Source organism: Ammospiza caudacuta, chromosome 1, assembly GCF_027887145.1.
Source record: "Ammospiza caudacuta isolate bAmmCau1 chromosome 1, bAmmCau1.pri, whole genome shotgun sequence".
Taxonomy (NCBI): Eukaryota; Metazoa; Chordata; class Aves; order Passeriformes; family Passerellidae; genus Ammospiza; species Ammospiza caudacuta.
In genome coordinates this window covers 121,994,433-122,138,611 of record NC_080593.1, presented here as the reverse complement: position 1 = coordinate 122,138,611, position 144,179 = coordinate 121,994,433, and the positions used below count along the sequence as shown (strand labels likewise).

The 144,179-nt window shown below is 39.3% G+C and overlaps 1 protein-coding gene across 11 annotated transcripts; it reads left to right on the top strand.

The window, feature by feature from the left end:
• The first annotated feature begins 25,810 nt into the window (after positions 1-25,810).
• EYA1 (EYA transcriptional coactivator and phosphatase 1) lies at positions 25,811-109,132 on the top strand. 11 transcript variants are annotated; one of them, XM_058824974.1, is made up of 19 exons: positions 25,811-25,938; positions 27,767-27,829; positions 34,528-34,545; positions 38,133-38,216; positions 40,126-40,195; positions 40,603-40,745; positions 44,767-44,928; positions 51,457-51,539; positions 51,948-52,115; positions 57,951-57,954; positions 62,762-62,901; positions 64,115-64,198; positions 70,176-70,265; positions 96,262-96,320; positions 96,514-96,674; positions 96,876-96,990; positions 97,287-97,408; positions 99,613-99,713; positions 107,008-109,132. In XM_058824974.1, the coding sequence occupies exons 1-19, from the start codon at positions 25,815-25,817 to the stop codon at positions 107,086-107,088; spliced, it is 1,872 nt and encodes a 623-aa protein (XP_058680957.1). In that variant the 5' UTR covers positions 25,811-25,814; the 3' UTR covers positions 107,089-109,132. The 11 variants fall into 11 exon arrangements, with proteins under 11 accessions (XP_058680957.1, XP_058680974.1, XP_058680939.1 ...); XM_058824991.1 differs by lacking the exon at positions 27,767-27,829; XM_058824956.1 differs by lacking the exon at positions 57,951-57,954 and having other exon boundaries at positions 51,948-52,134.
• Positions 109,133-144,179: the final 35,047 nt, after the last annotated feature.

Genomic DNA, 144,179 nt, shown 5'->3' with positions numbered 1-144,179 from the left:
GCCTGCAGTGCTACAGTGGTCATTGTATTCAGGGTCTACCACTAAAGATAAAAGTTTCTAAATGGGAATGCTTGTGAGTGTACAGGTCATGGAAAAGTGAAAGTTCAGATTGCAAACTCATCCATTTAGCTTTTTGGGTCTTTCACACTTATTGTGTTCAAGGTGACACTTTTGTCTCATCTGAAAAGATATAACCTTCAGTATTCATATTAATTCATAACTGATCACCTGCAAATGAGCTAACTACTTAGACTTGTATGGTTTTAGTATCCTCCCTAGCTAAGTGCTTCTGGAGACTTAAAGCTCAAAACTCAGCCCACTCAGAAAGCTTGTTAATGGGTCCCACGTGACACAGCTATCAGTTTTTTAGTATCAGATATACATGCTGTATCCATTATAACTTTCACTTAGGGGCAGGCTTGCCCTAACTGTACAGAAGCTTGTAAGGCTTTGCTTTTATTTTTGGTCTGAAAGAAGGAAAAAAACTAACAATGCTAGATGAGAGTGAAACTGCATATTGCAAAAGGCAACATTCGCTGTGTGTCTGGCAGAGAGGGCCTGATGCACTGCAAAGGCTTGCAAGATTCTCTCTCTGTTTTTAACATTTCCCAGGTTGTTTAAATGTGCATTGTAAGCAATGATAAAATGACAAGTTATCATTGATCTGTCCTTTCCTCCATCTCAGAGGGATTCATTAAATAATGCATGTACCCATGTGAATTACCCTTCTTCACTCTACTATCCCCAGACCATTAGCCAAATATAGCATCAGCAGCATCTTTCAACCCCTAAGAACCCTTTGGCTTTCATTTAATTAAATTATCCCATTATGAAAACTCTTATAATGAGATTAAATTTAATTATTTATTAGACACTTATTTGCACTAGGGAACCTATCAATTATGCATGGTTGTGCTAAACATTTTTCAATCCATCACCTTTTCTTTTCATGGAAGGTGCAATTTATTAAGTGCAACTGAAGTACTGTAACAGAAGAGCTCCAGCAGAAATGTGCATGCCATATTAGTTCAATTAATTGCAAATTTAATAGGAAAATAGAAATATGAAAATTTATCCTTTCTCCTTTTGAAATAAAGAATTTTGACAGTATTGCATATTCTGCAATTATTTCGTGCATCTCATTTTTAGATCCTGCCAATAAAGTTCATGGACAGTCATGTTAAATCATTTTTTTTGTTATATTTTGTGTGATAATAGTTCCTAATTGCACAGAAAATTCAGACATAAAGCATAATTAGAATAGTTCAAAGAAATGTTTGCAGCACACTGTGACTTGTTAAGTTCACACAATAATTTCTTAATTGTTGATAGAAGACTCTAATGTTCTCGTAATATAAATTACACAATCATAAAGATTAGATTTTAGGCAGCTTGTTAAGTCCTATAACCATAAAGCATCCTCAGTCACATATCTTCTTGATAAGCATTTGGATATGAAGGCAAAAACTGTAAGCTACCAATAATTGTTTCAAGCAGAATGACATTTTCTAATGAATTTAAGAAAAAGATATAAATGTCAATACAGCTCTGAGCTTTTCTTTTATAAGACCTTGTCAATATGTAATTAATTATTCAACTGGAGTTCTGTGTGGCTAAGGGCAGCATTTCAAAGAGCTTTCTTTTTTAAATTGCAAAGTCATCATAAGATTGTTCTTAGTTGATTCTTCTTTTTTCCCATTTAGAAGTTGTGTGTGTATAAAAGCTCACGGACACCTGTGAGGTGGCATATGCGGTGCAGTGATAAAGTGAGGAGCAAGAGGCTTTTTAGTAGCAGTAGGCTTTAGCATATGCTTTTAATACATTGCAAAATTCTTCCTTGCTTTAAAAGTGCTCGTGTTTCATGTTTAGATTTGAATGGGGGTCAAACAGAAAGATTTATTTCCTTTTTTTCCTCACTTATGCATGTAAGAGGATGTTTGCTTCATTAACTTCGAAATTCACTGGCCAAATAGACTGCATATTTTAGAGGATTTAAGTAAATGTGCCCCAAAGTTCACACAAATTATTATAGAGCATTTCAGCCCTCATCTTGAAGGAATGAGACATGATGCATCTGTTAATAAAAACAAAAGAGTATTGCTTGTATTTGGCAAAATGGTTGTAGTTTGTACTTAAGACTTTATCAATGTCACCTGTTGTTATTATTTGGTGCTTTCTTCCTGAAAGTCAGGACAGTTAATTAAATCTCAGTGTACCCTGGTGGGTTTGTTAGAATGGCTTTATTCCTGTGAGGGAGATTACATTCATTAGGACAACTTTCCAGATGATATTCAGAACTTAAGTTTGCTTTTTGGTATGCTGCTTTTGCCAGCTGAGAATTTAGCTCTCATTTTCCAGAATAACCACTCATGTCCCACTTGGATAGATATGGTCATGTGTAAGATTGGGATGTAGGGATGTAGTTACACAGAATTTGTTCTTTTAAAGTACCAAGATCTTATATGAAGCAGTGGTGGTACCATAACTGGTAATTTCTGGTTTCTGACACTTCCTCTGCAGAACCAAACCTCTGAATGAAGCTTAAAAATAGTGTCTAGAGGAAAACCTTTGCAACATTGCAGTACAATGAGATTACCATCTGCAGATCTTTGAATAGTGAAAGGGTGAGTTACATCTACATCTTCTAAGCCTAAAAGCAACATTTGAATATATTTTTCAGCAAGTTGCAGCAAAAACTTCATTTTAACTTTGGCAAAGATTTCTGTATTTTGCATTCTGAAACCTTGTTGCTGCAGTTATCTGTGGAACAGCCCATCTTTGTCTGTGTTGGGGGCTGGTAAATTGGCAGTGATTATTCTCATTTTTCCCACTGTATAATCAATTGGCAGCTTTGAACTCTACTTTGAAATCTCCTTCAAGGATCATGTACACTACACACTACAATATGTTAGCAAATAATTTTAAATGCATACTTGAGACATGAAAATGAGATTAAAATAAAAATGAACATGAAAAGGCATGCTTGAGATATGACATCTGTCAGCCACCTGCTTAAATTATAGCTATCCAGTCAGGCCAGATGTACTGGTAGGTGTATGCAATTTTTAAACCTATATTGCATGAAAGTTTCAGTGTTTGCAAATTGACTGTGATTGCAACTCTCCATATACTCCTCTCTTCTTTTTACATGTGATGATACAATTTTTTTCAGGTGAAAAAGTGAGATTTCTAAGAGCTTCAAAGGCTGAAGCATTACAGAAACCCTAAAACCATCTTATGTTATGGAGCAGGGTTTTTTTGATACATCTTCTCAATACTTTGAATGCAAGTTTTGACAGTTTTACTTGAGCAAAGACATGATCTGTGAGGAAAATTAGAATTTCAGTGATGAATTCACCATTGGTATGAAAACCTTGTAGGCAGATTTTCATTTACAGCTTGTTAAAGACTTAACTTTCTTCTTTTTCTTCTTTCTACTTTCTTTTTTTTTCATTTAATAAGGACCAAAATTAATAGAATAATGCATAGGTATCACTATCTTTAAAACCTATTGATTTCAGCTGTATTCAACTTTTGAGGTTTTTTTTAAACACTGATGGTGAAAACACATGACATGGTTGAGTCTAGTTGGTTATAGTCTTTGGTCAATTGTCTTTATTAATAAAGGACAGAATCAATTTAGTATGGTTCTGAATTAATATAATTTTAAAGTGTTTTTTTGCAAAAAGATATTGAGCTTAGTACTAATATTACTTAGAGGTGTGAAATTTTCACCTTTGTTGCTTGTTTAGTGCTTTCCCCTTCCATTACTGTTTTACTAGAAACGGGTTTCCGAAGAGGAGTTAAGATAGTAGTAAAAATAATGTTGCATGAGAGAAATTATATTAAAAAGGAAAGACTTGTTAAAACCAGAAGAAAACATGGGTTTTCAGAAAATTGCACCATACAGTAAATGTTTTAGGACATTCTAAATGCAAAGACTTTTCAGCTTCTTTATTTTTACACCTTTTAAAATATTTTTGATAGTTTAGGTGAAAAGATTCCTGAGTTGTGACTTATTTGTTTCAGGAAAAAATCCTTTTCTACAGAGCATTGATGATTTTCCCAAACCAGATAACTCTAGCTGGAAATCATCAAGGCATCAAGCCATTAAGTGAGGACGAAAGACTCTTGCTTCACCTCTCCCTGATGCAAAGCTTTTTTCCCACCATTTTAGGCCCTGAGGTTGCCAGCAGTCTTCCCTTTTGCTTTGAAACAAGCTGACAGCCTCAGGCATTCCAGCAGGCTGTGTAACAAAGCCTTTTCAAGACCTACTTGGTGGAAAATCAGATTATTTATGAGCTCATACATTGTGTCCATTGTTGTTGGCTTGTAGTTTTTTTTTGGTGGTCTCATCCTTCCCTGCATTGCTATGGTGCCTTTGATTTTATTTTTTGGTGTCCATCAAAGTGGACTGAAAGAATGGGTGAAGGAAGATGCTCTCCATTGACATCACTCTTGCTTATCATCTGCTGCAATGTGGTGAAGAGGAAAAAGCCAAACTGACTCACATATAAGAGAGGACAGTCCAGCTGTTAACAGCACCAGATCTGAGATTGAAAAAAATTAAAACAATTTATAATATAAATAAGAGGTGACTTCTTGACTGCAGCCATAGCTGGTCCCTGAAAGGAAGCAATGCATAATTTTGTATCTGTAGTGTTGTTTTCCTTCCTTCAGCAGCTCAATAGGATGAACCTGATTTTTTGAGGTACAGTTTTACTTTTGTAGGTAGGGACTGAAAGGCTTTTTTGTGACACTTGACAGATCTTACCCTCTGGGGAACTGTCTTTTTATGTAAAATGAATTTGCCCTGTCAGCAAAATCAAAAACTTCATTAAAATAGCTGAACAGAACTGCAAATGGAGATCAGGCAGTTTCTTGTTAAAACCTGGTTTCCTAAAGCAAAAAGGCTTTTGCAACCAGATTCTTTGTATGTGTCTGTCTAGCTGCATGTCTCCTAATAATTTTTTTTTCTTTGCACTTTCTTGGGAAATCTCAGTCCAGCCTCACATGTGCCACACTCCTTTAAGCTTTAGGAAAACATAAAGATGGATTGTGGAAAATGTGTGGAGGTGTCCTTGGCTGATGAGAGGCTAAAGACAAATGTATCTTTGGGTGGACATCTGTGAAACTCTAGGATAGGGCTGTTGCGTACTGCTGAATGTATGGTTGGAGGCGTGCAGGTCTCCAGTGCAGGCAAGCTGCCTTTTGGTCCTAAGGTTGCTGTTGATGACACAAGACCCTGTGTGTCCCTCTCCCCAGACTGGGGTGTTGGTGAGAGGTACCTGGCTGGTCTGTGCCAACCCCAAGCCGTTGCACCCACAGGACTTCCAAGCCCAGAGAATTCACTTTTAAGCAACTTGCATCCCTAAAGCCAGACCCTTTCCTCTCCAGAACTACACCAATGTCATCAGCACACATCTCCTTCTTCCCTGCCACTTGATTCTCTTTTCTTAAGGCACCCCATGACCCCCTCCCCTCCCCTCAGAAGCTCCAAAGCCATTGCAGCTGCTCCACCACCAGATTTCATCCTGGTTCCAAGGGCTGCTTTGAGCCAGCTGTGCTCCCCCTGGCTGTCCATGTTCATTGCCTCTGCCTCCATGGGCACTGATCTCTTGAAGTTATCTGTGTGGGGAAAATGTCCTCCCTTCCCCCTCTCCTGGTTTTCAGGAGATGTAAAAAAGCTGGTTAGAAGCAGCAACTGTGAAAATTGAAGCCTGTGAGCTATAAAACAGAGGGAATCTCTGGCAAGGCCCTGTAAGTAACTCTAAGCCTGTAATTCTCTCTACTCACAGCCTTGCTCTAAAATACCCTGGCTGACCTTCCTGGCACGTTGTGGGGAAAGTTCAAATATAGTCAAATGAAAAAATCTTTAATTTATACTTGCTGTCATTAGCTTCTGGAATGTCAAAGCACAATTTCTCAGGCTGCTTGATGAGTTAGAGGTTGATTATCTCTTACTCTAGTTTTAGTGGTTCTTTTGATACTATTTTTTTTTTTTGTAATTGTATTTCTAATTATTTTAGACGTTCCCAGGATACTGATACTCTATGCATCTAAAAGGCATTTCAGCAAAAATATTAATGGAAATATCCCTGGAGATGAGGATTAGGAGCAGCACGAGGAATGGAGTAATTCTCATTAGCCTGGAGACTTTTTCTTCTGAGTATAAAATGCTAATGGAGCATCCTGTAGTGTCTGTATGAAAAGACTCTATGTTCCTTCTGTATTTATAGATTGCAGAGTGGGAGATGCAGACAGTGCATACCCGGAATTAGATGGTTATTTTAGATGGTGGAAAGCAGGAGGGAAATTTTCAAATTAGAGTGTGAGAACATAACCATGTGACTTACTCAAATTAATAGGAACTGCATAGTGTAGTCTCTATGCACCACTTTGAAAATTTCCCTGGGTGTTTTTATGCAACCAGAATAATATGCAGGCAATGAAGCAAAAGCCATTGTAAATACCAAGTGATCACATAATTTTGCTTGTTTTAATTATTGACATAAACTCCACTTTTCTCCAGAAATAAAAAATACATATGAATGAAGTAGCTAAACATAAAAGAAAACTGTTTCAGCAATTATTTAGAATGGAAATATTTTTTAATTTACTTTCTCATGAAGCCACTAAACTTGCTTGCACATTTAGAAAATATATTTCAAATCTTTACTCCCATGTATGCATAAAAACCTCAAAAATACAGATTATTGCGTCACTCTAAAGGAGATGTTTATGTGAATCAGATCACCAGGTATCAAACAACCTTCTGGTAATGCATCCAGAGTCTTCCTTTGATCTCAGTATTGGATTAATTGAATTCTTTGTACTCTGAAGATTGTAGCTGCACTGAAGGATGATATGAGAAAGGTGTAGAAGGTAAAAGGAAAGACTTCTGCATTTGCTTCAGAACCCATCTATCCACTGTGTCCTGTGTCCAGTTACTGCTGGCTTAGTAAAAGACACATGGTGCTTATCATTAATTAAGTCATGAATGGTGTTAACTTTATTATCCACTGGGCTTCCATTCAACATCATGAATCCAATAAAGCAAAGCTCATGGTTTCTGATTGTCAGTCCAGCTCAGGGAAAGAATGAAAGATGAAGTGGTTATGTCTGAAAACAAATATCATGTGGTGTCTGCATCCCTCCAAAACTCAAGAGCTGCAGAACTAATTTCAGCTGTTAGTATATTGCTGTGCCACCTTGGCTTTCCCAGGACAGATGCTGCAGGTCAAAAAATGACAATGCCTGTAAAATGAGAGTAATTCTGAATCAATATAGCCCTTAAAAAGCTTGGCATGAGAAGCAGGTATTCTGCAGCTTTCCCTGTCTACCAAGTGGTTTTCACATTTGGAAGTCTTGTCAAAGAGAAGCAATCTTCTGCAAAATAATTCCATCACAAATTAGTCTGTCATGGGCTTTGTCAGTTCATCCTAACTTCTCTGCCCTATGGACTGAATGCTGGATGCAAAAGATCAGAGACAAGGAATGTTTTTCTTTCTCTCTGTATAACACAGCTTTAACTAAAAGATCCTCAACTGCTGACATTGTAAAGCAACAAAATTCCTTCCCAAGACCCCAAACTCAAAAAAGAAACAATCACATCTCCAGCAGGACCAACAATCTCACACCCTTCCTAGCAAGATGGGGTTAAAGAGGTAAGGAGGAATATATAACAAATTGATCAGTATCAGAGAGAGTGATCCCCTACAAACAAAATGCAAACACCTTCTTGATCCTACAGAATATTTAAGAGAATAAATTCCCCTGGCAAATACATGTGAGTATTCCCCCAGAGAAGGAAATTTTAACAGGCTTGTGTAAAGAAAGGCAAACTGTGTAAATTGAGTAATGAAACAGTAAATTGTGAGAGCTGGAAAATCATGCAAGGTGAATGTGGGCATCGTCAGCTGTTGCTGGCAGCTCAGGAATAAATGGAGAGCAAAACCTTGAGCCACCCAGCTTGTGGTGCCACAGGAGTGTCCTCAGTGCCAGTATAATTCAGAATATCAGTGATTCCTACTTCAGGGGTTCGGATCAGGGGAGATGAGAGAGTGAAATCTAGATGATTTCACAGAGATGATCTAATATATACATATACTCCATTCTCTTAGCTGCAGAGTCAAGAGGAGGGAAGTGAACATCTGACACGCCATGGGGCAGTCACCCCTGTGGGGGAGAACAAGCTCCAAGGAAGGAATTTGCAACGAGCTTAGGGGCGAGACACCGGCGTGTTGGACAATGCATTGACTTCTGTGATAAATGTTCTCTGGAAAGTAATTTCCAGAGCTAGCAAGGAATTATGTAAATGGAGAAATAATCAGATAAGGTGATCAAGAGTGAAGAAATGAAACAGTCTTTCAGGGCTCAGTTATGAACAGATGATTGGAATGCATTTAGCAGTACTCAGCTAATGAAGTTAGAGTTATAATTGAAGGCAGGTGAGGAAACCAAACAAATTTTAAATGATAAATCAGTATTTATGTTTTTTAGTCTTGGAGGAAGTCAGGACTTCAATTTTTTTTTTTTTTAAATTTCTATTCTGTAAATCCATTCACACATTTCAGAAGTACATTTTTGGGGATTTTCCAATAATGGAGCTAATCCAAGACCAATACAACTGATGAAAATTTACTGGATTTACTTCTTTCAGTAGAACCAACCCTACAGAGATGTTAATTTGGATAGCATGGCATTTGATGTTAGGCAGGGATAGATGCTGTGGCTTATTAGTTCTGGGATGGAAGGAAAGAAACACATTGTGATATCCTAAAGGAGATATTAACTCCCCTGAGCACATGACACCTGTGTGGAAATCTTATGAAGTCTAGGTATCAGTATTTTTATTAAATATGAGGTTATCACATTTCCACTGATGTCTGCCTGTGTACTTTCATGTTTATTGACTGTTAGATGACATCACTGCTTTCTGATTGCAAATACTTTGCATTACTGCTAGCTCTCAGCTATTTGAGGGAAGATTTATTGGTATTATCCATGGATCTTTCTACCAAGAGAAAAGCTACACATGCTTAAACAACACTGAAGTTGGAAATTCAGCAGGTATCCCTAAGCTGAGCAGTGCAGTTTTATTAAAGCAGAGAAACTTGCAAAGTTAAAAGCAAGCTCAGGTGAGTGTAAAGATTTGGCAAATCAGTGTCTCTGACCAATCTCTTAGATCTCTGTGATTTATTGGGATTTATTCATAGTTATGAGTTTCTAAACCAAATGTAAACAGAAGTCTTCTCTTATTAAGGCTCTCTAAAGTCTACTTCTCTTATTAAATGAATAGGAAACATTTTTATTGCTTATTAACTTACAGCTATTTTCTCACTGCCATTCGTTTCAAGTAATTTTATTTTACCCATTCAAATTTTGAGGAACTGGTGTCTTGGTGAACTTCAGTGCATCCAAACATGATGAGATAAGATAGCTAGTCCTGTCTCCAGCAACCTGGACTGTGAGGATGGCCTCCAGCCAGCAGTACACAACCCCCTTGAGGTCAGGAGGACAACTGATGGGTACCACAGTCCACCTTTGGACTGTACTGCAGGGCAGTGGCCTGGGCTGAGGCAGACCCCAACATTGGTTGACAGTAACCTTGTAATGTAGGACCTGCTCAAATGCATTTCATCCTGCACATTCATCAGATGGCAAAAAAAATTTTAGGCAACCCCACATTACATTGATGTGAAGAAATAGTTGACATAAAAGTTGCTGCTTTAGTACACATGCTGCATAACTATATACTATTATTTACTTACTTACCAGGAAAACAAGAGGCAAATCCTGTAATTCATCAGCTAGTAGAGAAAGATTTGTATGGATATGTATAAAATATATGTATAAAAACCCCAACAAACCAACCTTCAACCTCCTGCTGTTCTTGCTATACTGCATGTGCCTGAGACCAATTACTGTAATGCTGATTCTGTCTTAATTCAAGCTTTAGAAATGCATACATAATATTTTATAGTATTTTGAAGGTGAAGATATTAAGAGTGTTTTCTCATTTAAAAACTCAAACAAACAACAAGGAAAAAAAATAAATCCAGCTGAAAGCAATGATTATTTTATGAGAAAGGAGATTGAAGAAGAGAAATACACTCTAGGGCTATCATTGCTGCTTTGTGGCAGCTCTTTTTGGGTTTCACAGAAGAACAAGAGCCAGCTGAGGGTCAGCCACTCTCCATCTCTTGGATTTCCCATTTTCAACTGTTCCTGAGACCACCACACAGTTCCTGAGCCTATTTTTTAATCCAAAACCATTCTAGATACAGATTAAGCTTCGGGAGGGGGAGCCTTCATTCTGGAGACTTGAGGGATGGGTAAAATTCATCAGTGGCTGCAGGGGCTCGGGATGCTTTAGTGAATGGCCAAATCCCACTGGGGCTTGGTGGAGCAGGAGGTGTCCTCAGCCAGGGCAATGCAGCCCTTGTGTCCCAGGCACCATAAGGCATCACATGCAACATTCAGTCTCCACAAGTTTATTCTGGGTTTTTTGCAATAACTGGTCATCTGCAGTGGAGTACATTGGTGGAATATATTTCAAACTAATGCATTTCCAGGCTACTAAAACTACTAAATTTTTCAAGGTGTCTCTAATTTGGGCTTTTGTGCTCTCCAAAAGAGCTATTAAAAATCAGCCCAGTTACAAAAAATATCCTGCTTGTAATTACAGTGGCACTAGATTCACCAAAGACAAATAAGCATTTCTGAGTTGCACTCAACACATTCCTTACACTGATAGCAGACAGATTGCAACTTTTTAAAAATCAAATTATAAGGGCTAAAACCAGGTTACTCAACTTTGTTTCAAGTTCTTCATGCAGTTGTCTGTGGTTGTGTGTAGCTCTGTGTCCTTTTCTCCTTAGGATCTTGTGTTCTTCTGGTACCACAGCAAGAAAAGCATTCTGCCTCTGCCCAGGGTGCAGCACCCATGCTGTGTCTCTCAGCCCATGAACTGGCATCCAGTGCAAGATGCATTTTTGTTTGTCTGGGCCTAGTTTAGCAACACCAATTGATGGAGGTGGTTGTGCTTGGAGATTCCTGCATTGTGCAAGGCAAGGCATCCCTAAAGATGCATTTTCAGAACTTCCTCAGGTGAATAGCTTGGGTGGATATGAATGCTTCACTCTTTTGGGCATGCAGAGGTGGTACAAGACAGAGGATCAAGGTATAGGATTTGTTTTTTAGATACTGGAGTCACAATTTTGCTTGTTCTTAATTCTTGTGAAACTCACTTGAAATTTTTGTTTTAACCTATTTCCCTCTTAATTAGTGACAGGTTTGCAGGGACAAAATTTCTGACTGTTGTCTGTGATGGTTTTCTTCCTCCACTTGAGCCCAGGTTTAAAAGGGATCTGTCATCTTGTGTTTGTGGGCTCAAAGTGTAATTATGAATAATTGGTTTAAGAATTAAATATTTCTTCAGAAGGGTATATTTTAAAGCAGGATATATATGTAGAAAATCTGTATAATGCCATTAATTACAAAAAAATTTTCCATATTAGTAGCCTGGAAGTATCCAAGCAGTAAAAAAGAGTTTAAGTTTTGTTTACACTTTGGCTGCAAGAGGTGCCTCTCTTTAAGTATTTAGATAAACAAACCAAAGCTGCTGTTTTCATTAGCATGTGACTCAGAGCCCAGTTTCCTTACCTGAGAGAATGTTAAACTAAAATTCAGTGGCAGTAAGCAATTTGATCTCTTGCAAATATGAGTCCTGATAAACCTTACACTATGGAAAAAAAGCCCCAACAATCCAACCTTCAAATTTTGTACCTATTGACATTGCTTAATAAAAACATCTCCAGTGCTGGTGCTTCTGGGTGTGTTTCCAATAGCAATGTGATTGCAAGGCTCCGTGGATAAAGTTACCAATCCTTTGAATTCTGACCTTCAGTCTAAAACAGCTTTAGAGGTTACTCTTTTTCCTTTTTGTGAGATTGCAGAGAAAAAGTTAATGCTGCTGGAAGGAAGCGGGGGAGGGAGCTGGGCTTGGAGATGAGAACTGGGTCTTTGAAGCCATCTGAGAAGTTTTCCTTTGGCCTTGATTTGTAACAACAAATATTGGCAGTCTGAGTCAGTAATTATATGAAGTTTCAAAATAGAGCCGAATGCTCCATTTTGAAGCTTCTGTGAATACAATTACTATTGAGACCAAATTGATTCTGAGGGAAATTATACTGTTGGGTTTGACAAAGTCTGAATTCTTTGGGCAGCTGTAGCTACCAAAACCTAAGACTAGCTTAAATCCATTATCTGTGTCTACTGGGAGGGGACACCTCACAACTGGGTCCCCTGCATTGACTGGAAGTGTTTCCCTCTCCCCTGTGGATGAAGGTTTGGATGCGCACCTTCAACTAAATCCTTAATTTTAGATGATTACACATAGGTGAGAATCTGCTGAACAAATGATGCTCATGATATAATTACTGTAAAGTTTGGAAGAATTTATTGTCTTAAACTACCTAAAAACTGTTTCTGGGGAAAACATGGTTGCAAGTGTAAAATAAATCACAGGACTATTTTAAATTACACTTCCACTTTGTCCTTTCCATTACGAGGCCCACAATGGGGAATATTTATGCATGTCCCTTTTAGAAGATATTCAGATCACCAAAAGAAAAAATGTGTGACTAAATGTTTCAAAGTTAAGGATGTACCTATTCACTGTATTCAGCTCATGGAAGGTTTGTAATTTGAATGTGTATTGATGAGTTACTTATATTAGTTATATATGCAGGTTTTTCTTAATAATTTGTCAAAGTCAGCCTGGGTTGTTGATCTTTCAACATTCTTTCTAATTCAAAATGCTTTAATCAATAATTATTTTCTCTATATAATATTTTTGGGGGTTTTTGTGCAACCTTATATGTCAGTAGCTGAAAAATTATGTAATAATTGGAACAAATAACTAAAATACACTAATGATCCACTGCTCCATCTACTGTTGAACAGTGACATGAATAACACTCCAGAAAAAAATACAAAATGCATTTAGGAAATAAAAGCAAAATGGAATTTACAACAAAAAAACCCTATAGTTTCTGTGGTTAGAGAACAAAGATCTTTTTCTAGCCAAGTAAAGTATTCTGAGTATGACTAACTCAGAGTTAAAAAACAAAGAGGAACTTTCCATCTTCTTTTTCACCTTATAGGAGGTGCTGAGAAAGCTGGTTTTGTTCACTTAAGTGGGAAAAAGTTGGAAAAAAGACACTGTAGTATTACTGAGCTGACTGATGTCATGCAGGGTGCTGCATTTATATCACTGGCAAAAATGTAAGTTATTGCTGTGAAAAAAAATTTTGATGGTTTTTAAGTTCTACCTTTATTCTAGTAGCACTAAATGGAAGATGAGGAAGGCCTAAGCAGTCGTGGGAGGGTGAACTATGGAAAAATGGCATGTGTGTGAAATGATGTGTTTTATAGTCTTTGCAGAATAACAGGACTTGATTATTTTGTCAGCTCACTGGTAATCTCTCATTTGTAGTGTGCTCTTCCTGCAAGCCAGTCTTTGGAGGAACTACTGATTATAGCTTTTATCACCCCTTAGAATGCTAGCGAGCTGCTTCTCATCATCAGTGGTGCGTTTGATTTGACTTGTTCATTTTTATAAGCAAATTATTATTCACATATCACAGTGAAGGATGATTCTTTTCAAGGTTTAGGCAGTTATGTTTCCATGCTGAGCTGGAGTAAAAGCCTGAATGTCAATTAGAAAAATTAGCTGTTTCTTAAGGAAGCTCGCAGCTTGCAATTTACTTGCTTGATTTCACCCCCTATCTTGTAAACTGATAATTCTCCAAACAACTTTCTTCAGACACATCTCTGTTGTCTTCAGCAGGACTTCTTTTATAAGTAGTTACATGTTTATGTTTCTTTTGAGCAGAGGTTTTTTGTGCAACAAATAAAAGTAGCACTCCGCTGGTTTTTAGGTACTGCAGACACTATTAAAAATCCCCCTGTAAAACTCTTGAACTTTATTGGAAAATGGAAGGTAGTTTTCTATAGCTCAATTTAATAGCTAAAACATTGCTAAGATGAAGACTCTTTTAGTTGGAAAAGGTACATTACTTTTAAACTTGGAGTAGATCTCAGAGCTCTGCCCTCAGGATGCCACAGACGTGGTGTCTAAGTTTTTAGGGAAAAGTCATCACTTTTAGGTAAAACATCCACTTCGGAGGATGTGGAGACCAAAGCTTTTCAGTATTTTTGTGTGCCAGTCATTCCCTTCATGAGATTTCTAGAAGAGACAAATAATGTAGGGTGTTAAAAAATACCAGAAGGGAAATGATAGTATTATATACATTTAAAATTTAAGTTCATCTAGGAAACCTTTCCTTCACCCTGCCAAACTATTTTTTTATTTTGTATTTAGAGTACTGAGTATATATATAATTTACACTACTGGTGCTTGTACACACACTATTTTTTCCTCCCTTTAACATAAAGCTTTTAAGATGCAAGAAATCTACTGAAAAAAAAAACAAGCACTCTTTCATTTTGGAGAGTGAAAAATCGAGGTACAATAAGGGATTTGCTTTCAAACTGGACTTCTAACACTTCTTCTGTGGGCAGTGTCTGCATTTGTTTGTGTCATAGCTGTCAGCTGTTTCAGAATCATATGTAAGTCATGCATTCATTCAAAAAACTAAAGCAGCATCTACTTAACATTAATAAAGATTACTATTTCCTATTTTTAATTATGCTAAAGGTTCTGTAATTTGTACTGAAGTGATGGATTGAAAACAACTGCAATGGCATGCAAACTAGCCAAACTAGCAAACTGGGGCCAGCAGTTCATATGTGTTCTGGCTAAGGACAATGGCTAACAGCACATACCTTTTCTTAAAACACATTACACACAGACCTTAGTTCAATGTGAATTTTATCCAACATATCTTGAAAGAATATAATTAAGTTGTTCTTCTTAGGCACACTGATAATTTTTGGACTGAACACTTTAAATTGTTGCTTTCTGTCACTTTTACTGTTTGTATTTACCAAGGTCTTTCTGCTTTTGCTCACATGAGTAGCATGAGACAATACGGGCTCCTGTCAAATGCTGCAAACTTCTGTTCCAGCCAGGGATGTCTCTAGGCAACAGCTGCTATGTGTAAGATAAAACTTGTATGGAGGCATAGGAGGGATATTGCTGCTTCAGAGGGTTCTGACGTCGCACTGCAGTTGTTATGGGAAGAGCCAGGTGGTGGCTCTCAGGAGCAGTGGGATACATCTTTTGCTTTAGTGAAGTATGGTCTTCCTAGGCCTATTTCTGATATTAAATATTTCAGTAGTATTTCCTGCTTGGAGACAAACATATGAACATCCCACTGTTCCATATCCATCTTACATCTAATTTTTCTTAATTACCAGAACATCTGTAATTGTGGCACCTAAGCACCCAGTAAATGTTGTGCTCCAGATGGACCCATTTTACTTGTGCTAAAACAAGTGTGTGACACTGCATATGAAGTTAAAACCATATTGCATGAGTAATGGTTGTAATAATATACCCAGTGGCTTGTTGTGCATTTGATGTTATGTAATAGGCCTGGTCCTTCACTTCTTAGGACTCTTGTGATGCCAGCCGCATTAATGGGAATGCAGAATCAGGACAAATTTAGACATGATGTAAACATATGCAAATCCTATTGAAATCTCTGTTCCAAACCCAGTATTAGTGCAATTGTGGTTTGAAAATGATGTTGGGTGCCAGTGACCAACAACCCACCCTGCACTGATTTGGTATGCAGTTACTGGGAAGAACAAACCCCAAAAGATAAGTAAACAAACCTCTTTTAAGTAGGTTTCAAATCGGTGCAGTACTCAGCTGTCATAATTAGATTACCTATTGAAATAAAAAGAACTGTACTCACCCAAACCAAATGAGGATCTAGTCCGTGGTATCAGCTGTAGGATAAGTTCATAGGTTAGACCCTATCACGGGGTAATGATATACACTGATCTGAAGTCCAATCTTCAGACATCAGATAAAGAACTTTAAGGCACTCTTTAATGGCTGTATAAACACAGAGGACCCTACTTTATCTTATATTCCCCATCTAGATCATTTATATAGCTTCAGTTCCCATACTGCTTACATGCCATACTACAGAAGAGATTAAAAATTCAAAGCTGGTTCTTTTCTTGCAATGCATTGCCAACACCCTTTTTCTGATCATCTTAGCCTCTGTGTAATTTATCCCATGTTTATCCTCAATCATCAAGCTCTGTACATGTGTGTGGGGATCTGTCTTACTTTAATTAAATACAGAGACTGGGCACACTCCTGAAGTTATTACTTAGATATAACTCCCAGTAGGGACTATAAACTAAACAACAATAAGCCTGTTTCAGTCACCTTTACATTTAAAATACTAAAATTTATTCATATATTTGTGCTATTTGGTTTTGGTGGGGTTTTTTCTCAATATTGGAATGAAATAGATTTATGCTAAAATTTGCATGCCTCAGTGAAGTCACAGTGAAGTCACACATTTTATTCTTCTAAAATATTTTTTATTTCCACATCGTCATTTAAGTATCACTGTTTTTGAAAAAGAGTTTTGAGTTGCATTTTCCAGTGTTAGATTGTATCTCAAAATAACAATATTCTATTTTTTGAGTTTTTCTAGAAAAAAAAATGAACTTCTGCTTTATTAAAATCTGTGCCTGATATTATTCTTTTAATAGATGTAGCTCCTACAGTCAGTGAAGCAAGATGTGTCTTTATATCAGATTGAGCAGAGCTTTTAAAAAATGATCTTATTAACACTGGTAAAGAATTCAGTGGTAAGCATTTTCCAGAAGATCGTGGCTGTTCCAAAAAAGTGTATAGTTCAGAAAGATTGCATAGCCTTGTGCTTCAGGGTTTCAGTGACTTTTACCTGACACAACTGTGTGACTCCATAATAAGTAATTTGCATTTCTTTCACAGTTTAATATAGAACACGGTAAATAGTTTTCTTGGCGTGAGCTGTGGTTTGTGACTCTGAAGAAGCGATGGGATTGTGTTTGTGCTGGCTACGCAGACGGGCCCAATCGAAAGCTGCTTATTTTGACCTGGCTTCCCATATATGGTGTGTGACTGTCCCGAGATCCCTTTTCTCCGCTAAACAAAATGAAATCCTAGGTGCGTTCTCAGCTCGAGGTTGACTTGTAGCTTTGCAAACCGATCTGCTTTCCTGAAGTATTCCCAATGTACTTGCTGCAAAATAATGTCTCACTTACTGGGATGTAGTAGCCAGAAGATATTTCTCCTCTAGAAGTATTGCTTTCACATTCACAAATTAGTTAATTGAAGGTAAGGATATATTAGCAGTGAATAACCACAGGTTTTTGTAAAGAAGAAAAAAAAGTTCTGTTTCAATCTGTTTATACAGTATAAAATTGGGGGGGGGGGGTTTGCTGATTTTTGGTTTTGTTTTGGTTTTTTAAAATTTAGTACTTTAGACCTGGAATGGTATTAAGACTTCTTTTTTGGTACTATGAATCGTTACGCTGTTTTCCTCATCATATTTGGATTATGAGCACTGAAAAACAGTGCAGAAAAATTAGCATTACGTGAAGGGAAAGATACTGTCTGCGTAGTGGAAATGCTCTGGAGAACGCTGGTCAAATTTAGTTATTATGTATGCTATAATGTTTTTTAACGTAATGTATGTATTTTTGAAAGAGTTAGGTTGTTGTTGTTTTTTTAAATTATGAGCAACTAAAAGTTCTGTAATAGAAAAGCATCATAAACCCATTTCAGTTTAATGGCTTACTAATGAAATAATTTAATTACCTATTGATTGGTAAAAGCTAAGGTTACTTAATGCACAAATTTAACTCTGTGCAACCATCTCTTCCTTCTTTGGAAACATTTATATGGTCTCTGGAAACAGCCTTTATACAGTTTCAAATTTTAAAACTTTAGTAAGTGATTCATAATAATTAAAATATGAATTTGACTATATTTGCAATTGTTTTTAGGTGTACAGATATTTAATGGTTTAAGTGGTTTAAACCATTTTAAAAGTCCCAGATATTTTGTTTAATAAATACCCTTAAATTGGAGAAGGGTAGCTTAAATAGTTTTAGCAGATCCTTTCTTTACAAGGTTGCAAGAATCTCAGATATTTGAGAACAAATCTGTTACATATCCAATCAAAACGGCATGTCCGGACGTGCACGCCGGTTGTACGCTTAGGAGCCTCTATGAGTATCCCTGTTTAGCTTCTCTCATTGATATAATGTTGGTGTCATTCCGGTTATTCTATTAGGACGGCTTTAGTTTAAACCCAGTTTACAAGAGGGGACGCATCTACGGACAATTCAACTTTCTGAATGAGGAGGGGCCCGAGGGATTTTCAGGAGTGTTTCTGGGGTGAGGCTGAGGAAGGTGCAGGGGAGGGGGGCCCTGCCGGCCGGGCGGGGGGCGGAGGGGGCGGCCGGGGCCGCGCAGTTTCCGCGGCGGAGCGCGGCAGCCCCGGCCGCGTTTCGCCCGTGCAGGACGGCTGACTTCAGACCGCGCAAGCCTCGTTGCAGTTGTTGCTTTTAAACCAATAAGGCTGGGACAAGAGAATAGCTGCGGTTTGCATTACAAAAACAAAAACAAAACCCAAAGGGGAAAAGAAGAAAAAAAAAAAAGAAAAGGAAAAAAAAAAAAAGGCGAAGGGGAGTGAGAAGGCAAGCGGGCGCGGGAGCGGCGGCGTGCCCGCAGGCAGTGCCTGGGCAGACGCACACGGCTGAGCAAACAGACGGCGGGGCTGCAGGCAGCCTCCCCCGGCCGCGCTTTGTCTGCCCAGCCCGGCGCGGCGCGGCCCGGCCCGGGGCGCTCCCGCCCCGCCGCGCCATGGGAGGCGCGCCCTGAGCGCCGAGCGGCTCCGTGAGTACCGGGGCGCGGACAGCGGCCGCACGGAGCGGCACGGGCGGAGCGCCGGCGGGGAGCGGGGGAGGGAGGGAGGACAGCGGCGGGAGAGGGGCCCTGCCGCAGCCCGGCTGCCGAGCAGAGCGGGGTCCCGGCGGCGCCGAGGGCAGCGGCGCTTTCCGCGCGTTCTGCCGCCCCGGAGGAGAGCGGCGCTCAATTATAAATCACTGGGTGCAGCATTAATTTTGGCCGTAGTTCAGGCTGGGGTTTGTAGGCTTCCCGCAAAACAGATGTTAGGAGGTTCTGTTTATTGTGATCAGCCAGGTTTGGGGATTCTCCTGTTTGATTTCCTCGAGCGCTAATGGTTCGGCAGATAGCAGTAACGTGATGGGGAGATGGTAAATGGGGGGGTGGAAATAGGCACGTACGGTACGAAACCAGCAGATCTTGTTGAAAGAGACATGAGAGCGTGAGAAAAATAATAAAGAAAATTGGGAGGAAGAATGCCTGACAGAGATTTTGACAGTGCTTTCTGAAGCAGGAAATCCTTTCGCTTAATATGTTTAAAGTTTCCAAACACCAAGGAAAACATGCAGATCCCCACAGGAGAACTTTTCAAGATGACAGAATGAACATCTACACAACTGAAATATCTGACGTTTATTGACATTTTAGGTGGCTTATTCAGAACGGTGATCTTAGAACAAGGAAGTTAAAGACATTCTGAAGTCTTGTTAAATTTACATCTTCCTTTTGAGCAACCAAGACCCACCAAACATTCTCTTGGTGTTTCAAACACCAAGAGGAAGGACTGCCCTTTACAGTGCAAGATTGATTCTGGAAAAATAAGGTGTTAGTGCACTTAAAAATGCTTCTTTGAAGGTGGTTGGGATTTGGTGTGGTTTTCTTTCTTCTGTAAGCAAACATTCAAAATTGAGGTAAGCGGAAGAGATAAAAGCTTTCTGGGGAAAAAAAATGATAGTGTGTTTCGTGTAGTTTGTTTAAATTTAAAAATGAGCACCGGGGGGAATTTGGAATAAGAAGTGGAAATGTGGTGTAGTGTATCATTGGAAGTTTTTAACATTAGATACCACGTATAAAGATTATTTTATTTTCCAGCCCATACTGAGATGGTTCACAAAGCATCTGCCAGAACGCAGACTACTGTTTTGGGGTGTCAAATAAATGAATAGTATTGATATGGATATGCATTGGTAGAAGTACATTGGTATACATGTGTGTAAACACATTACAGAATTTCAGGTGTATAAACACGTATACACACAGTGTTTTCATGTTGCTCACAAACCTATGACATGCAGTTTTTAGCCAAGCACCTCGCTGCTGTCAGAGTTTTCCCAAGGCCTGGAAGGGTCTGGAAATGAGCAGCCATCCCCTCTGAACAGTTCTGTGTAGTGACAGACAGCTTGAGTCATGCTTCACCTTAGGAGAAAAAAAGAATGAGTAATCATTTTGTTTGAATTGCAATAAGTATGAAATATTTCTCAGGAGCCAAAAAAAATCTTGGAAAAGCAGAAAGACATTCTTAAATGGCTGGTCATAATAGAAGCATTGTCACATTGTAGTATTTCTTTCTTAAGGGGAAGAAAGTGTTGGGATTTCAAAATGTTTCATTCATGAGTGTATGAAATGAGCACACAGGATAGCACTTTAAACTGGCAATTAAAAATTTAATAACCGATTACTTGCTTTTAATTTAATAAGTGCAATTTGTCTTTGATGTGAGTATCTAATGAAAAAGCCCAGCCTCTTGGAACCCAGCATTATATGATTATTGGAAGAGTGAAAGCAATACCAAGTTTCCTGGGTTGCCAGCAAGGTGCCTTTCTGCAGCCAATTGGCATTTTAGTTTTCTAACATTTTGGCTGTTGAAGCCATTATGTCGGTAGATACTGACTGCTTTGCTCTTTTAGGGAGGTAAAGAGTGCTGTTGGGGAAAAAGTCCCTTTCCCTCCCTCCCTCCACCCCTTCCTAAAAATGACAGATTTTTTTGTTTTCCCTAAGGAAGAAGGAACACCTTCATTTGAAAACTGCCATTGTCTTTGAAATTTGCTTCTTTAAAGAAGAACTGTATTTCAAGAGAAAACGTGTGTGCTGGCTATAGTTTTCTGGGTTAAATTCTTATTTTCACTTTGAAAATTTCTTTTCAGCTGGAAAAATGTTTTAAATTATAGCCATTAAAAAAATTGCTCCTAGCAAGCAAAAATACTGTGGAAAACCTGTAATTTAGACAAGTACCTACATTTTATTTGCTCTGTGTTGCTGAAATTTAGAATCTCTTCCCATTTACAGTTTATTTTTCACAGAACATTATTAACTTTTTGGCTTCATACATGATCTTCTGTCAGATGCTTTTGATTTGTAATTTAGCAAAGTATAATAAACAGTGCAAAAGTCATGAATTTTCCTCTGCATCCTGAGCTCTGTGGTAGGGAAAATGTGATAAAATGTGTACCTTAAGTCTTGTTTGATGATCTCTCAAAGCAAGTTTGCCTTCTGGAAATAATTTCTGGGGTTGAAGAGCATGGTATTAACAGATTTAATGTGGCTATTCAGTGGATTGGTGGAGTACTATGTGAGGTTTAACAAAATGAGAGAGACAAATTGAACATCAACAAAACCTACATCTGTGAAGAATTATAAATTTAATTAGAAAAAAGGGCAAACTTAAAAGACCTCATTAACTAATCAGAATTTGATGTTACTGATTTAAGATTCTTAAATGGATGAATTTTAAGTAGCTTTGCTATCATTGTCCTTTTTTTCTTGCCATGTACTACATAGTGCCCAATCTGCAGTCTGTATTAAGGAGAAAGATGTGAATGTTACTGACAAAAATCAAATTATACAGAGTAATGTTTTTGAAGCATTAAGAAGAACTTGTATGCCATTCAGCCTATAAGGCATTTTTAGTTTAAGCAGAGCATTGAGTATGAAGGGGGTGTGACAGCTCCTTTTTTTTTTTTTTTTTGTGACCCATTTCTATCCAGATAAGGCCAAGCACTTGGGTTTTTTTCCCCCCACTTTTTATTTGATATGTGAGTTATGTTGCCAAACTTCAATTACCCAGAAACCTGTTGACAAAATGGGAATATATGAGGGAAAGCACAAGCACACACCACCCAGAAATGTTTTTATTCTATGAATTAACTGGTCGTCATAAGTGTGGTTCCTTACTACGTTGTAATTTTGTACTGCACATAAAAAACTGAAAGCATGTGAAGTGTAGCATTTTGTAAACTGTAACTAATTTCAGTCACATCTGTGTCTAATTGTTGTCTGCATTCGCATTCTTGAGAGTAGATTTATTTTTCCTGGACCACTCTGTGGATTCAGCTGACCAGCCTAAGTGAGGATTAGTTGTTTTAAAGTTATTTTGATTAAAGAGTCATTTTTAAATTTGGTAACGTGCAACACATGGTTTAAATAATCCTTGAGACACAAAGGAATATATCTAAAGTATGTCTAATGAAAATGAAAATTGTGGATATGAACTTTCACAAATCATGGAGTGTTGGAGGACATTTAAGATATATATTTAATTCACTGTGAATGAGCTGGTTATTTTTTTTGCCCTGTCCCACAAATACATTAATGAGATCTTTCTTGCTATGCACATACATGGACATGTATATATGTATATGATGTATATATTTTCAAATGTACAGAAGTTGCTATTTTTGTAAATATTTGGTACTTAAAATAGTGAGGATTACATTTTTTTAAATTTGAATCAAGTATTAATAATTGTGTAGTGCATGCTGGAAAATATCGGTTTGTTAAAGCATCCATTTGGAAAAGGAAGTTTTTTCTATTATAAAAGATGGGTTTTAAAAGATCCTGTGCAAGAGGGAGTGAAGATAGCTCTGTAGGCAAACTTAGTTCTCACCTATAATTTTTTCCAGGTGTTTAGAAGTAACAGCAGAAGCATATCCTAAGGCACTCTGCAGCAGTTTCTGGGGTAAAGAACTAAGGGGGGAAAAAAATTCCTTAAACCAAAATGCAGAGTTTTGACTCTATCTGCAAGTCTAGTTTGATTTGGCATGCAGCGATGTATTGAAAAGCGTGTTACGCAGTACTTTAAGTGCCCAGTTATAAAAAGATTGATGTTCTTCAGCATGCATTATTGCATGCTTCTTGACATCATTCATAATGTTCTTCCTTGCCTGACTGCCCCTAGCAGTTGTTTACTCTTGCTAGTAGTAATTCCGTCTGTGATTAAAAATAACAAAAAACCCACCCTACAGACACATAAGTAGGATTTGCTCGGATGATTTTTATGGCACTTAAAATGCCTCATCTCCCTTGTCTTTGCTCTGTGATCATTTAAGAGATGTCAGTTCAGGTTGAATGGAAACGCACAAGAAAGCTCCTCACTGCAGACATTGGGAGGATATATACCTTGCCCAGGGAAGCTTTCGTGTGCTTTTAAGCTAACAGTGTCTAGGAGTGCATTTCCACCTGAATTTTATCACCTGCTGACAATTGTTACTGCCTAAAGTTTGTTAGTAAAGCAACAACGTTTTTCTGATGGAATATGAAAACTATTACTCACCTGAGTTATAAAAGGAATGATTTGATTAAACTAAAAAATTATTGGTGGGCTTTCCAGTGGAAAAATATTCTTTTTCTTCATGAGCGACCTCAGAGGTAAATTCTACAGCTTCCTCCCATTTATTTAGCCAGAAATATGCTTTTAAGTAATTTTACCAGAAATCTCATTAGCAACTGAAATTTTTAGGACTAAGACTATGCAATAACATGTGGAGTTTTTATTTTAGTTTGACCTGGCTGGAGATGGGCTTCTTTTAGAGGTGGTTCTGTCAGGCTGTGTGCTATATAGCGGAGGTCTTTACCATAGGTAGACTTGCCCGTTGTTATTCTCTACCCCTCCTCCCCCAAAAATACCATCAGCATCTCCAGCCCGCCTTTGGGGTGAGCTTGACTGGTGGGTTCCCTGTGGCACAGAGGAAGGATGGCGAGGAGCAAAGGAAGAAGAAAACCAGTGTGATGAGGGCAAGAATCGGTCCGGACGGAAGGAGGGATGAGAGGAGCGGAGGATGCTGCGGGGCTCGGGGCAGGAGCAGCTGGTGCTGCCCTTGGCGGGGTTACCTTGGCGGGGTGCGGGCCGAGCCGAGCCGAGCCGAGCCGAGCCGAGCCGAGCCGTGCCGGGGGAGGAGGGCTGAGCCCCTGTGCAGCTGTCACGGGCCCCTGATGAATCACTATCCCGTCACTTGGCTGCCGTCCCCTGGCGCGGGGAGGAGGGAGAGCGACCTGCCGGGGAAACAACAGTTGAGCCTTCAATTTAAAGACAATATGCCTTTCAGGGGCACCGCACCCTCCTCCTCTCCCTTTGGATTTAAAGGACAGAATTGTCATCCATAGTGATATCCTTTCTTTAAATTAAGGCCTCGTAGTAAAGTGGAGTAATAGAAGCTTCTGTTTGTTTCCCTGGTTTACAGGTGCAGAAGTCCCAAACCAGTTCAGATGTTGCTGTTTCCTCAAGCTGCAGGTAAGGATTTGATTGAAAATTGCTAATTTTTTTACAAGCCCTCTATTGTTGGTTATTTTTTTAAACTTCAAGTGATTATGAAAATATTTATTCTTGTTTCTCACTTTAAGTAGATGAGTAATTGTTGGAGCGTAGGTTTTACGTGTGTGCAACCAAGTCTGTAAACCATGAGCACATAACTTTTCCACTAAATTGTTTGAGTTTATATTTGATGCAGGCATTTTGAACTCATAGCAGTATCATCTTCTTCTTTTTGTGTAGATTGTTTTAGGTAAAGAAATATTAAATGAAGAATCTATGTTTAGAATCTGTGATAAAACTTCAGTTAAAATACAAAAGCTTCGTACCTGAAATGACACTTAGAATATTTGTACCATTACTGTAATTTTATATATAATTTTAATAGTCTTTAAAAGAGCCTAAGCATTACTTTTAAACTGAAAAATTACTAGCTCAAATGCCTTGGAGGCACAGTAACCTATGAAGTTTCTACTGGGAGCAATTACTTTGAATGAGTACGTCAAATAACAATATCAGAAGTTTTAGGTATAAAGGCACAGAAGGGTAGGGAACTTCAGTGATAAGTCCCACCACCAATCAAGGGACATGTCATGGTGGTGATGACTGTTGTCCTGTTAATGTAGGGCCATTGAAAGCACAAATATGAAATATTTAGCCGCTTTAATGCTGTTTAAACGTTTAATTTTTGCTTTAGCTGGGAATTTTTCTTTCCTCATTTTGAGTGAGCGACAGCTGCTGAGGTACAGCAGAGTGCTCAGGCACACCAGCGCCTGCATGGACTCACTGCATGTCGGGCAGATCCCTTCCCAGTTGGGCACGCTTTATGTAATCCACAAAGCAAACAAGTGAGCAGACATAATAATGTTTTAATGCTGCATTTGTTTCAAAGGAAACAGAGGAACAATTAAGTAGTTTGCCAGAATAAACACATACATCAGGAATATCTCATTCCCTGTCAGTAGATGATAGGTTTCCACAATTGCTTCAAGTGTTTTATTTGTTTTGGAGGCCCATTATATTGCCACTGAGTGGTAAATCTTGAAAAAGCAGTGTTAATTTGTTTTCAAGAGAATATATGTCTTCATATGTTGGGGATTCCATCTTTGTACGTATTTTAAAAATACGAGAATGCATCAATTTTTAAAGTGCAGTGCTTGGAATCTAGGTTTTATTTAGTTACAAGCTTCAAAAATAATTAAAGTAGCTTTCCACTCATGTTTGGGGCTACAACATGAGTTAAGCACTGGAAAAGATCAAGTTGGGAAAAGTAGTTAATTTTTTACTAAGCGTTTCTGGGACATTGATAAATAGCAGGCTGCATCTCATAAAGGCAGTTCCTCTGTAATTCATGTTGACTTATGTCACTAAAACAAGTTGCATCTTGTTTTCAGGTCTATGGAAATGCAGGATCTAGCCAGCCCACACAGACGACTAAGTGGTAGTAGTGAATCCCCCAGTGGTCCAAAACTTGATAACTCCCATATAAATAATAATTCCATGACACCCAATGGCACAGAAGGTGAGCCAGACTTTTTTTTTTTTCAGTATTTCATAATTTATTTTTTTTTCTCCTTTTTATCTTTGGTGTTCTCACAGTCAGCACGCTATATAATGTTTTTCCATTTTAGATGTTCCGTGTTTATTCATATGTTACATAAAAGCAATGTTCAATGTTTATTAGTAGTTACTATTATCAAGTTTCAGCAATAGCTTTCATTACAGGTTTATGTTTCTTTCATGGGGTTTGAGTGGACAGAGCAGGTAGTATGTGCAGAGCCTAAATGAAAAAAAAAGTCAAAAAGTCAAAAAACTGAAAAGGAAATTTAATGATGAGAGAAAAGAAGTAGGTGTTTACAATTGCCATAGTACAAAATGTAATTTTTCAGTCTTTCTTGCTATTTTGGTATTTCTTTATGTCTCACTTTTTGTAAGCTCCTAAGGCTATGAGAATTTTGTCAAGTAGGCTAATAAAACTGAGTGTTGAAAGTTCCTTAGGCTAGCTTGCTGCTCTGATGGAGTGACCAAAATTCAAACAGGTGTAGTAATTCAATGGGGTAAACTGATACCTATTTCTCAAGAAGCAGTCAGGCAGTTGATAAGTTATGTTTGTTCTCAGTAGAATACTAACAGCAGAACAACCTAACAGCTTTGCCAGTAATATAATACAGCTATAATACATATAATAATACATATAATGAAACACAGAAGGGTTTATGCAACGAGCAGCAAAAAATGCTCTTTCCTGAAGCATTTCTATGGCAATAGTGGAAAGATCATATGGGACATTTAACTGGCTGTGTGAACAGAGATTTAATGCATTACTGGAAGACAGAGTCATGCAGATTCAGTATTGCTCTTCAGTATAACTGTATAAGTAAACTGCTACAACTGTTGTAGCAAAGATATGATTTTTTTTCCCCTAAGAACTGGGTTGTAGTAGTGCTGTCAAACTCTTTAGGATTGTGGACATGCATTTTTCCAGGAAAGGCACATGTCAATCAAGCAGATGTTGTTCCCCCCCTCAATTCCCCACATATCTTTGTTATTCATTGTAATTGGAGTCCTTGGTAGTGGGGACAGTTTATGGGTTATCAGATTAACAGGGACTTGCGCCAGACTTGTGTGTAATTTGCTTTTTGCTATTGCTGTAAAAGTATTGCTTCAATCAAATATTAAGCCATAAAAAAAACCAAACCCTTTTTAAAGGATAAATAAAGTGCTTACTGTGCTCATGGAGTTTAAGCAGGAAAATATTTTATGTCCATAAATTAATCTTCTTCCTTTAAAATATACAAGTATGTTATTATATTTTTTATATCATATTACCAGGTATATACCACTTTTGGTACATGATAAAATTGCCCTTTCAAATTAAAATTCCTTTAGCTCACAGAAGCCTTTGTTGTAAACTTCATGAGCTTTTATACCTTCTATATAACTTGAAGGTTCTTTTGTAGCAAAAAAAAAAAAAAATAGGGGGTGTTTCTTGAAACATTGAAAGATGTTCATCATCTGACGACTTTTTGTTCAACATGTAGTGCCATGTGCATCCACTCTGAGAAATGCTTAGTATTACTTTGTCAGGAAATGAGGTATATGTTGTATCTGTTAATGCACTGACTTCAGGTAGAAAATAATTTTGGAAATAATATCTCAACTTCTAGGTAGGTATCAGAGTTTATTGAAGGAAGTCAATTAAACCATGGTAACTTATTTGTCTGACACTACAACTTTCCAGTTTAAAAGAATTTGGAGTGAATTCTACCCAGAAAGCTCTACCTTGCAATAGATGTTTGCCTCCTGAGATGAAGCCAAACGGTGTTCTTTTGTTTGCCCTTTTCCCTCAGGTGACATGACCCTCCTCAGCACTGCAGACTGGCTGCTCAGCCCTAGCACACAGAGCCCTGCAGGTTTGGGTGCTGCAGGCGTGGGCACTCAGCATGCGAATTTGGATGTTGTTCCAAAAGTGTCCTGAGAGACAGCTTGTGCTTGGCCGTTCTGCTCTGAGCTCTCTAATTTGAAAATTCCTGTCTCTGATTGCTCTTAAGTGACAAAGAAGGAAAAGTTTTTCAAAGAAACTAGAATAATTTATTTCTGAATGAGATGTGTGCCAAGAGACAAAATTTGTAAGTGAAGCAGATCCCTAAGAATCTGAAGGTGGAATTTTTACTGCTTATCTGTTTTATCTTGAGAAAATGTTTTGTTAGGCTCCTTGAGCTGCTTAAAAGACTTAAGAAGGAGTGGAGTGAATGAAGCAAAAGTTTCCTATTTTTTTTTAATGAAGGTTGAAGTAAAATTATTTTTTCTGGGATTCTTGAAGCAGAATCCTGCTGAGCCAGAAGTGGCTGATTGTAAGAATGTGGTTATAAGGGCTCCCTGAATAACTCTTTCTAGATGCTGCAGTGTGGTTTGCTTGATTGTTGCACATGGAGTGGAGATGGGGGTTGCTGAATCTTCACATGTCAAATATAATATGTGAAATCAGCTTCTACCATGCACAGATTCTCACTAATGTGAAAGAGCCCTCGTTCCCTAGCATAAGAGATCTTCATGTGACTGAGAAGAAGGGCCTCTAGGTATTTGCATGTTATAAATATCTTGTAAAGATATGTTAAATTTGATTTGACTATGGGTGTGATTTTGACAGGGTTCCATACCCTGAAGCACAGGATATGTTCACTAGATGAGGGGAGGGGAAGAAGAAAGAAGAAGGGAAAAAAAACCCCTGTCCCAAAGTGAAATGGCTGCATTTCAAACAAATGTTCATTAATTCCTCTAAGGCACATTTTCAGACTTGTCTTCTATTGATGTTTTTCTGGAAGAGGATGTGGTTGGAAGATAGCTCACTTTGTTAGCTAATATTTTTAGCTTCACACTTAGCTGTAAGTTTTCAAAGCACTGAATGAGGATTTAGTTGTGTGATTAAGTCTGAATTTAATTTCTACATGCAGCTTATATATAACTCTTTGTGTGCTTAAATTCACTTTGAGAGAGCAAAATTCTCCTCTTGGCCAGGCAGCATGGTCTTCAGTGACGGGGAAGTAACAAGGAAATTATAGATCTTGACCAGACAGAAGTTTCCCAGGATCAAATGCAGAGGACTAAAATGTCTGGCTAAAGGCAGTCAGAAAAATCAGGCCTAGTATGCCAAGGTGATGCTGACTATATAAATACAACAGTATTTGAGGTTTTCCTGTTCTCTTTAAGTATATTTCCACAACATACCCTCTATTGTAGAAAAGAGCAGGTACTGGACACCATCAAAATTATGGCCTTGTATAACGTGCCTAAGAAAATCTCTTAAAACAAATTACTGGAGTAGGGATCAAAATCTTCATAGTTTTGCTTTATCTCTAATCTTCCTTTGCCAGTGAATTGCCATGGTGGGTTGATACTGAAGGAGTTAAAGGAACAATAACAACAGAAGCTCATAAAATTGCCATTCATTAAGTTTTATCAGACAGCTGGTGGCTATTCCAACACAGTGCCCACTTTGGTGGATACCCTTTAGAGGGGAAAGGCCGTGAGTAATCAGTAAACTTGAAAGGAGTAGGAAATCTGTTTTCCATGGCAGACAACTGCATCCAGTTTCTGCCTACGATGATCTTTACTTTTATCTTAAGAATGTAAATCAAATCTGATGGATGGCATAGAGTGAGAAACAGAAGCCTGTGGCCCATCATGATGATGTTTTATGCAACTGAAATGGAAAAGAATAGATGAGGACTGAGAGAAGGAGCTGTTATTTTCTGAGCAACTTCTCTTCACTCATTTAAGCACTACAGACCTGCTACTGCCCTTTTATTTGAGCGTTCAAGAAGGAAGGAGGGAAGGCATTGTCATATCAAGTGGGAAGGGAAAATGGATAACAAATTGAAGATCGGATTTTCAAAGATACATAGGAAGGGAGGCTTCAAAGGGAGTTGGACATCAAAAATCCTTTGGAAAAAAATGATTCTCACTCTTTAAGTACCTGCTGCAACATGAGAATGAGATCTGACACAAAGGCAGTCAAAGCTCTCCACTACGAGACTATCTGATTTGTGGCCATTAAAAAGGTTGTTTTAAGTCTGGTGAACATAAATCCATCTTCAGGGTTTCAAAAGGCAGCACTGTGTGGTATGTTTGCTGTCAAGTTGCAGTATTACAGAATGGAGAAAAAATTGTTTTCAGTATTTCCTAAAGTAATGGGGGAGTAAGATGTTAAAATCTATAGAGAGGGTAGAGCTGATTGCTGTTATGGCATGCGATGTAGATTTCTCTAAGTAAATTATATTTCTGTAAATTATATTTCTTGAGATTCTAGAAATACCTTGTAGCACTCAAAATAGTCTTTCAGTGTTACAATTAAGCAATTCACATTGGCAGTGAATTATTTTTAATTTATTCTTTTTACTTAATTTTTTTGGCTTTTTGTATGCTTTGGGATGCAAAGTTATGGTAGGTGATGGTAATCAGACAAAATAATGCTTCTTTTGGTGATTCTGGTTGAATTCCAGTACCTTTTAATTACTCATTTCTGAGGTCCTGCTAATTATGTATGCTGAAATTTCTATACTTGTGTTTGCACTAAGGAGCTTGATGGTATGAAACTTGTAATTGATACCTCTGTATTTAGACATCCTGAAATAATAGCATACTAAAGGTAGATGTAATATTTGCCTTTTAGTAGGGTATTAGCATCAAGAGCTCTGGATCCTAAATTCTTTACTCATCCCAGAAGAGTGCAAGAGGACCATTGTTTGGCCAGAGGCAAAAACTGCAGGGGTCTTGGGCTCCCAAATGCAAGCTGGGGGTCTGTAGAGGCTAGTAAGAGCCTTCCACTTGATGTCACTTCTGGAGGATAAAAATCAGATACAGCTGATTTATGTGAAGGCAAGGGGCTGACTTGATCTATCTTTTCTTCCCTGCTCTTCACCTTTTTTCCTTGCTGTATTACACTGGCTTCCTTCCAGACTCTGTCTTATCTTTTATTCTTCTGCTTCACCAAGAGTCTTTCTGTCCTGAGCACATGTAGCATAATGCTCTATTATTCCTCTTTCATAGGCACTTGGCCAGTGAAATGACTTGTCCACTTCTCTGCTGACTCGAGCAACTCCTGTTGCAAGGTCTTGGGGAGGAGACTGGCTAATAAATATTTATTTACTTACTGTCTTTTCTATATGTATGTGCATCCATTTTTGAAAGAGTCCCTATTTCAGTTTCCTCTGTAAGTTTTTCCTGAAAGAAAGGACCTCATTTAAGTGATAAGTTAATAGCAATACTGGTCCCACAGGCATTTGAGGTAAACAAAATACTCCAAATGACAAATTACTTTTTTAAAAAAAGGAAAATCTTAGAAGCATTATTATTTTTATATAATTTATTTTTGAAAGCTTCTCAGATAGATGTTCACAACACATGCTGTTTCAGACAGTGGATGAAGTGTGGTAGTGTGAGAGCATCCTCTGAGTGTGCCCAAAGGCCCCAGAGTGGTTGTGCACAGACTGTGGAGTTTCAAGGGCCTGTGAGGATATCCACTTCTTTTCTCAAAACCAGCCACAACACATCATCCTAGGAGTGGTGTCTTTCCAGTGGGAGCAGCCTGTTATGCATGTGTGTGTACAGTTGTGTGATTCCATACAAAAATGTCACATGAAGTGTCATTTGTCATATGCCTGGCCAGTAATACATGAGATGAGAAGGAAATTCAGCCCCAGCTGTCACTGTGCACCTGCAGAAGGAACAGAAGTAGAACATCTTAGTCAAAGATCACACCTTAATAGGGTAGTATTTGAAGAGCCTTAGCAACTTCAGACTTGTGGCTTGATTATGTAGCATTTGCATTTGCACTTTATTATCTTCTGATGGATTTTGCTTGTCCCAAGTAGATAAAAAAGCATGAAACTTGGTTACACTTGAGGGTTAGCCATGTCATTTCACCCCTGGTCAGTGAGTGAAGTACCTGTGTCGCCACGTTTGGTGAAACAAGCTAGGGAATTTGCTGCTGCTGGTGCTGGCTGGAGGGGAACAGAAGCTAGAACTATCTCTCTTTGTCCAGGGGAATTTGGCTTTAAGTCTGTCAGTCCTGGAGTTCAGACACTGGCCAAGTGTAGAGCATATTATTTCCCATTTATGAAAAGTCCCACCTGCTTTGTCATTGTGCTTCTATCTTCATGAGATAGTCTTGTGTCTTGTAATGGCAGAGCAGGCTTGGCTTCTCCATGCTGCTCTCTTGTTCCCATGAAAACCTCCATGTTCCCAGAAGGTAGTGAAGACCACCTTCTTTGCCCTTAATGACTGGGCCTGTGATGTTTTGTGGTAATTTTGTCTGGCTTTGGTTAAAGAATATGAATACTGTTTGGGAGCACTGCAAAATGTTAAACATGTGCAGATTCCCAACTGAAAAGAGGAAAATTTAAAAAAATAGGAAAGAGAATAGTCCATGACACTTTTAAAAGTATTGGTTTTGGATATATGCTGCCTCCATTTGCAGGGGAGAGATAAAAACATTTTGTATAATTGGACATGTGAGTGTGAAGGGATAAGAACCTTAGTTTGACTCAGATACTCTCATCTCCTAGCTGCAGTGAATTTTAACCCTGACTGTACTTTCAGATAAAAATCCAAGCAGAATCTTGCTTAGCAGCTGCAAACACGGTCCAGCTTTGTCTCTATCCAGATGTTTTTGAATTTTTTTGTGATTTTGTTTCTGATTTTGCACTGTAGCAGTGACACCATTTCTTTGTAAATTTAAGGTTTTTACTGCTAGATGACGAGGTACGAGGATGTTAAAGCTCTTTCACCTTAAATGCACAAGAGGAAGATGAGAGTCTTGGGGGTGTATGTGGTAAAACCACAGCCCAAATATTGGGGAAGTTTTGAAGCCTCTCACATCAGAGGAGGGGAAAGAAGGGAACAGTCTGGGCTTGAACTAGAATGTGCTGCTTTGAGCAGGGACTTTTTTGAAAACCATACAAAAATTTAGGCTGGAAATTACCTTCTGGTAGTTTCCAGACAATAAGAGTCAGGAAGAGTTCTCTTCTTTGAGGAGCAGTAACAAGTAAGTTTATCAGGCTTCATGGTCAGGAGTTGATGATTTGATAATCTGTGATAGACAGAGACAATAATATCCTGGATAGGAATTAGTATAATTGAGTAACCTGTAACCTTTTTATAATTGCAAGATTCTTCACTACAAACAAAGGGCTGTTTGAATAAAGTAATGGAAAATATAATCAGCTTAGAGGTTCCAGGTAGAATTCTTGTCTTGTTGTTAGTAAAAATTATCTTTATGCTTCTAGGTGAACTTTGGGCTTCTGCAGTGAGTACAGAAACAGGATGATGTCAAGCAAAAAAGTGTATGAATAGCAATTGATTATGCATAAAGTACTTAATCAAGATTTACATGGTGTTTAGTTACTACTATTATTTGAAGATGCCAGCCAAAATAGGGCAAGAGGTTGTGTTTTTATATATGTCTATAAACTAACTACCACACTTTGTTGAGTCTCTTGTAGCCCATGAAAGAGCTGTCAGCCAAGAGTAATTTAATTTTGCCCATTTTTTTGTAAAATACAAAGAATATAACATCATAGTGTTAATTCAATCTTAAAACTGTAAGATTAGAACCTATTTAATGTCAGGCATGTTTGCAATATTTCTATTCTGATTTAATGTATATGGTATAGCTGTTAACAAAAATTAGTTCAGTAGAGCAAGACTTATATGTATTTAATGTAATAAAAGCAATTTTTAAAAGATATTTTAAAACCTTACCTTTTGCATGCTTGAAGGTGCAAATCTTTATGAGGTATTCCTACAACTTCTGTGCTAGGAGTAGCCAAATATTAGGTCTCAAAATCCATATTTAAAACAGCCAGCATCTCATTCTCATAACAGTCTTTACTGATATATATACCAGGAACTGCATGACAAGCTGTGAACTCAGAAAGTTGTTACTTGGCCAATGAACCACATGAACTTGTGGGTTCTGGTCTGGAGTTCTCTCTCTCAATAGAGTTCAGAAACTGCCATGTCAGTCATTTTTTGACCACCTTTTGCTATACAGCTGACAAAACAGGGCACATTGCACTTGCAGTCCCTGAGTTCTTTTAGAAGAAAAATCTTAACAATCTATATAAGATTAGATCAGCGGTTGTGGCATCTCTGAATTTTTTTTCTTTTTTTCTTCAAGCTAGCATTTGTGCTATTATCTGCTACTCCTATTGTTTCTACTGTTCCATGTGTTTTCTTACACTGTTTCTTTTTAAGGATTTTTAGAATCTCACAAATTACTAGAAGCAAAAGTAAGGGGGAAAAATCTCTTTGTTGACATAATTTCTTAAGCTCCTCCATATATAAAGCAAATCAAAATCACTGTTTGTAAATAAACAGACTTTTTGCAGCAGGTTAAGAAGACATTAGTCTGCTTCTTGGACTTCTTATTGATAATCTCATACATGAGTGATTTGGATGGCACTAAAACTTAGTAGTACATTGCTAAATCAGGGTCTGTCTCTAGAATTCAAGTCTGATGATTCTGCGTCTCTGTAAAGGTCAGTTTTGATAAAGGAACAGCAGGAAGGGGAACTTTTCTTGTGTCACTTTTCACAGTTTTTACCACAAGTGAGCATGGTGTTGGCTGGTCCTGGCAAGCTTGCCATGTGTGTTGTCTAGATGTGGCAACATTCCCACTCATGTCCCAGTGTCATCTTGTGAAAGCTTAAGACACGTTGCAGAAATGTTAATTGCCATGGAAAATGTGAAGAGCTGAACTCCAGAGCACCCGTAAGCAGCATGTGGCAGGGCCAGATCTGTGCCCAGCCAAAGCCTGGCTTCCTTGGACAGCTCCATATGTCTCTCATCATAGACATGGATGACTCGTGCTGCTGGGATAGACTGTGAGCCTTGTATTCTTAGGCAATCCCTTTGCAGTTCTCTTTCCCTGTGATTCTGGGGGGAAAGATGCTCCATGGCAGTTGAGTTTTGTCTTGGACAAAGAGACCTTCATTTGCAGTAAGAGTACATGTAAATATTTCCAACAGGTAAACCCATGGCTATTCTTCTCAATTTATTTGTATACGAAGATTTCATCCTCTTAAAGGTGCTTAGGCTGATAGAAGGAATTATGCAGCAATTTTCAGGCATTTTAGAGTGCTTGGAAAATGGAGAGTTTTTCAGTACCTATTCATCTTTATTAAATTCCCAGCTATCTTTGCCGCAAAGGTTCATTAAGGTTGTGGTTGTTTCTAAAGACAGCATTCTAGGGCATATTTATTATCACCCAAGTAATGGGTATCCTGATCCAGGTATCCAGGATAGTGGGAACATCCTTTCTTATATCCTGGGAATTTTATATATTCAGGAGACAGAACAGCTGAGAGAGAAGACAAAGTTTTTATGAAAAATTGGTGAGCACCTTAGTCAGCAACTAGAATTCCTTCCCATGAAGATGACAGTGCATTGTATTTAATATTTTTTCCATATCTTTAAAATAATATGTGTAGTAAACAGCATTCAGTTTTAAACTATATTGCACAGAAGTATTGCTCATTACTTATAGAAACAGAAATTAGATTTTGATTATGTTTGTTGGAAAACAGTATCTTGAACAAGTATCCAAATAGGTGCTCAAAAGTTCATCCAACCTATCCTTGAACATTTCAAGTGATGGGGCAGCCATAGCTCCTCTGGGCAACCTGTTCCTGTACCTCACTGCCCTTAGAGTAAAGAATTTCTTTCTGGTATCTAGTATAAACCTACTATCTTTCCCTTTGAATCCATTCTCCCTTTTCCTGACACTACATGTTCTTGTAAAAGGTCCTTCTCCATTCTTCTTGTGGTCTCCCTTCATGTACTGGAAAGCCACAATTTGATCACCCCAAAACCTTTTCTAGGCTCAACAGTCCCAAATGTCCTAGCCTTTCCTTGCAGGGGGAGGTGCTCCACCCTTCCAGTCATCTTGGTGTCCTTCCTCTGGACTTGTTCCAACAGGTCCATGTCCTTCCTGTGCTGGATGCAGCTCTCCAAGTAGTGTCTCAGGGAGCAGAGCAGGGGGCAGAATCCCCTCCCTTGCCCTGCTGGCCACGCTGCTTTTGATGCAGCCCAGGATGCAGCTGGGCTTTCTGGGCTGGAAATGGACATTTCCAGCTCTCACCTAACTTCCCATCCTCCAGAAATCCCAAGTCCTTTTCAGAAGGGCTGCTTTTTATTTAGAAAAACTGACACTATACTTCTCTATACTGTGTGAAGCAGTTCAGCGTAGCCCTCGGACTACTAATTTGGAGTGATCCAAAAAATGAAGAATATGGAATGTTGTTTCTGCAACGGAGAAGAGTTTGGAGAAAGCACATATTGAAAATTTCCACCCCGGTACTCCAGGTTAGGTGGATCTGTCTTATCTTCCTCTGTTTTCCCCCACCACAGATGCCAGCTATAGAGGAAAGCATCTTTCATTGTTATTCCCAAAGTACAATTGCATTATGGAAATTAGGCTCAGAAGACTTGCAAATTCTGGGGAAACTTGTAGTAGTCTATGAGAGAAGTATGAATCTGGTTGTAAAATGTAGCTGTGATAAACTTTTAAGAAAAGGCAGAAGATAATGTAGATCCTATAATTTTTTATATCTAGGTTGACAAACTGTAGAACATGTTGTAAAAGTGTTTCTTAGATACACACTCTGCAATAAATGCCTCATTGTATCTCTGTTTTAGACTTTCATTATTTAGTCGTTAAATGGATGGTGAATAACTTACATTCTGTGTTTTTAAGAAATACCTTTGTAATAGAGTTATGGTTCAAATCATGAGTGCACTTTTGGAGTGAACCTCGTGGCCACTTTTTCTTACCACAGTAATTCCCCTTAGGGAGTCTCTTGGACTTCACTTGTTTCAAAAAAGCTGCTTTGCAGAAGTGCAGATAATGTTCCCAAGCTGTATAACTGCTCTCAAAAATGCCCAGCCTCTGGACACTGGGCCCTTTGCCCCAACCATTTCACATCATGAAACTTTCCTAAATGGACTGCATTGCTTGTTAATGCAGACACAGCAGAGTTTTGTGTGCAGCTAAGCATTGACCTCCCAAGTTAGCAGGCAGAAATCCTGCATCAGAGTCAAAAGAAAATACTGGACGATTAGTAAAATCTGGAGAGATTTGTTACAAATCCCACGGAGGAAGCTTGGTGAAGGAAATCAAACATGCAGAAATAAGAATGTGCACTGGCAATGAAAGGAAAGGTCTTCTGTGAAAAGAGGGACACATCTGTGCCTCACCCTTTTCAAAGTTGGTACCAAAGGTTTCTGCTAGGGATGGTTGTAATTCCTGAACACAGATGTATATTCAAACTGTATAGGGAGTAGTTATTGGTGCCTATTTTGCATCCATGCTAAGTCAGCCCCATCCTTGCTCTTTGGATCAGGATACTGTCCTGATCTTAGCATTACAGACTTTGCATTGGACCGACAGTAAAGTAAATTGCTAATTTACTTGAGGTTTTACTTAAAGTCATTAATTGATTATTGATTATGAATCAGCATGAGCCAGGCAATAATCACGTGGTCTATTTCTTTTTAACTCTCAGACAGCTGTGTCATGTTGTGGGTGCAGAGGGATAAAATGTAAAAGCATTCTTTGAAGTATTTGGTGAGGACTGTGTCCTCTTTTTGTATTCAGGGTTGTTGAGAATAAAGTTGGTTTTCATTTTGAGAGGAGAAATCCACCACAAGAAAAGTGTTTTACTTCATCACAAATCCTTTATTTTCTTCTGAAAAAATATTTAATTGGAAGCAAGATTTGAACAGCCCTCAGCGAAAACCATTTAAAAATTATTTCCTCTTTTGTCTTATTCAATTTGCTGTCTTTCAAGCCTGTAAATGCTGTGTGACCTGATCTAAATGTGGATCCTTATTGTTGGGTCTGTAGGATTAAGAGGAATCAGGACAGGTGCAGAGAGTTGCATGGGGACTTCTGGTTTGTTACAGTGGCTTTTATTCCTTGGGGACAGGAATAACCCTCTTGATCATCTTATATTTTTGCGTAAATAAATCATAGCTGCCAGTATTTTGCACTGTTTGTGTAGACAAATACATAAAATGCAAAATATTGATAGCCATGATTTAGAACATTTTGGCAGAGTTTTGCTTTATTGAGTTTGTGTTTGTGGTGAGTGTGTGTGCATGCACCTGCAAGAATATTAGGAGCATATAGAATATCTTCTGTTTATATTTCTGTAGTTAAAACAGAACCAATGAACAGCAGTGAGATCGCTACTACTACTACTACCACAGACGGGTCTTTAGACAATTTCTCAGGATCAGGTAAGGAATAAACCCAAGTTTTAAGCTCAGCTTTTTTTTCATTTATTATTTTCTCATCCCTTGTGATCTAAACCTGCATACCTCTCTTAAAAAGCTTTTTGTACTTTCCATCTTTTACCAATTTCTGTACATTTTAGTCTAAGTCAACAGGAGTTTTCCCCAAGTGAGGAGCATCACAGTATCAGGCTTATTGATATCAGGCTTATTGTCTTTGGTGAGAGTCTCACTAGGGAGTTTTCTGGCCCAGAGTAGTTTTTTTTTGTTTTCTGTGAGTAAACATACATGCCTCTGTGATTATTATTCTAATTGAGGAGAGGTCTTCCTCATTTATTGTAATTTATTATTATCAAAGTATTTATTCTTTTGTCAGGCTTCTTTTCTTAGAGGAAGGCAAATATGCATCTTAGCTCCTGGCATACAAGATACAAACACTGTGAGAAGAATCTAAGATGTTTGCTCAGTTTTGCACACCTGTGGACTAACTGTGGTATTTCTAGCACGTTGGTTTTATGGTGCAAATCGAATCAGAAAAGGATCTAATGTTATATTGTGGGATTACATTTCAGTAGTGGCAAAATTTGACATCTCTCAACCAGTCAGACTCCTGGTAGCCAGCCTTTTCCTGGTCTTGTCACAGCCTCCATTTTCTGTAAAGGCTGATGAGTTTGAAAGCATCAAGCCTGAAAGCCCAAAGAAAGGCTTCTGAGGTATTTTAATTCTCTGAAAGAAGAATAACAGAATCACGGAATCACAGAAAAATACAGTATGTACCTAATTGTAGCTACATACATCTTGGTGATCTGAGTAAAGGTTGGAGATTAACACTTAGCATGCCTGCAGCCTCACAGGCCACAGAAAAGAAAAATTATCGGATGTAGAAGGTATAGAAAGAGACTCCCTGCTTCCCTCCCAGAGTGTAAAGATGATGGATTTTCCCTGTAGCTGGCCAGGAAGGGGGTAGCTGGCGAGGGGTAATTATGTGTGCCTTGTTTATTTCCAAGCACTTAGCCATAAGGCCTGTTGTTTCTCGGGCTGTCTGATCTTACAGTAGTCTCATAACCTGCTGCTGACCCTTTCCTGGCAAAGGCTCCCAGGCCCACCTTGGGACCTAGAGGAGAAGTGACACCTAGACAGTAACCAGAGATGGAAGGGCTCCCAAAAATATTGTCCTGAGCAGAGGAGGCCAGCAGAGCTGCCACGCTCTGAGCAGCACCCAGAGATGCTGACAGCAGCGAGCAGTGCTGGGGAAGGCTCCGTGTCTGCTGGGCTGCGCGGGGAGCGCTCGCGGTGCAGCCTCCTCCGCTTACCTGTTTCACTGACTGCATCTGCACCCTGGACATCCTTCTGCAATACTGATTTAAAGGCCTGAAAGCGTTTTAGACAGCAGATTAGGTGGGAAAAAAATAGAATTGTAATAAGATAATACATAGTCGGTATTAGGAATTATTTTTTTTTTTAAAAAGAGGTGTGTGCTCTGAAGTGGGCCATGTGTTTCCAATCGAGGCACGCATAAAGCTCCTTCATAAAATGTTGGTCTTAAAAATTCTAAAAGTTAATAAAATGTTGCACTTGAGATATCAACAATCCTTTGAAAATATGAAGGGAAATGTTTCCATTAGGAAATAGGTTGTTTGCATTGAAAATGTTGCCTGTGTGCAACCAAAGAATAAACTGTGGCTCAGGAATTGTACAAAGGGGCAGTTTAGTATTTGAGATTTGCAATCAAGATTTTAATGTTAAGCATTCCTGTATAGTTCCTCATAAAATATTATTTTCTATCTAAGGTATCAATGATATTTGAATTTAATTAAGATCTTGTTAATACTCTGAAATTCTATTCGGAAAAATAATATTTATCTTTGGTGTGTGTATTTACACTTCTGTATGCTTTCTTTTCTCCTTGGTGCAGCAATTGGAAGCAGCGGTTTCAGCCCAAGACAAACACACCAGTTCTCCCCACCACAGATTTACCCTTCCAAGTATGATATCTTTTTAAAATAATAATAGTAGTAGTAATAATAATAACTGGAATAGGCAGATTTTAACCTCATTTAAAATAATAATTGACTCCATCTGTTAAGCCATCATTTGAACTGCAGCAGCTTCTAGGGAATTTTTTTTAAAATGCTAAGAATGTATTTGAAAAATATTTGTAAAGTACGTATTTCACTTGTTCTTTTATTATTGATTTCTTATGGTTTCTTTATTATTATATTATTATTCTTATTTCTTTCTTATTTTGTCTCCTAAAGTTTCCATTGTCTAGCACAGCCTATGATTATGTGTTAATGAAGCAGCAGGATTATAATAAAGCTAAAAATAAGTACGTGCATGTCTGTCTAATGCAGTGTCTGTCCTATTTTCTGTCCCTTGTAATCAATAGCAGACCCTACCCACACATTCTCCCCACCCCGTCGTCACAAACGATGGCTGCCTATGGGCAGGCGCAGTTCCCAGCGGGAATGCAGCAAGCCACAGCCTATGCCACCTACCCCCAGCCCGGCCAGCCCTACGGAATCCCTTCCTATGGTAAGAAATCCCGGCCGTGCTCTTTTATTCCTCAGGTAAACGTTCTTTAGATCAAGCCTCTGTGACCCTTAGGTTAGTGCTTAGTGGGACAGCACTAGAGCATTTCTTGTGGAAGACTGTTTTCTCACCTTGGAATGAGTGATGTTTAATTTATGTATTAAAGAGCTAAAAAGGTACTCAAGAAAATAAACCCCATTTTGGGGTCAGGAGGAGAGGTTCATGATTAGCTTTCTGTTGGTGACATCAAAAACACAGCAGTGAAATGGGAAAAGAGATCTCAGGGTTTCCATGACACAGACCCAGCCCCTGGTGACTTGCTCAGGGCTCTGCTCCCCAGCAGTGTGTGAGGTTACATCGGGATGTAAAAGTCTGAATTTCAGCTGGTACAGATTACTAGAACCCAGATGAATCTGTGAGGCTGTGCTGATTTTCAGCAGGCAAAAAAAAAAAAAAGATTCAAAAATGCCTCCATCAAAAAAAAAATCTCATTTTCCAATGTTTTAAAACTCCCTGGAGGTGAAAATTGAGGTAAATTGCCACTAAAGCTCTGTCTGCCTGATGAAGGAGATAGTACTAAGTAGCAAATATTTCCCAAAAAATTTAATTTAAAAACAAGCTGCCATGGGTGAGACCATTTTCCTGCCAGACTGTCTGCTGGCAGACCACATAGCAGTGCAGCAGCAAGGATGCATTATTAGAAAATAGGTCTTATATTCCTCTGGGGGAATATATTAAAAATATACAATCCACATGCTTTGAGCAGTATATTTTGTAAAAATGTGTTCAGATAATATAAGTTTTATACCGAAAGGACAGAACTTGCCATATAAGCTGTTCACTTTAAAAGTATTAAAAGTTTTAAGTGCAAAACTGGTGAATCTTGAAGTCTGCGAGCTGAAAATCCACTGGATCTCAAGTATATCCTATGGCAGATTATGGTGGACAGTAGGCAAAAGAAATACATTATTTTCTCCCTTACTTTAAAATAGGTTTCTTATTATAAATTGGATGTTTTAGCTTCAGTTCGAATGAGCACATTTTAAACTTACACTGTGAGATGAGAAGTCTTGGACACACACAGACACACAGACGCACACAAGAGCTCCTGTTGCTGATGAGAGTTTGTCTGCTAATTCCATCTGGATCAGGGGGGATGATAACAAACAGCTCGTTTCCCCACCCTGCTTTTGTTGACCTGCTTCTCCTGTGGACACCTCGTATTCATACTTGGCTGACTGCTATGTTTGGGCAGCCCAAACTGTGACTTTTTTGTTTTTTTGCTTGGTTCCTCTGGATTAAATCCTGACTTCACTGAAGTCAGCTCTAAAATTCCCACTGACTTCAGCCAGGCCTTGATTTCACTACTTGAGTTTAGCTGTCTCACTGTCGTCGGAGCTGTAATTGAGAGTTGCTTTACTTGGCAACTGCTTGTGGGGGTTAACATGCCTGCCTGCTCTTTTGTTTTGGTTTGGTTTTTTGCCTAGTCCATCCCCCATGCTAGGACTTCAGATAAATTTGCAATGTTTTACATTGCAGAGCTTACTTTTGACCACTGAAATCCTCAGCTCCTGAGCCAAAAGAATTTTTATGTGCTTTGTTCTTTTCGGACTTGTGCCTTGTGGCTGGTGCTAAGGTGCTCCTGCTGATGTCCTTTATAGGAGTAATATTTAAAAGCAAATAACTATTAAAAAGTTTTAGGACTTAACATATATTTTTTGCTTATTTAAGGCATGCCATATAATCTGTGCTCCCAAATGAAATTGGGGAGCATTAGGACACTTATTTGAAATAGGCAAGAGCTGAAGCCTTGCTTAGAACCAGAATTCTACTCTTTGATCTGCAGTTTAGACCCCATGTACCCTCTGTCTTGCCTTTCATCCAGGCAGAAATCTTACAGCAGTATAAAGGGAGAAGACTTATGCCTATGAGAAAGAAAAAACTGAGTTGAGGCCTCTTTCTTTTTGTTTCTTTACTCTGGGTCTACTGGAAGAAAGAGTATTTGTGCGTTCCTGTATCAGCCTGCCTCGGGTTTTCTTTCTAGAGCAGAGTTTGGGAAGGTGCTCAGCTGTACCTCTAGCCTCTTCATTTTTCCAGTTCCCCACCTCCACAGCCATGCAGCCATGCAGGCAGGAAGGGGGGTGGAGGGGAATGCCATTGACAGCTGCTGCCCTGGGGCTCCTGGCTCTGCTTCATCTGCAAAGCCCCTGAGGAGGCTGGAGAATTTCCTGAAGCTCTTTCCTCCTGCCTGCTCCAGCACCAGCATCTAGCACAGGCTTTGCTTCCCAACTTCTTTACCTTCCAAATCCTGGCAGTCCTTGTGTCACTGTCCCTTCCCACTTCCTTGAGTACATTAGACTTGGGAGAAGGGAGCATCAAGGTTTGATGAGTGAAGGCTTTGGGGATGAGAGCAAGTGTAAGTCCCACGAGATGAAAGGCTCTTCATAGCATGGAGGTTTGCAAAAGGGCATGTCAGTGCCAAGTTGTCTTCACTCAAGTGGCATCCTCCTACTGCTGCTTTTGAACATATCCTGCTCCGTCTGAGATGGAGTGTTGGATCAGGCTGCTAAGGGAAATTTAGACTAGAAATTTAATGCTTGATTTAGTTAAACTTTCTCTAAGCCATATTTAATCAGCATTTCAGAAGTCCTTAAACAGATAACAAATAGGGATTGTTGATACCAAGCCATCCACAGCAGGAGCTTCCCCTTGGAAATGAGGTGTCGAGATTCGTCATTCGAACTGCTTAATTGTAACATGAAACAGAAGAATCAAGTAAGCATCAGGGAAAAACAAGCAAACAGGTTTAGCTCAGCAGTTAGAAGGTCTGGCAGAAGGAATTGAGGTTAATTAATGACAACAGTTGAAAAATAATTACTTAGATGGCAGAAAATTTGCTGCCATTTGTATATAGGGAGGTATTGAAGTTTTGCCAATGCATTAGTTTCTGAGCCCACTCCTACCTTGAAACCTTGTTGAATATTGTCTAAAGAAAAATCCAACCAGGAAATGAACTTAGATTAACAGTAATTTTCAAATGAATGTTACTAATTCACACTTAGTAAATCCAGTTCAAATACTGTTGGTTTCTGAACAATGAGTTATCACAGAATGCCACAGTGAAACCTAAGAATATTGTATCACTTTTCTATTACTTTGGCTATAATTATTTTTAAATGGTAGTTCATGTTGGGACAAACTTATAATTAAAACTAAGAGACAGAGACTGAACTGTGTGCATTTCCTCAGTATTTTGCCTGCTGATATTTGCTTGCTCATTGCCTTACAAATTGAGGGAAGAATCACTGAAACTGGGCAGCAAGTCATTCACTGATCAGACTTTGGATTATTTTATAACTAAATGTGGAAGTGAGAGAGTAATGTGGTGTGTAATGGATTTCTCCACCAGTGCAGATTAATGACTCTGCTATGTTTTTCCCAGTTCAGGAGATTGCTTCAGGAATAGTTCCTGTCTCTTAGGTGCTTATTTGTTAAAGAATTGAATTAACATTTAATTACCTTTGAAAAATCATCATTGTACTTAATACTAGTAGAGAAAAATGCTAGTTTTCTTTATCCACTTCTAATTCTTAAAAAAACCATTCTTGGAGCTGTGTGATTTTCATGTAGGAATAATATCCAATGCAATTTTCATTTATGTCATTAATGGGTAGATGGCAGGAGAGCTTGGCTATGCTATGCTTCATTAAATTCATATGAAGTTGCTAATCTACCTCTGTGTAATGTCATGAATATATGGAAAAGTTTGCCTCTGGCAGGAGAGGAAAAAAGGAATAATGCAACTTCCTGTTCATGTATAAATTTCTTTTGCAGTTATTGGAAACACAGTTTTGAATTTAACCTTTCCCTGGTGAACTTCAGTTTTCAGTGTGCTCTTAGACTGCCATTACCTTATTAATTTGTGCATGCTCTCAATATTTGTTCTCTCAGGCAATAGTAGGTATATGTTAAAATGGCTGTTAATTAAGTTATTTTCCATCCCTGTTTGAATATGAACAAATAGATTTGCTGTCACTAACTGATTTAGGTGCATTGTGGGCAGGCATCAAGACAGAAGGTGGATTGGCACAGTCACAGTCACCTGGACAAACAGGATTTCTCAGCTATGGTGCCAGCTTTAGCACACCTCAACCTGGACAGGCTCCCTATAGCTACCAGATGCAAGGTCTGTATAAACAGATATTACCATTAATTAGCTGTAGTTAATGCTGTGGTGGGGTTTTTTCCTCCTTATTTTGTTATATTCCTAGAATAAAAATGAATGTTTGCTTGAGCTCTTGGCTCTGATTTTATTGCAGTTGTTGATGAAATGATGATTGCCTTTGCTGAGAGAGCAACAGGCCAGCTCTCAGCAGTTTAGAAGACCCCTTGCTTCATTAAATTTTAAATAGCAAAATATTCTAGCGTTGTTACAGTAAAAAAATGTTTCTCTGAATAGCAACAGTTTAGCAAATAGTGACTGAGACAAAGCTAGTCCTGTAAAACGTGACAGGATTATGAATTTAGGAAGTGCCAAATATAATTTGACACCTGAGCGTGTTTGAGGAGGGAGAAGAAGATAAAAATACCTACTGCAGCTGTGGAGGTAGCTAAGTAATGATTGAAGTCTGTTTCTTTGAAGTCTATTTAAAAGCTGTAAGTCTTTGTATGTGCAGGCTATTATTATCAATTATATTTTGTAGCTGTACTTGCCTGTTTAGTTTACTTAATGTCTTTTCACTTTGTTCCCCCAATTCCTTTTCTCTCTTCTGTATTGAGAAGTCACTGGTTGTGCCTGGTTTGGGATTGTTCCCATTTAACAGATATTTTAAAAAATCTTTGTTTACCAGAAATAGTGATTTTGGGATGTCTGCTGCAGGCCTTTTCACCCCTGAATTTGGCAGTAGATATCAGGTGTGTTGTGATTTTGGAGTTGTTGAAATAAGTCATCAATCACAGAAATTGACCAAATTTTTTTATAAGCTTTGCACTTTTGTATATTACCAAGCTCAGTCTAAACTGTGTGCCACCAAGTAAACACTCCATGAAATGTCTTGACGCAGAAGTGCTTTCAGAGACTAAGTGAATACAATTTTGCTTTTGTTCCACAGCTGTAAGGATACATTGATCCTGTACTTTGCTCAGGCTCAAGAGAGGTGTTTTTTGTTGTATTTTTTTAAATCTTCTTTTGAACTGCGTGTTGAGTAGCTCCATAGGGCAGAAGTGACCATCTGACATCTCAAATATTGCTGATTTATAGTGTGCTCTGACAGGGAAGAGGGACAGGACCAGAGTAGCACATGGATTTTCATCTACATGCTGAATAGTGATGGTCTTCTCCTCATCAGAGTTAATATAATCAAACAAGGTTACTGGTTTGCTTTCTGCAGGCAGCTACACAAAAAAATTCAAACAAACACACCTCCACACCCATCTCCACACATCCACCTTCCCCCCTCCAAAAATCCTACCTCTCTGTAGGGGAAAACTCAAAATGTTTGCCAGCAGCAGCTAATATGAACTTCTGAATCAACATTTCAGCTTTTAAGGAACTGATAATTCACAGTTGCTAGAAAATGGTGTGATTGAAAAATCATGTCTGGGCTGCCTATAATTTCTATTGCAGTAGTGCCTTCATGCCACAGTCATATACTGGGATCCTGTTGTGTTAACTTCTACAGGCAAATAAAAATATAGTCCATTGAAGTTGGAGGCTAAAATTAAACATACAGACTAGAAGAGCCTAATGAAACAATAAAGGTGACACTGCTTATGTATAATATACAGTTGGCACCCCATACTGGTTATCTAACAGCTCTAAAGGTGTTTTTTGAAAGATTTCAAGCAGAGGGATGTCAATAAAAAGGGATTTTAGGGAGGGCAGGGAAATAGTTTTGCAGATGTCTATGGGAAACTCATTCAACAGAGGGAGGGAAGAGGGAGCAGCAAAGGATAATGTAGAGAGTGCTTGGAAAATTTTAAGTGAAAGCTGTAAGTAATGTGAATGCTGGCATTAGTAGTGCAGAGCTTGGACTCTGTCAATATACTGCAGAGTCTGCCATAAAGGGCATTGCTTTTTTTTTTTCTTTGCTATATGCAAAATTTGTATAAGATCAGAATTTTCAAGCTCAGTAAAGGATGACAGTTGCCAAGAGATGGAACGGTAACATCTTGGAAAGCATTTCCCTGTATGCTTTGAGAAGCAAGGATCTTAAAATATTCTGCAAAAAGAAATATGTTAAAGATGACCCAGTTGGGAGGCTCTAATAGGAAAAGGATCAGAAGCATTGATTTAATGATGGAATTGTCTGCAGGGCTTGGGGGGAGGGAGGTCTTACTCTGGCTTGTGCTCTAGCTATGCTGTGCTTGGACTGAGAGCTGCCCACCTGTGGAAGTCAATGGATCACTGACAGTCTGGCTTGGGCAGAAGAGCCACAGGTCAGACGTGGAGCATCCCTGTGGTGTGTATGTCCTTTCTGTTGTGCTCATAAATAGCACAATGTGTGGGTGAGGGAAGGACTGGTTTTCTACAGAAACCTTAGAGACCATGAGATTGGAAATAAGGGGAATATTTCAAATGAAAGGACTGGAGGAGTTGTTAGTTGCTAAGTAGAAAAGAATCACATTTCTGAACAAGTCTTGCAGTTAAATGTTTGACAATATATGTCTGTACTACATGTGAGAATATATGTCTTAGTGATATTTTCATTAAGTAAACTTGTGTATTTGAAACAACTCTAAATTGACTTAATTCTTCCTTTTGATTGAACAGCTGTTGAAAGTAAACAGGAACATTTGTTTCCTGATTTAATTTCAGAAGGAGAACCTATTCATAATTTCAACTATTATTTAAGGACAAAATTGATTCTCATGACAGAAGACGGGGTTATTGCCGCTGCTGTTCAGTTGTTTGTGCAGAAACCTCCAGAGAGGAAAATGAGTTTATTCTCCCTTTTCCCTCTAGCAGTATATGGGCAGGCTGCAGCCCCAGCCTTGTCATAGCCTGCAATAGCTGTTCTTCATCTCCTGCGTGCAGCTGCTGAGCTGCTAAATGGAGATAATGGATCCCACAACCTACTCCGCAGCCGAGCGTTACATGACAGCGGCTTGGGGCCCTGCTGGCATTCCTGCCTGCGGCAAAGGGGATTTCCTAGCGGCCTTGCAGTTGTCCTGCTCGTGTTCCCTGACTGGGGTTACCTCGTGCTCCAAAGCTTTGGAGTTAATTCTGGTTCCTCTCCCTGGGATGGATGTCTGCCTGCAATGCAGAGACGCTGCCTCGCGGTGCGTGTGCAGCCAATTAAACCCAGTGCTTTTCCTGACCCTGCTAAAATTACAGCGTCATTAGTCACCCAACAATAGTGGGGGGAGAGGCTGCCAGCTTTTGAAAATTGTAAGGAGAATTGCTGCCTGTGACTTCTTGCTAAGTTTATTCTGGTAATTGGATTTTTGTTTGTCACAAATTTATAATCTCATTAACAGAGTGCATAGGGGAGAAGGTGACAAGAGGATTCAGGCAGTTCTGTGACCCATCTCCCCACTCCCCTCTCCCCCCCCCCTTACTTTATTTAACGAGTGTGTTCCTTAAGCTGTTTTTCATATAAGTTGCTTCATAGATGTTGAAAGACCACTTACATGACTAATGGCTGTGGGAATGGGCCCTTGTTCCTATATTGGCAGATTTATAAGGATTGCACAGTGAGGATAAATGGAGTGGAGAAAAGCTGGGGGAAACAGCAAGCAAAGAACTCCATTTGCAAATGTCTTATTTGGGTCTCCTTTGATTGTGATAAAAAGCATGGCTTGTACCTTCCACCGAGTACCCTACCACTGGAAGGGTGTTAGACCTGTGATGAGCACTGGCATTGTTTTAGTTACCGAGGCTGTGATGATAGAGCATAACTATCCCATTGGTTTGGGAATTCAACTGTAAAAAAGTAAACGTTAAGGTATTTGGTTATTATTATACAGTATAAAAATATTGTGCTGGATGGCTAAGCAGTTACTAGGACAACAAGGGGGAGTTTGCCAAGGATTTTTAAACACTGTAAGCAAACGGAAGAAACCTTGAGCTTAAATAGCCCATCTGGCCGTCGAAGGCTTTCCCAAGAGAGCTGCACTAAACTTCTGCCTCATACATTGTACCCTGATGATAGACATAGCCCATGGCAAGGAGACTGAGCTAGGAAGGCAAATGGGCTTCTGTCCCAATACACGGGGGAGGACCTTATCCCGTGCCTGCGGCGGCACAGGGCGCGCCCCGCACCTGGAGCGCGCCCTACTCCCAGCAGGGTCCGGCCGCCTTCCGATGCTGACTGGGATTCCCAGCTTTAATGTGGGTCAGAGCTCTTTGCAAAATAGACCTTTGACCTGCAATTTACAGCTTTTATCACATTTTAAAGCTATGTAGCCAGCCAGCTTAGGGCAGTAAATCTTGCACGTTTTGTAGTGATTCTTATTTTTGTGTTTGTTCGGCTGAGGCAGGGTAGCGGCTCTATGCCATGTTATGGCTGAATATTTAAAAAACAATTTGCAAAATCAGGAGTATTTTAAAAACAACTTCAGGCCTGTAGTTCTGGGTGGCCCACAGAGCTGTTTCTGAGAAACCTGCTTCACGTTTGTTACGGTCTAGGAGACCCTTACCCCTCCTCCATAGAAGCCAGTGCTGACCATGAGATGAAAGAGAGATCTGCATGTTACTGTGTGTGTGTCTTTGTCTGAGAGGGAGAGATGCTGGCTGGCATGTAATTACTTTTCTCATTTGCTCTTGCAAATTATTTTCCAAACTTTCTGAGGAAAGACAATATATTCCTCAAACAAAGTCTGGGTTTTTTTCTACTTATGACTATGAGAGGCCTTTTATATCTTTTTAGTGGCTCAAACTGTGCGCCTTTAAAACCTGGGTTTGAATGTATTACTGCATCTGCAAAAAAACCTTTAGAAATAAGAAGAGACACAGTGATTTATGTTTTTCCAGCCAGAGCACTATTAGAAATAAAATATTATTTCAAATTGCAATTTAAAATATTTTTCAGATGTATTTTGGCTTTCGTGTTTGTCACAATAAAAAAAAAAATCTGTTTTCCAATTTTAAATTAAATTTAAAACAACATGTTTTTCTCATTAGTACTGTTTATCTGTACTATCTGCTAAACTTGGATGTCAACTCCTCTGCTGAAGTAATCTGATTTTTGTTCACAGGATTAGTAGCATCTATCAACAATTAGAGATTTTGCACTAGTGGAAGATAGAAGATAAATGTTTATAGTTATTTCATACATTAAGTTTAAGCTTCATCCTTTACTCCCATTGCTGTTGAACTTCTCATCTACTTCTTTGAGACTTAACTTGTATGTGGTTTTAGTAACTTTTGCAGTCAAAACATTTAAATATTTTTCCTTCTGACTTCTCTTAGCTACAATACCTATTGGTCTGGTATTTTTTGTTTAAGAAAAGTAAATTGCATTTTGAGGGACAAATGTCCTTCAGGGGTTGTAATAAGTACGGGCCCCTGCCTGCATTCTGTCCTCTGGATTTGCAAGAAATGTTGCTTCTCCCAGTGAGTAACCTCTTATTGGGTTTGTTTATTAATTGAGTTGTGTCAGGTACGTCAGAGGATTGGTGCATCTGTGTGTCTGACTCCCTGTTGATTTTCATCCCTCCTTGTCTCCTTTGCTCACCTGCAAGTTTTACCCCCAAAGTCTCTGTATATCTTTGCACTGAGGCAGATTTTGGTGGTGAGGGAGGCTGTAAACAACCTGTGCACTTTAATAACCTGTGCTGACTGGTGCTCTCCTGCTGGATGAGTTCAAGAGGTTGCCTCATTACAGACTTTGTGGTGGCTTATGTAGCTTCACCCTGTGCATCCATATGTCTCAACTGGTGGCTGTGTCACTCCTGGGTTACAGCCAGCGAGGGCAAGACAGCTGAAAGGGGGTCGCTGCCCTTTTAGTGGAACAGCTTCTCAGGTTGGGTATTAGAGAGCCCCATCTGTCTATTTTTGGTGGCTCATGAAAGCTGGAGGAGGGAGATGAAGGCAGCAATTCAGTCTCTGGGCTAAATTCCATCTTGGGGCTCCCTTTTCAGAGAGGTACTTTTTTTCTCTTGTGTCATGCCCAGTACACTCTGTCAAAAGAGGGGAGGCTTGCAGCCCAAGGCTGTCTCTGATCGATTAGTGAGTCCTAATGGCTTTGCAGTGGGATTGAGCTGTTTGGAGCAGGGAGTTATGGCTTTTGCTGCTCCTGTGAGGGGCTAAGGCTCAGGGAGGGGAGAGGACACAGTTCTCAAAGGTGGCAGGAGAAACAGAGCCACCAGGTTTTCATGAGGGGAGATGGTGTCTCTCGGGACAAGGCTTGCCCTTATTGTTCAACAACAACAAAAAAAAGAAAAATAAAAAAAGAAGTAAAGAAACCCTCATTACTTCCACAGTGCTGGGTGTTATTTAAAGAGGTGTGATAGCTGAATTTTCAATGAGACCTGAGGTGGGTCCAAAATTCCAGTCTAAATTTCAAGGGGATTTTTTTATTGTAATAATGAAACACAGAGTGTAAGAACTATGAATTATCACTTTCTAAGTATTAACATGTTATAGAGCTGAATCGGTCAACATATGGGAAATATTACAAATATGCCATAATGTTATGATATAATTGTGTGATATAAGTTATTTTCCAATACTTTGTTTTAGTAATTCACATAATTTTTCCTTTCATTTCAGGCAGCAGTTTTACAACATCATCAGGAATATATGCAGGAAATAATTCACTCACAAATTCTACTGGATTTAATAGTTCACAGCAGGTAAATTTGTTAATAGGAGTTCAGCAAACTTTGGCAAACTTAGAATTCTCATCTGCTGAAAAAATATAGCTCTTAGTTTGTTGAAAGAAATTGTCATCTTTCAAGTCAAACTAAAATGTTTATAAATGTTTTTCTTCAATCTGTCATCTGAGAGCTAACTGTCAGAGGTTGATGTTCTTATTCACACATCTTCAGCAGTGTCTAATAAACTGCTTGTATGACAAGACATACTTAATTATGTGTAAATTAGATTTCATTTTACTGCCTCACAGTTTTAGGTCCTACAGCATCCAGTCCAGGAAGCATACGTGCTCAAAGTCTGACATGTGTTTGTAGTTATATTTTGGAATTTATACTGAAAAGTAGCAAAACTTTGATGGGCTACTCAGTTGCTTTTTTGTCTTGCAGGAATATCCCTCCTATCCCAGTTTTGGCCAGGGCCAATATGCACAGTATTACAATAGCTCACCATACCCTTCACATTACATGACAAACAGCAACACCAGCCCTACGACACCCTCCACAAATGCAACATACCAGCTCCAAGAACCACCATCTGGCATCACCAGTCAAGCAGTTACAGATCCTGCAGCAGGTAATTACATGGATTTTATGGTCCCTATGAGGCACGTTTTTGTAAGTTGAAAGGGGATTGAACTGGATTTTTTTTCGTGTAATGGTTGATTTTTTTTTATTATTATTTCTTAATCCTGAGCCTGTGGCATATCTTGGACAGATTTTAACAGAAAATAGAGTAAAGAAAAAAGAGGATCAGTAACATTTTTAAAGCTTATCTGGAATACAAGTTGTTTGTATTTATTTGCAAAGTGTGTTAAAAATTGCAGGGTATGAATAAGTCTTAACAGTAAACAAGAACCTGGTGCTTTTAAGCTCTGTATTCATTAAGATAAACCCCTTTGATTTTTCTTAAAACTGAAATCAAGAGGCCTTCAAACCATAACCCAACTGTCTACTTGAAAGAGAGCTTTTGAGCTCTTTCTTTCAGAGGACATAATAATGCTTGCAATGGAGAGTGGAAATTGCACAAGTGTTTCCATTTTAAGAAAAGATTTTCAGTGGCTTATTCTTTTTTCCCAGTCATTTTACCTTTCTTGGTGGAATTTGGCAGTCCTTTACTAGTTGAGATACTTTTTGAACATTTATGCCAAACTGCTCCAGCTGTTTTTGGAAATGAGTGGTGAAAAATACTTTTCTCATTATTAAAAAGAAGTTAAAATCCATCTTTTTAAAAGATCAGGTGTGTCAGTCATTAGTAGATGGCAGAGGTATGAAGTCTGTCAGAGAGAAATTCCAAGATTGCAGATGTGTTTCTTAGTAATGCAGGAAGAAGTAGTTATGATTTGGCAGTGCTATCAGGTGGTTTTGTTTCTGGCTTCTTTGGGATGAGGTTGGTTTTAGTTCTCTTGAAGCACTTGATGGGACTGATCTTCCATGTGCAATGCTGAATTTTACTGTAATTTGCTAGGCCTCTGTTGCTTTTCTGCCTGAGTGTGCACCAGAAGAAAATGTTATGCAGTGTTGTCTTTTTTGAGACATTTGTTGCAAGTAAGGAAGAAAATACAGCTGGTGTGTGCATTTATATACACCAGGTCACGTGTGTGCACTGTATTTGAGAAAGGAATCTCTCTAAATATGTGAGCGCTTATTGGGGTCTGTGGCATTTAGGTGTGGATGCATATTGATGTCTGCATAATTATCCTGCTTTTCACTTGTTGAAAATTTTTTGCTTTTGTTTTCGTGTGATTTTGTTTTCTTTTCTTTTTAAGTTGGAAGCAGTTAAGTTCCTCTTTAGCCCAAAACCCTACGGTGATCAAGTTTTAGCTGTTATCAAGATACTAAAATTGTATCATCTGTGTCTTGATCTTTTGCAAAATTATTGCATGCATTTTTCTAATTGATCTTTACTATAGCATTTACTTCCTAAAAGCTATAGTAAATGTGCATATGAAGAGAGGAGGTATAATATTCCCAAGCTCAAACTTAGTGAGTTAAAGACTGTCCTCCTATTTAAGTAGTTTTCTGTGCTCTATAAGCCTGAACAGAACTTTTCTCAGTTCCTTTTTAAGAAGTCTTTCTTTTCTCCCCCACATCTTCCATGTTCTTCTTATGACAGTTTTGTCTAAAAATTTGAAAGAATTTGGTGAGCTTTCTCATGGATGAGTTCTGCACCTAATCCTTCTTCTAATTTCTTATTTCATGTATTGAAAGCTGTACATCCATGGATGCCCTGCCACTGCTTGCTTAGCCCTTTCTCAGACGTGTGCACACCTCCTCTGGCATTGCTGGGACTTCCATTTCTTTTCCCGAGACATTAACATTACTGATTTAACAGTTCAGAAAATGTTCCTTCCAGCAGTTTGCAAATAGCAACCCTTAATGTGGCAATGGAGTTATCATGGGCTGGCTGCCTCTACCAGAGGCAGAGGCACATTTAGGAAAGTACCTAAATGTGGTACCTGTGGACCTATTAGAAAGAACTGGTGAAAGTCATCTCCATCAATGTGGTTGCAATCAGCAGAAGGTCTAGGGCCAAATTTCTCCATTTTTCTTTATGCAGTTTTTTTCTTTATGCAGTTAGGTTAGGATCAAGCCCATTTAGGCTCCTTCTGTATTGCCTGGAGAGAGATGAACACTTCTAATTAGAGTTCAGCTTAACAAGAGTCTTAATCCTGAGATGCCAAAGCCTCTCCAGTGGCATGAAAACAGTTTAAAGTGGCTGACATACCTGTGCTGGCTTCCTAAGGAGAAATTAGGCAGGAATCTTCTGCTCCCTCACCTTCAGCGCTGGTAGAAAGTAAAGAAGGAACCATCAGTGTATCCAGTGCTGTGCTTGCCATTTCTCCTTGGACAGTAAATGGTTGTGCTTTTTTCTTGTTGAGGTTTATTGCCAGCCCTCAGCTGAGCTCATACACAGCCTACTTGGAGGACAAAGCAAGGCTGGGCTCAAAGAAAAGAGGGATCAACATGTAGGAAGGAAATGCTGATGGAGTGGGGACAAGTGGAAGGCATATTCAACAGAAGGAAATTCATAGTCGGGTCAAAAATACAGAACAAAAGAGCAAATTAAACAAGTTTTTATTACAATTAGTAAAATTTCTGTAGGCTGTTTTGCCACACCTGCTCAAGTTAGGCTGCTGATTCTTTACCACAACTGGAATGTTTCATATGAGGGATGTGGGGAGCAGTGCAGAGCTATCACATTTTGTAGGATGGGCTCCAGCTGCTGAATTGCAGCTGTCTATCCTTAGACATCTTCTATATTTTAAAAAAAAACATGTAATCCATGTGGTTATGAACTATGCCAGGACAAGCACAGAACAGCCTTCAGACTTTACAGAGGCACCAGAATGATTTGACAGACATGGGTGGTTTCTATGAATTTGGGCCAGTAAGTGAAACAGTAGAGTCTGGTAAGAAAAATGTGAAAGGGAGAAAGTAATTATGTGCTCTTCTGACATTTTTAATAGAGTTTTGCCGACTCAGAAATCTCAGATAATTTCACTTCAAATATGTTTTATTCCTTGTCCAAATATAAAATAATCCTTTTATGATTTTCCTCAGTTACTAGTTAAATTTGAAAGTTTTTGCCATGCAATCCTGAACATGCAGGAATTCCTGCAGAAAAACCTGGGATTTTCCATGCTCAGTGTTTCTTCTTTCTCTTCGCTTTCAGGATTTGAAACTTTCTTGTACCACAGTCAGGATAAAATTATTCATTGCCCAAATTTTTATAGTCTTTGTATCCATAAATCAGATATAGAAATTAATGTTACTTTCTTGTGAACAAAAGCCTGTATTTTTCTTAGTGATGTAATCAGAAAATTGCTGATTTTTTGTCTAAGCTGTAGTATCTAAGAGAAGTAATAAGAATTAAAAATATGAAATAGAAGTAGATAAATGAGCAAATATTTGTTCTCCCTTCCACTATTTAAATACATTGAAATAGGTTGAGTGAAGAAAAGCAGTATTTCTTTATGTTCCATGTAGGTAAGCTGTGTAGCTCTTTGCTGCAGGATGTTGTGGATGCAAAATGTTTATGCCAGTTCAAGCCTAACTTTGACAAGCTCAAATATTAAATTTACAGAGACAACAAGAAATTCTTGATGCAGCAGATCAGTGGAGACTGGGGATGAATTAGTGCTGTGTGGATGTCTGTCCTTTTTATGCTTTCTTACTTAGTTTCCAGCTGTTTGCCAGTGGTGAAATTTACCATGGAGAGATGGAGTTATGCCCCCATTCACTATGCCTGATGCTCAAAAATTCTTAGTGTAACATTCATAACATTATTTCTAAGAGTTAATATGGAAATAAAACTACCTTTTATAAAGCCATAATAATTTTCTCTTGCAATATTTCAACTCCATCATCACAAATGGTAATAAAAAGTTCTTGATTTGTGCAATATTTTTTTTCATTCAGTCAGGAAGGTTGAATTTATCCTTCTGTTTCATATGGTGATATATTTATAATTTATTAAACAGTGTTTCTCACAAGAGAGACTTGCATTGTTCTTGCGATTCAATCTCTTTCATTTTTCTTGGTTTCTGTAATAAGTGTGTTTAATATATTACTGGAAGGTTTGGGGTTTTTTTCATATTACTCACATACTTCTCAATGCAGATTAAAAACCTCGCAGGGATTGTGCCAGCAAAACTTGGTCTCAGACATGGGCCACTATTTTGCTATTAAAGACTAAACTTCTTTTTCCTTGAGTACTATATCATCTTTAGTATTACAAAAGGGAAAGCAACTTTTACAGTTTCTTCTTATCATGTTTCATAACAATAAATTAGAGACACAAAAGTGAAAGAGGGTAAATAGTTTATATAGACGACTTTTCTTTCCTATACGGAAAAAAATGCAGCTATATTTGCAGTACATTTCTGGTATTCTAATGTTTGTTCTTTTCCATAAATATAAATGAAGAGTAAATTTAGAGGATATATTATACAAAGAAGGAAAATCACAGAAAATTCTGTCAAAATAGAAATTAAATTGCATACAGTGGTGAATGGCAAAGTGCAGTACTGGTTTTGCTTTTCTCATAATAATTGTTCTCCTGGGATGCTTATCTTTGCTTTTGATGGGATTAAAAGTAACAATGATTTCAAATTGTTTGAAAACTGAACTGATGAGTAAGGAAGAAATAACTAATAAGGACACAGGTACTACTGGTTCATTATTGATTGTTTCATGTTTTTTCCTCAATAAAGAATGCTGGAGGACAAAAATCTGGACCACTGTCAGTTGTGGTCATATATATTTATAAATACTGTTATATATGATATTTTGTCATTATTTTAAATATGCAAACCTAAATCAAAACCTCAACCAGGCTTTGAAATAGTCATTTTTGCCACTATTTTTAACAGACTGTTGAGAGCTTCTGTCAAGTTTATAATAGCATGCTCTTAATTCTCAATATACAAACATTAAATTTGTTTTTCAAGTGAAGATTTTGACATTTTGTCAAAACAGCACTAGACATATACTTCTGTGATCCTGACAGCAGGCATTATTGTATTTCTTGCAATATTTACTTTGTGCTTTTACTTACTGCTAATACAGTATTATTTTTTTTAGTAGACAAGTAAAAAAAGGAACATCCACAAATACACTTGATTCTGCTGCAATGTTCAGTCCTGGTCCAGTTGTATGCAAGTAGAAGTTTGTATAGGTGCTCATGGAATTTGTGTTTAGTTTTATTTATGCAAAAGGAAACTTTAATTATGCAAAGTAAGAAAATCATAGTGTGAGACTGACATATTCAAATTACTTGAATCTTGTATTTTTATTCTGGTACACAGAAGCTGAAATAACACTGGCAAAATGAAGTATAAGATTTAAGGGAAAGCCATTAATCTGGGCACAATCTAAATGGAAAGTTTTTTGTACATAGGTACTTGTAGAGACATTTGACCGTCCTAAGTACCCTGGACCCACCTTATCCATGTGATTTACATTGTGACATGAGATAGGATTACTTTGATAATGTACATTTACTCTTTTTTGCATAACCTTTCAGTGTAGTAGGGAAAAAGTCTAATAAAATTTGCAATGCCTTTGTCAGCAGCAAAAGCTCTACCCACACACACCAGCTGGATTTACCTAAAGACACACTTGATTTTGGGCCTTCTGGCGTAGCCATTTGCCCAGATTTGTCACTGGACACTATTGCTGTACATTGAAATCAACAGTAAGAAAATGCAGCAATTACTATGGGAGATTTTCACAACAAACAGAAATGAATTACAGAATATGGTGTTGCAAATGCTCTCTCTGCAGCTGTACTGTCAGCTCATAAATAGTCAAGGTGGTTTTAGTTTTGAGATGATGGAAAATTGTCCTGTGTGACAAAACCATCAACGCTGCCCAGAGTGATGTATAAAGGGAAGTATAAACTGATGAACTCTCATGTCAAGTTGCGGTGTTATGGTGCCTTGAAGCAGAGAGGAAAGTCTGATACAGTCTGGTTCATTTATTCTAGTTAGGCCAGAATGTAAACATATTTCATTCCCCACAGTTATGTTTTTGTCAGGCTTGATGTCACTGTATGCTGCAGGGGTTGCTACCAGGTCAGAAGTAGGGGAGTACCAGTCACACCTGGAAAACAAGATATTTACATAATCTGGGCTTAAAATGTGGGGTTTTTTTTTTCTGACTGACTGTAGAAGTCAAGAGGGAGTCTTTTATACTTATCCAAGGTTCAGAAGGTGAAGCAGAAGTAAGCTATAACATTTTGTGTCTGCCTGGAGCAAAGAACAGAGAGTTGCTATAGCAGGGAGATCCAAAATGATGTGTATGTCCAAGGATGCAGAAGAATAACTGTTGCTACAGCTGCTATTAATACAAAATTTTAATATTAACTGTTGCTATTAATACAAATTTGTGAAGGCATTGCAACATAGAGCCACAGCACTGGCAGTGTGGGCTGATGGATCCAGCAGGCTGTACCCTGCCTGCTGCAGGGGCCATCAGCAGGCACCTTGGGAGCATCAAGGGCAGGCTGGGCTTGTGTAAGATTTGCCCTAAGCACTTTTCCAGATCCCAGATATTTTTGTCTCGGGGTATTTCCAGACCTGCTATTGTTTGTGTGTTTAGGGTGTGCCTGCATTAGTATTTTAATTTTGAAGCTTTGGCTCAGTAGAGCAGTCCTAGGGCACCCAAGTGGAGTCCTTCCAGTCAAAGGAAAGTGTCCTCCAGAGCAGCTCCCAATTGCTCCAGCCCCTTCTGAGGGTGCCCAGGAGCTCAGCTGAGAATGCACTTGCACTGGAACAACCTCTCAGAAACAGCCAGCAGAGCCTGATGTCGTTGCCACCACTTGCCTGATCCCACTGATCCAACTTGCTAATGTGGTGCAGCTGTAGCACCCCTGAATGCTTCACTTCCAGGGATGTATTCAGGCCCCTCTTGAACCCATGTAACATTTTGAGAGGCTGGCATCGGGGTTTTTTTTGGCAAAATGTGTACAAATCTCATTTTATCTGAACTCCTTGTATTTAACCAGGCTGCTTGCCAGCTCCCTTTGGTGATCTTGCTTTTGTGTTGGGCAGGCAATGGATCTGATCCTCACCCTCTTCTCTGCTCAAGATTATGTGCAGGGCAGGGTTTTCTCCTGCACTTATTTGGGTTTGTGATGCTCAAGGACAGGATAAAATTTAATTCAGTGTTTTAGAAAAATCATCATTTCACTTGGCTAGTATTAAAGTGTCTGGTACAATGAAGTCAGCTGAAGTTGAACAAATTAACCTTCTCTTAGCAATGATTATAGAGTAATGAGTGTAGTGATAACATTATTTGTGTCTATGTAAATTGACTTCAGCGAGTCTTTTGATGCCCCTGGCAGTTAAATCTTTTCACTTAATATAATTAACAATTCACTTAACAATTTTAAAAGCAAGCTAGGCTAAGGCAGTTTGGCAGGAATTGCAGCAGAAGGATAAAAAGCTGTTCAGGAAGTCGTGTCCAGAGAGGAGTTAGTAAGAGCTCACTGCTAAAACAGAGGGATGGCTGCAGCAGCATTCCTCAGTGTCTGCCTTGGGCCTAGCACCAGACCACATTTTCATTAATCACTATGTGACAGAACAGAATGTGTTTGCCTATTAAATATGTAGATGACACCATGCTGAGAGGGGCTGTGAGGCCTTTGGAAACGAGATGAGAACTCAAAAAATGGAGATGTGATCTGAATAGGAGCAGGTGTGAGGTATACATTTAGGCAGGAATGATGAACTGCACAAATGTGGGACAGGGAATGTTGGCAGCTTCTTCCAGGCTCTACCTTTCCCTGCAGAGCCCTCTCAGTACGGCAGACATTAGTGGCACACAGAGTACCCTCAGCCACTGTTGTTTTTCTTTTTCCAGAATTTTTCAGGGCTGGGCGTGTTGAAGCTCAGGGCTCAGGTGGACACTGAATTCTTTAACTGTGTTTCCTTATGAGGCCCTGAGAGTGACCATTGGACACTGAGCTGGTGACACAGCCGTGAACACAGAGGCTTCCCTTCATGTACATGGAACAGGTTTCTTGCACACAATGTCATGTTTTCCCCCACTGGTGACTGCTGTCTGTCACATGTAACACACTGATCTCCTCAGCAGGCTCAGGAGCTGCAGGTATCAGCAATGTTGCTTGTTCAGTCATGTGCAAGGTTTGGCCAAGTCTTGGAGAAACAACCAGTTCAATGTCACTTCTTCCTCAGAGGACAATCTAGGAATGCCCAGTCTAATATTTATGGAAATATTGTAGAAAATGCAAATTTTTTCTGGCCAAGTGGTGTCCTGGGAGGGTAGCCTGCAGAACATTCAGGAAGTCAAGCTTTGCTTGATTTTGCTTTGCATTATGTTGTCCAGTTTGGCGAGATTGTAGAGAATAAGAATCAGACCCCAGCAAAGATTGACAGGGAAGGGTTAATTAAACAACAAAGGGGATCTGTGAACAGTCTTCAAATGCATGCAGATACAATGAAGGGAATGATTTTCCCCCACTTTCACAGATTAAACTTCTACTGCTGTAATGAATGCTGAAGTTGTATGTTATGATGCAGCTGTCCAAGCAGCAGAGATTTCCTGGGGAAATCCATAAGAGCAGGACAGACAAATGTTTTTGGGAATGATGGAAGTACAGTGGTCCCAAGAAGGGGTCCTGAGGCAGGGTTGGGAGTTTTTCTGTCAGGTGACAGTCTGGTGCATCCAGACAGATTACCTGGGAAGGGGAAATGGAAATGAGCCTCCACCCAAATTTGCAGCCCTGTGTTTAAAATTTTAAATGAAGTATTCATAAGTGAAAGTGTTGCAAAGATGGAGAGCTGGATGCCTCTTACAGACAGATTTTCTTCCCTGCCCCCACCATGCTCTGCTCTGTGTCCTCACTCATTTAGGTTTCCTTGTTTGTTTATTTGTCATGGAGTTTTGTTTATGCTCTTTCCATCTCACCTGTTCCCTACTTGTTTTAGTATTACTCCAGCAAGTTTAATTCTTGAAACTTTCAGGCATAGCATGTCTGTAAGAAAGGTTTCTAAAACTGGGAACTAAAGCCAAACTCCTGAAAACAGTGTCAAAGACCAAAGGCAGCTGAAATTTAAATTAGTCAATAGAAAATGCAATTTTTCATTACATCTAAGTTTTGAAGTACATATTTAGAACATCATATCACCAGTATACCTGTTGAAGAAATTCTGGTCTGTTTATTTTATGGGGTTTTAGTATAGGTCAAATGTTTTCAGAGGATTCTCTGCTTAACTTTGAGTTACATCTTTGTTTGATGTAGTCTGAAGTATTTAGGTAAATATATAAGGTGAAATATGTGAGCTATGCTAATTCTCAATAAGTGTAGATTTGAAGGCTGAGCATGAGAATTTCAAGACCTTTTCCTTTCATTCAGCACAAGTAACTGTTATTATTTGGAGTAATTGTGCATATGTGGTGTTACACAGATGTCCAGAGTCTCCTCCTTAATTTAACCTTTGACCTCAACAGGATGTTTTCCTAGGAGAGAGAATCCCTTGTGTGAGAAGTATACCTGTCTGTTCAAGCTGGAATGTTGTGGTCTAGGCAGATTCAAATTTAAAATTTTGCATCTACTGAACTCTAAAGAGTAGTTAATATTAACCTAGCAGTAAAACTGAGAAACATAAAAGTTGCAGCTGCCTTCATGAAGTAGTGTTTTTAGGAAAAACAAAAAGAAATCATGGTGACCATCAAAATAAAAGTATTTCTGAAATTTAGACTATGAAAGGAAGTTTTCAAAAGAGATTTAAAAATGTGTTGTTGCATTTCTAAGGACTACGGTACTGCTAATTAAATTAATGGGAAGGAAAACTGATGCTCAGTGTATGCTTTGTTAATGTACAAGCATTCACTATGATATGGATGTTAAGAGTAGCAAAATATCTTCAAACTTGCATGTTTTCAGAAAAACTCTGCTGTTCCTATCTACATGAATCATCGCTCTTTTTACAGCTGTTCAGTAACAGTAAATATTCTTATAAATAAATGTGGCATAATAATTAGCATGCAATACTGTTTGTAAAGATTTGTATCCTGTCTTGAAGGTACTCATTGGAAATGTTCAGTGTTGATTAGGCCTTTAAAAATACTTGAAATCTCATCTTCAGTTGATGCATATTTAACACTTATTCATTTAAATTACTGTAGGAAAATAAATATTCTGGTTTATGCTATATCTTGGAATAATCCTACTCTTCTGGCTCAAATGTAGCAATCTAAGAGTGTCCAACCAGGCAATTTGGAAAATTTTTCAATTTATATTTGTCTGGGCTTTTTTCACACCTGGTTGGATTTTTCTTACCTGTCACCATAACAGTCATTTTAAAGCATTTAAGGTATTTAAGTTTGAAAAGTTTGAGTTAAATTAATGCTGTTTTATGAAAAACTGGCATCCTTTAAAATTGTTTGCTTAATCTTTTAATAATTGAAGGAATGAAGCAATGAAGTTTTTATCTCCTGAGTCTTTTATAGGCATTTACTGAAATCGCTTGTCACTCTTTTTACATATAATTTGAGCTAGATTGAATTAATTTATGAATCGATATGACCTCTTACTGTTTTATATTTCATTTTTTTAGTTAGGACTGGGTTTGGTAGGAGCAAATTATTCTAGTTAGGACTGGGTTTGAGCAAGTAAGTTGAACATTTTGAGTGCTGAACTGAAGGGTAAAAGTGTTCTTTCTTTACTGTGACAGAATACAGCACAATCCACAGTCCATCCACCCCCATTAAAGATTCAGACTCAGACAGATTGCGTCGGAGCTCAGATGGGAAATCACGTGGACGTGGCAGAAGAAACAATAATCCTTCACCACCACCTGACTCTGATCTGGAGGTACTATATATGAAATGTCTTTGGCCTGTTACAGAATTTTGTTTTTATCATTATTTCGCACAAAGTGTTATTTATGCATCAAAAATAAAGTGGCATTGAAATTCCCTTTCTCCTAACAGTATTTCCATAGATAATAGGATTTTTCTTCTAAAGAACCTTCTTCAGGAAGAGCTTCTACTTCCTTGGAAAAATACTGGGTGTTTCTTTCTCCTTTTGATTAACAAAGCAAACAAACAAACAAACCAAAACAAACCAAATGGGGAAAAAAAAAGAAAGAAAAAAAAGGATCAATCTTTTCCCAAGGCAAATAAAGGTTTTGAATTGGACAAGAGACACTTCTGGCACAATAGTGGGGTTTGTTCTCCCATGCCCTGTTCACATTCCTCCAGTGGCCCATGGTTTATGTTGAGAACACATCTCCAATGACACACCACAGCTACGAGTGTCCACACTGCATTACTTTTCCTTTCCAGAAGCTTACCCCATTTGTCATCATGGGAAATACAATCTCACCAGGATTTTAAATGTTTGTATTTGAACATTTTATTTTTCATTAAGTTATCATTTTTTGTGTGGTCAGAGGACAAATTTAAAACAAGTATTTTCCATTGTCTCTAAGCAAAATAATTATTTACTAATGCCATAAGTTTTATGCATACATCCTCCAAGCTCATAGTTTTTGTTCTTCAGATGCCTAAAATGCATTAAAATTAACATAAGTTAAGGGAAACAAAGTGCTTAGCAGCAGTCTGCTTTGTTTTGGTTTTAGAGGTAATTTTCAAGGGCACTTACATGAATTTTTGTAAGACTTTTGTTTTGTAAGACTTGCAGAAATACAGAATTCTAACCCCAAAGATTTAATTTTCAGATGCTTCTCTTTGTTTATTTGAGTTTCTATCTCACATCAAGCTTCAAAAATTACATTGTACAGTTTCATTTTCTGTGTATATTTGACTATACTATAATTCTATTCTAATAGAAGTATTTGATATAATGGAAATTATAGTAAAAAGCTAACAGATTATATTACCCTACCCTGGAAAAAAAACCTACTTGTTAGTTTTGAAAATAAATGGCAGGGAAGCTATGGTTTTAATATGCAACCATATCAGTACAATTTTCCCATTTTTGTGCTTACTGATTCAAATTTTAACTTTCCATTTCAAGTATTAGCTTCACAAAGGAACACATTGATTTGATTCTCTTTTTACAGAGAGTATTCATTTGGGATTTGGATGAGACAATCATCATTTTCCATTCCTTGCTTACAGGGTCCTATGCTAACAGATATGGAAGGGTAAGTGTCAAGAAACTGATGGAACTGTTCAGTAATATTTGCTGGTTTATGGTTGATGCACAAGGAATACCAGAACATTAGTTGATTTATAGAGGCAAACTGGTACTGGCCTTACAAGACAAAAAAAAATATCAAGCTGTTTCACATGTCTAGGCTTTGCAGTTGCTCAGCTCTTGTGTTCAGTACATATTTAGATAATGTTGGGTTACTTGATACTTGTGATACTCAAACTTAATACTTTGACCACTTGAGGTTTGGTTTGTAGATACAGGTTGTCTGAAACCTTTTGACATCATCAAAATCTGCGAAGATCTGCATCCCCTCAGAGAGTTCCAGGAATGATTGCTATGATGGATTGGCTGTGCTCTGTATTGAGAGGGAAAGAGGAAGAATGCTTTTGAACATGGCCAGATTAATCTAAAATTTTTTACCTTTGATTTTTTTTTAAATCTAAATATTGACTGATGTTTTCAAAAGTCTGCTTATGAGTCAAATCTTTATATTATGCACAGTCTATAAATCATAACTGGACTGATGAATATGTCTGCAGACAGCAGATTTCCTTGTAATTCTCAGAAGAACAACATGATTTTTGGTGAATAAGAACAGTTTATGGAAGGAATGTCCTTATGAGATCAGAGTTCTTTTTGTCAGGACTGTATTTGAAAGTTAACAGCTTGTGCTAAAATCTGTTATAGCCTTTTATGATCACCTCCTGTGAGTTAAAACTGCAATGTGATTTTTTGTTAACCTCAAAAATTTCTATGTGTAAAGAACAGCTACATAGCTTTGTCTGGCTTTGTGTAATGCCTATGTCTTCTTGTAAAGCTTCTATTTAGTGCTAAAAGGTTTTACCCTGCACCCAGATGAGTGAAGGGCAAAGCTACCTCCAGTTCAGTCTGTGCCTGGGTCAGGTTTTGAGTTTCTCTCAATAGCTTTTTGCACTAGAAAAGTCTAAAGCAATACTACTTTGCAACCTTTCTTGCTTGTTCAGGTAAGGTTTGTTTGCAGAAGTGTTTACTGTAATAACAGTGTACCTGTTTAAAGAATATAATTAGGTTTTTTTCATTATATGTCAGAAAAGCAAGTTAATTCAGCAGCCTTGGTTTCCTAGGTGTTGTTAGTTTATATTTAGTTAATTCAGCAACCTTGGTTTCCTAGGTGTTGTTAGTTTATATTTAGGTAGTAAAAAGAAACTAGAACTTAAATGTTTCAACAATTATTGTATGGATATGTATGGACAAAAGCACTTACCGAAGGGTATTAAATATTTACCAAAAGTTGTTTTCCATTTTTCAAACTAAAACCAGCTTTTGTGTGGTATCCCAAAATTTATGACAATTTAGTTCAGAATGAGGAGAACAAATCCCAATGCTTACAAAAAAGCTCAGTGACAACAGAATCTCACCATTGGCTTTTGGCCAGCAGAGTAGCGCTGGGAAAGCCTAATTAATTAGTCACTGCCATAGAAGTACTAATGTGAGCATATTTTTTCCATTTGTTACTAGTTCCCTGTAGTGGATTCATTAATTAGAACCTGAACATAAACACTTTATTGCTGGATGGTTGAAGTTGAGGAAAGTGGCTGGGATTCAATTGCAAAGAGATATAAATATGTGTACTGCAAGGAGGCAGCTGACTCCTGGGTGCAGCTCAATCTCTGTTGGCACTGTTTACATAAGATGCAGCTTTTGCCCAGCTGGCTCTGGTTTCATGCGATCTGGCACAATATTCCTCCACTGCTAAATGACAGCCAACTGTTGATGGTGAGAGCAATCATGGCATTGCTGCTTAATCTTTGGATAAATACGAAATCTTTTTGGTGGGGGGCAGCAACATGCCTGTCCGTGGCTCCCAGATGATGCCATGAAACTGCCATTCTGGTTTTGTTTTCTTAAGGTTTCATTCAAATCAGAGTTTTTCTTGGGCTACTGACAGCTTCAGACAACAGTTAGCAATTTCCAGGGATGTTAGAGAGACAGTGTCAAATGTTCAAGGCAAACATGCTAAAACATGAGAATTTTAGGGTTTATTTGTGGCAGGAGGAGGTGCATGTTTTTAAAAGAGGGTTTGCCTCTGGTTAATGACCTTTAAAACCAGAAATCTGGACCATTAGTTAATCTGAAAAAAATGAAAGTTGAGGGGAATTATTGTTCTTTTCACCTGTATTCTTGTTGATGAGCAACCCAACATCATGTTCTCTTATAAATCTCTGCTATGGTGAGGGCTAGAAATGCCTTTTTAAAAAATTAAATCTAGAGTGATCACATAATCATTAAAATACAAAAGCTGGATCTTCAAACAAACAAAAATGTCCTAATTAAATAATAGGGGATTTGGCAACTTGGCATTCAGCTCTTTTCATAATGCCTGAGCGAGTTTCATGGTGAATGACTATGAATGATGTTTGGCCTTGCTGCTGAAGGGATTGATTTTCTTTGCCTAATTCTCTCCCTCATTCTTCCTAACTTCTTCCTTGTACCACTTTTTTCTGTATCTCCTTACTTTTGCATCTGTTTTTATCACCTGCTCTCCTTTAGCTGCTATTGTGCTCTATTTTCCTCTTACTTTTTTCCTTCAGTTTTGTTGTAACATAATAACACCTTTATTTTTCAGTTTACACATTCATGGCAAAAATTATTCCATAAAACATTAATTTTTATTTAAGGATAATTTGAATTTAGTGAATTTAATGGAAATGTATGAAACTCAAAGAATATGCCCTTCCAGAAGATTAGACAAAAAAACCCAAAACATTTTCATTTGCTTTTGAATTTTTTTAACTATGTACAGAGAGAGATGTATTGATCAAATATAAAGTTACCAGTTAGTTTAATTGACATTAGGGCTGATTAAGTTTTGGCATTTGGAAAAAGTTGGAGCCTTTTAAGAGCAGGTGAAAATATATCTCAGCATTGGCACAGAATACTATGGTCTTTACATACATTTCCATCCCCAGTGAAAGCAGTTATATGCAGAGATTTTAAAGGAATTTTCCTTTAAATTATAATCTATTTTATTGTGGTTTAATATACGTTAGAGATAGAGAAAAACAAAGCCTGGTTTCACTTAACCCTTCATTTGTGACCTGTAGGCTTAAGTGGAAAATAAGCCTGGTACCCAAAGTGAACTTTCCTGTTTTTCAGCTTCTTGTTTCTCCACAAAACAAAGAAATCAAGTAGCTAGAATTTAGAAATGACATACAGGCAATGTTTTGGCTCCAGTGCCAGTATTCAAAACAAAAGGCCTACTTAAGCAGTTTGACATTGGTATTTCTTTTCTTTAGTCAAACTGTACCTCCCTCAGAGATTTGTACCTGATTTTGACCATACCTGAAAAGACACTGACTGAACCTGCAAATCCCAGGCAACAAGAAGAGATTGTTAGCTTTCCTACTCATTGTGAGACACCTCACAATAATTAGTTAGCAATTAGTGGCTTAAAAGTGCAAAAGAAGGTTGGGTATGGGATTATTTTTTTTTTTAATCTTGTTCTAGCCTTATCTTTTTTTTAAAGTTTACTGCCCCCGCTGTAATGTCTGGTGGCAGAGTTTGATATACCATAATGCTTTTAACCAAGGTTCTTGTGCTTTTCATTGGATTAGTTGCAAGTTTGTGACTACACAGTTATTTAAAATGTTAATGCAGATAAGGTTTTTGCTTCTGTTAAATATGTAGCTACCGAGAGCCAGAGTTTAACATAGTTTTTGTGTTAAGTAGAACTTCCTATATAAAAATATTGTATTTAAACTAGGAGTTAAACTTTTTTGAAAAGCAATCCATTTAGTTTGGATTTATTTAAATTGACACTTTCAGTAGGTGCCAATGAGTTTCTTACATTTTTTCTGCCTAATTAAATTAACCTAATAAATGACATTATTTTAGTATTACTTTGGAGGAAACCATTCTGTTTTATTTCTGCCATGTAAAAATACCTTGGAGTAAAATGGGTAGGAAGCTTTTTACAGACAAAATCCTCTTCTTACAGACTCAGAAATGTGATAAAAATGTTCAATAATAATAAAAGCAAGTCATGTGCACTGAAATGTAAAATATATATTTGCAGCCATTAGTCTGGCTGCAAAATTAGTCAAATGAGTTCATAACCAGTATCTTGCTCTGTTCCCCATTTATTCTGCTTTTCAAAATGATGTTGCTGTTTAGGGATGGAAGTCAGAAGGGAATTATTTCTACCTTGTTGCATTAGTAGTTGATACTCAAGATCAGCTAGTGGTCTTCATTTGCATATTAGACTTTTAGCCCATTTGATTCCTTTAATAACTACAGCAGAGGCTCCTGAGAGGTGTCTTCTGTTACTGCTCAGGCACAACAAAAATCTTTGTCTGTTTAAAAAAAAAGAAGCCCGATGAGCTGTGTAGGATGATGAGCTGCTAACTGGGCACGAAGATAAGCAGAAATGTCACGGGGAGAAGAAGCCTCAGGCCCAGCTAGAGAGAAAATACCACCTGCTTTCCACCTCACCTACAAAAGTAAAGCAGAAGGAAAGCATAGGTCTACAAATAGAGCAATATTAAAACAGAGAGACAGAATACTTTTGCTCATATTTCAAAGTGTTTCCATTTGAACTAAGAAGCCAAATTTTTTTTTTTTTTTGGCTGCGCCAGTTTAAATAAAAGACTTATTTTTAAGGGCAAAGTTCATCAAAATAGCATGATGCAATTTTTTTCCCCAGTTATAAGGGTTATTTTTTTAATTTATTTTAAAAAACTTGCTCGTAATGGATGTGAGTTCAAGAATAGATGTTTTGTCTGCTCAGTGTTGCTCTGCTTTGAAATTTTAAAAATTCTTTCTCTGGATAGCAGTTCTTGGGTTTTGGCATTTCCAGAAGGCAAACAGGCTCCCAATCACCATTCTTTTCCAGCTCTTCACTAGTGACGCATTTTGCCTTTTTAACCAGTAGTTATAGAAAAATGTTTGAAAGTTCAGAGATCATGTTGAAGCATCTATTAATTTGATTTAGAGGTGGAAAAAGAAACTAAGGACTGCATCTCTTGCTTTTTAACTGTGACTTGTCATCAAGTTTAGAATATTAGCTTATTTTAAGTAAAATATGGGTTGTCACTTCTTCAGTTCTATTTAAAATATAATTCCTAACAAACTAACATTATTAATAGAGGCTGTTATGGGATAATATAACATGTTCTTTCAAAGTCCTGCTCCTGTGCTCTTGGATAGACTTGGCATTATAAATGAGAAACGCTATATCAAACGTATGCATTAGGCTCTCTTTTCGATTTTTCAGATTAAAAATATATAAAACACCAAAAAAATCAAAACAAGACAAACATCTGTAATGCATTTGGTAACCACAATGCTGAACATGCTTTTTGAGTTTATTAGCTCAGTAAGGAGTAAGTTGTTACGGTAATTTCTGTAGAGAAGTTAAAGTGTGTTATGTATTAATAACAAACAATAGTTTTGTTCACTCTGCATGGGTGGGCCAAACTGGAAACATAATTAAAGCTTTTTTGACAATCAAGGAGTGGTTTTAAATAGAATTACCATTTGAAAATAAAACATCAATAGTTCTTTGCTTTAAAGTCACTAGGTATTCCCAGGGCTGAACCCTGTCATTTGTGACCAGTTTATTTTGAGTAACAATAGTATTATCATACCCCTGCTTGATCATAAAACTTGTGAGCGGTTGTAGAATCTGGAGAAGTTTTAGCTGAAATGGATTTGCACAGAGATCAAAGAGCCAGTGGCAGGGATGCATGAGGAGAACCACAGAAGTCCCACTGCAAAATCAAGGAGTCAGTTGAGTTTAAGGCATATTTTTGAGTGTTGCTGGGAAGTGCTGTAGTACAGGGTAAGAGAGTTACTGAACTGAAACTGACAAAGCAGATGTTGCATTTGATATAAGTATTATGTTATGAAAAGCTGTTCCTCCAGTTTGTATTTGGGTATATGTGTTAGGCACAGTATTGATGGTGTACTTGCTTAATTTCTTCTTTAAGGATCCTCCCACTTCTGTGTCCCTTGGACTGCGAATGGAAGAGATGATTTTCAATTTGGCAGACACACATCTATTCTTTAACGATTTAGAAGTAAGTGTTCATTCTTTTAAAAAACACAGAGATGATCTAATATTTAATATTTGTCTGGTTTTATGTGTTGTTAGATGCTTTGACAATTATTTGCAGAGTTTCAATACCCAAATGCTTAGAAAATAGGTATATCATTTAGTCATTAGGATATATAATATCTACACTAAATGTCTGAACTGGCCTTCAAAGGTTACTGCAGCTTAAATGGTAGAATTTTGTCCTCACAGGTTTTAGCACTTATGATGACAGTAGACAAGTTTCAGAAGTGGATACACCAAAGGAGCCTATAAACACACAGAATTCAATAGTCTGCACAGGCCATTAAATATTAAACTCCAGCTTCTGTAAGCAGTTGATGGCTGGGTGCAGATTTCTTGCTTACATCCCACGGTGGGCAAGTGTTACCTTAGCCCCAAGGGACATGATAAATGTTGCACGGGCTGTCTGTGGGCTGCTCCTGGGGCTGCTGTGCCTGCAGCAGGCACGGGGTGTTCTGTGCCGGGGTCCCTCTGCCTGCAGCGAGGAGCTGTGGGTGCCTTGCCAAGGGATTTTTTAGCCTGCACAGCCTATGGTTTGGCAATGCTTGGGAGATCCTTCCAAAGCTCTCCAAACTGCTGAAAGAGACTGTCACTCTAATGCCTGGCTGTTTCATCTTAAAAGGGAAAAAAGCAATTTCTGATCACATTTTAATCACAGAAAAACATGAAAACAGTCAGACTTCTTTCCCATCATAGTGAAGACAGCTGTTTATTTAAAATCCAGCTGTTAAGCAAGCTTGTGGTGGGACTGCCAACACACATTAATCATCAAGTTGTTGTTTTGCTAGATTTTAGAATAGTGTGTTATTCCAGACAGCAAAAGAATCTAAAAGATTCAAATGCAACTTTTGCTGATCAAAGTTAATTGGCAGCAATTGGCCTTTAAATATTTCCTGATGTTTCCCTTTTCAAAATCAAGCAAAATACACCTTATTCAATAGATGAGCCAAAATAATTTGAAAAATGCCAGTGTGTGATAGACCTCAAATGTGGTTTTATCCAACATCTGTCCTATATTTTGATTTCTTTTCATCTAAAAAGAAACCACTCACAGATGATTTGGCATCTTAGAATGTAATGAAATTATTGAACATGCTTTTTTTTCTTCCATTCCTTAGAATATTTATTTTTTATACTTACAGTAAAATAGCTGGTTTCTTGAAATTTTAAAGTAGCATTTTCTTCCATTAAGGTGGTATTTAAAGATATTATAGTTTTGGATATAAGAAGCACCAATGAGTTGCATGTATAAGACTTATTTTTCAGATTTATCTAAAAATATAACAATGCTAGTTATTTTTCAACTCTGTTTCTGATTATATTTCATTTTAACCAGAGCAGAATGAAAAAGTACTACTCTTTTTGTATTTAAGTATATTTAACAAAGTTCAGTGTGTTTTCATTTGCCATGCAGAGTCAGATATGTAGCTATTTCATACAGGATTGTCAGCCTCACCGACTTAATGAAAGTTAATCATCCACATCTTAGGGGTGGGAGATTATCTTCTGCTAATAGACACGTTGCAGCCTTAACAATGGAGCACGGTAGTTCATTCACTCAAGAACTTTGAAGCTGTGTATGAGAAAACAGCTGCTGGTTCATGGAGGCAGAGGAGCTCATGCTAAGCCTGATTCTTTGCATTTCCACCATAACCCCAGTTTATGTTGTATGTCCAAACTGAAGTGCAATAGTTGGTGTCTATACCCTGGCCTGCCTTCCTCACACATAGAGGCACCCAGGAGTGAGCAGCTGTGTGCTTGTCCTTGTACACCAGCCCTAATCCTTATGGCTGGGGAGCAGGAGCTCCAGTCTGAGGGATCATGCCTTGTCCTAGGGGTGAAGAGCACTTTCAGTGTGCATGGACAAGCCTTCAGAGCACACAGTGGAAGGGTGTAAGGGAGCCTGTACTTTGTGGGAAGCTGCATGTAAGGACTAGGCCTCATCACAGACTGGGGCTTTCAGTTCACCAGCAGTGAGACAGTTTTTTGAACATGTCACAGAAATGTCGTGTTCTTGAAGGAGTATGTCCTCCTGGAGCCACAGTTGTCATTCTTGTGAGCATCACCATTTAGCTAGCAGGGTCTGCCGTTTTCCCAAGGGCTGTGACCTCAGGGCAGATTCCTCACATCCATCTCAGAAACTCAAAAGTCCTTGCTTGGTGGTTTGGAGTTCAGGCTGCTCACAGCCTGACAGGCTTCCAGCAAAACTGTGGACAATTTGGTTTGGATATGCCTCAGGCCTAAAGCATCTATTCTCACTGATGAAGAACTGAGTCTGAAAGATCTAGCTCAGGTCTAAGCTTTGCAGATCATCAGCACAAGTATCTGGGCTGTTGGGATTGAAAACATTTGTAGGCACATTGCCTGTGAGCTGCAGAGCCTGGGTATCCATGCCCAGCAGTCGTATGAAGAACAGCAAAGCGGGATTTGGAACATATCTAGCCCACAGAGTAGATGTGTGTTTGAGCCTAGGCTTAATTCAAAGTGGGAAAGTGAAAGCTGATGCCCTCTGTCTCACCCAGGCTCAGAGGGAACCCTTCTTGGCACATACAGAGGCAGCTTTTAAAGGCAGGCAATCATCTGTCATAGCTTTGGCCTATGATGCACATTTTTCCAGATACCACAAGTTAATGTTTTTAAATAAAAAATCTTTCATCCAACATTCCAGAAAACTCTATAATCAGAATAGCTCTCTTGTTATCCAAGTGAAAATACTTTTTCATCTTATAAAATGCTGAAGTCTGATTGAACATTTTGAATGCAAAGGGCAGAGTTGCAGCAGTGATCTCTGAAGCACAGTTTGATTTATGTATGACCTAACTGGCTTTTCAAAGTTCAGCCTAGAGATTTAGTAATGTTACTAGGTTAAATTCTACAGTGGTCAGTTTTTAGTCTGTGTAAAGTGCCATTGTGTATCAGTTGAATTTAGTAGGGGATACAGCCAGGTAAATGAATCATTTATTTTTATGTATGTTGTTCTTTATGTAGTAATAATAATAGTAATACTTGTAATTGAAAATTTCAAACTCATTGAAAAAATTCAGTCAGATCTCACTATCTAGCTTTGAAGTCAGTATTCTGTTTCTGGATGGGTGAACTGCAGTTAGATTTGCACCCTTGCACTAGTTCTTATTTTATTGCTTTGAAAAAAATAAAATAAATTGCTTATTTCTTTCACTTTCCACAGATTTATTTGGAGTAATTAATTCCAAAGTGATGTAATAGCAAACAATTTCTGATCTTTAGGAATATTTCTTAAAACAGCATGTTAAAGGGATATGACAAGATTTTTAACATACTGAAAGGAAAAATATTAATGTTTACTTATGTATCATTCGATCTAAGTACCATAATAAACAGTATTTTCATGCATTAGAAGTAATTTCATAATAAAATTAGAGAAGTGTACTAGGCTAAACAGTGGAAGATAGTGCAGTGTTCTAAAAATTTTGATTCCAAAATCTGCATTTGGGTTTCTGAACAAGAGCTTTTAGTTTTCAGTATTGAAGTTTTTTATGTAAATGTCTCATACTCTCTGTTTTATAGTTGAATTTTAATTGTGTGCAAGAGAGAATAACTACATTAGTGTAGTGCCCTCAAGAGAACCACGGTTATCTCATCTGAAAATAAAAAGGTTTGATTTTGCATGCTGATTATGTTGTGATAGAGATAATAAGGTATAATATTTTAAAGGTCTATATGGAGCAATTACACATATTATGTATTTAAGGAGGTATGCTCCAGTGTTTTAGGGAAATGAGCAACTTGATGATAGGACTGAGATGTGACATCCACAGAGGTTATCAGCTCTGGTGCAGGTGTGTTCTACAGCAGAGCAGGGGAGAGTGGCTCACAGGGAATGTGAGCTCCTTCCTCAGCCAGGGAAGGCCCAGAGGGGCACAGAGACCCACCAGGAGCTGGCTGCTCTTATGAGAGTGGCATGTGCGAGGCCAGGAGGAATGGTGGCCAACCCCTCTTCCCAAAGTAGGCAGCCCTAGCGAGCACTGTGGCCAGGAGCTCGTGGCCAGGGCAGGCAGACAGGTCATGGTGTAGCAGTTTGCTCAGCAGGGTGTGCAGGGAAGGTGACAGCACAGAGGTGGGACATCCACTGGCCAAGCGCAGGCACGTGAAGTCCACCAGCAGCCAAGCTCCATTCTGTAGCCATCTGCACAGGTCAGGGGCACTCATCCCACCTGACTCCCAGGGCAGAATGGTGGGCACTCATCTGAGGGAAAGGCTGCAGCTCTGATGGGGGATCTGCACCATCTGTCCTGACAGTGGCCAATGCCTCCCTGCAGGCAGGGCTGCTGAAGGACAAGACTGCAGTGCAGAACTCAGACTGCAGAAAGTGAATAGAGGCTTCTCCTGAGGCAGGGACAGGACAGCAGACCTGCCTGCCAAAGGTGTGCCAGGTGGAGGAGCTCCTGTGGCAGGTGGCTGAGCTGCAGGAGGCAGCAGGAAGACTGCACAGCATCGGGGTGGCTGAGAAGGAGTTGTATAGCTGGTTCAGTGGAGTTGCATAGCTGCTTCCAAGTGCAGTCTGCAGCAGACCCACAGCCCATGACCAAAGAGCCAAAACCTGCCCCACTGGCACAAACAGAAGGGAGGGGGAGCAATAACATTGCAGAATGTAAGCAAGAACCTGCAGGAGGAAGATACCTCCCCAAAACCTGAGGTGCCCCTGCAGAACTGCTTCACTGGTGTGCAGATTGAAAAGAAGAGATACATCACACAGGAGAGATGCTGGAGCTGAGTAAGGAGCCTGACCCCATAACCCCCCCGTGTAACAATGACAGCAACTAAGAGAAGGAGAGAGGTGATAGTAGTAGGTAACTCACTTCTGAGAGTCTTATTTGCCAGCATCAGTGCTCTCTAGAGAGGTGTGATGTTTGCCAGAGCCTTGTATTAGGGGTATGTCCCTTGGGGTGTGCCCCCAAGACAGGATGTCACCAATAGACTACCAAGCCTCATGCAGTCCTCTGACTTCTGTCATCGGCTGCTGTTATTTCACCTGGGCACCAGTGATACCGTCTGAGGAAACAAAAACAGTCAAGATGGATTATAGTGCCCTGCTCCCTGTGCAGAGCAGCAGTAAGAGATTCTGGAGTGTGGGCAGTTCTTTCATCAATCCTCCCAGCCATAAAAAAGGAGTTTGAAAGGGCCAGTCAAATCTGGCAAATTGACAAATGGTTGCAGAACTCGTACCGCAGACATTCAGGTATTTTAGAGCATGGGACTTGCTTGAGAAACCTGGTCTGGTGGGGCTGATTGGCTCCATCTGTCCGAGAAGAGCATCTTCAGTCATAGGCTTGAGGAAGAGCCTTAAGCCCTCTTTAAACTGGAGAAGAGGAACCTCAATCCATCCCACTCTTACCTGTCTGATACCTGTGGCAGCCATAGGTGTCCAGAGTCTGGAGTGGGATCACAGGTCAGCAGAAGAGCACCTGAAGAACAGCACAAAGGAATTCCAGTAAGTTGGCTTCATCAGAGGCCCATCTTGAATGTTTCTATGCAAACACACACAACATGGGGAGTAAACAAGAGTTGGAGGCACGTGCATGCCTGCAGGTCTATGGTCTTATTGGCATCACAGAGACTGGTGGGATGACTCTTGTGACTGGAGTGTTGGAATGAAAACATGCAAGATGTTTAGGAAGGACAGGCAGGGGAGACAAGAAGGGCCTGTAACCCTCTGTGTTAGTGGATGTCAATGCTGGAGTGCATGGAGCACTGCCTGGAGATAGATAAGGAGCTGACTGGGAGCTTGTGAGTCAGGATTACAGGGAGAGCAGGGAACAGGTGACATTAAGTGTGGTCTGCTACAGACCACCTAACCAGGAAGATTGAGTGGATGAGGCTCTCTATAGACAGGAGTAGCCTCACATTTGCAATTTGTGGTCCTCATGGTGAGCTTCAGCCACCCAAATATCTCTTGGAGGTACAACAAATTAGGCCATAAGCAATCCAGGAGGTTCTATAATGTGTTGAATGTGTTGGTGATGACTTCCTTCTGCAAGTGATGGAGGAGACAACAAGGAGAGATGCTATGCTGGACCTTGTTCTCACCAACAAGGAAGGACTGGTAGGGAATATGAAGCTCAAGGGTTGACTGCAGTGACCATGAAATGGTGGATTTTAAGATACTTGAGGCAGCAAGGAAGGTGCACAGGAAGCTCTCAACATTGCACTTTGGAAGAAAGACCTTGACCTTTTCAGCAATCTGCATCTGGACTGGGTAAATATGGAGCAGACTGGATTGAGAGCAGTCCTGGGTGGAAGGACTTGGAGGTGTTCAAGGACAAGAAGCTGAACATGACCTGGTAATGTGTGTTTGCAGCTCAGAAAGCCATTTGTGTCCTAGGCTGCATCAAAAGCATGACCAGCAGATGGAGGAGGTGATTGTTCCTCTCTGCTGTGCTCTCCTGAGGTCTCACCTGGAGTACTGTGTCCAGCTCTGGGGCCCCAACTAAAGAGGGGCATAGAGTGACTCCAGAGGAGGCCACAAAGGTGATGAGAGGATTGGAAGACCTCTCATATGAGGAAAGGCCAAGAGAGTTGGAGTTATTAAGCCTGGCGAAGAGAAGGCTCCAGGAAAACCTTATTGTGGCCTTTCAGTAGAGGGGAGAGCCAACGAGGGATTTTTACAATGTGTCATGTAGTGACAAGACAAGAGTTGATGGCTTTAAACTGAAAGAGGGTAGGTTTGGATTAGGTATTAGGTAGAATTTCTTCAGTGTGAGGTTGGTGAGACACTGGAACAGGTTGCAGCTTTGAGCAATCTGATCTAGTGGAAGGTGTCTCTGCCCATGGCAGTGGGCCTGGAACTGGATGATCTCTAAGGTCCCTTCCAACCAAAACCATTTTGTGATTCTATCTGCGTCTTTAAAGATTGTATATGTTTATACTGATAGTTTTAAAAGTTTACTCATTTTTTTGGCATATTGGGAACATATTATAGCAAGGTATGTTAAAGGTATCACTAGGTATTGGTGGTAGTGAATCATTAGGAACATCTTATTTGAAAAAGTTAGTTCAGTGCTTTGCAAACTTTGTTCTAAAGTCACACCATCTCATTAGATCTATTTCTTTAGAGGTATATACTGAAGCTGAATATGTCACTTATTAAATCTTGTCTAATCTTGCCTAACACTTTTTTTTTTGTTTGTTTGTGTTGAATTCTATTGAAGTAATGAAAAGCAAATTAATTTGCAGTTTTATTGCATGGTGTTTTTTTTTCTTTTAGGACTTTTATTTCTGTTTGTTCATTTCACGGGTTTTGGTGTAGGCATTTGTGGGAAGGTTCAAAATAAGATTCTAATGATACTATAAAAAACCAATTTTTCCCACCTTTGACACACATGGTGATGATTAGCCTTATTTTTTTTGCCATTTGTGAGGGATGTATAGTGCATACCCATGGGTTCACAATTCACTTCTGTTTGTGTGCAAAATGATGATATGTGTATGGCAGTAGTTTATAATGGATGGCAATATGGTATGAGTTTTCAGGCTACATTAGTTGATATATTTCTCTTAGTGATAAAAGATCAGGGAATAATATAAGGTACTACTGTCAAGCAGTAACTTTGGTATTTTGGGAAAAAAATTAGAATAGTCAATTATAATTTAAAAATGAAAGATGATGACCTTGATTAATTTCTTCTGAGATTGTTACTTAAAATCTACTTGATGTTCCACATCTAATATGTTTGTGATGAAAATTCACAGCACAATCGCTTCTGTACATCAAAAATAGCTGCATAACTGTTATGATATCAAGAATGGGGTGTTACTTCACTTTCATGAACCTTTAAGGCACCACAGAATATTCTGTCCATGCACAGAACATGCAACCTTTAAGGTCAGCATATGCTGTTCATGGACCCCTCTGGAAAGCTGGCTGCACCATCCACCCAGGACAGGCAGTGCCCCCACCCCAGCCTGGCCACCAGGCAGCATCTTCACTCCTCTGTCCTGTCCACCTGCCACCACCGAGGTCAGCCACCCCTCAGCCACCCAGGAGCAGGACAAGAGCAGCCCATTTCTCTGCCTCTTCACTCCATTCAATAAAGTTAGATTAATACAGAGACGTTTTACAGATCCTGCATTTTACACATATGGGAACATTTCCAGCTTTAATGAAGCATTGGGATGCTGTCTTCCACAGATGCATATTCTCACAGTTTAAAGCAGAGAACAAACAGCATTTATGTCCCTGCACTCTCATGCTCTCTGTTTGCTTTGTAAACCTCCTCCCTCCACCCACAGGGCAATAAATCCTTCCTGCAAGTCTGTAACTGCTAGCTTGAATGTACTCAGATCTAGAAGTTGGTAGGGAGAAATTAGCTATAAGATTTTTAAAATGAAAACTGCTTTTTGTGGATTGTTTCTTGTATAATTTGCTATGTGGAAGTTTTTCTCTTGATTGTGGCCCCCAGTCATTAGACTGTGAGTGTTTATCAACTCTACCTCTCCCTTCTATTCCTTTTCAAGCTCATGACTGTGTGTAGGACAGCTTTTTACTTGAAATGTGATGGAGATGTTTGACACCCAGCAGTATGCTGAGCCCTTCTGTTCCCTAAAGGAACATAAAGGACCTCTAAGCCCACATTGCAAGGCAGACTGCTGTGTCACTAAAGCAGATGGGGATACACTCTGCACTAACACCTGGAACTACAGGGATTTCCAAGATGGGAGATCATTGTTAGAGCTCAGGGAAAAGAAAGGGAACAACTAATACCCAGGACAACATCCATAAAGCCTGATCATGGAACAGAGCTCCTTGAACATTAGTTCCTTTCTGGCCTTTGCCTTCAATTCTTACAGGTGAAACCTGGCTGCCTCCCTGCTGCTGGAAGCAAATGTACCCTATAAATCACTTCTGGCACTTAAGGAGACCTTTTTTCATGACAGGGACATATATCCTCTTTTCATCAGCCTGAAAATTTCTCCTTTGTAGGTATCAGTAACACCACAGGAGACTAAGTGACTTTCCTCCCAGGTCCTTCAGTGACCGTGCACACAGCTATGTCCCCAGTGTACCACGCAGTGCCCTGTAGGAATGCCTTTGAAGCAATACAGCCATATGTTCTGGTTCTTTAATCTGAAGGAGAAAGGGAAATCATTTCCCCTCAGACCTGGGTCTGAGGCACTTTAATACGCCACAGACTCTGACTGGTAACTTTTAGCACAGTAGCACTCCAAAGGATGATTTGGGATTCTGGGCATTATGATAATTCTTGTTATTGAATTCATTACTGCATTCAGCAGGCTTTCCATATGCAGGTTATTGCACATCTCAAAGAACCATGACCACTGTAGGGTAAAAGGCTCTTCTTTCTGAAAGCATTTTAGCACATCTGGTCCTAGATTCAAATAATCTAACAAATGAAGTGCTTGGATGCAAGCCAGCTCTTAAGTGCACACTTTGAGCAAGCTCCGAAGCAAGCTGGGAGAGCAGGTTGGCCACTATTAGCAGTGTAGAAGTCCATCATTTATTCTTCCACACCTTGTAGAAATGTCATGGAGCCAGATTTGGACAGCCATGACAGGTGTGACATTGCCTAGGTTTATAGAGATCCACAATCCGTGATAGGAGCTGAGGGAGCTGCAGTCAGACCAAGGAAGTGCAGAAGGAGATTGTGAAACACCATTACCAGAGAGAAAAGCTTTCTCAATTTCTCCACAAAATAAAAATCAGATCAAGGTCATTTTGTGACTAAAGCTGTACTCCAAGCCCTGAACATTGACAGGACGAGCCTTTGCTGGCATTAGGTACTAATCACTTGTCTAGACCATATTTTACAAACATTTATGTAGGTGACACGACACGAGGTCTGTGTTTGTGGTTGCCAATACTTTGTAGTTCCTCATCAGTGTACCTTAGTCTTCTCATCATGGTGATGATAAGGATGATATCTACAGATACAAGGACCATAATTCTGTCATAAAGTACTCAAGAGAGAAAATCAGCAGTTGAGTCTGGTGATTATAGCAGTTGTTATTGTGTACAATTGTAGCTGGCTTTCTAACAAAGCTTCAGCTTGGTCTCTTTAACATATTAGTCCTCAGGAACATACTGGCAAAAATTCTCTCTCTACTGACACAATAAGGAAATATGTATTTTCAAATAAGGGAAAAGAAAAAAGTACAAAACGTTTGCAAATAGCCAAGAAAGCTTTCCAGTTTTCTGTTGTATTAAATTTCTATTTCTTTTCTATGTTGGGTTTTGTTTTGTTTTGTTTTGTTTTTGTTTGTTTGTTTTGTTTTATTTTTTAATGATTTTTGTAAGTTGTACTTGTTTCAGTTTGAGTTATTCATGTATTTCAGGTAAGGTCTGATTTTTAAAGCCACAGGTTAAAAAACACCCCAACATTTAAAGCAGAAGGGCATCAGTCATCACTAGTCATGGCAGTGTTTCAGGTGTGTGTACTTGGGAGCTAGTAGGAACTCCATGTAGTCAGCTGGTACCAGGGCTTCTGTTTGGGATACCTAGATTTTGCTGTAGCATAAATCAGCCAAAGACTAGGCAGGCATGCTTTGTGGAGAAATGCATGGACATGCAAATTGCCCAGTATAGTATAGAACATTTAATGGAATCTCAGAATGGTTTGATTTGGAAGGAGACTTTAACAATCATCTAGTCCTACCCACTGCCATGGTCAGGGACACCTTCTACTAGACCAGGTTGCTCAAACCCCCATCCAACTTTCAACAATCCACATCCACAACTTCTCTGGGCAGCTTGTTCAAGTTCCTCACCACTCTCACAGGAAGGAATTTCTTCCATGTACCTATCTGAATCTGTCCTCTTTCCTACCCCTTATTCCGTGTCCAGTGGTAAAAAGTCTGTCTCCATCTTTCTTCTAAATCCACTTTATGTGTTGAAAAGCCACAATTAGGTCATCCCAGAGCCTTCTCTTCTCCATGCTAAACAACCTCAGCTCTCTCAGCCTGACTCACAGCCTGCCTCTCTTTCCTGTGCTGAGCCCCTGAGCTGGAAGCAGTTCTTCATGTGGGATCTCACCAGGGCAGAGAAGGGGAAGGGGGAAAATCACCTCCCCCAACTAGACTTCAGGCCTCTTTTGGTGTAACCCTGTGTACTGTTGGCTTTCTGGGGTGCAGGTTACATCCAGGGGATTTTATCCACTGGAATCCCTAAGTCTTGACAGGGCTACTCTCTCTCAGTTCACCACCCAGCCTGTGCTGATATGGGTGATTGTCCCAGTCCAACTGCAATACCTTGCACTTTATTGCCTTTCATGAATTCATATTAGCTCACTTCTCAGGCCTGTCAATGTCCCTCTGGATGGCATCCCACTTGTCAGTGGAATATATGCTAGTCCAAAAAGGTTTGGGGTAGGCAGCATGGTAACTTTTAATGGTATGAGACCCATCTCCAAGATGGTACACTAAGAGTAATTTCTATCAAAATGTCAAAACATGTTTTGTCTATGTATTTTCCCAAATTAGATATTTAAAGGTGCTCCTTCCAGTGACAGAACTAACATTCTTGTCCCTTTCCCAGGAAAAAAAAATATGCTGGCATGCTTTCCAGGTAGCAATTGTACCTCCCCATTACAGCTAGGTTCTGCAGAGTCTGAAATATCAGATTTAGGATCAGCTAGGTCAGGAGACAGTGTGTTGAAGGACAGTGGTAAGGCACCTGGAACCCGTTCCAATACCTGTGTCAAAGCTGTGTACAGGCAAGGTCTGACACTGGAATCCCAGATCCACCCCACACATGCCAGCTTGAATTGCAGCAGAAAGCTCTGAAGTGCTGGGCTGCAGAGGCAGGCTCTGAAAGGCAACGTGCAGATTGCTGTGTAGTGAAGGACATGAGGCAGCACTTTGAAAATTCTCTTACAGCCAGTAAGGAAACAATAAAGTTGTTTGAAAAAGCCTAAGACTTGATGGAAAAGAAGAGATGCAAAACTGACCGCAAGAAATGTAACAGATTGAGAACTTTGCAACCATTAGCAGGTTTCAAAACTGTCTTATGTTATATTGCTGACACATAAAAATGCCCTAATGAATTTTTATTTTTGAGAGGTTGCAAAGTTGCTGATATGTGCCACAGAGGTTTTCTACAATGCAAATTGTTCCCTAAGCACAGATACAATACACTCCTTGATGGTTCATCATTTTAGATCCAAACTAGGTAATAATGGCCCCCTTAGTGCCAGAATTGTTACTTCAGATTTGAATAAGTTCATTTTATTAATTGAATTATCTGAAGCAGTAGAGCAGTAATGTCAAATAAATTAATAAATCATTGATGCTAACAGTAAAAGCAGTTAATGTGCTAATTATGGTATGGCTTTCCTTTTATTCTTGTGAAGAGAGGCTTCACTTTGGCTTTTAATACTTCATGGAACTGATGTGAATTTTTTAACATTTTATTTAAATATTATGAATTTGATAACACTGAACAAAATCCTATCTACTATTATAGGTGTCAAGACTTGTTCATAACACTAAGTATTCCACTATTTGTTTGCAATCATAAAAGTTTTATAAATTAAAATATAATATTGTTCATTCCTGAACAGTAGATTTGGTGTTTTGTCTCTGATTAAGCTGACAGATGTGTAAAATCTCATATAGCCAGTGAAGTCCCTGGTGCAGCTGCAAGTGCTAAAGAGTGCAAGTTATTCCAGCTAAGATCAACATTAATTTACACTCAAATATATTTCCCAGCCTGCCCTTTCTATTCACATAATGCAGTTATTTTGAGCTGATTCCACTACTTTGTGGAAAACTATATTTTTTATTGGACTCTTCCAATACAAAAACCCAGAAGGCAAACTGAAGAGAGCATAATAGTCAACCTTTAGAAAAAATATTTCCTGATTGATGTAGGAACCATTTTTAAATCTCATATTTGAATTATTCAGGTTGATTTTTTTGAGTGGTTTTGAGTGAATTAATCTCTGAAAATTACATAATGTAATTATTTTAGGAAAGCTGGGTGAAACTAAGTGTCCTCCTTACATCCTTTGCAGGATGAGAGTACATTAGCCAATCCTCACATAAGTACAAAGATTTGAAACCACAGCTTAAGCATCTTAGCAATATGCATGGTAGATTGTTTCTATCAGTCTTGTCAGCCTAGGTTTAAATTTGGCATGGATTTACAGAGTTGTTTACAAGTTGTTTTATATCATGAAAGCCATTTGTGCTGGTGTGGTTATGTGTGAGTGCTATGGCTGAAGTTTAAATGTTAAGAAAATATGCATACATATGAATTTTAAACATATCTGTGCTGAGGTTTTAGGTTTGTTTGTTTGTTTGTTTGTTTGTTTTGGGTTTTTGGTAGCAATTATATTAAAATGTTTCCACAGGGAAAAAAATTAAGACTTTTCTTTCATTCATTTTCCTTTAAAAGCACGCAAAGAGTGCTTGAAGTTGGTTCCCAAAATGTTTGAGTTTCACAGTCTCAGGAGATTTCTACTGTTTCAGTGTGGTTACAATAAGGCCTCTATCTGAATTTCATCCAGTTCAATGGTCTAATGAAACTGTAAAGAAAGGGGGAGAGCATTATTTCCTTTACTCATTGCAGTATCACTTCTATTTTTCTGTGGTTTAAGGTCAGATTTGACTGTTGTTAATTGCATTTATAAAATTTTTCTTTAGATATGTTCAAGAGGCTGGGTGATCCTACAGCAGACTAAAACTACCCTAAAGTGTGCTGTTAAAGCATGAGGCTTTAACGAGGACTTTAAAAAAAATGCAGACAAAAAGTTTAACAAAAGAAACAATGAAGTATTGAAGGAATGGAGCATTGATTTTATTTTTTCGGGTTTTCCAAGATCCTTGTCCAGTGAGAAGAAGGCAGTCCAGGCATTATGTGAAGGTTACCTGTGGCACTGTGAGGCAGGAGATGAGAGTTGACACGTGTTCACTGACGGCAGGAGCAGACTGCTGAGCACTGGCTCAGCTGAAATGCTGTCACCAGAAAGATCAGCTTTATCTGAGCAAATTATACTTTCTGAACTGTAGAAAATCCCTTCAATCAGTTGAAAAACCTCATCTTTTTCTTCTGCATATTTGTATAATTCACATTGGGAATGTAAAGTATGGATACACAGGGGAATCACTGCTTCCCTAGCACTGTTGGCAAGGGGGAGAGACAGTTGTAGCAGCAGCTAGAACACGAGAGAGACAGTTTCTAGGAATTTTCTTTGACTTTGAAAAGTTTAAAAATACAAATGTTTAAATTCATTTATTGGAACAAAATGCATATATTTTTCTCAAAGGTGTGTTCACAAGTCCAAAACTCCCATTATTGCCTTGGGCATGTGAAGAAAGCATAAATCAAGCTGTGGTTACCTACAAACAAGGATTTACAGGCAGAACAAGATAGACAGTGAAAACATACGCCACCCTTTTTTTTGTTCCATCAGTTTAATAAATTCAGACAGAAATTTGAATGCAAGCAATACAACCTCTGACTCCCAAACTGTCAAGAGGATTAACTAACAGAACTAAAATCTCTTTCCTGAATCTAATCTCCACTAGTTTGGTATTTAACACAGCAAATATAATGACTAGCAGAAGTATCTTCCACCAAAAATAAAAATCATACAGCAAACAGGTTTTATTTCTAATTTTTTAATTATATTGCAAATTCATAAATCTTTCTTTACCATAGGAGGGTAGAAAAAACAAAAGTTTTCTGTGGATGTTTTTTACTTTATAATCAAATTTTTACTTTATAATCAAAGCCACCCTCAAATGGTATGTAATATTTCATGTATTGGAAAAGAATATCTAACTTTTAATACAGCAATGTATACTGAGAAAAAACCCTGGATACTGCTTGAAAAATTCAGATTCAGTCTTAAAAAAACCTATTATTTAAATTTTACTTAAATGAAGTTCTGTGAAGAAAATAATTTTAAAACCTTGCTAACAGCAAAAAAGCTTTTACAATGAAATTAAATAGCAGTGTGGTAATATAGCTTTTATGTTTGAACTGCATGTGGTCATGCAAAGGGTTAAGCTGTGTGATTTCAGGATAAAAGGTTTCCTGAGTTGACTATTATTCCTATGGTCTGCCAACAACTTCGCAATAAATGGAATGATTTTTATGGGAATGTGGTTATTCACAGCAAGACTACAGTTGGTGTCAGTATGAAAAATTCTTCTTTAGTAGATTCTCTCAGCAGGAATAACAGATCTGAAAGAAAGGCAAAAAGTAGCTACAGAGAACTCTGGCTGGTGTTGGTGACAAATTATGTTTACAAAATGATGTGGTAACCCATAGAAAAAGAAGAAATCAGAACAACAGTAAATCAGAGTATTGCTTCTCTAAGTGCTGCTGTTCCAAAAAAAGTTACCTGTGATTGTGTGTATTGTTCAATAGCTCATTTCTTTTGGCCATAAAGCAAGTGAGACTTCTAGTCGTTCAGTTGCAGGGGTGTGAAAAAATGCTCCAGAAATCAGAAGAATTACCTCAAAGTTATACCAAAGTCCATGGCAGAACATAAAATATTGGTAGATATGAATTTAAATAATTCAAGAGGAAGGAAAAAATTGCTGTATTAGAATTTAATAAAATTTTATAATTATTTACTTTATTTATAATTTTTATAAATTCTATTATTTCCTGTATCACTTGTCTATTTGTTTACATATTTATGGTTTTTGAAATGATACTATTAGAAGAAAATTGTGATGGACAATGCATTAAGATATTGATTAACTTAGTATTAACAGTTATCCATTTGGTTTGTGATAAGCTTTCAGAATGCTGAAAAGTTTAACCCACTGATAAAGTCTGCAGCACCACAAGTGGAGCTGGCATTGTCTTCCATTCAAAATGAGGATTAAAGTTACATAGAATTTAATGATTCTCTTACAACCATACAGCAACTTCGTGGGTTTTAGTTGTTCCACCATTCCTAAGTCAAGTTGTTGGAATATGAAAGGGGTTATTATTATTTGTATTGTGTGGTTGGGTTGTTTTTTTTTTAATGAAATAGGTAGCAGCTCTTTCAAGAAGTAAAAATGACAGCTTTTCTTTGAGTGTTTCCTACTCTTTGTTTTCATCATGGACAATTACCCCAGTTCTATTTAAAGCATTTCATTTGCAAACTTGTCTAGGAGCATTGCAAAACCTCAGTTTTTTTCATTGTGGCATGAATTTGGTTTGTTGTGCTGGGATCACCAATGATGTGCCAGCAAGGAAGAAAATCAGTCTAGATGTGTCAATGGCAGTAAAAAAGAAAAAAAAAATCCAGTATAAAACAACTGTGTTGTTGATAGGTGGAGGTCAACCACTGTTGAGATAAAGGGATAGGTTTACCAACCTAAAAGTAAATGTTGACCAAGATGATGCCAAAGAAAATAAATTTCTTAGGAAGTTACATATCACATTCTCTCAGAATAGAAAAATAGTGTGTGCATTCTTTAAAATTCTAATAAATGTTTCTTCAATATAAATATTTTAGAAACAAAAGAAAAACTTTTTGCTTGAGAAGAGTTTTCAGAAGAGTAAAATAGTTAAAGATGAGCTGAAAGTGGAAACAGCTCTTGTTGACCACTGAATGTTATCATTCATGATTGTTTTTGGCAGACGACCTTCATTTTGCAATAAACAATGGACAGAAGCTCATATTCAGATCTCTAGGTCTAGTTCTACTGCTGTGAGAAATATCTGTTTTGCTTGAGGCAAAAATCATGAATGTGATTTTGGCAGAGTAGGTCTGATTTGGCTTTGATTGGAGGATGGATCCTGGAAAGTCTTAGCAAACCTTTGGCTCTTCATTTCCTCATTGGTTGGCTAGAGGTTGAATAAGAAACGTCTGAGGTCACTTCTTAAAAAAAAAAAAAAACAAAAAACCACCAAACATAGAAAGGACTGTAGAATATACTGAAAATAGATTTCTGGGCCATCAGACTCAAAAAAAAAAAAAAAAAAGCAATTGCAGGAATGATTGTTGAATAAACCTTATTCCTGGTGAGATACAAGGAATGGTTTCAGGGAAAAGAAAGCTTCAAACAGAGCTGACTGAATTATTTTCCTCCCACCCCTAAATACCATAAGGATGGCAGCTGAACAAATCTTTGGTCACCCAGAGTGGAGTCATCAGAAGAATATCTATTCAGAAATTACTTTTCTCTTTTGGTTGAAATAAAAGTTCACCTCCTCCCAATGTTTGTGATGTCTGTAATGGGAACCTCCTGACCAGATAGTGGCCAGGGATGCTTTATAAGAAGCATGTGATTCAGCTTCTGATAGTTCATCAACAGAGAGTACTGGGAAAGCAAAATGTAGTTATTCCAAAACCTTTCAACAACATTTAATTTATTTTTAGAGACATAAACCTAATTTTTAAAGTACTGTAAGTTCTATGAAGAGTTGGCAAAGACAAGTTCACTTTCTAAGGACTCATCAACAATTGTGAACTCCCTTCCAGCAGGTATCAAGCAGTTCCCTTTGCACATTCAGACTGAGACACAAAGCCCATCTATTTGCATTTAATTTTCCACAGCAGCAATTCAAGAACAGCTCAGCTGCAGTGCAGAAAGGAAGGGTAGAGAGAAGAAAGGAAATACAAATCACAGTACAGGGTTTTCCCTAATATGTGTGTGAGGGAATGACTGGAAATTGTTTCTCATCTGTGATGCTACTACCATGGGTAACTTGCAGAAAGTTCATGAAGTTCCACTTCATGAATGTGGGACTAAATTACATCACACATGGAGCTGTAGGTAAATGAACAAAAATGCAAAACAAAGTCTTCATTCAGGCAGAACTGTGGCTTTGCTGGTGTGTGCAAAACATAGCTAAAAGCCTCAACCCATCTGAAATGCAAGATGCCTGGCTGTTGTGGAATGTGCTGCTGCAGTTCCTGAGTGTTAGAGCTACAAAGAATAACAAATACCTCCTTTGCTCACTTGAGAAGACCATTCCTATAGGCTTATGCAATTTATTAACCACTTAATTTCTTTCACATGGCAAATGACAAGTACCTTCATGCTAGGTGCCCCTAAAAATAGAGCCTATATGATTTCCTTTCTCAAGAGGATCACATGGGTTGTTCTCTGCAGATGTACAGCTGAGCTGAAATACCCAGGAGCATGCTCGTAGCATCACTTCGTCATTATTCACCTTTCTGTTGCTTCTCCCTGAGCTGCCAGCTGGGGTTAAACCACCACAGGCTGTAAGGTGGCACAAAAACTCTTATGTCTCTAGCTGGCACTCCTAGAACTCTGACAAAGAATTGTTCTCCTCTTCTCTGGTTGGGCAAGGCAGTGATGGGTCAGCTTGCTCCCCACTTCTGCCACTGAGCCAACCCCACAACACTGGGAGCAGGAAAGAAAAGGAAAGAGAAAATTCAAAGTGTTGTGGAAAGGTCTTCAGGCTGCCCATAGAAGAAAATGCTTTTGCTGTCCATACTGGCAAGGTTAGCAGAGAGAATTTGAATCCCTGGATTTGTCTCATTAGCAGACAATTACAAAGATGGGAGACTCACTCCCTCAAAGTATTGCAATTTTCATTTTAAAAATATGCATTTAGATGATTATAACAGCATCAAGGCCCTGCAAGTTTAAACTAATTGGTCACATGGAACTGAAACACACAGCTTAGGTCATCTTGTGGAAATTTCTACATGAACCTGTTATTTCAAGAGAAATGAGATATTTTATGGCTTTTGTGGAAAAATCATTCTTTTCATAAGTTTAATTTTAGGTGCTTTAAAATTTAAATATATTTTAACAATCTTTAGTGTATCGTTTCAACAAAATGTTCCTAAAAGTATACTTTCAAGTTAATGAGTTTGAGAATAATTCATTACATTCTGATGAGATTCATGGCTTTTTTTTCTTCTTAAAATATCTTCATATTTTATTGTCACTGTCTCCCATTAATCATAGAATTTTTTTCTCTTTGCAAAAATATATATTAGCAGATAATTGGATACATATCATAAAAAACCTATGTGAAAGCACATGTGAAGTGCTGGCCTTTTAAAATACAGTTATTTTGACTCTTTAAACTTAACACCTTTCTCTCCAGGAATAAAACACACCCTTCAAGCAGATTCACTTGAGTTTTATTTAGCTGTTTCTATCTATTGGTAAAGTTCTTTCTTTGACATCCCCCCTCTTCCCTTCCTGCAAAATATACAGAAATAGAATAACATAACAGAAGAGAACAACAAATTACTTTTTCAGAGTTGGAGCAAGAACTGATTTTTAGAGAGGCACTCTATCCACTGCACATACTTGTTTAGGTCATATTTTATATTAAATTAGATTCTTCCAGTTACAAGGTGCAGTTGAAATGAAAATGTAAACCTTGGTTTTTGCATAGCTACTTCAACAAACACAAGTTGCAGAATAAGACCTTTATTTTGGAATACAAATTGTTTACTTTAGGAGTATCATATTTGATCCAAATGCGTTTCTGGATGTGAGCAAGCAAAATAGGATTTTAATCACCTTTTCTATTAGAAAAAAATGGCATCCATTTTGGGCTATAAAAGGGTTACATGTTCAGTGCAGGGGAGTACTTTAAAGTCATTGGGTGTGAAAAAGAGTTTGTAAATAATTTCAGTTCTTAGTCCTCAGTGTTTATAACAGCTTATATAGATAATATATAACAGTTTATATGGCTAATGAATTAATTTTTTGTTCTGATGTTCTATTTAACAATAAAAGGCTTTGGTAAGTTTTGGTAGGGTTTTTGCAGGCTTTTTTTACATTATAAGCTTCTCTTTATAGTCTTAAGTTTAAAATGGGAGCATTTTGAAAGCCTTCACAGCCCAATTTAATTCCTTGACTGTTCATCCACAAATTGTCAGACAGAATGAAGTGGATTTCAAGAACTCTCTTTGTTCCTCATATCCTGTGCCTGACCCACAGGTAATCTGCACCTTTTTTCTTCAGCACTGAATAATTGTGGTGGGAAAGAAGAGAAAATGTTAGGGTCACAAAGTGCAGGCTAGACAGAGATGACAGGTCCTGCCAATGGAGTGCCAGCGCTGAGAAGCTGCGAACCGCGGTCGCTGCTCTTTCACAGGGGTTTGTGCTGTGCCTTAGCAGTGCTGCTCTTTCACAGGGGTTTGACTGAGCCTTAGCTGTGCTGCTCTTTCACAAGGGTTTGTGCTGTGCCTTAGCTGTGCTGCTCTTTCACAGGGGTTTGTGCTGTGCCTTAGCAGTGCTGCTCTTTCACAGGGGTTTGACTGAGCCTTAGCTGTGCTGCTCTTTCACAAGGGTTTGTGCTGTGCCTTAGCTGTGCTGCTCTTTCACAGGGGTTTGACTGAGCCTTAGCTGTGCTGCTCTTTCACAAGGGTTTGTGCTGTGCCTTAGCTGTGCTGCTTTCACAGGGGTTTGTGCTGTGCCTTAGCAGGCGTTCCGCAGTGATGGCTTAGGGAGCTCAGCACTTCAGTCTTTGTTGCCTCAGCTTGAAAGGAAGTGCAGAGGGTTTTTTGTATTTAGCAAGCACAGAAGTACAGTGGAGAAGCATTAGGTGCAGCTCATACTATATTAAAAAAAAAATATATATATGCACACACACACACACTCACACACGCAAAAGACATGGATGCTTAGATTGTTCCATTTTCCAACCTGCACGTACCAGGGATTTTATCCTTCTAGTCAAGTGAAAACCAGAGATTGACTCCTAAAGCTTAATGAATGCTGGCAAATATTGTTGGTGCATGTGGTCACAACTATGAGTAAAAAGATGGGGGCATGGGGCATTCACAACCTAGCTTTGAAATATGTAATTGTTGCCTGGAAAAACAAAATTGACAATCTGTAAATCTGTGATTCTAAAAGAAGCACATTGTGATGGCTAGTAGGAGTGATGAGTATTTGTGGAGTAGATAATAGTCTTAAAGGGTATATACAACTGAAAGTGTATATATATCTTATTCCTGGAAAAGACATAAACAGAGATACTGCTGTCGTAAAAAACTGCATTAGAATCACAGCAGTGTACACTTGGGGATTTTTTAAAATTTTTTTTTACAGATACTTCACATTTATAAAGGATTGCATCTTTAACTTGTTTTGCTAGATCTGTTCTCACATGTACATGACCAAATTTCTCTACTGTTCAGTAGGGAAAATGAAGCAGTGGATATAATTGCGTAATGACAGATATGAGAGGAACAGAGAATCCCTGCAATCATTTCCTGTGAGTTGGCCAGCTTCCAGGATGTCTCAATGGGCCCGCTGATGTAAAGGCAAAATGAAAATAGCTCATTCTGAAGGGTACTTGTTGGTTGGGGTTTTTTTTCCCCTCTCTCATTTGACTTTGCAGACTAAGGTATTGGAATAATTAGTTGGCAGTGTGGTGTTAGTTTTCTCACGGTAAATTAAGCAGATTAACCAAATGTGGAAACGTATTTTAGCTACAATCAGCAGATTTGAAGCTGTAATACTTCTGAGGTTATGTTAATATTATTCACATTATTCCTCTCTATATTGTGCAGACTTTTCCACAGTTACCTTATGTCAGTGTTTATTCAAAGGCAGCAGAATTATTAGATTTATTTTTGTTAGCTTTGTAACACAGAAATGTAGGGGATCAGCATGCTGACTGTTGCGTCATTCCACTTGGCATGTAGTATTGGCACGGATAAGAGAACTATTATAACAGCCTTAATCTCTTTTTTTATTATTATTGTTATTAATTTTCCTACAGTAAGTTGAGTAGAGAAGCATATTTTACATAATTATGGCAGAAGTACACAACTTGACGGGTGGTAGTGAAGTAGCAAAGTAATATAAATATTTGCAGAACATTTCTGCCATAAGTTAATGCTTTGCATATGAATCTTTATAAAGATCCTAAGTTAGTTTAAAGGAATGATTCCAGAGGACAACGTAGGTCCAGGCATTTTAAGAGCTGTGAATGATGACTGTGGAGCATCTCTGGGAGTTTTTGGCTAGTCATACAAAAACAGAAAAGAGAAGGAGGAAAACTCAGCAGGAAGAAGTTAACAAATGCTTTGGGAATGGAAGAGGGAGAAGACATAAGCTTTCCATGTACAAATCTTAGGCTAGACTCACCTAGTCATTAATTTTTGATTGCTGTTTGTCTTGCTGCATTTCACTGGAGACACTCACTTAGCAAATGGTTGCAGCAGCTTTAAGCTGGTCCTGCAAGCACATATCTGCTGCTGCTTCGAGCCCCAAAGCAGTGCTGATAGAAGGGAATGGAGAAACAAATCTCAGCTATTCCATGCAACATCTGTTGGTTTAATTGAGCTGCTGCAGGAGATTCAATCTAAGCTACCAGCTGTGGCACAGAAAGGTCTGAGGGACACAAACACATGGATCCGTGCAAGCCAGCTGTGTGAAAGAGCAAAGAAGGACAGCATGGGCAGGAACTTCTTAGCTACTATTGGTAGATTTGCCAGGTTACACATGCTGACAATCCCATTTTCCCTCAAAATGTTATTTCTAAACAATACCAAGTACATTTTGCTTTCCAGGGATTGATCTGAAAGTGCAGAGCTGCATCTCAGCCTGTCTGGCTGAAATACAAATCTTGAGTACAAACATGTTAGCACTTGTAGTTCCTCCTGAAGATTTCAAACTGGATACACTGAAGCTGCAAGGTCAATGCGTTTAGGAGAAAAACAGCTAGCTGCATAGGCTTTATGTGTAAGCCACAGGATATATTGCTCTTTATTTGCCAATTCAGCCTATTTTAAGAGAATGCCACAATTTTAATTTTCTTCTTTGGACTTGACTGCTAAACTGATCATGTCATAATAAAATACATCTGCATAAATAACAGTGTTTCTACAGGGACTCTCAGTATTGGTTTCAGATATCACTTTGCCAGAGAATTAGGGGGAGAATTCTAGTACTGTATTTCCTATGAAAATTTTACAAAAATGTCAAATACATTTGTGAAATTTTGAAATGATGAGCCTGCAAACAAACTTTTTTTTTTTTTTTTTTTTTTGATGCCATTTAGCAATAAGTCAGCTCCCCTCACTTTTCTGAGAAGTGCTTGAGGATTTTAGAGTCTATGTGTATATATACATACATCTTTGTGAAAATGTTCTGGTTTAAAGGACATGCTTTATTTTTTAGGCAGTGTTTTACCATATTCCTGATTGTGGTGCACATTGAGCTAACTGCTATTTTAAGTTGTTGATGGTGTGTGCTTGCTTATATCTAATCAGAGGACTGAGCAGTGTCTCAGGTAGCTCACAAATAGAATATTCCACACAAGCCAAGCAGGTGGAAACAAATACAGGGGGTTCTGATATAAGAATGGACCACATCAATTAATGATAGGCAGGTAATTGGCTTCTTTGAAGAATTACTCCTAAATAACTTCCCTGCTAAAAGGGCAATTGCTAAATGAATGTTTTTCCTTACCATGTTCAGGGGTGGAAAAATGCAGCCATCACTCACTAGCCCAAAGTCTGAGTCAGCTAGACAGTGTGAAAAAATACCTGGCGCTCAAAGCTCACATTTAGCCTCAAAGCCGTGCCCTGCCACTCAAAAGGAACGAAACAGTCGTGCACTGTTTGTGACCTCCCTTTAGCTGTAACATAGTGTCAATCACACTGGGCTTTAATCCTTTCCAAATTATAACATGTATCTCTTGTGCTTTGTTCCCTTCCTGCCTTTTTTCCTTCTTTTATTCCTGACAAAAGGGGACAGTATCTCGCTCTTATAATAGTCAGTATTTTGTCAGAAATTTGCAGTGCTTGTGACATTTCCTTCCTTTTTCTTACTTTCTTGGCACTTTCTGTACCTTTGCCCTATCAGTTTTTAGTCTCGGATTTATTTTCTGGGCTTTTCTCTCCAAAATAATTCTTTCTTTTGATGCCACAATTCCTATTTCTAACATATCACTGCTGTTCTCACTTTTTCCCTACCAAGCAAGTGGTTAGACAGAAGAGGAGAATGGCATGATCCAAGGCTTGTGATGGTCCCAAGATCTTGTGCTGTGAATTAAAGTTCCAAGTCCCCAGGTTCTCTCTAACTGTGGTATCTACATGTAGTGGTCTCATTCTTCCTTCCTCTATCTTTTCCCTGAGAGAGTTGAATTTGGAAGATTTTTGAGTTATTCCTTCTTCCATCTGCTCCTTTGAGAAGATGAGCTTCTACTCCTTCCTTTAGTTTTGTGGTTACAAAAAAAAATAGTTTCTTTTTAACAGATTTCTATTTTGAGTCCTCTTCTCCAGCAGCTTGTTGCAGTTGTCATTCATAGTTTCTAAGGTGGGGAAGGAGGAATCACTGAGCAGTAGAAGAGTAACTAAAGTGGGAAACTAATGAATTCAGGAGGGTGTTGCTTCTTTAGCTTACATTCAGCTCATATTTGAATTGTTAATGTGGTATGCATTTGGATGGGCATTTGCTCTAGGTTTTAAACAGAAAAACAGTAAAAAATTATGTGAATTTGATAACTTGCTGAAGAAGCTTCTTTGCTCTTTTTTCAGCCAAGTTGATTTTCAAAGCCTGGCAGCATATGCTCACACTTGCAGTTTCAGCTGTGTCTGTACATCTAATGCATTTTGTCTGCCTAAGGAGGAAATTCACTGTATGCTGGTTAAATATGGGCAAATGTAATATTGTTTCTCCTGTGCTGGTTGTCACTCCTACCTCTCTCTTTAGCACAAGCTACCTATGCATAAGATACAGAAGAGTAAGCATTTCAGTAAGGATATGTTGTACAAGTGCACAAGACCACACCTTGTTCTTCAAAACATTTCAAGCTTCTGAGGCATTTTTTGTAAACCTGTGTTTTTAAAAATCTAGAATCCACAGCCACCATGTGAGGCCACATAGGCTTCTTCAGCTTTTTTCTTATCTGAGGTTGTTGACCTCAGGAGAGGAGGAGAAGGTTACAGGGTCAAAGTCTTTTCCTCCTTGGAGCTTGCTGCTTGCTGGGAGAGGGTTGGCTGGAAAATAGATGTTTTAGAAAAAGGGTTGAGGGTCATGATTTTAATTCTGTTAGGGAACAGCTGGTTTGAGTTTCTTTCCACTTCTATCTTCCCTCCCTTCCTCACAAATCCATGGAGAGAGAAAAATTTGTTCTGAGGAAAGCAGCACAAAAATAAAGAATTGCAGCATTTTCGTGTTTAAAATAGATCATACTTTTTATAGGACTTCACATTAGGAGAGAGAGGAGGAAATTATTAAAATAATTGAAATCCCTTATTGTTACAAGCATTGAATTGATATTGATCTAAAGTGTCAGAGGTTTATTTGTTTTCCTGCCAACAGTTAAAATGTTAATAGTAATGTTTTAATGGATTTTTTGTGGATTAACAATATACATTGCAATAGTGATGGAGAAAGCTAATTTTTAATATATTGTGTTAGTTTGCTGAAGAAAGATGGTTTGATTTGGGTATTTCTGTTCAGATTTCCTTCATCTTTGCATGCTGCTTTCATGCACTAAGACCAAAGAGAGAGAAGGAAACTCACAACTCTCAAATGAATGGCAAACTAGGAACAGATTTTTCATCTGCACTCCTCTGAAACACTGGCCTCAGGCTGTGTTGGTGTGTGGCTCAACAGCAATCAGAGGTCATAATTTCATTGGCGGTTAGCATCAGGTTTAATTTTTCTAATATGTTACATTTACCAAAATGTCTGGTTTCAGTTACACTTATGCACTGACTGAATCAGCTTTGAGCAGCATGATGTTTTAAGGTACCTGAAAGGCTACAAGAACGTTTATGGAACACATATGCTAATTGTTTTTAACCACTTTCATTTCTAAACACAAAAATGTGTTTTTGGAAAGCCATTTAACAGTAGTAGCTAATGGCGGTGTGCATTTATTCTAAGAAATGAGCACAAGGAATAGGTAAAATAGTTGTTTTAACAAGACTGCCATCTACTGATTTCCACAATTAATAATATTCCTGATTACTAGATTGGTCATAGATTTTTTTAAATAGTTTTGTTTTCAAAATTTGCAAAATCAAGAAAATTATAAAATCTTTCTGTCACCTTAGGAATGCGACCAGGTTCACATTGACGATGTGTCTTCGGATGACAACGGTCAAGATTTAAGGTACAAGAGAACTCATTAAGATAAGCAGTTACTTTGCAAATTCCTCCCTGGGCGAGGGATGGGCTGCTGCGATGCTCACAGTATCCTGCTCTCCTTTAGCTGTCTTCTTTGCAGCCCAGCCAAGTGGGTAGCTGGTGGTTCAATGCAGCCTGTTGCCCTTTATTAATCCGTGGGGTTTGTTATCCCTGCCCAGCACGTATAACTTCGGAACTGACGGCTTTCCCGCGGCTGCCACCAGCGCCAACCTGTGCCTGGCCACCGGCGTGCGCGGAGGAGTGGACTGGATGCGGAAACTGGCCTTCCGCTACAGACGAGTAAAAGAAATATACAACACCTACAAAAACAACGTTGGAGGCAAGTGACTCTCGAGTGTCTAACTAACACGGATTATTAGAGGTGGTAAATGGGAAGAACTGGTTTCTGCTCCTTCCTAGGAGTGTTTAGTGAGCTGCTTAGTTTGCAGCGTGCAGAAAATTGTCTGAGCTGGTGAAAGCAAAGGAAAATGACAGAGCACTACTTAGTACCAGTGCAGACATGCCCTTGTCTACTCCACAGGTCTTCTTGGTCCAGCAAAAAGAGAGGCTTGGTTACAACTGAGAGCAGAAATTGAAGCTTTGACAGATTCTTGGTTAACACTTGCACTGAAAGCACTCACTCTCATACATTCGAGGTGAGTATTGAGAGTAGGGAGGAAGCTCCAGTATGTCTGATTATGATCTGCAAGAGGCTGTCTGGTGTGGTGGGCAAAATGCTGAAGCTGGAGGACCTTATCCTCGTTTCTTATTCTGATCTGACCATGCCACACCTTGTTCCTCGATACGGTGGTAAAAAAAAATGTTCATTTGAAGTGGTGATAATAATGTTGAAGGGGTTCTGATGGGATGGGTAAGATTTTCCTTCTATTGTTTTGTTTTTGTTTCTTTCTGTATTGCTAAAAAAGGATATTTGCATTTTTGTCTTCTGTAGGACAAACTGTGTGAACATTCTCGTAACAACTACTCAGCTAATTCCAGCTCTGGCAAAAGTCTTGTTGTACGGACTAGGGGTTGTATTTCCCATAGAGAATATTTACAGTGCAACTAAAATAGGTGAGCTATTTTCATCATGTTGTGATACATTTAAAGCTGTATTTCTAAAAAGAAAAGGTATTGTAGTCTATATTTAATTCTAACTTGCTTTCACTGTAGCAAATACAGAGATTAGTAACACCTGATCCTCATGAAACATTGCTAAAGCATCCTAAAAGTGCCTTTTGAATGTGTGATGATCCAGCACAGGACGTTTTTTATAGCTCTATTAACAGTGGTACAGTCTCTGTTAGGAAGAAATGTAAAAAAAAGATTGTGTTTTTTCATCATTTCTCAAAACTGTGGGGCTGTGTAGCAGTTGAGAAGGGTTTTTAATAGGCAGTAAGTACAGAACACTGAAGTCTCCCTGGAGCAGCAGTAGGAGAAATTCTGTAAAGGTAAGCCCTGGCTTGTTTTCCTGGGCTCTGGAGAAAATTTTGGTAAACAATTTACCAGAAGCAAGAATGTTTTGCTGCAAAATGTAATTATTTAACTTTCTCCATACTGACTGTAATAAGCTTCAATCAGGCAAATGTTTATTTCTGTTTTCTGGTTCAGTATAAAAGATGTTATTCTGAGTATGTAGAAGTACCCCAGACCAGATGGCAATGGTGTTTGTAGTTTTTAATGTGATTATGACATATCTGTTCTGTCTCAGATTCCCTCATAATTGTGGGACACAATAACACATTTTTCATCTGTTCTTAAGTATCTTAAGTATAATACAGCAAGCTCAAATGGTAGGATATTTTTGATTTTTTTTAACAAGACAAAACAAAAATTGGTTCATAGTTTTACAAAGAAATTTTAAAGCATTCACATAAAATATTTAAAATTTTTCCTGAATATAAAAGTTATAGTGCCCTCTATCAAAACTTTGTAGTAAATAATAGCTTTGAAATATAATGCTTTAAATACACATTTTAATTAAAACATATTTTAATAAATCTTCACTTGTGACTTCACATATATGGGGTAGAAGGGTGGTTTTGGAAAAATATGCTCTGTCACTGACTCTCACAAGAAACCATGAGATTTTTGTGACATGGCATGATTCATAATATTCAAACACTGTTCTAGCTTAGTGTTGGAGGTTTCTTATGCCTGGTGCTACTGTCAAATGGTATCATTAAGTAGTTTGGCTTCTGTAATGTCTAGTAAACTTCATTTAATTTCCAGCCTACTTTTTCTTATGCTTTTATTGTTCTTTAGATGAAATAACTATTTTATAAACCACACTTCTTCCCATCCATTGCTGTAGACACTCAGCATATCCCACGCCCAGACTAAAGTGACCTTTCATAATGGGGACATTTGGGAAAACTCAGCTTTAGGTTTTTGTTTTCTTTTGTCTTCGCAGTACTGTACCTGAAACTTCCCAGTAGGGGTACAAATTGAAAGAGAAGAAATTTAGGTTAGCTATTAGGAAGAAATTCTTTACTGTAAGGATGGTGAAACATTGAAACAAGGTTGCCCAGGGAAGTTGTGGATGCCACAACCATGACAGTGTTCAAGACCAGGTTGGGTAAGGCCTTGGAAAACCTGGATAACCTTGGATAACCTTAAATAATCTATTATAGTGGGACTGTCCTTGCACATGCCAGGATGAGTTGGGACTAAATGAGTTTAAGGTCCCTTCCAACCCTTAGCATTTCTGTGATTCTGTGGTACTTGTGCATAGGGCTGGAGCACTGAGATCATTTCCCTAGGTGTGTGCAGGGAAAGAATGACCTACATGAATAGATCCCAGTGCAGGATCAAGGACATGGCCCATGTATTGGATTACAGGCATTTAAATCTTAATCTTTTGAGTGACCTTCTAAGTCAAGGTACTACTGTTTTAAGAGCTGTGATTAATCAGGTAACAGATTTTGGAGAAAAAGATAGAATTTCAACTCAGCTTCAATCAATTTACTCAAATCAAGCTACTGGTTATAAACAAATGGTAGATAATTCTCCTGGTGGTAAAATTCCCCCCAAAACCTGTGTCTCATTCTCATATTAGGGAATGAGACAAGAAAGGTCATATTGTGGATCTTTAGTATGCTGTCTCTGCTGCAGTCAAGCCTTGATACACCATCCTGAGGGACAGACTCTCCTCATCTTTGTAGCTCTACTTAAGAAGTCCAAGGGTTGGGGAGATCCAAGCTAAAAAGCTAAAACGTTATTTATTTGATGACATCCCATCACCACCTACCTTGAATAGTCTGATCTTTTTCTTTCAGGAAAGGAAAGTTGTTTTGAGCGAATAATTCAAAGATTTGGAAGAAAAGTAGTGTATGTTGTTATAGGAGATGGTGTCGAAGAAGAACAAGGCGCAAAAAAGGTAATGACCTTTTTTGGTGAGGGTTGTTTAAAAGAGTCTGGATAATTGTCTTTGCTTCAGCATGGGACAACATGCACTGACATTTAAGTTGGATATCTTTGCCTTATAAAATCTGTGTTGAGTATATCTAGTAGAAAGCCAGGTAAGCCTATAGATAATGATTTGCCCTGCTGTTCTCCAAAAGACACATTAAACTATGTATGTTTGATGCATTTCAAAAAGGGGCCTGAAAATGGGCTCTGGCCTTTGTGCCAAGAACTAACAGTTCTGTTTTCCTTGGCAACCCAAAATACCACATAGGATGTTATGAATGTAAGCAAAATATGGTGATTCTTAGTGATCAAAGGCAGTGTGCTGTTTAACTGTATGAAATACGTATATGTCACACCTTAAAAAGACATGTAGGACTGGAGTGGGTAGACAGGAATTTCCGTTTTCTTATGTGTCCATAATTTGGATTCTTTGTTCAGACAACAACGTGTGGCTTGGCATGCATTTGTAATCTCAGATAAGTGAGCAGAGAATACTATTTGACTGTCTATTATTTTTTGCTTCCCACTGAGAAGAAGGGAAAAAATATTTTTTTCAATGTGAATTAAGCTGTATAAAAAGCAACACTTCCCATTCACAAATAATAGGCTTTATTTGTAGTCTTGCTAAAAAAATTAGCCTAGGTAGTCTGCAGATACACACTCTTTTGCTTGGAGGAATGAGGCATAACCTTGGCTATTTGAATAATAGGAGAAAGAGCAGGAAAATGGGCATTTTTGTTCTTGCTCCCTTTCACAGATAAATTGCTTTTACACAGCTGCTTTTTCACCACAAAACTCTCTGTGATACTTCTATCTCTTTCCACTGTGACTTTCTAAATTGGAAAAGTGAAACTAATTAGTCCACATGGCGTTTTAACAACCATTGACTGGTTTTGCTTCATGAAATCTGGGTTTTGTGCCCCTGAAGCCTCGCGGGTAGGTTCCCGGCTCGTCCCAGCACTTTGCAGAGTCTCAGTTTCATATATCCCTTTGGCGGAACAGTTTGCTCCTTTCTCCTTCAGAAATGCCTTTCATCTTTGCAGAGAAATGTTTTCCCGCTGCAAATGATTACATTTTAAAAGCTGTATTTAAGATCAGGGGGAAAAAAAATTCCTTCTCTTTGTTCCTTTTCTGTTGCTCGGTGAAATAGTGTTGTATATGATAATGGCAGGAGTAGTCCTTTTGGTAACATTATCTATTCCAATGCTTTTTTCAACAGGAAACATGATTCAGAAAAGCATAAGAGAAAGCCTTTCCAGTCACTAAGAGGAGTAGCAGTATAGAAAGTTCTTTTGTGCAATTACTTGTGTGTATTCTTTCCTGGTGGAAGGAATTTTCAGGTTGAAAGCATGTTAGATGCTCTGGATTAAATTATCAGCTGCAGCAATGCCAAAGAAGTCAATAAGTAGAGCAGCAGTCCTGCCTTTCTGCATAAACTATCAATCTGATTTAGGAAAATGCTTCTGTGATTCTTGTCCTGCTTCTTAGTCCACCAAATAAGAACTCACCCTTTCACACTGTGAATGCAGGCTTTGCCTTTTTAGTTTTTTCCTTCACGTCCTTCAAGAGTAGAAACTTTCTCTGGAGAGCACACAGACAAGACAGAAGCTTTGCCTCCCCAAAACTACCCAAAGCATCTCAATCCAGAGTGGCATAACTGTCCTGTGATGTACCCCATTGTCATGCTTACTCCTAAATTTTTGTGGCTGGTTCCATCCTGCCTTGCTTCCCATCAGCATGTCAGCTTTTGTGGCCTTCTCCAGAGAAGGGACAGGTCTTCTGTTATCCTTTGCACAGCAGTTTTCTGAAGGGCTTTGGCCTGAAGTGAAGCCATTATCATATGTGTGTTTCTTTACACTATTTAGAACATAAATAGCACAACCTTCTTTAGATAGCACTTCATTGTTTACATGTAAACTGCAATGAGTCTTTTCAAGTGAGCCTATAAATCCAAGCCTATTTAATTAGGGGTTTTTTTTATTCTATGTTCATTCAGTGTATTTAAAAAAAAAGTTGAGCTTCCAGCTTAGGAGTTAAGAAAGTTAAGGTTAAATTATTAAAAAAAAATTACCAATCATTTATAAATTCCTTCATCATAAAACAAGATTTTCATGTATGTCCTTCATCATGGAAAATATTGAGTCAATACAGCAATAGGAAAATAAAAGAAACTTTTAAAATCTTTTTATTATTGTCATTAGTATAAAAATTCAATAATAGAAATTTCTTAATGCCACTTAAAAGATCATTGCTTTATTGAGAAACATTTTTAGGATAAACAGTTTGGTAATAAAATGCCTCTTTTGGTTGATGCAAGTAAACATAATACACTGAGAAAACTGCACACTGTTACATTTCTGGTAGCATTAGTTGAACTAGGATAGTGACACCTTTGTTTAGCTGTCACTTCCAGCAAAATGTTTGATGAGACAGTTAAACTCTCAGGATGTTTGCCCTGTGGATTGAGGAATGATTGTACCCTTCTGGGTCAGTGCAGCAGCCCGTGAGCTTGGCTGTAACACCAGGGCTCACACGAAGGTTGCTACCTTCATATCAGCTTCCCCCACAAAAGAGGGAGAGAAGGGCTGAGAGAAGCCAGTGTGAAAGTCCAAAGGGTGCCCTGGAGCTGCTGGCACCAGTGTGGGTCAGAGCCACCACCTCAGAGTGCCACTGTGGTGACACAGCTGTTCTCATTAAAGGGTCTGGGGGCTTCTGCCAGAGACTCCATCGTCTCAGCATTTTGGTTTGCTTTGCTTTGTTTTGTGTTTTGGGTTTGGAGGTTATTTTGTTTTGTTGTGTTGTGTTTTGTGCTCAGCTTTTGCCTTTGCCTTTGGAGACACATTTAGTAAATATTAATAAGACAGAAAAACCCCAGCTCCTGAGTTTTTCTGCTTAGGAGAAATCTCCAAAGGATTTCTAATTTGTGAGATGAGACAAAGGCTCCTCTGCACTGAGAAGCTGGATTTTACATCAGGTGATTCGGGAGAGCCTAGGCAAATGGGCTTCTCCTTTGTTTCCAAAATGGTCATGCTGCCTGGGAGGAAAAATCATAAATCTTTGTGGAGCAATAAATAGAATATAAATGGGTATCCAATATGCCACTGCTTTTAAGCTCAGAGTCACACTGTGCTGGTCAGGTCTGGGGTAGGAAGTAAAGACAGCCGCTTAGCAAATCTGGCAGGAATACAATAAAAATACCATGAAAGATGACAAAAACTGATGAGTTTTATATTCAAATCCATCACAAATCTCAGGAGTAATTTTTTGTAAAAATAGGTATTCATTTAAGGGAAGGAGGATAGAGGGTAATCTGGATTTTTTGGTGTTGCTATCAAAAAATGGATTTGTTTTGCATATGTATTAATAGCAGCACTATTTGGTGGAGTAAAATAGCTGAAGTTTTGTACATTCAGTAAGTACACACTGAAAATAAAATGACTTCTCTTTCAGAAATAAAATAGCTTAATATCTTAGATTATTTAATAATACTCTAATTATTAGGCTTACTAAATTTGTAGTTTCATTTTTTATGCTTTTTACATTAAAATTAAAATTTTGCAACCATATTTCATTTCAAAATGTCATCAAAATCAAATAATTTAAAAGTTCATAGATGTTTTATTACTCAGTATCATCTACCAAACAATTCATGATTTTTAAAAGACAAATGCTTCACATTTTCTTGGAATAAGTTGAAATAGTAGACTTAGGGTTCCATTAGATATTAATGCATCCAGTTTCACCACCTATTTATTAGTGGTTAGCATTTGTCATCCATTCTCCCGCAGCAGCAAATGTGAGATTAGCATTTCTTGCTTGGCTCAGAATAGAAGCATTCTGCATGGCAGGGGTGTGCTAAGTGTTGGCAGGGATGGCTTTTTAAAGGCAATATTTAGTACAGATATATACAAAGGGTCTCTTGCTCTCTCAAATGAGCTCAAGTCATTTGGCAAGAGAAAATGTACTTCCATCTCATGGGTGTGTTGCCACTTTTGATGTGGCTGAATAGTTGTGAATCAACAATGCATGTTAATACAGGAATAATGGACCGGGTTGTGTATGATAATTTTCTTACTTTAAGGGTTCTAGTTTCATACAGTCATTATCTTAGATGGGGTGAAAATTAGTATGCCTGCCTCATGAAAACACAGGCATATATATGAACACATATGTGTGAGGCTCTATATATACACACAAACATACAGATATATATAGAGCTGTATCAGGTTTGTTTCCCCTCCTCACAGCTCTGAAGGCTGTAGTGTAGGGTCAGACTGATAGAAATCTGAATTGGCCACGTTCAGCCATGCCCAGGGCATCAGAGCAGATTCCAGCCCCATGCAGCCACCATGTTCCTGGCATGCTTTATTTCTCAGGAGTGTGCCAGCTGGCCTTTAGACCTACATGAAGGAGGCCTGAAAATAATTATAATCCTGAGATTTACACAACCTCCTTTTTTTCATGAGACTCTCTATTGTCATTCCACACTTTGCTGCTGTAACTGCATGGAGTAAATATAGGTATATTCCTTTCACAGACAGACATAAATAAAGCAGAAGACACTTAACTGAATTTGAGATAGAAATATATAGTCAAAATAATGACTGCTAACAGTTTTGGTTTAAAATCTGACCATCAACAGCTGACCCATAAACAGGGTAATCCAAAACTCGATATTGTACATGGGCATCTAGCACGAGGTGCTGTAATTTGATTTAGCAGAAGGTAAACCTTCTGTTAAATCAATCAGAGTCTTTAACTGCTCTATCTGGTGTGTGTATGCTCTGTGATGCTGAGGTTGTTACTAGGGAAGCAGTATAAAGCTGGAACTGCATGGAGTGGGAGCTGGAAGCCAAGAATTTATTCCTATAGATCTCCCTATTCATTGGTTTGCTGCCTGACCTTGGAGGGCATCCATGTCATTGACTCTTGGCTTCTGCAGAGACTCTTTGCATAGGCAGGTGTCCACCAAAGTCTTTGCCAGACACATCATAGGTATGCTGTTTACACCTCCCTGAGCCAGTGGCTAAAGCAGACCTGCTGCCAAGCTGACTAAGAGGAGGAGCAGGGAGCTATGGCTGGCTGTCAGGGAGACCAGCTGTGTCCCACCTGGCAGGGGTGTGAGAGAGAAAAGGGAAGCTGCAACCTCCCACGAAAATGAGGCAGCACTGCTGAGCATCGCCGACCTGTGCAGTCATCTGGCAAACACAGCATGGACCTGCTGCAGGCACAAACCTGTGACTCTTTATGCTTGATGTAGTATCCCTATCAGATATTTCAAATCCTGCCAGAAAGATCTTGCAGCCTAAGTTAGAAAGGTGCACAGAAGCTTTTGCAAAATCCAGAGAATGGCATGGCTAGTAATTTTTATTTTGTATTGCTCTTGCTGGTTCATTTGCTGAACATGATTCAAGAAGTTCATCTTCAGGAAATCTGAGTTGGAAAGCAGCAGTGTCAGGCCTGACAGAGCACAGAGGGGAGGCTGCCTGTAAAATGTAACAGGGAAGAAAGATCCTGGGACATGGAGTTGTAACTGAGTGAGCTAACTGCATCTGCTTTCTGTAGCTGATGGAGCATAGAGACAGTACAGTGGAAGTCCAGATTGAAGATGTAGGGAAAAAAAGTGTTGTAGTGTTTAACATTTCCTTCTTAAGGAAAAGATCCATATATAAACGTGTTTTGGAAATATCACAAGCATTAAAAAAAAAACCTCTATTGTGTCTCTGAATTTTGTTTGGTTTGTTGTCTCCATTGTCAGCCATCGCTCATGAATTTATCTTTAAGCTGAGATTCAGTCAGCTGTTTCTCAAGGCTTTCTAACACTCTAGAGCAAAGCAAACCAGAACAGAAACTGCCACAATGGTGTTTTCTTGGGGGTCATAATGTTTTCTTCCTGAAGAAATTCCTTTGCTCTAGAAGCTAGGCATACTCTGACTGTGGGCACGTGTTGATGCATCCATATTGCATCTTCATTCGAATCAGGAGTGTCATATCAAAGAGGATGTGATAGGCTGAGTGTTAAGGTGTTTGCCTTCTGAGACAGGTACAGAAATTACAGTAAATGTGCAGCTGGAATCAGTGAGTTTAACATTGTTTTCAAAATTTTTCTCTAACTTAAAATTTGAGAAGACCAGAATGAAAAAAGGAGAGCAGAATAAAAGTGACAGAGGAGATGGAGTTTTGCCATTGATTTCAGTGGAATTAGGAATTTTCTCAGGAGCTGCTGAAGTAGGATGATGAAAGCCTCTTTGGAAAATCATAGATAAAAATGGTTGGGGAACTTAGAAGCTAATGTGATAATTAATTGCTTGTGGTTTGCCTCCTAAAGATGTCAAGACACAAACTGACCTGATGAAAAGGTGAACACCATCATGTTAGCCTTCAGAATACTGTTGAATTTAAACTATTTTCCCATTGGATTTAGAGAATAATTTCCTGACAAAAGTTCTTTTTTCTTATTTTTTTAATTTATGCAAAAGTTCTTGCTGACATTATAACCCCCAGTTTCAAGTATAAAGGTAGTTCTTAAGCAGATTTTTACCCTTCATGAATGAGGTGATCTGTGCTTTTTCCTGGGATTTGTGTTTTTGGTTAATTCAAGTTCTTTGCAAAAGTATTTGTGCTCCAGACAGATTTTATTACAACTAATAGGAAAAAAAGATGTATTTATTTTAATGTCCCACATGGAAAAGATGCTTTAATATCAGTGTTAGCAATGACCAATGCTATAGAAGCCAATGGGATAAAAATCTTTTCAAAGTGATGTGAGCAACACATGAGTTATTCTGAATGACCATTTCTCTGTTCTTGACTCTTCTGCCAAGAGTAGTTTTTTACAGGGAGCAAATACATTTTGAGAGTAAACAACACTTTCACTTTCTTTATTTTCTTTCTGTTTCCTTCCTGAAACTACCCACATGCTTCATATGTATGTTATTTGATTTCTTTTTTTCCAGAAATAATATTTTCTTCTGAAGTGCTCTGAAACCTGTTTTTCATATAAAGAGATTAGAAGCCCCTCCCTTCCTTATGATCTCCTGATGTGTTTGTTGTAGTTCCTATTGCAAATAGATTTGCTGTTATTGAGAATTTATGCTTAGGGGGTGGGTCACAGAAACCAGGCATAAACATGAAGGACTCAAGGTTTTAAGAGCTCTTTTTCTCTCCCCCAAGTGTTCTCTTATCCCTGTGAAAGACAAAGTGTGCATCTAAGTACCAGAATGCTTGGGGTTATTTTTACATGTTGTCTGTGCTGTTCACAGCATGCTATGCCGTTTTGGAGGATCTCGAGCCACTCTGACCTTATGGCCCTTCACCATGCCCTGGAACTGGAGTACTTGTAGCAGCTTAGCAGCACTTTCAAACCTCAGAGCCTTCTTCTGCCCGTGGATGAGATGCCTGTGTCTAGTGTCAGCATTGGACTAGAGAACTCTGTGATTTCAGCATGTTGACGTACAGCTGCAGTCGGGGTTAACCCTTGCCCCTTCAGTGAACAGAGGAGCAAGTCCTTTTCTTCAGAACAGCTGTTGGCTCCGGCACTGCCAGCCCAACCAAAATAAGCCATGCGAGTGTTTGAACAACTCATCTTTACCACATTTGCTACCAAAAAGAAATAGAGAAGGAAAAAATAAAATGGGAAAAAATTTTAAAAAAAGAAGAAGGAAAGGAAGTAAGAGGTTCATACCTGTGAAGAAAAGAAAAAGGACCTGCAAATGCTTTGTAGTTTTTAGCCTCTTCAATGTGACACACACAATTTCTTCAACACAGCAAACTTGATTGCACAATGAAGACTGAGATTTTACAAAATACCAGTGGAGTAATTTTCTTATAAAGAAGGTTTACGTTTTGGTTTCTCATACCCAGGGTACTCTGTACATCTTTACTTATTTATGAACAGACTGTATTTTGACATCATATAACTGAGGATATGTATAATAGGATTAAAGGCTATTATAAGCCTTTGCCTTATGGTACAGCAACTACTTTTGATTTTAGCACATTACAGAGTAGTTTAAAATATGTCTAATTTAAACTAATAGGTACATCACTGAGACAATCATGTACAGGAAGAATTTTTTGTGTAAATTTGTAATAATGAATGATTCTTTTACATATTGTTAAGGTAAATGCTATTGAAAGATAGTAACGCCTTGTTGGTGAAGAATGAGGCCACGTGTGCACAAACTTGTGCAGTGCCTTATCAATGTGTTGGATATAAATATGTAGATAATGGATTTTTTTTTAGATAAATTTGTCAAGACCAAAAGCATGGATGTCAAGTGTCAATAGGAATTGGGTTTTGTTCTCAGCTGTTTCTCTGCATTTTCTTCTCTCACCCCCTCTGTTAAGAAAAGATTGATTTTGTGTGTCCCCCCTGGTTGAAGCAAATACAGATAAAACCCAAGTGAAGAGGAGGCCTTTATTGTCTTTTTGTTTCCTCTTTTAAAGTTAACATAATAACTCTTTTTTAGAGTATTAAAAAATTAATTAGGAGCTCATTCCATAAAGTAGTAGAGAAAGAACACAAATATATTTTAAGATGTAACTTAAACTGGAACCTTGGTACTGAATAGCTTTTGTGTCATCCAAAAATGAAGGAAATTATCATCACTAATATTTTTAGAAATTAGAAATGGGAATATTTTGGAAAAATTAAACAAAAATGCTCATATACATTGAAGTTTTTTAATCCTCTTCCACCAGGAGTCAGATTTTCCTAAGATATAACATCCATTGCCGGCAATGGAAATGCTGAAATGGTTATCAACAAGGAGTTAAAATTTGCTTTTGTCTGTACTAACTTAAAGGACAAACCTAGACCGTGTCTGTCTGTGACTTGTGACTTTTCTGATCTTGAAGGCTTTGAGCTACTTGGTTAAATAAACTGTTAGTCTGACTTTTTTTGGCTTGAATTGTACCAATTCCCTTGGCCCAGTTAAATATCTTATTAAAAAGAAACCTCACCTTTGTTGGTTAATTTTCTGGTTTTTTTCTTTCATTTTTTTTTAAAAAACCACCAGCCTCAAAACAGCTACCTGCAAAGCTACAGAGCACCAATGTAGCTACAAATCAACACCCTTCTCTATTGGAGGAATCACATTGCTGCTAGAATAAAATATTTGTGGATTGCCTTAGTACCAACAGAGAGGTTTTTATCCTACCAAGACTTGCACGTGTGCTTTACTTTACCCAGTATGGGTTCTGCAACTCATGCTGGACTCACGTACGTGCATAAAGCACATTGTGGATAGTTTTTAGAATTGAGACTATCATTAGCCTTTTCTTTCCTCAAGCAAAGTAGACAGTGATGGGGGGGATTGGTGTCTTTTTTTTCCTTTGGCTCTTTTCAATTTTTAGTCACTTGCGGACTGAAAAAATAACAGTTTATCTGGGCCTTATTGTACAAAAAGTGTGTTGTGTCCACAATTGTGTACAGAATTTTTCTTCATTAATTTTGTTTTAAATTAATAAAATTGATTTGTGAACGTATTAAACAATTGTCTTGTATGCAAGTCTGTGATATTTCTGCCCTCTGGGTTGGGAATGAGGAGACCTCTGTCGTCTCTTTGCTGTCTCAAGACACAGAAGTTATTCACCTTCTGGTGCCCAGATGAGATGTTAAGCAGGTTAAAGAATACTTGCAACTAGTTTACAGAAGGCTCAGTTAGATGAGCAGCAGTTTTTTTGCTTAGGAGCAGCAGCTAGAGATAGTCAGTGCAGAATAAGGCCTTGGTGTCCTGGAAATGTCTCTGAGTTACAGCAAATGCCTGAACTTCATGGTGCCTCTGTCATCCAAAGCAATCCATATGAATGGATGAATTTGCCATTCAGACATCTCACTCAGGGCTACAAGTCCCATCCTCAGAGGTTAAACAGGCCTGAACACCTGGGAATTCAGTACTGGCATTTAACTTTACCAAGCACGGAGCAGGGCTGCCCTTTAAATTGAGAAGAATGCCAGTGACCACCATTTTATAGCAATTTTATAGTTTTGCTGTACACACATGGTCTGGTGAAGATCTCTCTTTGCTTCTCTGCCCATCAGTGAGAGCCTTGGCTGCCAGCAGGTTTTTCCTTATTCTCATTTGCTGGTCTAGTGAGACATAACAAATGGAAGCAAATCCAAGGACCAGCTTCTACATACTTGGCACCATCATGGAAGTTGCATGCTCAGAGCTGAATTAAATGTTTTCGGCACAGCACCAACCATGCTAGAAATTAGTGTGATGAAGTAAGCATGTAAATGCCCCCTGAAGTTAGTGTCTTTCTTTCTGAGCAAATACTCAGAAAAAAAAAAATTAAGGCGCATAATATGAAAACCGTTTTTAAATCAAAATCTTGTAAGAAAGAAAGAAGTCCTATAGAGTGAAGGAGATAATGTAGGCAACACATAAACTTGGGGTCCACTTTTTGAAGCATGTCAGTACTGCTTGAAGTTTCTATTTCTTAGATGCTCACTGATAAAAATGTTCAGCTGTAATGGTTTTTATTCTAAGAATAACACATATGTAACTTTGAGGTAGTGCCAAGAAAGTGAAATTAAAAATAGTAATTATTATTATTTATGTCTCTCATGACTGGAATGCATGCTCAGTGAGTGGTACCTTTGTCTCAAAAATGCTTGCCATGCAAGCCAATAAAATATTGTTAGAAATTCTTTTTTGCCTTTTTCTTCAGTTTTCTGCTTCTCTCAGTGTTGAATTCTGCCCTGCATAATTCGAGGATGGATATCAAGAGACACGTTTCTTTGTGTCATATGCCAAGGGAGAGGCACAGGCCTGTCCCAGTTTTCCTGTCCTCTGTCAATGGCAAGGCTGCACAGCTGCCGCTTTTGCCATTCTCTGTTTAGCCAGGCACTGTCTCTACCAACACTGTCCAGCTCTCTTGTGCAGGCAGAGGGCTAGAAAGAAATGGGAAAATCCAGGGGAAGACAGGCATCTCCCAGGTTGGAAAAAAACACAGAGAAGAGGTGTGAGGGTTACAAGGCCACAGCTGCAAGGAGGGTCTGCAGGTAACCAGGAAGGGTCACTGAGTGGAGCACCCAGTACTCCTAGATGGGCCTCCAGCAGCTGCTCAGGATTATGCTCAGGAATCTGATGGGACAAGAGACCAGTGAGAGGTCCCACAGTCTCTTGGCTACCCTGTCCCACCACCTTCATGGTGTGGATGGCAAGTTGGCCACAGCTTGGCGGACAGCAGCACATAACCCAGTATGGGCCTCAGGGCAGGGTGATGTAAATCAAGGGGGGCTGGCTGCCATCCCTCTTCTGGCTCCTCCTGAAACTCTTGCCCTGTCCCCATTACCTCTGCACAGCTGGCATGCACCTGCATGTGCCAGAAAGGACACAGCAAATATGGAAAACTCTGGAGTACATGCCCTGAATTCTCTCCTCAGCCTATCAACTGTGTGACCTTCTCTGCACTATAAATGTGCATATATATACACATACATATATATAGCTAGATACACAAATACAGACAGACATATTTGTTGCCGAGCTTTGTTATGACAGCAAAATTAAAATGGTGTATCATTGAACCTGTTGCCTGAGTGACTTTATGCAAATGGTTTGCAATATAAAATGCCCCTTACTCTTGCTCTCCAGCACAGTTATGAAAGATAAATAAAGATAAATAAACATTTGACTACTCAAATCATCCATCTTTGTAACTGTCAGCATTTCAGTCTGTGTGAGTATAAATAAACTTCCACCAGTTCTGATACACCAGGGAAATTTTTTTGGTTGTTTTTTATTAATATTCTATACTGCCATTTCTGGTTTTTAAGTGGTTGTTTGTTCCTGCTAATGACAATAGAATAACATCAGAAGAAAAATAAAATATTTGGATTTATCTAGAGCTAAATACAGATATGCCAGCTCTCATGGAAGCCACATGATGTTGCCAGGTGATGTGGAAGTCAGACCTAGGTACAAGCATGCAATCTGCCCTTCCCATCACTTCACCAGCACTGGCAGTGTCTCAGCTGGGAAGAGGTATTTGTGGCTTGGATTTTGTTTCTCACCCTCACTTAGAAATGTTTTGCATGGACTGCTCTCTGCTGCTTCCTGAAGGGCTGGCCTTTGACATTGTGCTGTTTCCATTCTTATGCACAGGTGCATTGTTTTCTAAAGTGGGAGTTGAATAATTTGCAAAGGAAGCTCCAGCCTGCTTTATTTTATTCATTGCCAAGTCATGTCAAATTTGACATGGAAGTGAAGTGACATCTAGATACCAGATTAAGTTTAATAGCTGAGATTGCAGTGATAGATGATATAGTGCAGAGAAGGTGAAAAGTAGTTAGAAATAAAAAGACAAAGCATGAATTAATTTGAAAAATGTAGGATAATAAATCTGGGAGAAAATAATGCAAAGCAAGGAGTGAGGAAAAATGCTGAGTTGTTCAGAATGGACAAAATTATGTTTAGGAAGACAAATTAATTTCTTGGCTCTGCCACAGAACACCCTGGGAGTTGTTAGGACTCAGGCTCAGCAAAGCTTTGTGTCACTGTGGCTGGTCACCTGCAGGACATCCAGGGCTGGTCCTGCATGCTCTCCATGAGGAGAACTGGGAGCCTCAGTGAGGAGCTGTTGAAGCCAGCTACTGTCACCAGAACTGTGCACAAAATCCTGCCCTTACCAGGAGCTTGGGAGCCACATCTTGCCCCCAAAGTGATGGCTGGAATCCTTTCCTGTGCAGGACAGGAGGCTGCCCATGCTGAGGAGCATGGCAGGAGCTGTCCGTGTCCTGTGCAGCACCCACTGTTCACCATCCGTGCAGAAGTTTAGTGATTAGTGACCATTTGCACAGGACACAGGTGACTTTAGGCCAGGTCTGTTTTCAACCCCATCCAGAGCCATGTGGGAGCTGCATGCTGTTAATCCTCTCAGAGAGCTAGAGGAGTTCTGTGGGAGAGGAAGAAAAGAGAAGGGCAAATGTGCAGGCTCTCAGTGAAGCACATGAGTGTCGAAGGAAGGAGACCCAGACATCCGTTGATCATCATAGGCCCAATTTTATTGATCAGTACGGCGGGTTAAATACAGTTAATAATAAGCTTCATACATATTGCAAAAGTTGAGCTCAGGATTGGTCAGCTTACATATCAGCATCTACGCCTACTTCTACATTCCTATGGTTCTACTTTTGATACTTTCTACATATTCTCAGGATATATTCAGGAATATCTCTACTCCCTTTCCTCATGTTGCAGCAAGGTCACTGCTGACCTTTCCTTTTAGCTTGCTGACTGCTGGCTTTTCTCTTTCAGCTTAACCAGCGGCATTATTTCAGCGTGGCCTTTCTCAGCTAACCAATTATTAATAAATCTCTCCACATTTCCCCCGTTTTCTTCTTGCGCAAGGAGATTAGTTTGCCATGTTTTTGCTATTGTACGGCTAACCATGTTTTGAATACAGTTAAAGATACAAGGCAAAATAAGCAAAAACAGTAAGATTACACTCAGCAGGCCTATAGCATAGATCACAAGGTTCCTCAGCCACGGTCCAAGTCCTAAGCCTTTAAGCCATTCGTCAATTCCTAAACCGTCTTCTTCCTTAAGTTTGTGAAGTCCCTGTTGCAATTCTTTTATCTTAGAGTGAATGGACACCGAATGATCAGACAGATTCATGCAACACATTCCCTCGAACTCTTCACATCCATGCCCTTGTGCTAAGAGCAAAAAATCTACAGCAGCTCTATTCTGCAAAACAGCATGGTTAACACTTTGCACATCTGCAGTTAACATGTCTAGAATTTGTGATGTCTTGTTCAGCTCATCCCTTGCCCAGCATCCTAACTGTTTTGCTAAATTCATAGCTTTATTGGCAGATCCTCCTGGCAAGATAGTTGAAACCACCACCTGTTTGAATGTGCCCCAAAACCGTGGATCTCCTATCTTGCTGCAGTCTAAGTCATGTATGCTACGTTTTTTCCTGTTTGAATTTTGACTCAGCTGCATTAGCAAGGACACATTAGGGTGAAACAGTGACAATTTTCCCAAATAACAGGGTCCACCCTGTGGTTTAGCTGGTATGCCATTCCACGCCCTGTCTCCACAAATCAAAAATATTCCTGTGGGTAATTTCATTGGTGCTGTGATATTTGTGCCGTTACATTGATTGTAATGCTGTGGAGAGAATTCACTCACATTCAGGGATGAATCTAGGGTGGCCCATGTTTCTTTAGGTTGGTTTAAATTCTGAGCACCCAAAAGTCTGAAGCTAAACCATCCACCAGCTGTAGTGTTAGATACGCTGGCATTTGTACTTCCAAAAAGATCCAGTTCCTCAGGAGGAGAATGCAAAGAGGTGTTAAGTGATTGGATTAGTAAGCATTGACGATAGCCATCACTCTGACCTGCAGTATACCCTTGTTGCACTGGCAATGTGATGTTTGACATGTTAGACATACATAAGGTTTGGTTGTTTATCAAACTGCAAAATTCTCCAGGAGACCACACCGGAAATCCCACCAGGCATGTTCGAAATGGGTTAGTGACTCCTCCAAGACTAAGACAAAGTGATGATTGGTTAGTTTGATTAGCAAGTGTCACCCATAAATTTTCCCTTGGTTGACTAAGGTGTGTTATTCCTACTGCTTCACTTGCTACAGCATTGAGCAGTATAACAAGAACAAACCTCATTTTTCTTTCTGCTTGCTTTGCTTCTCCCTTTCTTCCTTCTGCTTGCGTTGTTTTTCCTTTCTTCGCTGTCTTTTCCCTGGTTTGTTAGATTGTCTATTGTAAGGCTGAGTTAATTTTTGAATATACTGATCTAATTCTAAATCAGCATCCTTGCTCACAGGTATAGCATGAGATAAGTTTGAAGGCAAATCAGCTTTACAGCGAGCTGCTATGATGCGTGAGGCTTTAGTAATTTCAAATACTCTAAGGTTTTCCTGCAACTTCCACCTAAGATATGCTATAATCACTTGTTCTGCGCTCTCAAAAAGCTGTAATCCTGTCCGTCCTGGCAGGCCAGTACTTTGTTCAAGAGCTCTAACCCAGAAATAATTTCGAATCCACTTTCCAGAACAAGGTTTACACCATAAATAATCTACTGACCTCTGTGAATACCAATAAACCTGATTACAATCTGCACAATGCAAAGCTACCCATGCATAGCATTTATCATTATCCCTTTTGCAAACGTAACAAGGAAGTGAATATAAGTAAGGACCAGTATGAAATTGTGGTTCTTCAATCCAAAGCAACCAATTCAATGGTGGTGATCGCAAAGCCTCTTCTGCCTTTTTACTGTATGAGGCTAACAGCTCAAGGTCTCTCTTTAACACAAGGTGTATCTTATTTCGTAATCGTAGTTCTTGTTCGTTATCCTCCTCAACAACTATATCTTCCCGAGGATCCCACAACTGTAAAAGTGTTCTAATCATAGAAAATTAATTAGCAATCACTGATACCCTTATTCAAATGAGACCCTTCCCCTTTTGCCTTCTTTTTCTTATCTGTCTTTAATCTTGCTGCTCCTGATCTCACTGGTCCTGCCACTTGCAAACTCAATTTTTGCAACTTGTCAATGCAGCAATCTAATGCTCTATCAGGATCCCCTTTGAAGGGTCCTACAACTGAATGCTGTGTTAAAGGCACTAATTTCCTACACCTTATAGAAACTATACGTGATTTACTTTGAACCTTAATTCTATTCACAATACATTGTAGTTCCCATCGATAATAAGCAAGAATTTTCTGTTCAGGAGACTCATAAAGATTTAAAGCTATATATGCATTTTGCCCTGTTTGTCTCCTTAATTCATCTTGCCAACTTTTACCCCACGTGTGCTCTTGTTCACAAATATGACACCACAAATCCCACAATAGTGATTGTTCTATCCAAAAAGTTCTTTCACAACCCCCACGACGTAGAGCTATCCAGGCAGCACAATGTGGATTGTAACAGTCAAGGCAATGTAGTTTCGCTGGATTCGTTAAATGAAAAGTTGATAATGAGTCAATAAAACCAATCAGCTCCTGGGCTGTCCGATAGTGACGTGTCAGTGTTCTGTCCAACGCTTCCGAGTACCCCTTCAATTGTAACAGTAGTGGCTGTAGGACTAGAAGCAGTTTCTTCCCCAGTCGCTCCCTGTCCTCCTCCGTAAGGCGATCCACCAGAGGCTGCATCAAAGACAGGTTTAGTCCACTTAGCAGGCACCCACAAAGGCCCTGTAGGTGAGGAAACACAAAGATACCCCCGACCCCAATATAATACTTTTGCAGGTTTTTCCCATAATCCTGTACTCGGGTTCTTATACTTAACCCAGACCTCTGTTTCCTTAGTATTTTCCTGACCTGACCTCGGATGATGTTTCATTGCAGGGGGGGTATCATCTTCCCCAAAAATGCATAAATGGTTAATCACATACAAAACCTTAGACAAACATGCCTGTGGATCTGCCAAATCTTGATGTTTTTCAATATACTGCTTAAGGGTACCGTTTGCTCTTTCCACTATTGCCTGTCCAGTAGGAGAGTGTGGAATACCTGTCACGTGCTTAACAGACCACTGATTCAAAAATTTCCGAACCCTAGCACTTACATAAGCTGGACCATTATCGGTTTTGATACTCTTTGGAACTCCCATAACAGCAAAACAACTTAACAGGTGTCTGATAACATGTGTAGCTTTCTCTCCTGCCTGAGCCGTAGCCCATATGTAATGACTATATGTATCTATGGTGACGTGCACATGCTTGACTTTACCAAATCTGGCTATGTGTGTAACATCCATTTACCATTTCTCATTTATTTCTAAACCTCGAGGATTAACCCCGATGCCTAGACCTATCCCACCATTATGATAACTACATGTTGGACATGCTCTGACAATGGCCTTGGCTTCTGACAAACTCAGCTCAAAGTGTTTTGCTAAACCTCTTGCATTTTGATGATATCTACTATGTGCTTCTCTGGCCAATGTGTGCTTGTCAATAGGACAAGAATTATCAATGGGTAGGGTAACCAATTTATCTGCACGTTCATTCCCTTCTCCTAAACCTTCAGACCATTTATGACTCCTAATATGAATCACAGAATATGCTGCATTTCTTTTCTCGTAAAGCCTTCCTTAACTGTATCAGTAACTCATACAATCGTTTATTATTCACTTCCTTAATTGCTGCTTCCTCTATTCGTTTGGCTACTCCTGCAACATACATAGAGTCTGTGACCACATTTAAAGGTTCCTGTAAGTTGGATACCGCCCATACTACTGCTAACAATTCCAAAGTTTGTAAGCTATCTGCAGGGTCTGCTGTGAGGAGTTGATGCTTCCATTGTCCCTTTTCTTGCCAGGTAACAGCAGCACGCCTTGATTTCTTTCCTGCATCTGTAAAGGCTGTAATAGCTCCTTCTATGGGGTTTTCTTCTCTCAAAGGTCGAGTAATCCAGTTCCATTCTGTCATCCATTGCAAAACTCTAGGCACTAATTTACTAGTCTCTACTTTAGCAGGTGACATTAATAATGCTTCTTGTAAATTCTTTGAATTAATCAAGTACCAGTCCAAGGTTTCTTTTTCCATAGGCAATCTAATAGTAGCAGGTTCTCTACCATCCACTTCAAGAATTCTGAGACGCCCCTTTTTGATTAATGCAGCCAATTGTTCAATTTTTGAAGATATTGTTTTCTTATACTGTAGTGGTGGTGATAACCATTCCAACACCCGTATCTCCCCCGTTTTCTTTTGCAACTGAGAGAGAGCACCAAGCAAGTGGCAAGGGCTATTTCAGATAGTAAGGTCAATGGGGTGGTCGAGTTGTCGACGAGACACATACCCTTGCTGTACACAGTTACTAATTTGCTGCAAAGCAAGATGATGCTCCTTTGTCAGGTGTACAGGAGTAGTAGGGTCCACGCCTCTCAACAAAGGCCGTAGGGCTTCTAGTAAATGATTTGGTATTCCCACAATAGGCTTCAGCCACTGTAAGTCTCCCAGCAACTTCTGTGCATCATGTAAAGTTTTAATGTCCAATTGTCCTGTATCCAATAGTCCATAAAGGGTTATGCTTTGATGCCCATAAGTAATTCCAACCTTTTGCTTTGGTCTATTTTGTAAATCCACAATTAAAAGTGTAACACCAGTAGAACCAAAACCTTTTTCATCCCGTGTTTGTCCAGTAAATGATTGTATTCCTGATGTCATTTGTGACAGTGGTACCAATTGTGCAATGCGTTGTCCTTTTGTAATTTTAATCGGAGGATAAAGGGTGTAAGCCATGATTTGTATTTCCCCAGTAAAGTCTGCATCGATAACACCAGGCAAAACAAATAATCCCAACATAGTTGTAGAGGAACGTCCCAGCAATAATGCTCCACATGTTTGTCCATTTAATATAAGAGGGCCCTTTACTCCAGTGGGTATCCTCTCAGGCCGGTTCGTCCTTAGTGTGACGTCTACTGCTGCTGATAAGTCCAAGCCGAGGCTCCCTGTTGTTGCGGGTTGCAGGCAGGAGGTAGCAGCGATGTTACGGCAGCAGCTGGTGTCTCCGATGACACGGTGGCAACTTGTGTCTGTCCCTCATTGCCGCATCGGTAACACTTGATGAATGGTCTCGAGCCTCTTTACGTGACTGCCAGTGAGCCTCTTCGGAGAGGAGCAAGAGCAGCTAACACCTGACTCTGAGTAGACTATGCTTTTGCAACCCTAATCCTAATTCCTTTAAGGCTTCTACTATAAATGCCTGTGAAGCTGTTGGCATTAATGCCATTCACTCTAATGTTTCCTCAATAGCCCAATTTGCCCCTAAAGCAGCTAACACTCTTTGGGTTGCTGGATTGCTATTTTGCAAGGCACACTACTTCAATAGGGCCCTGCAACACCAGCCCGATCTATAGCAGTAGCTGCTCTATCGATAAAATTTCCAAATGATTCTTCTCTACCTTGTTTAATGCCCATATAAACCGGTAACCCTCCTGGCTCTTTAACCATGTCTATTGCAGCACGCACTAACCACATAGACTCCCTAAGTTTATCTTCTCCCGATATCATCTGTGCCTCTGTACGTAAAAATGCCTCTAAGCCCATCAGCTCCTTTACTGTTACTCCATGTAATGGGTCATGTGCATTAAACAACAACTGCTGATGCTGAGTGAATATCAACCGAACTATTCCTCTTAAATCATTAGGACATAAAACCTGAGTATTAAAAAGATAATCTAGCATTTGCTTAACAGGTTCACTTTTTACTCCAAACTGACTAACCGTAGAACGTAGCTGAGTTAACAGCTTCCAATCTAAGGGAGTATATTCTGCTATATTATGCGTAAGGTTCCCCTGTGCATCATAGTGTGGTGTGTATGTAACTGGGCATGCAAGACTAGAAGCTATTTCCACCGCCTCACCATCCCCCATTTGCATTACTTCTCTCGCCAAAGCAGCCCAAGCTTCCCTCCTCTGTTTAGCCATCTCCCCCCATGGATCACGGTGTGCCCCTGGGATGGGATCTGGCTCTTTAAGGGTGCTATGCTGCTGGCGCTTCGGTGCAGGCACCGAGTTTTTGCACGGGGAAGGCAGTGAAGCAGAGGCTGGCTCGCGCGGGGGAAGCAGGGGCCCCCCCGCTGGAGCTGACAGTGAAACCGGAGCCGGCTCAGGCTGAGACGGCCCGCGGGGGGCAATCAGCCCCCCCACTGGAGCTGTAACCGGAGCCGGCTCATTGAGGGGAAGCGGCGGAGGCAAGGCTGACGGCGGAGGCGAAGCTGGCTCGCTCCCACTCCCACCGTCCGACCCGCCCGAAGCCGGTAGCGGAGGCAAAGCTGGCTTGCTCACACCCCCACCATCCGACCCGCCCGAAGCCGGTAGCGGAGGCAAAGCTGGTTTGCTCTTACCCCCACCATCCGACTCGCCCTCCCCCTTAGACAGGAAAGGTGCAGACGGTTCCACTGCGCCTATAGGAAAATCTTCCACACTACTTTCCTGGGGACCCTTAGGCATAAGTATCTTAGTTACAGAAGGTGCCAGGGGATCATCCTCACGACCATACCCTATATTCCTCCTATGAGCTTCTGTTGCCCTTTCTGCTGCCTTTCTCTCAGAGACCTGCTGCAGTAACGTGTTATACACCACCCGCCATAACTTCCCGAATTTCTTAGCTGACTTATCATCGTCCAACACTGTATCCCACAATATTTCCCCAAACTTCTTCCACTCTGCTAGCTCATGAACTGTATGAGGGTTAGAAAAAATACCCTTAGCATGGCCATAGGCTAATAACCCTGGTAACTCCTTTTTTAAATCTATCCCCTTTATCCCACGCCGCTCTAAATAGGCGGTAAATAAATCATATGCCGCTTGCCTATCCATACCTATTAATCAGCGCTGTTGCAGCTCTCCAGGCTCCGGCGGCATGTATTGGCTTAAGTCCACCGTTGTGAACCTTAAGGGTGCTTCAAATTCCGGCACCGTCCCTGCTGCAGGGGGACCCAAACCCAACTTCCCGACCGTGGCGTAATCCCTTTTTCTTTTAATCCGAGAAAAAGGGTAGAGATTCGGTTATGCCCGCATTCTCCACCATTTGTCGAAGGAAGGAGACCCAGACATCCGTTGATCATCATAGGCCCAATTTTATTGATCAGTACGGCGGGTTAAATACAGTTAATAATAAGCTTCATACATATTGCAAAAGTTGAGCTCAGGATTGGTCAGCTTACATATCAGCATCTACGCCTACTTCTACATTCCTATGGTTCTACTTTTGATACTTTCTACATATTCTCAGGATATATTCAGGAATATCTCTACTCCCTTTCCTCATGTTGCAGCAAGGTCACTGCTGACCTTTCCTTTTAGCTTGCTGACTGCTGGCTTTTCTCTTTCAGCTTAACCAGCGGCATTATTTCAGCGTGGCCTTTCTCAGCTAACCAATTATTAATAAATCTCTCCACACATGAGGATGATGTTTGCAGAGCAAAAACACTTTGCCTCTCTGTAGCCGCTTAATGCAAAGTACAGAAAGTCCTGGGAACTGGCGCATAAATCAGGGCTCCTGTCTCTGAGGCATGTGCTCATGCTACCAACCCCAGTGCTGCCCTTAGCTCTCCTCAGAAAAATCCATGGGATAGACTGAATACCTGTTTTCCTTCCTCCTTTGGTTTCAGTCCAGCAGGTCACTAAGCCCCATGCAGTCACTCACTCACTCACTCACTCACATTTGAATAGGGGAGAGAATTGGAAGAGTGAAAGAGAGGAAAGTCATTGGTTCAGATGAAGACAGTTTGATAGCTAAAGCCAAGGCTGTGCACACAAACAAAGCAGAACAAGGTCGTACTTCACAATTTCATGGACAGGCAGGTGTTCAGCCATCCCAGCTGAAAGCGGGGCTCTATCACATATGATGGTGACTTGAGAAAACACCATAACTCCAAATATCCCCCCCTTCCTTCTTCATTCCCCACCTTCATATGCTGAGCCTGATGCCATATGGTGGGAGATATCCCTTTGGTCAGTTGTGGTCAGCTGTCCCAGCAGTGTCCTCTCCCAGCTCCTTGCATACCCCCAGCTGCTCACTGCTGGAGTGGGGTGGAGTGAGGCACAGAAAAGGCCTTGACTCTGTGCAAGCCCTGCTTAGCTGTAACTAAAACATCCCTGAACTGCTAACACTGTTTTCAGCCTAAATCCAAAACACAGTCTCATACAAGCTACTGTGAAGAAAATTAACTCTATCCCAGCCAAAACCAGCAAAACACCTCTCCAGAGTAAACAAGTGCAGTTCTCAGTACCAAGGCAAGCAACTGAATAGAAAAAAAGCCATTACATTCCCCTTTACCTCAAGAAATGCTATAATTCCAGAAGGGATTATTAACTTTGCATTAAATTCATGTTCCAGCTCCTAAATCTATCTGTGCAGTCATTATTTATATGTGACTCACTTAAAATTCAGTAGAGCATCTGTATCATGGATATCAGAGGTCTACTTACATGCCATTTGGTATTTGTCACTAATCTGGGGTCACAGGGGGTCTGCTCAGTAATATTTCCACTACACAGCAGGTAAATCCTCTCAGACTGCTCCTGATACTTTCTTATAAAATGAGAGTTTGAAATTCAATTTAAACCATACAGATTTATACCTGGTAAGAGCCTTCCTGGAGTCCTTTTGTTTCAAGACAGAAAGTTTTTAAAGGGGACTTGGAACAAAAAAACAACCCTAAACCATATACTTAGTTCTCTAGAAGACAAGGAAAACCCATCAAAGTAAAATTAGGAAGGTTGCAATATCCGTATTAAACAACAGTTATACGGAGGGGAAAATCAGCTCTTGTGAATATCAGCATTCTTTTTGATATCTTGATAGTTCAGATGTAATCCACTGTTCTGTAAGCTTTTTGTCCAGAATTTCTCAAATACTTGCTCTTATGCCACCTCTTTCCATGGCTCCAGTAGCTGTGTGAACCAGCAGATCTGAAGATTCTCCTGATTGTCCTTGGGCATTTCCCTGCAGAGGAACCAAAACAGGCAATGGGTGTGCCGAGAAGGTACCAGAGCCAATGTTAGTGCCTCGTGGGCGTGAAGGGGCCCTTGTTACTTTTGGCTGTTCTTGCTTAACACAGGCAACAGGTGTGCGTTAAATGACAATTGAGAAATTCAATTTCTGAACATCAATTTTCTGTGATTTCCTTTCTTACAGATAAGCAGAATTGGGATTCCTTATAGTCAATGGCTACATTTCCATCAAAACCTGAAGATAAACTGTCTATTAAAAATTCCAGGCATTGGGTTGCCCATTGGTTTCAATTAAAGTTATAGGCAAGTGTGCAGTTCTGTAACTGTAGTAGACCCTTAAAGCTTACTGGCCTTTTTGCTTAATATTCGCTCTTTTTTTTCCACTAGGAATAGGAGTGAGAAAAACGTGATGAGTGCTATGGCAGCCTGAAGCCAGAGCTTTGACTGGAGACTTTTATGAAGTTCTTGAATCATGTTTTGCTTGGAAATGTGGTTTGGTGTTTATCCTCCTTCCTGCTGAGCAGTCCAAGTCCTGAGCTGGGACACTGGGTGATGAGAGAAGATACTGATCTCATGCTTCTCCTTTTTTCCTTTCTTTTCTTGTTTTCTTTTTTTTGTTTGTTTTTTTTGTTTGTTTTTTTTGTTTGTTTTTTTTTTTTTTTTACGTATTTTTCTGTGAAAAACTGATCTTTTATGACCTTATTCTTGTCATTTTAGCTTTGTCTTAACCCATGCAATGAGCTCCTCCATATTCCATGATACATCAAAGTTTTAAACATTGACATCTGAGACAGAAGCTATTTGACACTTCCATAATAGTACATAATGCATTTCCTTCTCTTCTGAGATGGAGAGTACTGCACCTGAAATGTGGAGAAAAAGTTACAGTTTGGATACTAATATTTTCCACAGCCTTCTAATTACTCTTTCATCTGTACCAAATATAGACTGATGTTCAAACCTTTTGTAGATCTCTGGCAGGATTTTGAATGGTTATGTTGTCTCTGGTCAGGTTTCTAAAACCATTCTAGTAATTTTGAAAACATGCTGGCAAAAGGAGTCTGCTCCACAAGGCACTTGGTTTAATTCTTAGACAGTGGTTTTCTGGTGAATATTTGTGGTATCGTTCTAAAGTGTGGAAGTACATGGGATTTCTAAACCCTCAGTTTCCTGGTGGGAATAATTCTGGACAGATGGTTTTACTATCCAGATGACAAACTAATTGCCAGCAATTTTATAGAAATAAAAATCTTATTTGAAATTATGACCTAATTGTTATGTAAAAGAAGAATAGACCATTGTAAATGCATCATTGTGTAACATGAATCTGAATATGAGCTAAGAATGCTGCCTTCAAATCAGTCTGTTAATTACACTTCCTTAGACTTGAGAGTTGACATTCTGTTCATGCAGAAGTCTAAAGTATAGGGAGATTTTGGCTCTCATAAATGGAAAAAAAATAATTTAATCCACTCCTTTCTAAGTGGAAATGGAAAGTAGACCCCCTTCAAGCATCCTTTGAATCGAAATAAAGGACAGCTGCAGTCTGAGGTTAAATCCCATTATTTCCACAATTTGGTAGAGAGATTGAGATTTGGATTTTGGCCTTTAAGTTTACTAATCCACCTAAATAACCAGATGATATCACTTTTAATCTGCAAGAGGGTAACTAAGAGAGAAAAGCTAAGAAAGATGCAGTATTCTTGTTACAGAAGTGATGCCTTGTTTTAGCTTTCATAGTTTTAGCTTTCGTATTTTTCAGATTCTGTACTGCTTTGGAGTCTGACTCTAACTTCATGTAAATTGTTAGCAAGTTCTCTTCCCAGTCTAGTTAGACAAAACCATCCTTTTCCAGCCTGAGAACCAAGGACACTTTGGGCCCAAAAGGTAACAACAGTGAAATGAGGAGAGCAATCAGAGGATGGGACTTCATAACCTGAGGCTGTAATTGGACAATTAACCCCAATATGTGAATAGACCAAAACTTATAAAAGTGTGAAAACTCGTGACCAGTTGTCCATCTTGGGTCCATCTTAGGCAGAGCCACAGCCAGGCTCTTGTGCTGCCCAAGACATTTCCTTTGAAGGCTTTTTTATAAATACCTACTTTATTCCTCTAACCTCTGTTCCAGGTAGCCTCTCTAGGCATCAGAACTGGCACATGAACATGCTGAAACAGGTAACAAGCATTCCCCAGACTTCTAACCTGTGTGCTTCATTCCCTGTCACTTGGATTTCTTTTCCAGAATCAATTGTGGTCAGTATCAGTGGAGTTCCCAAATGCACCTAGGGCCACCATGGGTCCTGCCCACCCATCATCAGATACTCTGATTCCATGTCTTCAGATACTCTGATTCCATGTCTATGCAGAAATTAGTATTTTAGCCACCCATCACCTGCTTTTCTGTTGTGTCAGTCAGGTGGCACCAGGAATGGAGCACCAGAGCAGCAGCAGATGGTTCTGTGCCCATCTTGCTCATTACCAGCCTCAACACCAGGTGTGCAGGGCCTGGTCTGCCACAGCTGGGCTCAAGCTGTTCCGTATGCAGCCCTGCATCATAAATCTGCAGAGCCTCAGCCCCATTGACCATGGTCTTTTGACATTATGTAATAGTAATTCCCTGTGTTCACAATTGTTGTAGTAATGCTGAAAGAACACGAAATAGCAGAGCTGTGTCTTGTTGTCATGGCATGTTATCTCTTTTACACAGGTTGGATTCCTATCAAATCAAGACACTGAGTCACATATCAGGTCCTCGTGTCTCATTCATTTTATATCTTCACTTGAAGGAGAATTTTCTGTTTTGTCTTCATATTCAGTGATTCCCAAAGGCAGCTTGGGTAAAATAAACAGAATATAAAATAAACATAATTTATTTTACCCAGGCTGTCTTTGGGAATCACTGAACAATTTAGGTCTATGGATAGAAGACAAGACCTAGACAATTTAGGTCTATGGATAGAAGAAAGGCTGTGTTTCAAACTCATTACAGTACTTCTTAACAACTGCATGCAAAATTTAAGCCTGTCAGGTACAGATACAATGCCAGGAAGAAACAACTGCATTGAGTTTATAAATAAAATTAATCATCAATTCTCCAAAACATAGATTAACTGTGATGTTAGTGATATAGCCTATTAAAAAAATAAACTATGGGACCATAGTAGTCAGACTCTAACCAACTCTGATAGCCTTATATATTCTTATAAATCTACAGTGGTTTGCAGTTTTCTTTGCTTCAAAGAGGAAAGCAAACAAGTACAAGTGAAAGACACTTCTATGATTTGAAGCTACAAGCCAAAAGTTGAATCTGTGCAACTGAGTCATTTTATTTATCCACCAGCACTGATGTTCAGTTCCGCCAGAACTCCCCAAATCTTCAGGTCTGTAGCACAGACAGTAAATCTTAAAGAACCATGCTTCAGTAACACTAATCAGGACAGCTGATTACCAAACACCAAAGACCCCAAAACCAAATAGGATAATGGTAAAAACCTCTGCCCACAAATCTAACATGTGGTGCCTGCTGTTTTGCCACAGCATTTAAGCTTGCCAGATGCTGTCTGCATCGGTCTGCAAGCATTCTAGTGTTCCTTCATTTAAGAGTAGTTTAGGATGCATGGTGTATAACAGCCATTCTAGATCTTTAAAAACAAAAGGCTTGGCCAGGCTAGGCTAGGTTAAAAAACAGGTTGAATAACACAACTGATGGAAAAACATCAATCATTACTTGTCTCTCAGAAACTAAAAGACAGGCAGCAGTCTGGAAGAAAGGATCAGCCAGGCTAGGAGATGTGCTTTGGCTTAGAGAGCACTTTGCATGCTATGCCAGCATTTGTGGTTGATTTCAGAGTGCATGTTAGCTGAAATATCTTGTCATAATTTGGCTGGGGCTTAGCCAATCCCCTGGAAAGAAGAGCAAGCAGTGCTCCATGGCAGGAGCAGCCAAGCTTGTCTGACAGCAGCACAGCCATGTGTGACCCTCCTCTGAACTGGGGATCTTCACCTCTACCTCTGCTGCTCCTGCAGGGACAGCTGAGCCCATGCAGCACCAGAGCTAAAATAATGAACCCCAGGCAGAGCTGTACAGCATGTGCATCCCCTGGATGCTGCCTAGGAAAGTAAATTGTGAATATAGCCAGCAAGAAAAAGTCCTTATCCTTGTCAACTGTTGTCCTCCAAGGCACCTCATGGAAATACATTTTCCAGTTTGAGCTGATATCTTGTGGGTCAACAGCAATGTATTGGAGGGAGTGCAAGGACAGGCAGATTGCATCCTCTGATTTCCCCAGGTCATGTGAGGTAAGTGACTTGTTGACTGTATCTGATGTCTCTTGCCTCTTAGTAAAGAAAACATCATACATAGACCAGTGCTGGGACAATGGAAGATTACAGATACAGTGAGGTATCGTGTATTTCTCCAACACACAAAATTCATTTTAGTTTGTAGTATTATTTCTATTTCAATTGTGTTATTTTCTTTACTCCATGCCAGTGGGTCAAACAGACTTTTTAGAGACAGTGCCTCTTCTCCTTCTTCTGATAAATTTCTGTGTTCCTTTACAGCGTACTACTGTGGCCTAACTCTAGGTTTCCAAATGATGCATAGGGTGCAATAAGAGGTAAGGAAAATGGTCATCCTTGGTGAACACACAACAAAAACATATGGAGATGACATTTCCTGTTCTCCCACCCCTCTAAATTCAAGGCTGGTGGCTCTACAGGGAAGGAGGAACCTCATCTCTGGTTGAATTTGTTAACATGTCCAGAGGAGAAAGCTTCTTACAAGCAAAGCTCCTAACTCTGCTTCTGCTCCTGACCATGGCTCCCATGTTGGCTACTGTCAAGGTGTGTAAGAGACCATTACAGTCCAGCACCGTAATTGAACTGGAATTGAATCCTAGAGCTACTGTGCCAGCTGAATGGTAAAGGTGTTGTGAAAAGTTTGCTTTTGTTTGAAGGGAATGATCTGAGTGTGGGGGAGGGAGGAAGAAATAGTTTTACAGAAAAAGCTGCTTTAAATCCAGCATTATGAGACCAGCACTAATGCCACTTTTCTCCCTCCCTTATTAAATGGAATTCTCATCTCTTCATAAACCTCTTTTTCTACTTCCTTTTTTTAATCCTGAAGGCTACCCAGTAATTGAGATGTCTGGTCAAGGATCAGGGGAGTTTATTTTGTTTTCCTCAGTGTCTGTTTTTTTTGAAAACTGTGAGGATAAATGAAAGGAAGTCTTGACAATGTGAGCATTTGATTTAAAAGAGCATCTGTTAAAAAGAGTATGTGAACACTTTTCTGTGACATTTGTTCTTAAATACGGTATCTAGCAGGTCAGCTACTTCTAAGGTTGTAAATGAGTCTTAGTCATGCATCTCAGCAAGAATTAGTGCGTGGCAGGTTTTCCTGAAAAACTTAAAATTTTTTAATAGAAATTCATCCATTAAAGAAATGGGAACCTTAAAGACCTGTCGGGCACTGACACGAACTGCATGAACAAAAAGATTATCTATCCCTTGTACCAGCTGATCCTCATGTGTCCAAGGAGATTCCACCTGTGACAGGTTGACCCCAGCTGGATGCCGGGTGCACATCAAAAAATGGTCTATCACGCCCTTTCACAACAGGAGAGAGAAAATATTGCAAAAGATTCAGGACTTGAGATTAGGACAAGGAAAAATCACTCACTAATTACCATCATGGGCAAAACAGACACAACTTGTGGATGTTAATTGAATTTATTACCAATCAGAATTCTTCCTGGGCTTTGCCTTCTCAAGATGGGGAACAGAGGTCATGGTTGGTTCATCACTCATTGTTTCTGCTGCTGCTGCTCAGGGAGAAGAGTCCTTCCCCTGCTCCAGAGTGGTTCCCACCCAGAGGAGACAGTTCTTCATGAACTTCTCCAGCATGAGTCCATCCCACACGGAACAGGTCTCCATGAACTGTTCCAATGTCAGTCCTTCCCCAGAAGATGCAGTCCATAAAGAATAGGTTGCTACAGCGTGGGTCCTCCACAGGGTCACAAGTCCTGCCAGGAAATTTTCTGCAGCATGGGTTCCTCTCTCCAAAGGTTTGCAAGTCACTGCCAGGACCCTGCTCTAGTGTGGGCCTCCCACAGGGTCACATCCTTCTTTTGAGCATCCAGCTGCTCTGGTGTGGGCTGCAGGTGAATATCTGATCCCCCATGGATCTCCATGGGCTGCAGGGGCAGAGCTGCTTCACCATGGTCTTCGCCATGGGCTGCAGAGGAATCTCAGTTCTGCTGCCTGGAGCATCTCCTGCCTCTCCTTCTGCACTGACCTTGGTGTCTGCAGAGCGTTTCTCTCACATATTCTCACTCCTTTCCTCCCCTAGCACAATTACATCTACACAATAACTTTTCTTTCTTCTTAAATATGTTACCACAGAGGCATTGCCACCATCTCTCATTGACTCAGCTCAGGCCAGCAACACATCCATCCTGGAACCATGTGGCATTGGCTCTACCAGATTTTGGGGAACCTTCAGGCAGCTTCTCATGGAAGGCACTCTTATAGCTCCCCCCTCTACCTGCCATTAAACCCAATGCACCAGCACAACAACAGAATCTAAGGAAAAGATCTAGAAATCTTCTCTTTCTAGATTTTATTGTCAGTATATTGGTGGGGGCACCACAGCCTGGGTCTTTTGAGGAGTTATTTAAGACAATACCTGTCTCACTCAGGATGATGTCATTCCTGTCCTAATTTAGGATAATACAAAGAAACTCACAGATTATAAATTGCCAAGTGTATCCTCAGGCTGCAAGCCAAAAAATCTTTTTTTGGAGTTTTCTTTGCCTGTTGAAAGATAAATTGGGAGCAGAACTGGAATGTGGAAGAACCATTCTAGCTCTTCTGGAATATCTGGATTTATCCAAATGCCTGATGTCTATTCTGACTGTGTAATTTCTAATATTTTTCCTTTAAATCCTACTTTACATTCAATATTTTAAAATGTGATATTCCATCAGTATTGCTGTATATTTTTTGTTTCTCGCAGTAGAACTTAATTCTACTGCTATTCATAGTTGTCTTTTGGGGAAAACAAAACATTTCTTATGCCAGGTGATATTTTGCATTCCCATCTCCCCACCTGCTCCACATGCCTACAGTCACACCTGAACTAATGACACTCTTCTCCAGGCAAGCTCTCATTCATCCCAGGTGCTGCTTTTATACTTCTTTCCTCCTTTCAAAGTATTCCCAAGCAGAAAGGGAGACCCTCCCAATGTGTGGCTTATAGCATACTAGGAGTTCATTTTCTGTTCTGGAAAGCATCTAGTCAAGAAAAATAATTTCAGCTATTTACACTCATAATGAGAAATTGTGGGCTTTTAGGAGAGAAGCACATGAATCAATTGGAAGTTGCTAAAAATGTTTTATTCTTATCAGCACAGAGTAAGAAAATTTGTGTTCTGATATTGACAGAACGTGAATTGCCTGAGTTAAAATACACATTTACCTCTGCTACTAGTTTAGAAATGTTTTAGGAATACACAAAGGATTTTTAAAAATAAAAGCATGGTGCCTCAGGGAGTACCGCTAGTTTAAATAACACATGAAAGTATTTATGGGCCCTTTTTTATGAGGTGGTCAAAGCAAAGACCATCCAGCATGTAACATAAGACTGGCTAAAGAAGAAAGATTTTTCAAAACCACATTGGAGAATTAAGCATGAATGGAATTTTATTTCAGTCTCTATTGCTTATTTAAATTAATGAGGTTTTCAGGTGCAGTCTAAATGATAATACAGATCAAGGTGAGTTTTGCCAGGGAGCTGGACTCTAGTTTATTATTCAAAGAATGCTACTGACTGATGTTGATGTAATCCTAAATAGACAATAGGTTTAGTAAAAGTAAATTTTTAAGAGTTTCAAACACTTTAGGGACACTGGATCTGCCTTGACTCATTCACTAGAAATGGAGATTAATATTTCTGAATTGTCCCAGGTACCTCCACAGCAGATCTGCCAGTATCTATCCAGCGTATCCAACCACAGAAAAGTGCAGAATAAAGATCATTGTCTCTTACTTGGTTGGGCAGTACCACTCAGTAGTTACTGCTGCATTTTTGTAGAGTTACTGAGGTTTTTCCTACTGCAGGAAGAAGCTTCGGTCCATCCCCATGTCAAGAGATCACTTCTAGGTCTAATTCCTAAGATTGCCAAATCCTGGCCCATTTCCTAGAGCTCCTAGGGGGATTTTAAGTACTACAACTCAAAACTGGTCTCACATTCTTTCCTTCCACTTTGTACACAGTCATTCACACTCTGGTTCCAAGCCTTCTCTTTCTGGTCCTAACTTTCCCATCTCCACAAAGGTCTCAGAGCTAGAAGATTGCTTTTGGACACCTGTAATCCCAGGTATTTTCTGTTTACCAGACCAGGGTCCCTACTGACCAAAGGCACCAATCTCAGTAAAATGAGCTTTATTCTTCTTGGATTGTACCTTACGAACCAAAGAGAGTCCACTGACTTAATTTATTCACTAATTGTGTGTTAGGCTTCATGGCAACTGTGCAAATATTTAAAGGATTTGCAGAAGTACAGGGTGATGAGGGAAATTTTTGAATAGATATTCTCATGTTTCTGCCTTGTACATATTTAGCTAATTAAGACAGTTATTTGAAATCACTTTTGCAATTACTGTGCTAGTTAGTAAGGCAGAACTGAACAAAATTGATTACAATGGAACTATCCTTAACTGCTAACAGAAAAACATGGACATAAAACCTCAATTTTTCCAGAACAAACTTTATCAGAAAGAAAAGGAAGGCTTCTAGCTTGCTATTTGTGTGACTTCATTGTGAACGAGTTTGGTGAACAGATCTGTTTGCAAAATCAGTTAAAAAAACTTTGGGCCATATTTTGCTTTGGGTCTTTTGGGGATTTTTGTTGTTCCTTTTGTAACTGGGGAAATTTCTCTTAAGCTGGTATCACTGCTGTCCATTTTGTAACATCAAACCGCAGCCTCCTACAGGAAATGTAAATAAATCCCAGTGGCATGGAACTCCAATAACCTTAAACCATTTTACACCTAAATGAGTGCATCTGTGGAAGGGATTAGCATGCTGTAATTTATGTGCAGTACTTCCCACCTTGAGCTGGTTTGCCTTAACTTTCCCCTGTGTCCCAGGCACACCAGCAAAGACGGAAAGAGCCTGGGCTGCACTGCTTCAGTCACTTCATGGAACAGCTCCATAGATCTGAGTGTTTGAAAGTGATGCTGCACAGGGACCCCTAGATTTTGGTGTAGGAGCTTCAACCAGTGGACTCAGATCATTCACAGCAATGCTGCAGCTGAGTAGGTCTTCCAGTGATTTATCATTAGTGATGAGGACAGTACGTCTGTCCTGGCAACCGTTGTCACTGAAAATCATGCTGTTGGCTATGGTAATGGAGATTAAAAGCATCATAAAATGAAACAGCTGCAGTCTCTCAGTTGTTATTCATTAGCATTTCATTGTTCAATCTGTTTTATTGATTTTCATTGTGCATAAAATACACAAAATGTGCAGAAAATTTGATACCTAATGGAAGAGCAATAGAGAGAGAAAATCATGCGGTGTGAGGAATGGCTACAGTGAAACAGGCAGGCTGAACTGAGGTGGGCACGAATTCACTGAAGGAAGTGGACTGAGCTGCCACCCTTCCTTGGGTGGAAGCTCGAAAAAGAACTATGAAGTTCCTCTGTGGAGTTGTGTAAAAGAAATGATAGCAGCCTCTCAAAACACAACACAAACCCATGCCTCTACTCAAAGAGGTGTAAGAACATGCTCAAAAGCTCAAATGTGTTTGGCCAAAGCCAGAGTTGTCTCCCACTGATTAATATTACCTTGGTTTAGGAACACAGGGCTGGCAGCCAGAGAGAACTGCAAGCAGGTTATCTGACTCCATCATCAATTTCTCCTCTTAAAGAGAATAACCTTCAAGCCTCCAATTTTTTGGCATAGCTAATCAAGCTGAAAAGGGTAACAACAAAATCTGCATGAACAGTACAAACTGTGCCTGGTGGTCAGGGAGCCAGACTGGCATTATCCAAATCCCAGGGAGGCCAATGGGATGACTCTGATTTCACCCAAAGTGTGCCTTGGGCCAAGTCCAGCAGTAGCCCATGTATCATCTAAACCTCTATTGCTTCCCTCATAGGGCACCCATTGTCCTCACTTTAAGCACTTACAAAACACTGATGACAAAGGTGTTACCCTGTCACTGTGCTGCTAGTTCAAGACAGAGAAGATGCTTTATGACAGTGAAGCAGGATTCTTCCTGTCAAGGACCACTCCTGCTCCATAAAGCAGATGCTTTCTCCCAGCACTGCCTTTGTCCCTGACAGCAGTCAGGGCCCTGAACATGTGCAGTCAACATGTGCCCTGACAGGGATGGGAGCATCTGAGGCAAATCTCATGAAGTTCCATAATGTGATTCCCAGGCCATTTTGTCTTCCCTTGGACTGCATGCACAACAAAGCCATAATGGGATTCTCAGTATGCCTGGGCTCACTGCCATATGAACAGCAGTTGCATCCTGGCAGAGGAATAGTCTAGCCCTGGGCATTCCTTTCCTGTAGTCTGGGAGCATTTCAGGTCTGGCACCTGCCTGCAATTGGTCCGGGAACAGGGTTTGCCTGGGTGACCCAGGCTGGACATTTGAGGTTCTTATGAAAGTGCTGCCTTCTCCTGTAGCCATGCAGTGAGTCTGCAACACAGACTATCAGCTTTGCTCCATGGCAGCCAAACACTGACCTTCATTTCATTCTCCTAAAGCCTCTTTTCCTGTGATATTCATTTGCATGTTGAGTAGTCCAAGCACATTTAGACTACTATCTGTCCCTCTCTAGACTACAACAAGCACTTATCTGGCACTATAAATATAAAAATTATAATAACGGAGCTGTCTCTGAGTGTTCATTTGAGCACACCTTGTAACCCCAAGGGAAAGGCTGAATGCAATGACATATTTCATTAAAAGACAAGTGATGTTTTATTTAACTCAATAATTAAAAGTTTTACAAAAAATCACCTCAGGGTGGTTTCTTAATAGCTTGGTTTCAACTTAATGCCCAAGTCTACATTGCCCAAGTCAATATGATAATTGTGCAAGAGAATAATTTTAATATAAGTAATAAAGGTTCTTACAGATTCAGATATGTTTCCCTCAAGACAATGAGAAATGTTTCTACAGAGATTATGATGACTGTATCAATTAGTCCATCATTCTTTTGTGCACAAACGATAGAAGACTCCCAAATTATTTGAGCAGACAGTTTACTGCAGCAGGTCAGTGATGGTATGGAGCCTTTAAACAATGGTACTCAGCTGGTTAGGCTCCCATTCAGAGAATATTCTTGCCTGTTGGAAGAACAGTGAACTGCTCAAAGTAGAACATGTAAAGAGAAGAGATTCTGGCTGCTCAGTTGTCAACCTTGACTTTTCTTTTGTTTTTTAATTGCTTATTTTTTATGAAGTGAAGGCTTTTGGAGGAAGACAAGAAAGTAAGTTAGCAGGGCAATGTCTTGGGAGCAGTTAATTAGTGAGAACATGATATGAAAGGGGGATTAAACTTCCCCTTTGTCTTGGTGAAATGGATTCTAGATCCTGCATGCTTTATTCCCAGTCTGATGCAGATGCTTGGCAGCTCTTCTCATGCACTAAGAGCTATAAACTACATTCTCATGCTGCTGCTCTAAGTTCTGGTATCAGCTCTGCCCTTTTTACGTCCTCCCAGTCTTAACTGTTTTGCCTTCCATGCTGCTGTCCTCTAGATGAAATATTTTCCTAAGCCTTTTGTGACAAATAACCTCTCTTTTCCATCTTTCTAATAGTTTTTATGTTTGGGCTAATTTCTCTTATACATGACACATTTACCTTGCAAACCTTGTGGTACCAGAAGATGTTATTCACCCTGACAGATTTTTGCTATGCCAACACAGCCTCAGCAGTAAGCATGGGGCGTTTTTCCTAATCCACCTCAGCACAGGGCTAGTGGGTTAACTCAAACCTTGTTGATGAGTTTTGAAGTTTATCTGGGCTCATTTATTCTGGGTGGCCTTCATAGTGTGGAGCTGAAGGCTCAGGGGAGGTCCAGTGAGCTGGCAATGGAGAAATGAGGACAATTAAGTCTTCAAGTACTCTAGTTTGACCTGGCAGAATGCATCATTCCATGTCCCAGGCTTTCTTTACAAGCAAAATGTGATCCCTTAGTAGTTTGTGCCTTGCCTTGTACACACTTAAATATGGCTGAAAAGGTATTTGAAAGGCAGGGATTTCATGAAGGTGTGTGGACTTTACCTGGCAGCAGTAGTTCACACCATTATTGATCAGGTAAAAACTTGGGCCTCTGTATTTTAGGCATGTGTTTAATGCTATGCATATGTGAGTGACTACGTGTGAGTGTTGCTGTGTAAAGCCAAACAATCACGATCTTAGTGAAGCATGAATGAGAATTGTTACAGAATTACCATAATAGTGTTTATAGTAGGAAGTATAAATGGTACCATGAGGCTGATTAAAGCTAAAGAGCTACTTCTGCTTGCTGATTACAATTAGCTCTTCACTGAATTGCTTGCCAAAGAATGCCATTAAAATACAGTCAATTGATCTTGCAGGCTGTATTTTTTGTGTGTTTTAAATGCACAGCTCAAGATTTTCACATGGAGAACTAGACATATTCTGACCACAGGTACAGTGAGTTGAGTGGAATAATCTACCTGCAGCAGCAGGAATAGCTGGGACTTTGTACACATTGTTAGCTTACACATTTACAAGCTTTCATAAGCTTTTAAAAGTCCAAATCTATCACCTATTTCTTTACTTGTGGGTAGGTCTCCATCAGTCTGCTTTACCATTTAGGATTACATAGGATTACATTTCAGGAATTCGAGGGGATAGAATCATTTTGGTTTCCCTAAGGGCCACCAGTTGAATATGTGATCTGGGTGTTCAGTTTCCCAAAGTCCATACACTACCAGTGGTAAGTTTTAAGATGCTGTGCTTGTATTTGTTCAGTCATTACTTTCAGTGAAAGAACAGAATCTTTCACCTCACAAATCTCACTTTCTCCATTTCTTTCCTCCAAACAAAACCTTCTCCCACCGTTCTGGTTACAGTTCCTGATACTGTAGTTGATACATAGCCAGCTCTGTATTTGGCTGGTATCTGCTTTTGCTTTCATAACTCAGCAGGGTCTATTGCTTCCTGCAAGTCTCACCAAAATTTGACATAAATTTTCACACCCTTCCCTTTGTTTTAATACTTGATACCCCCAATCATCTTCCCTGCTGATTCTCTTAAAGCACCATGAAAACTGATTTTGATCTCACTGTGAACCTGACCAAATAAGATTAGCATTTAACAAAAAACTCTTTTAGAAACAAAGCCCTGAAGACTAAATGTAATCATGCTCATTCTGAGAGCTGCAGTCATTTGTCCTTGGCATGTTTTTCCCAGAAACGACTAGCACAGGCATATTTTTTCATCAGGGTAGTTGGCTCTACTTTCACTTGGCTGGTCTTAGGAGATGATTTCAGTTACAGTTTCATCTGCCAAGTCCCATATTCCCTTGTGACCTAGTTTGGATTTTAGTTTTCCAGCGAGACCACCTGCCTGGTGTTAATTAGTTATGGTTTCCTTTTCATATGCAAAACTGTTTTAACTTCATGAGCTGGCACAGATTTACCTGGGCTTTCCTCCTGGTCCTACTGTACAAGTAGCACTGCCTGCCTAGACCTGTCATCTGCACTATAAAATCAGCCAGCCTCAATCAGATATGACAAATTGTTCAACGAGAAGGGCTAGGAGAAGAGAAACAGCAATTAAATTTCTTACTTCCCACTTTGAGGCTCTTGTTGTCTCTAGACTCAAAAATCCTTGCCTGACTTAGTTGCTGGTGATTTTTTTCCTAAAGCTTGATGGTTTTAATCCAAAGAGGGAGAGGTAAAATGTCTTCAATTAGTACTAGAAGTCCATGTGCCCACCTATTTATAGTCAAGATACACAACTCTGGCAGGGCTTCTTTTTCACACCCAGACTAATTACTGTGTGCTTGTTACTATATCAGGCTGGACTGGTATCCTGTTGCTATGATAGGTACTCCAAGTAAGCTCTGTTTAACCTACCCGTCTGTTCCCATTGCAACTGGTGTTATGGAAATTACTGCAAGTGCACTTGACAGAAGTTGCATGGCAGTGAGGATGTCCACCAGCCTGGTCCTCATAGCAATGCCACACTGGGCTACCTCTGGTCTGAATAAATAGGTAGACTCTGTTGTTTTTTTTTGACAGAGGTATTCCATCTGCAATCCCTTCATAGCAACCTTTTACCTTTGGTCCTGACCACCAGGCTTCCCCGTAGGCAAAATAGATTTTTTTTTTTTCCTCCTGGATTTTATTTCTCCACTTCTGGGGACTCAAGATTTACAGTTCACTTTTTGGAGGTTTGTCATTGTTGATAAATGATTATAAAAGTGGTCAATAATGTTTATCTTTTCAAATCTTCTGTCAGATTTCTCAGACACTCTTCTAATCCATCCTAGTACAAGATGCCCTCTTCTTGGTCTGAGCTGTATTGCTTAGTTACTGCAATGAGGGCTTGGTTACCCTGATTCTGCTGGAGTTGTTACCACATCCAGAGCTTGATGTGAATAAATAAACAACAAAGCTTTGTTATTTTCCTGAGAATCCCTTTGTGTCATGGCAAAGTTTCTGTTAACACTTCATAGTGTTATGAAGCAACAATGAAGACAACCAAGCCCAGCATTGAAAACCACATTGTCATTAGGGCAGCTTGGCACAAAGGCCGTCCAACACCAAATGATGCCGTATCAAATGCTGATGCGGAATGTGTGATCCATATGTTTGTGGTGGGCAAAACCATGCAAAGGCATCTCTGTGTATAGTCTGCCTACTTAAGTCTTGCTTCTGTCATTTTGTGTGTGCCATCTCTGCATGATTTTATAGGCCAGTAGCTTTTAAACACAGAGGTACTGTGAAGTTCCTCTAATAGGAACACAGACAATCAAATTTCACTGAATGACTCCTGACACATTATATCTAACTGAAACAGCATCTATTTTCCAGAAAAATTTAAAAATCCTCATGTAAGGAGTTAAGGTAGGATTCTATTTTAGCTATGCAAAGTCTGGTACTTAATGTACAACCTCAAAGTACATTCAGAAGCCTTTCATTTCAAGAATACTCTCTGAGGTGTCCTTAGTGTTGTTTGTCTCTCAAATGAAACCTAAGCTAGGCTAGGCCAGAGATTTAGTTTTCAGATGGTAAAAATAAGGGATACAAGCTTTCTCTCTTTCCATCAATGACAAATGTACCAGCTTTTCCATTTTATCTTTAAGAGGTGAATGGCACATGCAAGTTTTGATGCAGACATTTCTGCTGTCATCTATATGTTTTTTGTCCCTAAGCTGCGCTATTTTAAAGATGCTGAGTTGGATGGCAACACTGGTGCTGTCATCAGTCTCCTGAGACAAGTGACAGGAGGCACCAGCTGGTGCCTTTTCCTGTTCCTACACCATGTAGGTTAGATAAAGAGTAACTGTGTAAGTGGGCAGAAACCAAATATTTCATTGTGGATAAAGAGCGTGCCTGTACTAAAAAGAGGCCTAATGATTGAAATTGGGCTGAAATGGTGTCTCCTCAGACACTTTTCACAATGTAACAAGAGACCACCCTGTGAAGATTCCACTTCAGTGAGGCCAGAGAGCTCCAAACTTACATACTTTAGGCTTCAGCCCAGAGATGTGATGAAGATGGAGCTGACCTCAAGCCTTTGAGTTACACTGCTGACTGTCAGAGAATTGCTTACTTGGTTAAGTGTGTTTGCATATCAAAGTTTTTGTGGGTTCATTATCAGTTCCTTTGAAATTAGAGAGGTACCTTAAATGCCCTTCAAGTACCAAAGAGGTAGATGACCCTTAATACCACTCAAATTGTATCTGAACTAATAAATTAAACATGCTTGGAACCACTTTCTGGCAATGAGCACAGCTGGTACTTGGGCTCACATTGTCACACTCTTGCCCTCCAAATGGGGTCCCTGCATTCAGGTTGCCACTGGGAAGGCTTTCCATCCCTTTCTCACCCTCAGATCATGTCTGGATATTTAGTGTGAGCCAAAACCATCCCTGGGACCTTTTTAAAAATTTAGAAGTAAATGTAATTGAAGCACAGTGCCTGGGAACATCCCTTGCCACTTTTTAATTTACTAGAATAGTCCTACCCTCAGAGACTGAGCACTCCTCTAAGGTTACTTACACAAGCAAGCATGGAGGCAGGAGAAAATTAGTTAGTTAGGAAAACAATCACTTTGTGATTTCTACAAAAGCCACATATCCTTAACTGTGATAACCTAGTCACAAGGAAATAGGTTTTCACTAGGCTGTTCAAATGCTGAAAGATTTCAGACCATGAAGCTCCCTATGTGCCAAATCCAAATATTTATCCAATAAATACTTAGAAGCTTTGGCTGTTTTGAAAATTGAATGTTAATATCTGTTATAAAATATTATTTTGTGCATTTAAAAATAAATAATTTTCATAAATGAATGGGGAAAGGACAAATAAATGAGTGCAAGGCAAAACATTCCTTCAGAAGTCTAATTCTCTTGAGAGATTAAATGTAAAAGAAGAAAATTCCTATCAGCTGAAAGCTTCTGTTAAATCAGTAGCATTACTGTCTTTATCACATAGCATTGACAAACCATCCTTTTCCACTGGGTTAAGATTATGTACTCATGAAAAAAGACCATTTGCACTGAAGAGTCCCTGTTTAAAACAGATCAAATACAACATCCTTATCCAAAGGTAGCAAGCCACTGCAAACAACTTACTAAATGATATACAGTTAGCCAAATTCCATTCTGTGAAATGTGTACAACTTAATAACTTTGCAGAGTATCTTAGCAGAATATGGCCAGTTTCAGCATATGCTATAATTATTGAATTTTTGCAGAAGTTGTGTGTCCCTGCTCTAAAACTATGGCAGTCCCTTCCCTTCTATATCAATGCTCTCAGTGCACTTTCAGGCTGTGTAAATAATTTGCTGATGTGCAAGATACAAATGCGGCCCTGCTACTGCTGGAACTGAGGCCTTTGCCTGAAACTTCCCTCTTCCCTCAATTATGTGTACTTTGGTGAAACCAGATACATTCATCTCTGCATGCTTTAAGAGCACCAGTCCTTTTGAAAACTTTTCAGAAAAGACATCAGAGCTGATGTACCTTACAGTATATGACTCTATTGAGAATAAATGAGGGGGGAGCAAACTGAAAGAAGGGGAAGAAGAATAGCTGAGAGCCCCAGCAACAGCACAGAGCTGCAGGAAGTGGCTAATGAAACTGGATCCCACAGCAGCTGTGTGTCTAGCAGAGATTTCACTGGACTGTCAAGAGGATAACAGGAGGATGTACAGCCTGGCATGCACATAACAGCTTGCAATTAAAAAACAGTTAGAGGACTTTGTTTAAAGGACTACTTCACAGAAAAAAAATAAAATAAACAAGGTGTGTTTGAAAAAAGTAAATGTATATATATTTGAAATTTCCTCAGTCCTGTAGGGCATTTTCAAGAAAAATTTTGTTGTATGGGTTTTTCCTTGCAGTATTCATGCTGACAGAGAAGGTGCTCAGCTGGTTTAGTTGAATTATTAGAAATATATTTACATTGTTTTACCACCCAAAATCAAAGTGATCTCTGACATTCCAGAAGTGGTGCAAAATGAAACAATATAAGTTGCCCTGAGATATGCTTCAGAATTGAACATGGGGAACTTTTAACTTCTTAAATTCACCAGTTCTTGAGGAGTTACCAAACTATCACATGAACAGGACAGGCTTTGAAATGCTTTCCAGGTCTGTGGGTTGAAAGGAAGGAATTTTTCACAAAGAAGAGTAAAATGAAACCTGTAGTGTGAGGAGGAACCATCCCAGTTTCTAATTCATCATACATAAAAGCCAAGCGCCAGCCACAAATTGAGCTGGGGTTACTGTGGGTCTTTAATAAACGACAGCCTCTCTAGGCCAGAGCCTTTGTCAAAGACTAAGTCTCCTTTGAGAGGGACAGGGAGTAAGATCATGCACATTTCATTACTGCATAGGTAACTTGTGTGATACAGTCTTGGGTAGCTAATTGATACTGCTGTGGATGTAGCCCTGCTTGAATGGAGTTCTGCTATGAGACTGATAAAATTTTTCATAAAGGCAGGTTTTTCAGCATGAACTGAGGTCCCTGCTGTTAGAGCTACTTGCTGTTGTTCTCTGAGCTATCCATTTTAAAGCCAGTGTTGCCATGTCTATACCACATTCAATTTCCCTGGATTTTAACTATTTGAAGTTTCCAAGGTAATCTACACCTGCAATACAACAGATTGACTCTGAGTACAGGATTAACAGCTATAATGGGAATGGCAAACGTGTCAGGGAACATGATGGGCAGAAAACTTGCTGTCCTGCTGCAGGTTTGAAATGAGTAAGAGTTGCTAAGACTCATATCAAGGAGGAAGAGGAAGACACATCCTAGATGAATCTCTTGCAGTATTCCTCTCAAGGCATCAGTTCATGCTACTGAAATCTGGACAAGTTGATATCTTGAAAGCTTTCTTCAATCCCTGGAATTCCAGACCGATCCATACAGCCTGGTTGCCCTAATCTGTAGCTTTTACCATCATCCAGGGAGACAGAGTGAGATGAGCTGCTCTAAAAGCATCTAAGAAGAAATTCCCCCTGGGGTCTCTTTTCTAGACAAGCACCTTAGTACCTTGTCTTTTTCTATACAAGGTACTTAGCTTGTGAGCTAGGACAAGCTTATAACTTTTAGCTAGGTAGAAGTATGTGAAATGACTCTGGTGTGGGTAAATCTCTCCAGTTCATTGTTGTAACAAGCCAAGACAGTTACAGTAGGCAAATTACTGATGCCCAGCTGCTTGCTCCTACCCACCTTCCTGAGGCTACTGCCTCCTCAGCTCTGATCGTGTAAATAATTGTCAATGAACTCTGTGTTTGTGAATGAACCAGGAAGAAAAAATGGCAGAACGGAGCATTCTGGGGTGGGAACCAACAAATGTGAATCGGCAGCAGCTGGACTGCATCATCTGTCCATGGCTGAAGTTTCAATTATGTGGTCTTGAGCCTCAGCCCTGCATGGCAGACTATTCTGCATTATTATGAAAGTTGTATTACCTAAGGAAAGGGGGGAAGAGTGTTTCTCCCCTGTATGTGAGCACAGGAGAAGCAGAGACAGCCCATGGTAACTCCTCAGGCAGGCGGTGTGAAGCAACAACCCCGTGAAGGTTCTTCAATGGCAAATCTGAGAAATCAGCTGCTTTGCCAGTGGGACGACTCAGCACCACACAGTAATAAAAGGGGAGTTTTTAAACAATTTTAGCTCAGAGTTCCTCTCAGATAGTTATACTCTAACAGATTTCCAGAAATACCTTCCTGTCATCTGCAGAGAAAATGCTCAGTGGTAGGTCATGAAAGAAAAGCAGAATGTGTGTATATTCAGCTCCAGCTGAACAGCTCTTATTTTTTCACTGGGTTTTTTTATACACAAGATGCTACAAACAATATTCTGGTGATATTATGTTGCTCCGGGTCCCTGAATCCCTAGTGGGTTAAAAGCTGCAAGCTCTGTGTGCTCTCACATCCCCTGGAAGAACTACAGTAATATGCAAATGGAACATGTCATCACTAATTCCTGGGAAAGACAGAGAAAATATACAAAAAGTTTAATGAACGGAAGAAGAAAGAGAAGTGGTAACTGACGTTTCTAGCTAGGGAATATGACAATCAGCAGCAGGGCTACCAGCCAAATCCTCTTATAGGCCCAAAAAGGCTAAAAGCTTTAGCTGAGTGTAAACAAATGCCATGTTCGGTGAAAAGCAGTCTTGAGGGACAGATCTGTTAACCATCAGTGGGCATGTTTCATCTCACCGCTCCTTCCAGGCAGTTAAAGGGAGCTTTGTGTACCTGCCTACAGACAGGAGCTGCAGCTCTGTCATGCAGGAAACCATTGCCTTCCCCTCAGGCCGAAAAGGGAAGGCTATAGCTACTGCCTACATATATAAAATATAATACAGACCATTTATAAACACAGAATTCTTCAAACGCCTTCCCTTAGGCTACCACTTTTAAATTTAAACACAAAGAGAACAAGGGAAATGTCAAATTCAGGTGAAAACTGAGGATAGATTTCTTTTTTTAATTTAGTGTATAAAGTGAACCCGTCTTGTTACATTAGCCTGCAATAGCATGAAGTATTGTTTGTTGCTTAAAAAAATTAAATTGTGCCTTAAAAACAAGTGCAAGGTAAAGCAGAAGACCAGGAAATCTTTTCATTTTGGTTTCACCCCCAGCTTGGGAGCAGTCCCACCACAGGCAACAGCAGTGCTCGTGTACTTGATGTCCTGCCCATGGTTTGATGTACCTTTGTCTTGGGCCTCAAGGACCTTCATCCATGAGAGAAGCCAGACATTCCCCCTTTTGAGTGACCATGTTCTTCATGCCTGCACACACCAAAAGCCAAGTCATTCAGATCACCTGGAGTTCCCAAAATGCTTATTGAAACGGCACTTTTTTAGAGAACAGCTAGTGAATCAAAACATTTCAAAGCAGATACTTAACTGCTTTGGCTGATTTCAACAGTTTTTGTAGCTTTCTTCTGAGTTATTTAACTCAAAGTAAATATTTACAGAAAAGGGCAGCGAAGTCTGACTACACCATTTTGGGGAAAACATTGGGTTTTCACTTTCTAGCACTACCTCAGAGGAGGCCTAGCAGGATTTCATCTCTTCTCCCAAGTGGCAAGAAATAGGATGAGAGGAAACAATCTCAAACAGCACCAGTGGAGATTTAAATTGGATATTAGGAAAATTTTCTCACCTAAAGGGTTGATAAGTATTGGAACAGGCTACCCAGAGAAGTGGTTGAGTGACTGTCCCTGGAAGTATTTAAAGGACATGTAGATGTGACACCTGGGGACCTGGTTTAGTGTTGGGCTTGGCAGTGCTGGGTTAACAGTTGGAATCTATGGTACTAAAGGTCTTTTTCAAAGTAAACTATTCTATTAGTCTATGACTTGGTGATCTCTAGTCTGATGCCTTCCAACTTCACCTGTTCCATTTACATTTAAAAGAAACTCTACAAGAAGATAAAACAATGTTGAGAAACTCTCCCAAGGAATTGCTCAGACTGTGCTTGCCGTACTTGGAGGTCTCCTTGCTGCAGCAGTTACTCCCTGGATTAGCCCACCATCATGGAGCACTGTCACATCAGTGAGGATTCGCATAGCCACAGCAATGGGGGTGCTGCCCAGAGTCTGCTCAAGCATTCCTGCAAATCAGTTCCAGGGATAGCAGAGTCCCTGGAAGCTGCTGCACTTGCTTTATTTGCCTATCACAGTCACAAACCTGTGGTTAACCTACTGATGACTTGTGGTTCAATACATTAAAATAATTATAATTTGATGAACAAACTCCCAAAAAAAGTATTATCAGTGAGAAAAAGATGTGTTTGAAGAATAACACAAATCATACAGTCAGGTCAAAACAATTTAAGTTTCTGGGATTGTGTGGCAGCAATTTGAGTGCAGCTCTCTCAGAGCTATGGGGTTTTTTTTATCCAACAGTGTTTTGAGGACATTTCACCTGCAGACAAGAAGCTTTTACAGGTATTTGCCAGCTTATTTTTTTCTTGATGATTTCTCAGTGCTAAAAAGTTAACCTTGCTAGTTCTTCTCTATGGTGGAAAATTTTCTTGCGATACCAAAAGGGAGCACACTAATGACCATTGACACTGGCACAATTTGAGTCCTGAAACACAATCTCTGCAGAGATTCACACAGCTTCAGCCTTTATTTTCCAATCTGAAGAGATTATTTTATGGTTCCTAATCTCAGGTCCCCTGGACCAAAGTCGTTGTTATTTTATTTCCAGAGTCCCATACCTTCTCTCAGTGT

What these genes read in the sequence shown, in the direction of transcription:
- EYA1 (XM_058824956.1), top strand. Translation starts at nt 25,815, where the DNA reads ATGGAAATGCAGGATCTAGCCAGCCCACACAGACGACTAAGTGGTAGT. An exon ending in GACACCCAATGGCACAGAAG is followed by an intron (nt 25,939 to 27,766) that starts GTGAGCCAGACT and finishes CTTTTCCCTCAG; the next exon opens with GTGACATGACCCTCCTCAGC. An exon ending in AAGAACAAGGCGCAAAAAAG is followed by an intron (nt 99,714 to 107,007) that starts GTAATGACCTTT and finishes TGCTGTTCACAG; the next exon opens with CATGCTATGCCGTTTTGGAG.